Below are 118462 nucleotides of genomic sequence, written 5' to 3'. Positions count from 1 at the left end.
CCTCTTCAGAGCAGATGTTGGTGCTATGTCATCAGGAATTGACTGAGATTTCAGTTCCACACCCAGACCTGGATTCAGCTGGAGAGCTGCCCGCAGGGCCAGATCAGTTTGCCGTTCCACATGAGGATGTGAATGAGAAGTGAACCCAGCAGCAAAGGCTCCCAGCAGTGGCTCCAGTGCTGGACTGGGAACAGAATCAGGGCTTAGTTCTGCCTTTTTGATGCAAAAGTAAGACTAAAACCATAGGTCTAGATCATGCTGAAGGTCACCAATCATTTGAAATACTTGTTCAAGAGCTCAAAACCAACGAAGTTTATTGTTTCAGCCTCAAACCTGAAGAAGGATCTAGTTCAGCATCAACAGCTTGCTAAAATCATTGTTGGAACTATAGTTGTGTTAGAAAATAAAACTCGGGGGGAAGTCAAGGAAGGGAGGGAATACAGGGATCTGTGTATAAAAACAGATGATTGAACTTGGAGTACCCCCAAAAAAATAACAAAAAAAAAAAAAAAAGAAGAAGAAAAAAAGCTCAGGGTCTAGAACAACAGTTGCAGGGTGATATTGTAGATTCCAGTATGGATACCATTTATCCTGAGGAGAGCCTGCCTATGGATTTTCTGGGGAACTCAGAGCAACCTCTGGAGCCCCCTGCGGAGGTTGAAATTTCTGCATCCCAGCAAGAGGCCCAACTTCATCATCCAGAGACCGCTGAGGAGGTTGAATCTTTTCCACCCCAGGCAGAGGTCCAGGATGAAACTGCAGAGCTAACTGAAGAGGTAGAACCACCTCCACCCCAGCAGGAGCCTCCATCTCAGTCTCTAGAGCTCCCTCAGGAGCTTGAACCTTCCCTACGCCATCAAGAGTCCCCAATACATGCTCTAGGATAAACTGCCGAGTATGTACTTGAAAGTCCAGTGAGTGTTGAGGTAGCATCCCTAGGTGGCATTCAGCATCATGCTCATTCAAACGTTCCCAGTGTCACAATTCAACCTCTGGATTTGGAACTTCCCATCACTCCAGAGGCCACTAAGGAAGCTGAATTTCCTACAGCTCAGCAGGAGGCCCTGGTTCTGCCTCCTGAGCCTCCTGAGGAGACAAAATCTTCTCCAACCCAGCAGGAGACCCCAGGTCAGCCTCTAGAGCCTCTTGCGGAAGCTGAGCCTTCTCCAAGTAAACAGGGGCAAACAACTAAGCCTTCTGAGCATAACGATGAAGTTGAACCCTTTCCAGCCGAGCATGAGACACCAGCTCAGCCTGCAGAGTCGACTGGAGAAGCTGAAATTTCTCCAACTCAGGAGGAAGCCTCAGCTCCATTTGCAGCAGAGACAGAACCTTTTGTGATGGTGCAGGAGCAACAAGCTCAGCCTCCAGAACCTTCTGCAGGGGAGGTGGGACCTTCTCCAACTCAACAGGTACGGCCAGCTCAGCCTCCACAGCCTTAGGAAATGACCGTTTCACCTCCAAGTCACCATCAGGCTCAGCATTCAAACGTATCCAATATCACCATCAAACCTGCAGATGTGGAGCTTAGCATGACAGCAAGAACCCACTCCAGACGTGGGACCTTCTCCAACTCAGCACAAGCCTTCAGCTCAGCCCTCAGTGCCCCTTAGTAGTGCAGAATTGTCTACAGCCCAGCACGAGGCCCCCACGCTGCCTCCACAGCCACCTGAGGAGGATGAACCTTTGCCAGTCCAAGCTATAGAAACTCTTGCATGAAATAAACCTTCAGCACAAGAGGAGACCCCAGCTCAGACCCCAGAGCTCTCTAATGCGATTGTAGTTCCTTCCCCGGAGCATCACGTGACAACGGTTCCTCCTCTAGGGCAGGATCAAGCTCGGCCTCTGCAGCGGCCCACTGTCACCGTTAAACCTGTGAATCTTGCACTTGCCGTAACTCCAGCATTCACTAATGAGGTGGAAACTTCTCCATCCCAACAAGAAGCCGCAGCCCAGCTCACAGTGTCCCCTGAGCAGGTGAAACCTTTGTCAGTGCAGCAAGAGCTTTCAGATCAGCATCCAACCGCCTCTGAAAGTGTTGAACCTTCTCCAGTCCAGCAGGAGCCCCCAACTCAGCCTCCAGAGGCCCCTACAGATGGTGCAGCTCCACCTTCACTACCTCATGAAGTGACAGCCTCACCTCTAAGTCCAGGTGAAGCTCAACATCCGGTGTTGCCCCATATCACAGTTGAACCCTTGGATTGTCTTAACTGTAGAGCCCACCGAAGAGGTAGAACATCCTGCAGTGCAGCAGGAGGCCCCAGCTCAGTCCCTGGTTCCCCAGGGAGCCCAGATATATCTCCCGAGCCCCCTAAGGAGGTGGTACCTTCTGCCACACAACAGGAGCTTCAGGCTCAGGCATCAGAGCCCCCTACAGAGGTGGAACCATTGCCAGTCCAGCCTACCACAGAGGCTGAACATTCCACAGTCCTGCAGCAGGGTGCAGTTCCAGCAGCATCCCCCGAAGTGACACTTCCAAGTCCAGAGCAGGTTCAGCTTCCACATCCAGCCTTGACTGAGGTCACAGTTCAACCTTTGGACCTGGAAATTACGTTAACTCCGGAATCCAGTACGGAGGCTGAACCTTCTCCAACCACGCGGCAGCCCCAAGCTCAGCCTCCAGGGGAAGCTGCAGCTCAGTCTCCATCGCATCCCGAGGTGCCGGTTCCAGCACCAGATCGGGCTCATGCTGAGCCTCCAACATCACCCAGGGTCACAGCGAAGCCTTTGGACCTGGAGCCTACCATAACTCCAGAGCCTGCTATGGAGTCTGCATATTCTACAGCCCTGCCGCACTTAACGTTACTGCAGGGTCCAACGTGGAGACTGAACTTCCTCCAAGCCAGCAGGAGACCCCAGGTCAGCCTCTAGAGCCTCTTGCGGAAGCTGAGCCTTCTCCAAGTGAACAGGGGCAAACAACTAAGCCTTCTGAGCTTAGTGAGGAAGCCGAACCCTTTCCAGCCCAGCATGAGACCCCAGCTCAGCCTGCAGAGTCTATTGGAGAAGCTGAAGCTTCTCCAACTCAGGAGGAAGCCTCAGCTCCGTTTCCAGCAGAGACAGAACCTTTTGCAACGCTGCCGGAGCAACAGGCTCAGCCTCCAGAACCTTCTGCAGGGGAGGTGGAACCTTCTCCAACTCAACAGGTACGGCCAGCTCAGCCTCCACAGCCTTAGGAAATGACCGTTTCACCTCCAAGTCACCATCAGGCTCAGCATTCAAACGTATCCAATATCACCATCAAACCTGCAGATGTGGAGCTTAGCATGACAGCAAGAACCCACTCCAGACGTGGGACCTTCTCCAACTCAGCACAAGCCTTCAGCTCAGCCCTCAGTGCCCCTTAGTAGTGCAGAATTGTCTACAGCCCAGCACGAGGCCCCCACGCTGCCTCCACAGCCACCTGAGGAGGATGAACCTTTGCCAGTCCAAGCTATAGAAACTCTTGCATGAAATAAACCTTCAGCACAAGAGGAGACCCCAGCTCAGACCCCAGAGCTCTCTAATGCGATTGTAGTTCCTTCCCCGGAGCATCACGTGACAACGGTTCCTCCTCTAGGGCAGGATCAAGCTCGGCCTCTGCAGCGGCCCACTGTCACCGTTAAACCTGTGAATCTTGCACTTGCCGTAACTCCAGCATTCACTAATGAGGTGGAAACTTCTCCATCCCAACAAGAAGCCGCAGCCCAGCTCACAGTGTCCCCTGAGCAGGTGAAACCTTTGTCAGTGCAGCAAGAGCTTTCAGATCAGCATCCAACCGCCTCTGAAAGTGTTGAACCTTCTCCAGTCCAGCAGGAGCCCCCAACTCAGCCTCCAGAGGCCCCTACAGATGGTGCAGCTCCACCTTCACTACCTCATGAAGTGACAGCCTCACCTCTAAGTCCAGGTGAAGCTCAACATCCGGTGTTGCCCCATATCACAGTTGAACCCTTGGATTGTCTTAACTGTAGAGCCCACCGAAGAGGTAGAACATCCTGCAGTGCAGCAGGAGGCCCCAGCTCAGTCCCTGGTTCCCCAGGGAGCCCAGATATATCTCCCGAGCCCCCTAAGGAGGTGGTACCTTCTGCCACACAACAGGAGCTTCAGGCTCAGGCATCAGAGCCCCCTACAGAGGTGGAACCATTGCCAGTCCAGCCTACCACAGAGGCTGAACATTCCACAGTCCTGCAGCAGGGTGCAGTTCCAGCAGCATCCCCCGAAGTGACACTTCCAAGTCCAGAGCAGGTTCAGCTTCCACATCCAGCCTTGACTGAGGTCACAGTTCAACCTTTGGACCTGGAAATTACGTTAACTCCGGAATCCAGTACGGAGGCTGAACCTTCTCCAACCACGCGGCAGCCCCAAGCTCAGCCTCCAGGGGAAGCTGCAGCTCAGTCTCCATCGCATCCCGAGGTGCCGGTTCCAGCACCAGATCGGGCTCATGCTGAGCCTCCAACATCACCCAGGGTCACAGCGAAGCCTTTGGACCTGGAGCCTACCATAACTCCAGAGCCTGCTATGGAGTCTGGATATTCTACAGCCCTGCCGCACTTAACGTTACTGCAGGGTCCAACGTGGAGACTGAACTTCCTCCAAGCCAGCAGGAGACCCCAGGTCAGCCTCTAGAGCCTCTTGCGGAAGCTGAGCCTTCTCCAAGTGAACAGGGGCAAACAACTAAGCCTTCTGAGCTTAGTGAGGAAGCCGAACCCTTTCCAGCCCAGCATGAGACCCCAGCTCAGCCTGCAGAGTCTATTGGAGAAGCTGAAGCTTCTCCAACTCAGGAGGAAGCCTCAGCTCCGTTTCCAGCAGAGACAGAACCTTTTGCAACGCTGCCGGAGCAACAGGCTCAGCCTCCAGAACCTTCTGCAGGGGAGGTGGAACCTTCTCCAACTCAACAGGTACGGCCAGCTCAGCCTCCACAGCCTTAGGAAATGACCGTTTCACCTCCAAGTCACCATCAGGCTCAGCATTCAAACGTATCCAATATCACCATCAAACCTGCAGATGTGGAGCTTAGCATGACAGCAAGAACCCACTCCAGACGTGGGACCTTCTCCAACTCAGCACAAGCCTTCAGCTCAGCCCTCAGTGCCCCTTAGTAGTGCAGAATTGTCTACAGCCCAGCACGAGGCCCCCACGCTGCCTCCACAGCCACCTGAGGAGGATGAACCTTTGCCAGTCCAAGCTATAGAAACTCTTGCATGAAATAAACCTTCAGCACAAGAGGAGACCCCAGCTCAGACCCCAGAGCTCTCTAATGCGATTGTAGTTCCTTCCCCGGAGCATCACGTGACAACGGTTCCTCCTCTAGGGCAGGATCAAGCTCGGCCTCTGCAGCGGCCCACTGTCACCGTTAAACCTGTGAATCTTGCACTTGCCGTAACTCCAGCATTCACTAATGAGGTGGAAACTTCTCCATCCCAACAAGAAGCCGCAGCCCAGCTCACAGTGTCCCCTGAGCAGGTGAAACCTTTGTCAGTGCAGCAAGAGCTTTCAGATCAGCATCCAACCGCCTCTGAAAGTGTTGAACCTTCTCCAGTCCAGCAGGAGCCCCCAACTCAGCCTCCAGAGGCCCCTACAGATGGTGCAGCTCCACCTTCACTACCTCATGAAGTGACAGCCTCACCTCTAAGTCCAGGTGAAGCTCAACATCCGGTGTTGCCCCATATCACAGTTGAACCCTTGGATTGTCTTAACTGTAGAGCCCACCGAAGAGGTAGAACATCCTGCAGTGCAGCAGGAGGCCCCAGCTCAGTCCCTGGTTCCCCAGGGAGCCCAGATATATCTCCCGAGCCCCCTAAGGAGGTGGTACCTTCTGCCACACAACAGGAGCTTCAGGCTCAGGCATCAGAGCCCCCTACAGAGGTGGAACCATTGCCAGTCCAGCCTACCACAGAGGCTGAACATTCCACAGTCCTGCAGCAGGGTGCAGTTCCAGCAGCATCCCCCGAAGTGACACTTCCAAGTCCAGAGCAGGTTCAGCTTCCACATCCAGCCTTGACTGAGGTCACAGTTCAACCTTTGGACCTGGAAATTACGTTAACTCCGGAATCCAGTACGGAGGCTGAACCTTCTCCAACCACGCGGCAGCCCCAAGCTCAGCCTCCAGGGGAAGCTGCAGCTCAGTCTCCATCGCATCCCGAGGTGCCGGTTCCAGCACCAGATCGGGCTCATGCTGAGCCTCCAACATCACCCAGGGTCACAGCAAAGCCTTTGGACCTGGAGCTTACCATAACTCCAGAGCCTGCTATGGAGTCTGCATATTCTACAGCCCTGCCGCACTTAACGTTACTGCAGGGTCCAACGTGGAGACTGAACTTCCTCCAAGCCAGCAGGAGACCCCAGGTCAGCCTCTAGAGCCTCTTGCGGAAGCTGAGCCTTCTCCAAGTGAACAGGGGCAAACAACTAAGCCTTCTGAGCTTAGTGAGGAAGCCGAACCCTTTCCAGCCCAGCATGAGACCCCAGCTCAGCCTGCAGAGTCTATTGGAGAAGCTGAAGCTTCTCCAACTCAGGAGGAAGCCTCAGCTCCGTTTCCAACAGAGACAGAACCTTTTGCAACGCTGCTGGAGCAACAGGCTCAGCCTCCAGAACCTTCTGCAGGGGAGGTGGAACCTTCTCCAACTCAACAGGTACGGCCAGCTCAGCCTCCACAGCCTTAGGAAATGACCGTTTCACCTCCAAGTCACCATCAGGCTCAGCATTCAAACGTATCCAATAGCACCATCAAACCTGCAGATGTGGAGCTTAGCATGACAGCAAGAACCCACTCCAGACGTGGGACCTTCTCCAACTCAGCACAAGCCTTCAGCTCAGCCCTCAGTGCCCCTTAGTAGTGCAGAATTGTCTACAGCCCAGCACGAGGCCCCCACGCTGCCTCCACAGCCACCTGAGGAGGATGAACCTTTGCCAGTCCAAGCTATAGAAACTCTTGCATGAAATAAACCTTCAGCACAAGAGGAGACCCCCAGCTCAGACCCCAGAGCTCTCTAATGCAATTGTAGTTCCTTCCCCGGAGCATCACGTGACAACGGTTCCTCCTCTAGGGCAGGATCAAGCTCGGCCTCTGCAGCGGCCCACTGTCACCGTTAAACCTGTGAATCTTGCACTTGCCGTAACTCCAGCATTCACTAATGAGGTGGAAACTTCTCCATCCCAACAAGAAGCCGCAGCCCAGCTCACAGTGTCCCCTGAGCAGGTGAAACCTTTGTCAGTGCAGCAAGAGCTTTCAGATCAGCATCCAACCGCCTCTGAAAGTGTTGAACCTTCTCCAGTCCAGCAGGAGCCCCCAACTCAGCCTCCAGAGGCCCCTACAGATGGTGCAGCTCCACCTTCACTACCTCATGAAGTGACAGCCTCACCTCTAAGTCCAGGTGAAGCTCAACATCCGGTGTTGCCCCATATCACAGTTGAACCCTTGGATTGTCTTAACTGTAGAGCCCACCGAAGAGGTAGAACATCCTGCAGTGCAGCAGGAGGCCCCAGCTCAGTCCCTGGTTCCCCAGGGAGCCCAGATATATCTCCCAAGCCCCCTAAGGAGGTGGTACCTTCTGCCACACAACAGGAGCTTCAGGCTCAGGCATCAGAGCCCCCTACAGAGGTGGAACCATTGCCAGTCCAGCCTACCACAGAGGCTGAACATTCCACAGTCCTGCAGCAGGGTGCAGTTCCAGCAGCATCCCCCGAAGTGACACTTCCAAGTCCAGAGCAGGTTCAGCTTCCACATCCAGCCTTGACTGAGGTCACAGTTCAACCTTTGGACCTGGAAATTACGTTAACTCCGGAATCCAGTACGGAGGCTGAACCTTCTCCAACCACGCGGCAGCCCCAAGCTCAGCCTCCAGGGGAAGCTGCAGCTCAGTCTCCATCGCATCCCGAGGTGCCCGTTCCAGCACCAGATCGGGCTCATGCTGAGCCTCCAACATCACCCAGGGTCACAGCGAAGCCTTTGGACCTGGAGCTTACCATAACTCCAGAGCCTGCTATGGAGTCTGGATATTCTACAGCCCTGCCGCACTTAACGTTACTGCAGGGTCCAACGTGGAGACTGAACTTCCTCCAAGCCAGCAGGAGACCCCAGGTCAGCCTCTAGAGCCTCTTGCGGAAGCTGAGCCTTCTCCAAGTGAACAGGGGCAAACAACTAAGCCTTCTGAGCTTAGTGAGGAAGCCGAACCCTTTCCAGCCCAGCATGAGACCCCAGCTCAGCCTGCAGAGTCTATTGGAGAAGCTGAAGCTTCTCCAACTCAGGAGGAAGCCTCAGCTCCGTTTCCAGCAGAGACAGAACCTTTTGCAACGCTGCCGGAGCAACAGGCTCAGCCTCCAGAACCTTCTGCAGGGGAGGTGGAACCTTCTCCAACTCAACAGGTACGGCCAGCTCAGCCTCCACAGCCTTAGGAAATGACCGTTTCACCTCCAAGTCACCATCAGGCTCAGCATTCAAACGTATCCAATATCACCATCAAACCTGCAGATGTGGAGCTTAGCATGACAGCAAGAACCCACTCCAGACGTGGGACCTTCTCCAACTCAGCACAAGCCTTCAGCTCAGCCCTCAGTGCCCCTTAGTAGTGCAGAATTGTCTACAGCCCAGCACGAGGCCCCCACGCTGCCTCCACAGCCACCTGAGGAGGATGAACCTTTGCCAGTCCAAGCTATAGAAACTCTTGCATGAAATAAACCTTCAGCACAAGAGGAGACCCCAGCTCAGACCCCAGAGCTCTCTAATGCGATTGTAGTTCCTTCCCCGGAGCATCACGTGACAACGGTTCCTCCTCTAGGGCAGGATCAAGCTCGGCCTCTGCAGCGGCCCACTGTCACCGTTAAACCTGTGAATCTTGCACTTGCCGTAACTCCAGCATTCACTAATGAGGTGGAAACTTCTCCATCCCAACAAGAAGCCGCAGCCCAGCTCACAGTGTCCCCTGAGCAGGTGAAACCTTTGTCAGTGCAGCAAGAGCTTTCAGATCAGCATCCAACCGCCTCTGAAAGTGTTGAACCTTCTCCAGTCCAGCAGGAGCCCCCAACTCAGCCTCCAGAGGCCCCTACAGATGGTGCAGCTCCACCTTCACTACCTCATGAAGTGACAGCCTCACCTCTAAGTCCAGGTGAAGCTCAACATCCGGTGTTGCCCCATATCACAGTTGAACCCTTGGATTGTCTTAACTGTAGAGCCCACCGAAGAGGTAGAACATCCTGCAGTGCAGCAGGAGGCCCCAGCTCAGTCCCTGGTTCCCCAGGGAGCCCAGATATATCTCCCGAGCCCCCTAAGGAGGTGGTACCTTCTGCCACACAACAGGAGCTTCAGGCTCAGGCATCAGAGCCCCCTACAGAGGTGGAACCATTGCCAGTCCAGCCTACCACAGAGGCTGAACATTCCACAGTCCTGCAGCAGGGTGCAGTTCCAGCAGCATCCCCCGAAGTGACACTTCCAAGTCCAGAGCAGGTTCAGCTTCCACATCCAGCCTTGACTGAGGTCACAGTTCAACCTTTGGACCTGGAAATTACGTTAACTCCGGAATCCAGTACGGAGGCTGAACCTTCTCCAACCACGCGGCAGCCCCAAGCTCAGCCTCCAGGGGAAGCTGCAGCTCAGTCTCCATCGCATCCCGAGGTGCCGGTTCCAGCACCAGATCAGGCTCATGCTGAGCCTCCAACATCACCCAGGGTCACAGCGAAGCCTTTGGACCTGGAGCTTACCATAACTCCAGAGCCTGCTATGGAGTCTGGATATTCTACAGCCCTGCCGCACTTAACGTTACTGCAGGGTCCAACGTGGAGACTGAACTTCCTCCAAGCCAGCAGGAGACCCCAGGTCAGCCTCTAGAGCCTCTTGCGGAAGCTGAGCCTTCTCCAAGTGAACAGGGGCAAACAACTAAGCCTTCTGAGCTTAGTGAGGAAGCCGAACCCTTTCCAGCCCAGCATGAGACCCCAGCTCAGCCTGCAGAGTCTATTGGAGAAGCTGAAGCTTCTCCAACTCAGGAGGAAGCCTCAGCTCCGTTTCCAGCAGAGACAGAACCTTTTGCAACGCTGCCGGAGCAACAGGCTCAGCCTCCAGAACCTTCTGCAGGGGAGGTGGAACCTTCTCCAACTCAACAGGTACGGCCAGCTCAGCCTCCACAGCCTTAGGAAATGACCGTTTCACCTCCAAGTCACCATCAGGCTCAGCATTCAAACGTATCCAATATCACCATCAAACCTGCAGATGTGGAGCTTAGCATGACAGCAAGAACCCACTCCAGACGTGGGACCTTCTCCAACTCAGCACAAGCCTTCAGCTCAGCCCTCAGTGCCCCTTAGTAGTGCAGAATTGTCTACAGCCCAGCACGAGGCCCCCACGCTGCCTCCACAGCCACCTGAGGAGGATGAACCTTTGCCAGTCCAAGCTATAGAAACTCTTGCATGAAATAAACCTTCAGCACAAGAGGAGACCCCCAGCTCAGACCCCAGAGCTCTCTAATGCGATTGTAGTTCCTTCCCCGGAGCATCACGTGACAACGGTTCCTCCTCTAGGGCAGGATCAAGCTCGGCCTCTGCAGCGGCCCACTGTCACCGTTAAACCTGTGAATCTTGCACTTGCCGTAACTCCAGCATTCACTAATGAGGTGGAAACTTCTCCATCCCAACAAGAAGCCGCAGCCCAGCTCACAGTGTCCCCTGAGCAGGTGAAACCTTTGTCAGTGCAGCAAGAGCTTTCAGATCAGCATCCAACCGCCTCTGAAAGTGTTGAACCTTCTCCAGTCCAGCAGGAGCCCCCCAACTCAGCCTCCAGAGGCCCCTACAGATGGTGCAGCTCCACCTTCACTACCTCATGAAGTGACAGCCTCACCTCTAAGTCCAGGTGAAGCTCAACATCCGGTGTTGCCCCATATCACAGTTGAACCCTTGGATTGTCTTAACTGTAGAGCCCACCGAAGAGGTAGAACATCCTGCAGTGCAGCAGGAGGCCCCAGCTCAGTCCCTGGTTCCCCAGGGAGCCCAGATATATCTCCCGAGCCCCCTAAGGAGGTGGTACCTTCTGCCACACAACAGGAGCTTCAGGCTCAGGCATCAGAGCCCCCTACAGAGGTGGAACCATTGCCAGTCCAGCCTACCACAGAGGCTGAACATTCCACAGTCCTGCAGCAGGGTGCAGTTCCAGCAGCATCCCCCGAAGTGACACTTCCAAGTCCAGAGCAGGTTCAGCTTCCACATCCAGCCTTGACTGAGGTCACAGTTCAACCTTTGGACCTGGAAATTACGTTAACTCCGGAATCCAGTACGGAGGCTGAACCTTCTCCAACCACGCGGCAGCCCCAAGCTCAGCCTCCAGGGGAAGCTGCAGCTCAGTCTCCATCGCATCCCGAGGTGCCGGTTCCAGCACCAGATCGGGCTCATGCTGAGCCTCCAACATCACCCAGGGTCACAGCGAAGCCTTTGGACCTGGAGCTTACCATAACTCCAGAGCCTGCTATGGAGTCTGCATATTCTACAGCCCTGCCGCACTTAACGTTACTGCAGGGTCCAACGTGGAGACTGAACTTCCTCCAAGCCAGCAGGAGACCCCAGGTCAGCCTCTAGAGCCTCTTGCGGAAGCTGAGCCTTCTCCAAGTGAACAGGGGCAAACAACTAAGCCTTCTGAGCTTAGTGAGGAAGCCGAACCCTTTCCAGCCCAGCATGAGACCCCAGCTCAGCCTGCAGAGTCTATTGGAGAAGCTGAAGCTTCTCCAACTCAGGAGGAAGCCTCAGCTCCGTTTCCAACAGAGACAGAACCTTTTGCAACGCTGCTGGAGCAACAGGCTCAGCCTCCAGAACCTTCTGCAGGGGAGGTGGAACCTTCTCCAACTCAACAGGTACGGCCAGCTCAGCCTCCACAGCCTTAGGAAATGACCGTTTCACCTCCAAGTCACCATCAGGCTCAGCATTCAAACGTATCCAATAGCACCATCAAACCTGCAGATGTGGAGCTTAGCATGACAGCAAGAACCCACTCCAGACGTGGGACCTTCTCCAACTCAGCACAAGCCTTCAGCTCAGCCCTCAGTGCCCCTTAGTAGTGCAGAATTGTCTACAGCCCAGCACGAGGCCCCCACGCTGCCTCCACAGCCACCTGAGGAGGATGAACCTTTGCCAGTCCAAGCTATAGAAACTCTTGCATGAAATAAACCTTCAGCACAAGAGGAGACCCCCAGCTCAGACCCCAGAGCTCTCTAATGCGATTGTAGTTCCTTCCCCGGAGCATCACGTGACAACGGTTCCTCCTCTAGGGCAGGATCAAGCTCGGCCTCTGCAGCGGCCCACTGTCACCGTTAAACCTGTGAATCTTGCACTTGCCGTAACTCCAGCATTCACTAATGAGGTGGAAACTTCTCCATCCCAACAAGAAGCCGCAGCCCAGCTCACAGTGTCCCCTGAGCAGGTGAAACCTTTGTCAGTGCAGCAAGAGCTTTCAGATCAGCATCCAACCGCCTCTGAAAGTGTTGAACCTTCTCCAGTCCAGCAGGAGCCCCCAACTCAGCCTCCAGAGGCCCCTACAGATGGTGCAGCTCCACCTTCACTACCTCATGAAGTGACAGCCTCACCTCTAAGTCCAGGTGAAGCTCAACATCCGGTGTTGCCCCATATCACAGTTGAACCCTTGGATTGTCTTAACTGTAGAGCCCACCGAAGAGGTAGAACATCCTGCAGTGCAGCAGGAGGCCCCAGCTCAGTCCCTGGTTCCCCAGGGAGCCCAGATATATCTCCCGAGCCCCCTAAGGAGGTGGTACCTTCTGCCACACAACAGGAGCTTCAGGCTCAGGCATCAGAGCCCCCTACAGAGGTGGAACCATTGCCAGTCCAGCCTACCACAGAGGCTGAACATTCCACAGTCCTGCAGCAGGGTGCAGTTCCAGCAGCATCCCCCGAAGTGACACTTCCAAGTCCAGAGCAGGTTCAGCTTCCACATCCAGCCTTGACTGAGGTCACAGTTCAACCTTTGGACCTGGAAATTACGTTAACTCCGGAATCCAGTACGGAGGCTGAACCTTCTCCAACCACGCGGCAGCCCCAAGCTCAGCCTCCAGGGGAAGCTGCAGCTCAGTCTCCATCGCATCCCGAGGTGCCGGTTCCAGCACCAGATCGGGCTCATGCTGAGCCTCCAACATCACCCAGGGTCACAGCGAAGCCTTTGGACCTGGAGCTTACCATAACTCCAGAGCCTGCTATGGAGTCTGCATATTCTACAGCCCTGCCGCACTTAACGTTACTGCAGGGTCCAACGTGGAGACTGAACTTCCTCCAAGCCAGCAGGAGACCCCAGGTCAGCCTCTAGAGCCTCTTGCGGAAGCTGAGCCTTCTCCAAGTGAACAGGGGCAAACAACTAAGCCTTCTGAGCTTAGTGAGGAAGCCGAACCCTTTCCAGCCCAGCATGAGACCCCAGCTCAGCCTGCAGAGTCTATTGGAGAAGCTGAAGCTTCTCCAACTCAGGAGGAAGCCTCAGCTCCGTTTCCAGCAGAGACAGAACCTTTTGCAACGCTGCCGGAGCAACAGGCTCAGCCTCCAGAACCTTCTGCAGGGGAGGTGGAACCTTCTCCAACTCAACAGGTACGGCCAGCTCAGCCTCCACAGCCTTAGGAAATGACCGTTTCACCTCCAAGTCACCATCAGGCTCAGCATTCAAACGTATCCAATATCACCATCAAACCTGCAGATGTGGAGCTTAGCATGACAGCAAGAACCCACTCCAGACGTGGGACCTTCTCCAACTCAGCACAAGCCTTCAGCTCAGCCCTCAGTGCCCCTTAGTAGTGCAGAATTGTCTACAGCCCAGCACGAGGCCCCCACGCTGCCTCCACAGCCACCTGAGGAGGATGAACCTTTGCCAGTCCAAGCTATAGAAACTCTTGCATGAAATAAACCTTCAGCACAAGAGGAGACCCCAGCTCAGACCCCAGAGCTCTCTAATGCGATTGTAGTTCCTTCCCCGGAGCATCACGTGACAACGGTTCCTCCTCTAGGGCAGGATCAAGCTCGGCCTCTGCAGCGGCCCACTGTCACCGTTAAACCTGTGAATCTTGCACTTGCCGTAACTCCAGCATTCACTAATGAGGTGGAAACTTCTCCATCCCAACAAGAAGCCGCAGCCCAGCTCACAGTGTCCCCTGAGCAGGTGAAACCTTTGTCAGTGCAGCAAGAGCTTTCAGATCAGCATCCAACCGCCTCTGAAAGTGTTGAACCTTCTCCAGTCCAGCAGGAGCCCCCAACTCAGCCTCCAGAGGCCCCTACAGATGGTGCAGCTCCACCTTCACTACCTCATGAAGTGACAGCCTCACCTCTAAGTCCAGGTGAAGCTCAACATCCGGTGTTGCCCCATATCACAGTTGAACCCTTGGATTGTCTTAACTGTAGAGCCCACCGAAGAGGTAGAACATCCTGCAGTGCAGCAGGAGGCCCCAGCTCAGTCCCTGGTTCCCCAGGGAGCCCAGATATATCTCCCGAGCCCCCTAAGGAGGTGGTACCTTCTGCCACACAACAGGAGCTTCAGGCTCAGGCATCAGAGCCCCCTACAGAGGTGGAACCATTGCCAGTCCAGCCTACCACAGAGGCTGAACATTCCACAGTCCTGCAGCAGGGTGCAGTTCCAGCAGCATCCCCCGAAGTGACACTTCCAAGTCCAGAGCAGGTTCAGCTTCCACATCCAGCCTTGACTGAGGTCACAGTTCAACCTTTGGACCTGGAAATTACGTTAACTCCGGAATCCAGTACGGAGGCTGAACCTTCTCCAACCACGCGGCAGCCCCAAGCTCAGCCTCCAGGGGAAGCTGCAGCTCAGTCTCCATCGCATCCCGAGGTGCCGGTTCCAGCACCAGATCAGGCTCATGCTGAGCCTCCAACATCACCCAGGGTCACAGCGAAGCCTTTGGACCTGGAGCTTACCATAACTCCAGAGCCTGCTATGGAGTCTGGATATTCTACAGCCCTGCCGCACTTAACGTTACTGCAGGGTCCAACGTGGAGACTGAACTTCCTCCAAGCCAGCAGGAGACCCCAGGTCAGCCTCTAGAGCCTCTTGCGGAAGCTGAGCCTTCTCCAAGTGAACAGGGGCAAACAACTAAGCCTTCTGAGCTTAGTGAGGAAGCCGAACCCTTTCCAGCCCAGCATGAGACCCCAGCTCAGCCTGCAGAGTCTATTGGAGAAGCTGAAGCTTCTCCAACTCAGGAGGAAGCCTCAGCTCCGTTTCCAGCAGAGACAGAACCTTTTGCAACGCTGCCGGAGCAACAGGCTCAGCCTCCAGAACCTTCTGCAGGGGAGGTGGAACCTTCTCCAACTCAACAGGTACGGCCAGCTCAGCCTCCACAGCCTTAGGAAATGACCGTTTCACCTCCAAGTCACCATCAGGCTCAGCATTCAAACGTATCCAATATCACCATCAAACCTGCAGATGTGGAGCTTAGCATGACAGCAAGAACCCACTCCAGACGTGGGACCTTCTCCAACTCAGCACAAGCCTTCAGCTCAGCCCTCAGTGCCCCTTAGTAGTGCAGAATTGTCTACAGCCCAGCACGAGGCCCCCACGCTGCCTCCACAGCCACCTGAGGAGGATGAACCTTTGCCAGTCCAAGCTATAGAAACTCTTGCATGAAATAAACCTTCAGCACAAGAGGAGACCCCCAGCTCAGACCCCAGAGCTCTCTAATGCGATTGTAGTTCCTTCCCCGGAGCATCACGTGACAACGGTTCCTCCTCTAGGGCAGGATCAAGCTCGGCCTCTGCAGCGGCCCACTGTCACCGTTAAACCTGTGAATCTTGCACTTGCCGTAACTCCAGCATTCACTAATGAGGTGGAAACTTCTCCATCCCAACAAGAAGCCGCAGCCCAGCTCACAGTGTCCCCTGAGCAGGTGAAACCTTTGTCAGTGCAGCAAGAGCTTTCAGATCAGCATCCAACCGCCTCTGAAAGTGTTGAACCTTCTCCAGTCCAGCAGGAGCCCCCCAACTCAGCCTCCAGAGGCCCCTACAGATGGTGCAGCTCCACCTTCACTACCTCATGAAGTGACAGCCTCACCTCTAAGTCCAGGTGAAGCTCAACATCCGGTGTTGCCCCATATCACAGTTGAACCCTTGGATTGTCTTAACTGTAGAGCCCACCGAAGAGGTAGAACATCCTGCAGTGCAGCAGGAGGCCCCAGCTCAGTCCCTGGTTCCCCAGGGAGCCCAGATATATCTCCCGAGCCCCCTAAGGAGGTGGTACCTTCTGCCACACAACAGGAGCTTCAGGCTCAGGCATCAGAGCCCCCTACAGAGGTGGAACCATTGCCAGTCCAGCCTACCACAGAGGCTGAACATTCCACAGTCCTGCAGCAGGGTGCAGTTCCAGCAGCATCCCCCGAAGTGACACTTCCAAGTCCAGAGCAGGTTCAGCTTCCACATCCAGCCTTGACTGAGGTCACAGTTCAACCTTTGGACCTGGAAATTACGTTAACTCCGGAATCCAGTACGGAGGCTGAACCTTCTCCAACCACGCGGCAGCCCCAAGCTCAGCCTCCAGGGGAAGCTGCAGCTCAGTCTCCATCGCATCCCGAGGTGCCGGTTCCAGCACCAGATCGGGCTCATGCTGAGCCTCCAACATCACCCAGGGTCACAGCGAAGCCTTTGGACCTGGAGCTTACCATAACTCCAGAGCCTGCTATGGAGTCTGCATATTCTACAGCCCTGCCGCACTTAACGTTACTGCAGGGTCCAACGTGGAGACTGAACTTCCTCCAAGCCAGCAGGAGACCCCAGGTCAGCCTCTAGAGCCTCTTGCGGAAGCTGAGCCTTCTCCAAGTGAACAGGGGCAAACAACTAAGCCTTCTGAGCTTAGTGAGGAAGCCGAACCCTTTCCAGCCCAGCATGAGACCCCAGCTCAGCCTGCAGAGTCTATTGGAGAAGCTGAAGCTTCTCCAACTCAGGAGGAAGCCTCAGCTCCGTTTCCAACAGAGACAGAACCTTTTGCAACGCTGCTGGAGCAACAGGCTCAGCCTCCAGAACCTTCTGCAGGGGAGGTGGAACCTTCTCCAACTCAACAGGTACGGCCAGCTCAGCCTCCACAGCCTTAGGAAATGACCGTTTCACCTCCAAGTCACCATCAGGCTCAGCATTCAAACGTATCCAATAGCACCATCAAACCTGCAGATGTGGAGCTTAGCATGACAGCAAGAACCCACTCCAGACGTGGGACCTTCTCCAACTCAGCACAAGCCTTCAGCTCAGCCCTCAGTGCCCCTTAGTAGTGCAGAATTGTCTACAGCCCAGCACGAGGCCCCCACGCTGCCTCCACAGCCACCTGAGGAGGATGAACCTTTGCCAGTCCAAGCTATAGAAACTCTTGCATGAAATAAACCTTCAGCACAAGAGGAGACCCCCAGCTCAGACCCCAGAGCTCTCTAATGCAATTGTAGTTCCTTCCCCGGAGCATCACGTGACAACGGTTCCTCCTCTAGGGCAGGATCAAGCTCGGCCTCTGCAGCGGCCCACTGTCACCGTTAAACCTGTGAATCTTGCACTTGCCGTAACTCCAGCATTCACTAATGAGGTGGAAACTTCTCCATCCCAACAAGAAGCCGCAGCCCAGCTCACAGTGTCCCCTGAGCAGGTGAAACCTTTGTCAGTGCAGCAAGAGCTTTCAGATCAGCATCCAACCGCCTCTGAAAGTGTTGAACCTTCTCCAGTCCAGCAGGAGCCCCCAACTCAGCCTCCAGAGGCCCCTACAGATGGTGCAGCTCCACCTTCACTACCTCATGAAGTGACAGCCTCACCTCTAAGTCCAGGTGAAGCTCAACATCCGGTGTTGCCCCATATCACAGTTGAACCCTTGGATTGTCTTAACTGTAGAGCCCACCGAAGAGGTAGAACATCCTGCAGTGCAGCAGGAGGCCCCAGCTCAGTCCCTGGTTCCCCAGGGAGCCCAGATATATCTCCCGAGCCCCCTAAGGAGGTGGTACCTTCTGCCACACAACAGGAGCTTCAGGCTCAGGCATCAGAGCCCCCTACAGAGGTGGAACCATTGCCAGTCCAGCCTACCACAGAGGCTGAACATTCCACAGTCCTGCAGCAGGGTGCAGTTCCAGCAGCATCCCCCGAAGTGACACTTCCAAGTCCAGAGCAGGTTCAGCTTCCACATCCAGCCTTGACTGAGGTCACAGTTCAACCTTTGGACCTGGAAATTACGTTAACTCCGGAATCCAGTACGGAGGCTGAACCTTCTCCAACCACGCGGCAGCCCCAAGCTCAGCCTCCAGGGGAAGCTGCAGCTCAGTCTCCATCGCATCCCGAGGTGCCGGTTCCAGCACCAGATCGGGCTCATGCTGAGCCTCCAACATCACCCAGGGTCACAGCGAAGCCTTTGGACCTGGAGCTTACCATAACTCCAGAGCCTGCTATGGAGTCTGCATATTCTACAGCCCTGCCGCACTTAACGTTACTGCAGGGTCCAACGTGGAGACTGAACTTCCTCCAAGCCAGCAGGAGACCCCAGGTCAGCCTCTAGAGCCTCTTGCGGAAGCTGAGCCTTCTCCAAGTGAACAGGGGCAAACAACTAAGCCTTCTGAGCTTAGTGAGGAAGCCGAACCCTTTCCAGCCCAGCATGAGACCCCAGCTCAGCCTGCAGAGTCTATTGGAGAAGCTGAAGCTTCTCCAACTCAGGAGGAAGCCTCAGCTCCGTTTCCAGCAGAGACAGAACCTTTTGCAACGCTGCCGGAGCAACAGGCTCAGCCTCCAGAACCTTCTGCAGGGGAGGTGGAACCTTCTCCAACTCAACAGGTACGGCCAGCTCAGCCTCCACAGCCTTAGGAAATGACCGTTTCACCTCCAAGTCACCATCAGGCTCAGCATTCAAACGTATCCAATATCACCATCAAACCTGCAGATGTGGAGCTTAGCATGACAGCAAGAACCCACTCCAGACGTGGGACCTTCTCCAACTCAGCACAAGCCTTCAGCTCAGCCCTCAGTGCCCCTTAGTAGTGCAGAATTGTCTACAGCCCAGCACGAGGCCCCCACGCTGCCTCCACAGCCACCTGAGGAGGATGAACCTTTGCTAGTCCAAGCTATAGAAACTCTTGCATGAAATAAACCTTCAGCACAAGAGGAGACCCCCAGCTCAGACCCCAGAGCTCTCTAATGCGATTGTAGTTCCTTCCCCAGAGCATCACGTGACAACGGTTCCTCCTCTAGGGCAGGATCAAGCTCGGCCTCTGCAGCGGCCCACTGTCACCGTTAAACCTGTGAATCTTGCACTTGCCATAACTCCAGCATTCACTAATGAGGTGGAAACTTCTCCATCCCAACAAGAAGCCGCAGCCCAGCTCACAGTGTCCCCTGAGCAGGTGAAACCTTTGTCAGTGCAGCAAGAGCTTTCAGATCAGCATCCAACCGCCTCTGAAAGTGTTGAACCTTCTCCAGTCCAGCAGGAGCCCCCAACTCAGCCTCCAGAGGCCCCTACAGATGGTGCAGCTCCACCTTCACTACCTCATGAAGTGACAGCCTCACCTCTAAGTCCAGGTGAAGCTCAACATCCGGTGTTGCCCCATATCACAGTTGAACCCTTGGATTGTCTTAACTGTAGAGCCCACCGAAGAGGTAGAACATCCTGCAGTGCAGCAGGAGGCCCCAGCTCAGTCCCTGGTTCCCCAGGGAGCCCAGATATATCTCCCGAGCCCCCTAAGGAGGTGGTACCTTCTGCCACACAACAGGAGCTTCAGGCTCAGGCATCAGAGCCCCCTACAGAGGTGGAACCATTGCCAGTCCAGCCTACCACAGAGGCTGAACATTCCACAGTCCTGCAGCAGGGTGCAGTTCCAGCAGCATCCCCCGAAGTGACACTTCCAAGTCCAGAGCAGGTTCAGCTTCCACATCCAGCCTTGACTGAGGTCACAGTTCAACCTTTGGACCTGGAAATTACGTTAACTCCGGAATCCAGTACGGAGGCTGAACCTTCTCCAACCACGCGGCAGCCCCAAGCTCAGCCTCCAGGGGAAGCTGCAGCTCAGTCTCCATCGCATCCCGAGGTGCCGGTTCCAGCACCAGATCGGGCTCATGCTGAGCCTCCAACATCACCCAGGGTCACAGCGAAGCCTTTGGACCTGGAGCTTACCATAACTCCAGAGCCTGCTATGGAGTCTGCATATTCTACAGCCCTGCCGCACTTAACGTTACTGCAGGGTCCAACGTGGAGACTGAACTTCCTCCAAGCCAGCAGGAGACCCCAGGTCAGCCTCTAGAGCCTCTTGCGGAAGCTGAGCCTTCTCCAAGTGAACAGGGGCAAACAACTAAGCCTTCTGAGCTTAGTGAGGAAGCCGAACCCTTTCCAGCCCAGCATGAGACCCCAGCTCAGCCTGCAGAGTCTATTGGAGAAGCTGAAGCTTCTCCAACTCAGGAGGAAGCCTCAGCTCCGTTTCCAGCAGAGACAGAACCTTTTGCAACGCTGCCGGAGCAACAGGCTCAGCCTCCAGAACCTTCTGCAGGGGAGGTGGAACCTTCTCCAACTCAACAGGTACGGCCAGCTCAGCCTCCACAGCCTTAGGAAATGACCATTTCACCTCCAAGTCACCATCAGGCTCAGCATTCAAACGTATCCAATATCACCATCAAACCTGCAGATGTGGAGCTTAGCATGACAGCAAGAACCCACTCCAGACGTGGGACCTTCTCCAACTCAGCACAAGCCTTCAGCTCAGCCCTCAGTGCCCCTTAGTAGTGCAGAATTGTCTACAGCCCAGCACGAGGCCCCCACGCTGCCTCCACAGCCACCTGAGGAGGATGAACCTTTGCCAGTCCAAGCTATAGAAACTCTTGCATGAAATAAACCTTCAGCACAAGAGGAGACCCCAGCTCAGACCCCAGAGCTCTCTAATGCGATTGTAGTTCCTTCCCCGGAGCATCACGTGACAACGGTTCCTCCTCTAGGGCAGGATCAAGCTCGGCCTCTGCAGCGGCCCACTGTCACCGTTAAACCTGTGAATCTTGCACTTGCCGTAACTCCAGCATTCACTAATGAGGTGGAAACTTCTCCATCCCAACAAGAAGCCGCAGCCCAGCTCACAGTGTCCCCTGAGCAGGTGAAACCTTTGTCAGTGCAGCAAGAGCTTTCAGATCAGCATCCAACCGCCTCTGAAAGTGTTGAACCTTCTCCAGTCCAGCAGGAGCCCCCAACTCAGCCTCCAGAGGCCCCTACAGATGGTGCAGCTCCACCTTCACTACCTCATGAAGTGACAGCCTCACCTCTAAGTCCAGGTGAAGCTCAACATCCGGTGTTGCCCCATATCACAGTTGAACCCTTGGATTGTCTTAACTGTAGAGCCCACCGAAGAGGTAGAACATCCTGCAGTGCAGCAGGAGGCCCCAGCTCAGTCCCTGGTTCCCCAGGGAGCCCAGATATATCTCCCGAGCCCCCTAAGGAGGTGGTACCTTCTGCCACACAACAGGAGCTTCAGGCTCAGGCATCAGAGCCCCCTACAGAGGTGGAACCATTGCCAGTCCAGCCTACCACAGAGGCTGAACATTCCACAGTCCTGCAGCAGGGTGCAGTTCCAGCAGCATCCCCCGAAGTGACACTTCCAAGTCCAGAGCAGGTTCAGCTTCCACATCCAGCCTTGACTGAGGTCACAGTTCAACCTTTAGGCCAGGAAATTACGTTAACCCCGGAATCCAGTACGGAGGCTGAACCTTCTCCAACCACGCGGCAGCCCCAAGCTCCGCCTCCAGAGGCAGTTGTAGCTCAGTCTCCATCGCATCCCGAGGTGCCGGTTCCAGCACCAGATCAGGCTCATGCTGAGCCTCCAACATCACCCATGATCACAGTGAAACCTTTTGGCCTGGTGCCTACCATAACTCCAGAGCCTTCTATGGAGTCTGCATATTCTACAGCTCGGCCCCACTTAACTTACTGCAGGATCCAATGTGGAGACTGAACCTTTTCCAACCATGCAGCAGATCCCAACTCAACCTCCAGAGCCACCAGTTCTACCTCCATTCCAGCAGGAGGGGACAGTTCCAACTCCAAGTAAGGATCAAGGGCAGCAGCCAACATCACCCTGCATCACAGCTCATCATATGGACCCAGAGCAGACTATAGCTCTAGAACCTACTATGGAGGCTGGACATTCTACAGCCCTGCAGCCGACTCAGGTGGCACTTGCACAACCAAAGCTGACTCAAGTCACAGTTCCACCTGTGGACCTGGGAGGTACCATTTCTCAGCAACCAAGTCCATCTGAGACAGTTCTTTTTCCTTCGACTCAGGATTCAGTATCCACAGGTCTTCCTGGTATAAACTATACCCCCAAAAAGAAGAATAGAATGCCACCACAGACATGAACATGTGTGAGCTCTGTACCTGCAAAGATGAGACGCTGTCCTGTGTGGGTCTCAGCCCAAAGCAGAAGCTCCACAGAGTGCCTGAGCCACAGCCCAACACCTACAAGGGCATCTTCACCATCATGGAAAAATCCCTTTCCTCATTTGTTCTCTGCATCCTGCCTCACATGACAGCCTTTCTTCGAGTTCTTCCTGCATGAGAAAACATTCAGAAGTCTTTCTGAAACCTTGAAAATGTTACTAAAAGTTATTAAGGTATGTGGGCTGAGTGACTGGATGTAGAATGTCCTGCTTGAGCAGAGGAGGAACTAAGGGTGCTGGGCGTGGAGACCATGGGGGCATAGGGTAGCATGGAAACAGAAAATTGACCCTCTCTGGGGGTGCAGCCCCTTTCTCACTTGCACACCTCATATCAGCCTGTTTGGCCCCGGAGGATGGCTGGTTAGCCAGAGACAGGTAAGATTCCTCAGGGGAGGAACAACCTAAGAGAGGCACAGTGGCAGAGGGGCCAACAGGGGTGGGGCACAGACCCTTAATCCTTTTGAGAGAGGTCTCCTGCCCCCAGAGCTGCTTTACTCTCCATGCACATCTCAAATCCACACCCTGCTCAAATCGGACCCAGGAGTCAAACAAAGATCATTGCCCCCATTCATGTGAGGCCTTTGTTTGTTTACTTCAAAGATAACCTTGTTTGTGGGACTAAACTGGGAGTGTTAGACCCTTAGGCTATGCCAGGAACTGAATGAAAGCAACGTGGGATCAATCAGCAAGGCTCTTGATCCTAGAGGTCTTGATTCCCCTGGTCCCATCTTTCTCTTAAATCTATGTCTGTGTTTTCTTTAAGCTTGCAGCACCCGTCACTCACTCACCTCGAGAAGCCGAGCTGGTCTCCGCAAGTGACGCCCAACGTGGGGCACGAAGGGCTTGAGTGACGAAGGCTCACGAAAAGTGAAATTGATAAAAATAAAGAATTGGGAAGTGCCGTGAATCCCCAAGGGGAGAGTAAGAGGCCCCTGAAAAATCCTGCTGGTGAGTAAATCTCTTGGGTATTTTGTGTTCGGCGTAAAATATGTTAAATAAAGAAAGTTCAGAGCAATATCGACCATCTGTATGCCTGTTATGGCAGCTCCTGAGGGCACGTGAGCAAAAACAAGGGAAGGTCGATTATTAGAACTTCTGCAAATAATTGAGAAACGTTGTACGTGGTTTCCTTCTCCAGGAACACTGGATTTGTGTACTTGGCATAAGGTTGGGAGCGAACTTAAAAAACTACACTCTAAAGGGACTCCCATACCTGCTTCAATTTGGTCAACATGGTCTCTGATTAAATCAGTAGTAGAGCCTCTGCAAACTCCTGAAAGCTTAGATGATAGCTTTGATGAAGAGGCCAGTCCGTTAGAGGACCAAAGACAGGCGGTGCCAGAGGGAACTGGAAAACCAAAGGAAATGCAAATGTCCGCCCCCGTGCCCCCACCCTCCCCCCGCCCTGCTGTGGAGGGGCCCCCAGCAGAGGGTCTGAAGCTGGCCCTTAACTGCTGTCTCGAGGCATCAGGCAGGTCTGGTTTCAGGCTGGCACCAGGCCATGTCCAGACGGCCCTGCCTCTGGCTGGCTTCCCCACCCACTCCCCGCGGCCAGCCCCATGTCCCCAGCTCCTGCCCTGCTTGCCGAGACCCTGACTCCATAGCTTCTGTTTCTGGGTCCCTGTGGAGGGGTGGACCTAGAGGAGGCTGGCATTGGTGTGCAAGCAGTGGGAACATTGAACAGAGGCAGCAAGGGAAAAGAGAATGTGGGCTCTACACCAACCCAACCCAAATCTGGCTCCAGCTGTGCCACTCAATCGGTGCGCGAACAGGGCAGGGTTCCAAACCTCGCTGTGTATCTGTTTCTGCAGCTGTGAAATGCTGATGATAACTCTTACGGTGTTTTGCCATAAAGATTAGTCAGTAGGGTTGAATCCGAGTGGTGGGAATATGAATGGTGGTTGTTTTTATCTGTATACTCTCCTTTTTTTTTTTTAAAGATGTATTTCATTATTTATTTATTTATTTACGGCTGTGTTGGGTCTTTTCAAGCTCCCAGGTCTGTGGTGATTTTGCTCATTGTGATTCTGGACTGAAGCACCCACTTAGTCCTGAGAAGCCCAGAGGTAACACAGGTGAGAGAGGTGGGAAATGTAACACTGACTGTGTGTGTTTTCCTCCAAGGGTTTTTTTCCCCTTTCTGCTGCAAAAGAGACGCTCAGGGGAAGGCGAGAGTCAGGTACTGGCACCCTGGCTCCTCCTCCTCCCTTTCCATATTACTGACCTTTGGCTTGGGCAATCGAAGGCACCAAGTGAAAACACTCAAATTAGCATTGTCATGGAATCCCAGTGCTGCTGCTCCAATATGCGAATGGTCCATGAAATGCCACGTTTGAATTTACACTGATTTCCTGGTCAAGTGCAGAGTTCCGCACTGCTTCATGTGTATGCAACACAGAGTTGCAAAGAACTAAGTTTAGCACAGAATTCTTCAGAGAGCAAAAGGTGTGGGTGCTTCCTCAACCATTATTAGCTTCTTTTAAATGGTGAAGCAGAAAGAATTCGTGAACACCCACCACAGGGCTCTCCCCAGCCTCCCAGAACATTATTTTTCAAAAAGCACGTACCTCTGAAGTGAATTATCTGTGGCCAATAAGAACTTTTGAGGTATGGAAAAAGATGTTTGTGTTCAGCTGTAGTGTGAAACGTATAAAGAAAATACATTGCTGTAGCCTGATTCTATATGCAGTACTTTCTTTCCTGCCTAGTCTTCAATAAGAAATGTGGGTTTTAGACCCCTTCAGCTGAAAAATTCTGTGATTTCTCTGTGACACAAGCAAATCCTAGTGGGTATGTTCAATGGCCTGAAGAGGATTTTAGAGATTCAAGGTAAAGAGCCTCCTCTCCACCCGGCTTTGGAAAAGACTCTCTTACCTGTGTTGACTTCAAAAAAATGCACAATGTGAGAGTTTTGAGTTTAATTTGATTTGGGGCAAAATGAGGACTGGGATGCAAAAGAAGAGCCTGGAGACAGCATCCCAGATAGCTCTGAGAAACTGTTCCAGTGAGGTAGGGGGGAAGCTCAGTATATATGTGGTTTTGGTGAAAGAAAAACATGCAATCAAGCACATAGTGTTTACAGAAGTCACTGCTAGTCTTGTACCGGTTACAGCTAGTCACAAGGAGCAGTCATCACCATGAAGGATTTTAGTGTTTTTCTAGATATGAGGAGATACAAGAATTGGGCCCGTAAAGTTGGCTCCTGAAAATATCTAACTATCTAAAGAGCTGTCCTGGCCGTTTTCACAGAGCACAGAGGGCCTCATTTCAGCTCTCCACTCTGAACACCTTTCAGGGAGCTGTTGGCAGTCAGAAGCTGCAGCAGCACATGATTGAATCTTTGTAGCGATAAATGGGAAGTGCCAATGGCGAGTGCCAATTGTAGTTGACAGCTCTCTTGTGGTTCAGAAATCCGATGTCACACCGTTCACTTCAGGTTAATGAAGGTGCTGAGGGCGTGTCTGGAGCTCAGGTAAACAGTTCCCGCAGATGCCAATCTGTGGCGGCCTCCTTCTTCCCCTCATCAGCAACCAGCAGTGGCTGGTAATCCTCAATGTGAAGTATACATTTTTTTCCTGACTTTTAAGTGCTTCTCCTTCATTCACCTACACAGGTCCAGACTGATGGCTAATTATTGTATATTCTTTTCGTCACTTCATTGGTTCTAACAATACAAGTTCCATGACTTTAGAAAAGGAAAGGAATCTACAGTGTCCAAAGAGTACAGAGCACATTCACATGCTGGCTTGTCTGTGGTACATCGATATTGTACCAAGGACGTGAGCACTGAGCGAGATTAAGAGGAAACTCCAAGCCTTATCCCGATTATTTACCCCTCGGTTGAGAATATCAATGAGGTAGATGTGGCCACACTGTGAAGGCAAATTGAGCTGAGGTCCCAGAACTGCCCTAATGCTCCCCCAGTCAGCTAGCATTGGTTTCTAGAAGCTGTGTACACACAAAAGTTTACACTGTTCAGGGTGTTGTCATCACTGTTTGGTAAGTACTGGCATCCTGGCAGCTTCTCAGATTCAGAAAGGCATACACATTAAAAATGAAAATAACTCGCGTCTGGCCTCTGGGGTGATTTAAGGTGGCTGTTTTATTTGTAAGAGTTCCAAATGTTGAGATTGTCACACCTAGCAACTACTATACTTTTCTTCTCCAACTACATCTTGTTCTTCCCACCTGTATAACAAGGTATCTTCTTTTTTCTCAGAAGCATGATAATTCTCCCGTGCCCTGTAATGTTTCTTTAATACCTACACTTCTTAGGTGCCTATTATGTTCCAGGCACTATACTAAGTACTCGTGCTTATTACACAGGTAAGATAGTGTGCCTAAGGCTTTTAGCCTAGTGCTTGGTACATGGTAAGTGCTGAATACATATGACCTCACAATTCTATTTTCCCAGCAGTGTTTATTATCCCCATTTTGGGGATGAGGAAACTGAAACTCAGAGATGTTGGATAACTTGCTAGATTCACACTCTTACTAAGTGGCAGAACTACTTCTGAGCTTTGCAAGCAATTGTCTCCGCAGCTCTTCATTTCCTTGTAATAAGAGCTAAGAAATGACCATTTGGCTTTTTGTGCATTGTATCTTGAAGTTGGCTTCTAACTTGAATAGACCCTTTAGAGCAGAGAGCATTTTCCCTGTGAGACTTTAACGGCTCTGGAGCTCCTGGCCGTGTGACCTCTGGGCATCCCCAGAGTTTCTGCCACTGGCCAGTGGAGATATGACATCATTACTTCTGTTAGGTTTCTTCATAAATTTTTTATTTATGTATTTATTGGCTGTGTTGTGTCTTCGTTGCTGCGTGAGGGCTTTCTGTAGTTTTGGTGGGCAGGCGCTATTCTTTGTTGTGGTGCATGGGCTCTAGGTGCACGGGCTTCTTTAGTTGTGGGACATGGGCTTTGTAGTTCTGGCTTGCGAGCTCTAGATGCAGGCTCAGTAGCTCTCATGGACAGGCTTATTTGCTCTGCATCATGTGGGCTATTCTGGGACCAGAGATCCAACTGGTTTCCCCTGCACTGGCAGGCAGATTCTCAACCCCTGCACCACCCGTGGAGTCCCAACATCATTACTTCTGAGCACCTACCCTGTGCCCAGCCTATGCTAGGTGCTTTGCATACACTCTTTTCATTTCATCCTCAAATTGCCTTATGAGGTAAATGGTACTAAGTAAGTCTCAGAGATGTTCATTACTCAACTCACTGTACCAGACAGTGACAGCCAGAATTCAAACCCAGGTCTGCCTGATTCCACAGCTCTTGCATCTTCCACTGTTCCTCACTGCCAGGGACTCTACTTCAAGGCTATTCTCAGAATTTGGATTAAGATACAGATTCAGAATTTCAGATTCTTTTTTTTTTTTAACTTTAACATTTTACTTACCCCAGTGTACCAAAATATTATAATCTCACCGATATATAAAATTGAGATATTTCACATTCTTTGTAAATCTTCAAAATCTGATGTGTGTTTTATACTGATACCTCATCTCAATTTGGACTAGCCACATGACCCTAGTGATAAGGAAAGACACTGGCCCGCATATTTCCATTGTCTGGCACATGTGCTAGGAGACAAACACTGTGAATGACTGCCTCTCTGCAAATTCTATCATTATAGATTTGCATATACTACTACCAGAACTTATATGTTAACAAACAGTAAACAATGAAAGAACAGTCCCATGGCTGATACTAGATAAATGGCAGTGAAAATGGCTTCCATGGAGCACAACTAACAGCAAGTAGACAGTCTTCTTTCTCTTTCTAGCACAACAGTTAGTAATTGTGTGTATTTTTGTACTTGAATTGTGTATGTGCATCTGTTTCTCCTGACATTCTGTGAGGGAAGGAATTATTTCTACCTTGTTTGCCATTATACCCCTGGACCTTGGTAGAATGTGTTACACATAGTAGATCATCAAATACCTGTTAAATGAATGAATACGACCTTGCACTGATTATCAGGCTGAATCAGCTTGTCATTTCATTCTTCTATATTTTCCAGCAGTTAAGACATATTCCCCATTTTCTCTGTGAAAGCTATGAATAGCTGTTTTCTCTTCATAGTAATTTCTAATAGCTTAACTCAAGTATTAAAAATACAGAAATTCCCCACTAATCACATTTATCCTGTCTTCATCAGACTCTCCTCCAAAACACAACAGGCACAAACGAACAAGTATAAGAAAACAGCCTCTCCACCAACCTCTTAGACTGAGAGAAAAAGGAAAACACACATGCACCTAGAAGGGAAGAAGAGTGAATATTGTTTCCTGCCACACACTGAGTAGTGGCAAGGTTCTTCAGAGAGCTGAAAACTTCAGAAACTCCTTTGCAAACCATTCTAAGTTAAACAAACAACAGCAGAAATAGTGTAGTAGCCATGATAAAAGAAATCCTGAAACTGGCAAATGCCTTGAACTTTAGACAAAGTAAAGTAACATGGCGTGTAACATCATAACTAAATGTGAAACCCTAACAACAAAAACAAAACCCAAGCTCAAGACTCATTCTTTTATAATACAATGTTAATTCATATTATGAAGTCCTTTTGTTAGTCTTGAAACTAAAAATCATTTTATTTAGACTATACACTGGAAGAAGGAAAGAGCTGAGTGAGGGCAACTCTTACCTTTCTATTCTGTATAAAATGGCACTTTAATAATACTGGTATTTCCCAAATTATCTGTTTTATAATTTTAGGACCCCAAACTCAACTCCTAACCAAATGTTCCCTGTTTTGCAAACTACTGGAATATGAAGCATTTAATAATTCAAACTTTAGTCATCTATTGTGTGTAAATCAATTTTTAAAAACCCTAATCATATTTAAAATGCACTAAAGAAAATTACTTTTCCCTTTTCTTTTTAGTGCATGTTCCAAAAGTGGTGTAAATTCAGTCTCCTCACTGTGCTTTCGTTTCTTATTTTTCTTTTTATGGTCACTTTGGTAACCACTGGAGTCACTGCCTTGGAAAACAGGGTCCTGGTCCTGATCTTCCTGGTGTTTTTTCTTCTTCTTCTTCTTTTTTCTTTGGCTCTTCCTCCCAGAGGCCATTCACACTATTATTAATCTGCAGGTCTGTCTCTTCCTTCATGGTAACATCTGCGAGCTCTGTGGTACCACCTTCCACTTCCAATGGCTCTGGGTCTCTCTTCTTTTTCTTCTTCTTCTTCTTTGGAGGTTTTTCGACAGCTCCTTCAATGCCAGTTTCTGTTACTTCTTCAGAAACTGTGGAGCACTTGGTTTGTAAACTAGTGCTATTTAGTTTTCCCCGTATGCAGAATACTCCAGCAGCACCTGAGTCTAAATGGAATACTTTAAATTGTAGTTCATCACCCACACTTATCTCCAGAGTCTGCCACTGCTCGGCTGGCATCTGCTCAGGTTTAGGGATGGAGGCATTGACGCAGCCATGTACTAAACAGCCAATGTGGCTGGAAGACACTTTATTAATTGTACTCACAAGTTTTTGTCCTGGTTCAGGGCAGAAAATAACAAAATCTGCTTCAATGTTAAGATGAATGTGTCCTTGATCATCATAAATATCTCCTACTTCACCCACTACTTTGATGTTATCATAAGCAATGGGTACACCTAAAAGGCTCTCGGAATAGCGCAGGAGCTCCACATCGAGCTGTTCTAGAATACCAGTGCCTTTCCTGTTGAGGCAGCACGGCGACAGTGCGATATGTTTTCGGTGCGGCCCCACCACCAGGCAGGAGTAGTGGCTATTCACGAGCGCACAAGCGGCCCCGTAGGTAGGCAATTCTAGGCAAGGCAAGGCGCCGGCGGGTCCCACCACCGGCCCTTCTGAGGCCGCCTTCGGCCAGGGAGCTGCTGACCAGCCCGCAGCCATGCGGCTTGTTAGGTTTCCCAGAATTTCAGATTCTTTCGGCTTTTCCTCCTGAGAAAGGGTTTACATGATGCAGTTGGGCGTCCTGTATTGCAGAGCCTCTCATGGGGAGCCGTGTTCTCATGGCTCATGGACCTATGTAGATGAATAATGGAAGAGGGTTACTCCATCCCAAAATACTCTCACATATTAGAACAGGGTCTAGGTCACTCTGCTTATTTCTTTGACTACCTGCCCCCTGCCTTGGGATTCTAGCATAGATAGTTTGGAGTTGTCTTATTTTAAATTTATTTTCACTGCCTGCTTTGGACATTTTTTCAGTTAAAGCTCTTAGGATTTCTGAATGTTCAGGACAGTGATGACATGCTTCAGTCCTCAGTTCTTCTGTGTCTCCTCAGTTAATAGAAAGGAAATGTAGTCCGTCTGTCTGGAGCTGTATAGAAGAATGTGGAGAAAAAAATATAGCAGGGAAGAAGTGTTCCCTTATTTTGTGAGCTTCCTTTAATCTGTCCCATTGTTCTACAGCAAAAGGCTTATGTAGAAACGTCTGAATTGTCTTCTTCAAATAAGATATATTTTTAAGAACCATTGAGAAGAACATTTTTTAAACTTTGACTCTGAGATGGTCTTTTGAGGCTGATAAACACTGTTGCCACGTTTTACTTCTGTAAAGATAAGCTCATGAATATCAAAAAGGCAATGGACTAGGAGTCAGCATACCTGTTGTCTGTAAAATGAGGAAGTTGAACCAATATGGAAATAAGCTCTAGTGCAGTGTCCACTGTGAATCTAAAACCATCTGTGCTGTGGTTTGTGGGAAATCAGTTGCTGTAGGGTCCCCAAATTGAGCTGTTGACTCCATTCTCACTCATTCTCCCCATTGCCCAGGCACAAACTTAGTGAATAAAAGATGGCACTAAAGACAGGAGGAAATAGGATAATTTGGCCCCATAGTTTGATTTCATTAGGCATAAACACAAGGATATTACTCTGTTAGAGAAGGGCTGCTTGATTGAGAAGAAACACTGAGCTTATGGGACCAAGGCTGTGGACCTCTAAAGAAAAGTGAAGGGTTAGAGGAGTGCAATAATTTTGGATGAAGGATAACAAACTGCTATATTGTTCTGACTCATATTGCTTTATAGTCATTCTTGATGACTGGGAAAAGTGGGCAAAGGAAGATGCAGAGGCAAAGGAATTACAGAAGGCAGAACAAATGCGGAAAAAAACAAGAATGCCTGACAAATGCCACACCATGTGGTGAGCCTCAATTGCCTGATAATAAATTTTCTATTTTATTTTAATTTAATTTTTAAATTTTTATTTTTATTAAATGAGGATACATTTTAAAATTAATGATGTAACTACATTATTTTTATTGAGTAATTCAGAGTTCCAGTTCCCTAAGATTCTAAGAACTACTCCCTTGCTAAAAATAATATTCCTGGTTACATTATTAAGCTAATAATAGCTCAGTTACAGTGTGAGTTTAAGAATGTAAGTGATTTGTGTACATACAGGAACAAGAAAAAGGAATGGAAGGGGGAAGGGAATTAACATTAATGGCCACATAACATAAACTGTGCTCTCTGCCAATGAGAACTTATGCATATATAGTGCATGACAGTTTCTAAGCTGTTTTAAAATACATTAGGTCTCAGGTACCCTTTGTCTTATAAGCCAGGTGTAAATATATTTTTGTTTATTTGGTTTGTTTTAGCAATTTTATAAAAGAGTATCAGTGATGCTGTTTTATGTCCTATGTGGAGCCTGAGAGTTTCTGGTTCCATAAGCAGAAGCAGCTACCTAGCCCTCCTAATGGATGGGAGAGCTGTCCAGCTCTGAATTTATGCTTACACTGTCCAGCTCTCGACTAGCTCTGAATCTCAAGCTTTTCTATCCACAAAACACTTAGGTGCTTTCAGCTATTTTTCTATGTATTAGACTTATTGGCACTAACTTGATGACTTCCAAAATGTGCTTTCATGTCCAGATACCTTGAATACAGCTCTCTTTCAATGATCTAGAGCACATCATAAGTAATAACGCTTTGCTACTTATGTAAAGATTATATCGCTGATTTTTCAAGACAGGATTTTTTGGGGCGGCCACACTGCACAGCTTGCAGGATGTTAGTTCCCCTACCAGGGATTGAACCCGGGTCGCAGCAGTGAAAGTGCCAGGTCCTAACCATTAGACAACCAGGGAACTGCCCCAAACAACTTTTTTTTCTTACCAATTATATTACTCCCTTCTCGCCCAAAGTGGGCAGAAAAGGCATTTTTAATCTCCTTTTACAAATGAGGAAAACAAGAGCAGAGGTGTTAAGTGTTATGACCCTGGTGCCCAGATCTCCTGTCCCCAGTTTGGGGCTCTCTGCAAGCCCATGTTCCTCCTTTCTCATAACTCTTCCCTCCTTCTTTGACCCTCACCATCACCACCAAATATATTTTTAATCCTTTTGGATGAGAAGCCCAGCTACACAAAGGTACACATTACCTTCACACAGTCAGAAGCTTTGGATGGTTCCCAAATAAAGCTGGCAATATTAGAAGTGAAATGAAATGAAAGCAAAGTAGGCATCTGACAGAAGTGGCTTTTTCCCTTCTGCATTTTAGGATCTCAAGTTTTACTGCATTGATTTGTTGACCATTCCACATTGGCATAGAATCTGGAAAATCTCTTAAGTTATATCGCAAATTTTAGCAAAAAGCCCGGCTGGACATAATGTATTTTTCTATATAGAGCCTTCTGTTATGGGGGCTGGGATATACAGAAGCAGGGACTGAGCAAAGGCTTCAGTGCGTGGGTGGAAAAGGGCTTGTCATGATGAAGACCTGTTAGCAGCAGTTGTTGTCACAGTCATCTGTGAAAGCAGCAGGAACACAAGCACACAGAAGAGGAGGAGAGAGGAACCTCGCACTCCTCTGCATCTGAGGCAGGACAGGATGGGGTATGTGAACGTGGAGAGTCTTAGCAGATATGCAGAGCATCCAGCTGAGTCAGGGAATATTTGTCTTCCAGCCTTGGTTTTTCTTGAGTCCTGGGCAGTTGGCCTCTGGCAACCAGTGGAGTAATCCTAAATAAAGTTGCTATATTTCATGCTACAGAATTTTCCGAGTAGATAGCCATTTTTCCAAAAGATACTCTTTTTATCTTTTGTCATTGCCAATCATAGGCTTGAGTTTGGGTTTCCTTTTCTCCTAAGTGGCCCTCAGATGTTGGACTGATTCCTAATCTATTGGATGGGATACATGTCTGTGAACCGACAAAATGCTGTCCCATCCATCTTCAATTATCAAAACCAGTCTCTTCTTTTTTGACAGGTGAAGAAGCATCTCCAGGGAATGCAGAAGGATCGTTCATGAAGGTGTTACAAGCCCGGAAGAAGAACACCAGCACCGAGCTGACTATTGAGCCAGAGAGGGCATCCTCAGACCAAAGTGCTGTCAGCTTGTCAACCTTCATGAATGAGCAGCTGGACCCGAATGCTGAAAGTGATGTTATCAGTGCACTAAATTACATACTGCCTTATTTCTCAGAGGGAAATCTACAACATGTGGAATCAACATTATTACCAGTCGTTCAGCTTTTTTCAAATATGCAAGATGCAGATATGCTGCTGGCCGTTTGAAAAACAATATAAGGAACCCTTCCATCAACCCTATACCCAAAACTTCACCATGTAAAAATAAATTGAGGGAGCTCTGTCTTCTGGACAATTTGTTAGATGCAGAAATTCAAGAACAAATTGATGAGGTTAAAAAGAAAGAAAAAGCTGCCATGGTTATACATGCCAAACTTTTAGGTCCCAAATTTAAGTGCCAGCTCTTTCCAAAGAAATTGGAAACTGCCCAACCACAGGAAAACAGTCTAGCAATGACTGAGAGTGTAAGGAAAAGGCTGCTGAGAGTGAACAGGGTCCTCAAGGGCCCAAGGGGCATAAAGAAAAGGCATTTCAAAGCAGTGGGAGATGAGAGCATCAGGAGGAAACAGAATGCCCAGCCATTTGTGGAGAACACTGTCAAAGAAAGAAGTCTGGTGAGGCCATTGCCCAGGGAGCTGCAACAGCTTCACGTGGTGCAGAGGCCCCGGAAGTTAGTGGGAAACTCCTTCAACACAGAGCCTCCATTCATAAAGGAACAGAAGGCAGCAGTCTCTTCTTTCCTCAAACAGTACTCGAGGCCCAGGCCTTCTGGCTCCATGCCTCCAAACGCCCCATCTCAGGTTAAAAAGAAATCAAAAGACTTACCCTACACTATTGTTGTTTTAGAAGATGCAAATGCTAGAGGTAGAAATATGGAGACTTCTCAACCAACCTCACATTCTGGGAAAAAATACATCTTGCATAAAACTCGGTCTCATCTGGTCCACAGAAGACCCGAAGCCAAATTGCGTCGAAAGTTCAGAAAGAAAGTTTCACTCAATAGAATGATGCTAGTGAGGCCTCTGTTCTCTGCAGTGAGGAGCCTCATAAATTCCCCTCCAGGAGCGGCTTTTTCATCTTCAGGAGAACTGAGTTTTCCAGAACTAGTTTCTCTTTCTGACCCTTCTACAGAAAACCCTACTCCAGAAAGCAATACTGCACAAAATTTCTTTGAAGAAAGTACTCCTACAGGAAACTATTCTCCCAGGAGGAACCGGCCCTGTAGTCACTGCCCATAGGAGTGTCCCCACGGCACATTCTGCTGTTGTTGCAGACAACTTTTTCCCAACTGTTCAACACACCAGCGAAACCCAGTGGGAGGACCACAGCGTGGGCACTGAATTATCCTCTAAGCCCCCAGGCTCCACTTTCCCAGCACTCACATCCTCGGGTGATCAATTTGAAGCTCAGCTAAACCAGCAGCTTTGGTCCCTCATCCCCAACACTGACGTGAGAAGGCTCATTTCTCATGTTATCCGGACTTTGAAAATGGACTGCTTGGAGACCCACGTGCAGCTGGCCTGTGCCAAGCTCATCTCCAGAACAGGCCTCCTGATGAAGCTCCTCAGTGAGCAGCAAGAAGTAAAGGCATCGAAGGCAGAATGGGATACGGACCCGTGGAAAACCGAGAACTATATCAGTGAGAGCGTAGGAGCCCAGGGTGAACAGAAGGAGCAGGAGCCCTGTGAGGTGAGGCTGAGCCCTGAAACAAGGGAGCTGCACGTGTATTCCGTGTAGGACATGCCATTAAAGTGCCCAAGCAGGAATCCTAGGGCCTCTTAGTCTGTATGTTATCTCAGCCATGAAGCTGGCTTAGACAGTGATCTCCCCCTTGGCTCATGTAGAGAATGTGCCACTATTCCTAGGGTTGACGAAAAGAGGACAAAACACACAGATAAGTAAATTGTAGAAGAAAAGGCTAGTGAGAAGATTAATATTATTAAATTTGCCTTGTTCTTCTAGAAACTATTGACCTGAAAGGATTGGGTTTTATATTAGTAAAAGGATAGTTAGCTTTCATCCTTTCTATCTCCTTGTTTTTAAAAAATTGTTATTTATTTTTTTAGCTCACAAAGGAAGTTCCAGGATATGGCTATAACAACGGACTCATCCTGGCAATATCTGTAACTGTAGTAGTGATGATTTTGATTATGATTATCTGTCTCATTGAGGTAAGGACAGTAATTAATTCAGATTCAGAACCCACCAGCTGAACATCACAGCCACCTTTCCACCAGCTGCTAACTTGATAGTTCACTTCAGTCATAAGGACTGAGATATCTTTTGTACTATCACTGAAAAATATATTCAGGATTTGTTGTTGTTTTGTTTGTTTGTTTTTGGGGTTTTCATTTTTTGCGGGGTTGCGTCTTCATTGCAGTGTGCAGGCTTCTTGTTGCAGAGGCTTCTCTTGTTGCAGAGCATGGGCTCTAGGCATGCAGGCTCAGTAGTTGTGGTGCACATGCTTAATTGCTCTGCAGCATGTGGCATCTTCCCAGACCAGGGAACCAGGGATTGAACCTGAGTCCCCTGCATTGGCAGGGGAACTTAACCACTAGGCCACCAGGAAAGTCCCCCAGGATCTTTCAAGGACTCCACTCCCAGGAGATCTCTGTGGAATTGCATCCATGATAACAAGCCATTAGACTGTTTTAACAAGTTGAGTTGATAAGAAGGCCAGGATTGACATGATAGTAAAATTCCTTCAACTCAGAAAACTATGTTGATTTGATGTCCTCCCCAGTCACTCTCATTCTACCACTGCTTTCTTTCCTTGTTGGCTGAAGTGATGAGAGATGTATAATCTCCACCCTCAGGGAGCTATCGGTCCCCCTGGCAGGGCTGAAAGCACATGGTTAAAAGATAAAAATGTGATCTTGTCAACTGCTTACATTTACTTAGCAGCTTTCCTCTCCAGTGTGTTAGGCTTGTGTAGCTGGGTTCCATTACAACAGTGCAAGGAACATCCAGCAGCAGGCTCCCTAAAGTATGTCCTATTTATGGTAGCCTGTCCCTGGAGCCAGCCTGCTTACCTTCTGTTCACTTACATAATGGGTTATTACTTTTCCCAACAGGCACTTGCTAACCGCATCAAAAGAGTGACTTTCATCAGCTGCCAATCTTGATTCTCCCCTACCAACCCAACCTACTTTATTTGCCTTTTCTACTGTCATGGCTGCCCTCCATTCCAGCCTAAGCAGCCCCTCACTATATGCTAGTTACACCATACCCATTCCTACGTTTGTCTGTGCCTCTGCCATCGAAAATCCTTTATTTTGCTTTGCCTGCAGAATTCCTGTGAATCTCTCAAAAGCCAACTCAAGTTCGTCTTTCCTCTTAAAGCCTTCCCTGAATACTCCAGCACTCCTGACCCTAGTCCTCTGAGGTTTGTCACCACTTCTAAGGGCCATAGTGGAGCAGTCCCTTCCCCTCAGAACTCACAAAAGTGGTAAACAGGTTTTTAAAAGGTGGCTCCCCCAGAGAGAAACACCAGGGTCAGCACAGCATGGACAGAGCAGAGGTGTGTGAGGACCAATGGCTCCTGGCCTGTCTAACTTGCATAAAACCTGACATGATGTATGAACTGCTAAAGAGAATCATGTCTGTCTGTGGGAGGGCTGGTCAGCAGTGGAAGCATAGAAAAGGTGAGGAGAGCCCAACACGGGTGGTGCCCATCCTCACATTGCCCGAGAGTAGAGATGGCACCTTAGGCAGCATAAATGGAGAGTCTGGCCCAGTTGCCAGGCAGTGCCAGTTGAGGAGATGGGGGATCCAGCTACCTCAGGCCTTTCCAGTAAATGCAGGATTCAGCTGATTCCTTTCTTTGTAATCCTGTTCTTATGAAATAGCCTTCCGATTGTGTGACTGTGCTTTAGTGTGCCACAGAGACCTGTCTGTCTCTACAGAAGGTAATTCTCTGATTGTGTAGACACACATGCCCTGTCTATAGAACATGTATTTCTCATTGTCAAGTGAGAATTTGGCATTCTGATTTTTGATAAGTCCTGTGATATTGATAAGGCGAGAGTTCCACAGTAGAAAGAGATGTTTTCTCTCTTGGTGAGAAGAGTATGATTTCTGAGCCCAGGAGGCTGGGGAGTAGCATGGGGTCAGCTTGCTTGTCATTGGCCATGGCCCAGACTACCCTCTACATCTGCAGCTGGCATATGGCCTTTAGCTTTTGTAACAATTCTATAAAGTCCCCTTTTAATTGTTTCTAACTGCTATGTAGTTTAACCTTCCAATTGTTGCATTTTCTTTTGCTTTGCTTTGCTTTGCTTTGTTTCGCCTGTGGGATCTTAGTTCCCCAACTAGGGATTGATCCCGCACCATCAGCCGTTAAATGGAGGAGTCCTAACCATTATTTCCTCTCCCCACGTGTACGATAAGCTTTTTGAGCATGGGGGCCATGCAGTGTTTTTTCAATGGAAGACAATAATGATATTCAGTATAAGAGAGATGAGATGGTCTGTCAGTTCCACAGTGAGGAATAACTCAACCAGATATTTATTCGAAGTAGCATAGAGTCCAGCAACAGACCCATGTGTTCTTAAGAGTTTTGAAATGTCATGTTTGATTATTGGAATCAGTGAAAAAAAGTGAGTGAATGGTAATAGAATAGCTGCCTAACTAGTTGGGGAGGTGGGAAATAAGAGCAGATGCCCACTTCTCACCTTAAATCAACATGTTTCCATAAGTGTGAGAGAGACCACATAAATGTATTAGAAGAGGGACTTCCCCAGTGGCCCAGTGGATAAGAATCAGCCTGCCAATGCAGAGGACACGGGTTCAATCCCTGGTCCAGGAAGATTTCACATGCTGTGCGGATCAACTAAGCCTGTGAGCCACAACTACTGAGCCCTCACTCTGAAACTACTGAAGCTTGAATGCTCTATGGCCCCTGTACCACAACTACTGAGCCTGTGTGCTACAGCTACTGAAGCCCGCATGCTTAGAGCCTTTGCCCCACCACAAGAGAGGCTGTGCCCCATGGCAATGAGAAGCCTGTGCACCGCAACGAAGAGTAGCCCCCGCGCCCTGCAACTAGAGAAAGCCCACGTGCAGCAATGAAGACCCAACGCAGCAAAAAAAAAAAAAAAAAAAAAAAAAAAAAAAAAAGTATTACAAGCCAATAAAAGCAATATTTTTATAATCTTATGGTGGGAAAGAGCCTTCAGAGCCTGATGGCACGAGCAGAGGCTTTCATAGATTTGACCACCTTGTCTGTGACACCAACGTAGCACTGGTTCATGCCAAGCGTAAGATGAAGAATTTTCCACATACTGTCTGATTTAATCCCCACAATCCTGTGAGGATGGTGTTACTTTCCCTCTTTCATAGATGAAGGAGATCAATGTAAGGCCCCAGTGGCCAAATCAAAAGCAGAAGCCAGTTTCGCCTGACTGCAAAGCCTGTGCTTTCTGCTCTGCTCTTTTGTCTTGCCTCCTTAGAGACAAAAACACTGGAAGGATTTGAAACATTGAAATTCAATGAAAGCCAATATTTATTTACTCTAAAGAGATTTTGGGGGTTTTGTTTGTTTGTTTATGGGGGGATTTTTGGCCACACTGCTCAGCTTGCAGGATCTTAGTTCCCCAGCCAGGGATTGAACCCGGGCCACAGCAATGAAAGCGCAGAGTCCTAACCACTGGACCGCCAGGGAACTCCACGAGGTTCATAAATCAACAGGAAGAAGACACACAGTCCAGGGGAGTTGGGGGCAAGGGCTGTGAAGAAGAAGAGGAGGTGTGTTGAGTCTGCCACCATAGCTGCCCATCCTCTCCTCATGGCTCGTGTGGAGTGGGTTTTGTCAGCCAGGCCGGTGACACCTCATGACATAAACATAATCTCTAATATTTTCTTCAAGTACTTTTATAATTTGTGTAGCATTCATTGTATTTGATTTTTAGTGTGGTTGAGGGAGGGGATCTGACTTTCTCCCCTTACAGGAAGACCCAGTTGTTTTCAAATCTTTCACTGAATGGTTCATTCCTTCTTCCCTGGTCTAAGCCACTGTCTTTATCTGGACTCTATTCTGTTGATGCAGTTATCTTTTCCTGGACCAGTACCAATATTGTACTGCTTAACTCCAGTTGCTCTGTAACATAGTTTATAACCAGTGGGGAAAGGTCCTGCTCTTTGGTCTTCTCTCTCATACATTTCATAAGTGTGCTTGCGTATATTCTCTACCAGATGTCAGCTGACCAGGTTTTGTTTTAAAATTATCCTGGATATAAATGGATTGCATTGAATTTGTAGGTTAATTGGAGGAGAACTGACCTCTTTATAACATTCTAGGAAGATGGTGTCTCATGCCATGTATATATTTCTTCTTAATGTCCTTCAGAAAAGTTTTAAGGTTTCATCACATAGGTCTTACACATTAAAACAGAAAATTTTAATGTTTTCATCACATAGGGCTTAACATTGGTTAAGTTGCTTCCTAGGCACTTTATGCATTTTTATTCATAGAGTAAATGGGATCATTCTTCTAGTTTTTAGTTACTTATTTGTGTTATATGGGAAAGCTGTTGAGGCTTATATGTTGATCTCTTGATTTTGTATGCAGCCATCTTACTGAACTCTCATATTACTTCCCATAAAACTTCACTTGATTCTTTTGATCTTTGTAGAACCATCATTTCATGTGCAAATCTGTTTATCTTTTCCTTTCCAATACTTCAATTTTCTTCTACTACTGATTAGGGCCTCCTCCACAGTGATGAGTAAGACCAGGAATGATAGGCGTCCTACTCTTGTTCTTGACTTTAAAACAAAGCTTGCATTTTTGGTACAAACTTTTGTTTTCTTTTCCTACTTCTAAGAGTTTTCTTAGGAATTATCTGTTGAATGTTACCTAAAACAGTCCATAAGATGTATTGGCATTTGCATGCAAGACCCTGAGGAAGGCACTGTGGGAGAGTCAAGGGATTATTAAACAGGATAGAATTTCTGTGATTATAGAAGTTATGTTCTCACTAGGTCGATAGGATTTAAAATATAAAGGAGTGAATGAGGCTGTGGAAATAGTTGTAATGGACAATCATGGTGATATTTTCTTTCAACACAGATTTCTTCTCATAGAGCAGCAGCAGTGTCACAGGGAGAGGAAGACACAGGGCAATTGCCCAAGGGACAAAAAAGGTGAGTGGGGCTGAACATCCTGCCTGTCCTCCACGCTAAGCCACATGCAAAGGTCCCTGAGGCCCTGGGAGCAAGACACCGAGAACATCTGTGAGGCCAGCAAGCAGGGGATGCTTTTCAAGCTCCCAGGTCTGTGGTGATTTTGCTCATTGTGATTCTGGACTGAAGCACCCATTTAGTCCTGAGAAGCCCAGAAGTAACACAGGTGAGAGAGGTGGGAAATGTAACACTAACTGTGTGTGTTTTCCTCCAAGGGGCTTTTTTCCCTTTCTTTTGCAAAAGAGAAGCTCAAGGGAAGGTGAGAGTCAGGTAACTTTGAGGAGGGTAATGTACGGTGGCCAGAGAAAGCAGGGGGATGCAGAGTTAATATTTCCCTTTCTGTGTTCTAGGAGGGCTTTCACTGGAGAAGGCGGCCACTTTGGCTTAGAGATATGCATAGACCTCTCAACGTCACACACAAGAAAAACATGGCACAGAAGCTACACGACCAGGAGTCTTCTGATGAGGATGAGACTTTCCACAAGGATGCGGGGTAGATGAGAGGGGACAAGTTAAAAGTCTCGTCTAAAATGGGGAAATAATGAAAAGTGTAATTGTTCCTTTCGAGAGTAAAAGCCTTGGCATTATTCTTCTTATCTCAGGGAAGGCAGCAAAACCCCAGCAGAGGATGTTTAGGCTGCAAATTCGGCTCCTGGGGAGACGGGTGTGGAAAGTGAGGCAGCACACGAGACTGCGACTGTGAGCCCCGTTCTGCTTCTGAGCACCTGCACACGTTATTTTCCAGTATTGGCTTCTCAGCATCACTTGTCAAATGCCTCTTTTTCTCATTGCTTTTAAATACATTTATTTATTTATTTATTATTTATTTATTTATTGGCTTTGTTCGGTCTTCATTGCTGCACAGGGGTTTCTCTCGTAGTGAGCAGAGGCTACTCTTCATTTCAGTGCACAGGTTTCTCATTGCGGTGACTTCTCTTGTGGAGCATGTGTTCTAGGCACATGTGCTTCAGTAATTGTGGCATGTGTGCTCAGTAGTTGTGGCTCATGGGCTCTAGAGCTCAAGCTCAGTAGTTGTGGCACACGGGCTTAGTTGCTCTGCAGCATGTGGGATCTTCCTGAAATAGGGAGCGAACCGGTTGGTATTCCCTGAATTGGCAGGTGGATTCTTAACCATGACGCCACCAGGGAAGTCCTGACCTAAGCCATTTTGTGATCTACACCTGGCTGCAATGCTTGCCCTTGAAAGGTTGCAGTAATTAATGATCTTTTACAGGAAAGGTAAATGGCTCCTTATTCAAATCAGGGCAATTGACTAGAGACACCTGCACATTGGCAAAGTTCTCTATTAGCCCCTTCTGCAGAACTCCAACAATCTCCTCTAGACTTGGCATGTGAAAAGAATACTCAGTACAAGCCATCTCCTTTCTTCCTTGAGTGTGAATGAAAGAGGAGGGAAGCAGGCAGGGCAGAATCTTTCAAAGAATGACGTAGCCTTGGGGGCACGACAAAAACTGATTAGAACCAACTAGGTCCGAGATGGCGGAAGAGTCCTTCTTCTCAAACTAAAATGTTTAAATCCATAACCAATTCTAACTATGTGCTAAGGAACTAAAATGTCAATAGTTGAATATTTGTCTACCAATAACAAGGGCCTGCAAGAAAAAGCAGAGCTGACTCTCGAATGCCTCATGGTAGCCAGTACTTCCACAGGAGGAAATGTGGGCAAAGGAGGATGAATAGAAGGATGAGAGGGGCTTCCCTCCCTTGTTTCCCCAGCACAATCAGTCCCTGGGAACTGGAAAATGTATCACCCTCAAGGGGCAGAGACCATTAAATCAAATAAGAGTTTATTCTGGTGCTGTCTCTCCTGGTTCATGAAGTAGCAGTTCTTTACAACATGCTTCACCTCCTGGCCCTAGAGGCTCATCCACTTCTGGCCCCTCTCGTGCAGGCAGTGGGGTTGCCCGACTATTTGGATCACTTGGCCTCCGTCCACCGTGGGACCAAGGTCTGACTTTTCTCCCAAGTTCTCAAACTCATGCATAGGTGTGTGCCCTGTCTTGGTAGAGTGTTCTCCACTCTTTCAAGCTGCAGTAACCCATAAAAATTGAGAAAATGTATCAATGGTTACATGCACATAGGAGAGCTTCCCAAAGGATGAGATGTGAGTAACATCCATTTGCCATAAAGAATTAGGGTGCAAGCCCCGTGGGTTTACAGCAGGTTCAGATTGCTGAGGATTATTAATAATTTGGCATGATGGACATGTTCTTAATATATCTTTGGCTTGATTCCAGGTAATATCAAGCTTCATTTTTACGCCTTTGGCATTTACACGAGTTAATTGGTGGAAATATTTAGCTTCATCCAATACGGGCGCAACAAGTCTATCAGCAGCTCTGTTACCTGTTGCCAGAGTCCCAGGCAAAGTAGGATGGGCCCGAATATGGGTAATATAAAAAGGAGCATTTCTAGAATGAATAACTTGTTGATTAATAGAAACAGATCATAAAGAGGCTGTGGAATAGACTGCTTGATAGTAGCAGTTTCTATCATGTTAGTGGCTTGAACCACATAGGCAGAATCAGATAAAATATTAATTGCCTGAGCTATGTCTTGCAAAGCACAGATAACTGCATATAATTCTGCTTGCTGAGCTGAAAAGTGAGGGACAGGGATTTGTCGTGTTTAAAATCCCATATATCCCGCTCGGCCCTTACTAGAGCCATCAGTAAAAATTATAGGAGCATCTGGTATAGGATCAGATTTTGTTATTTGAGGTAGAATCCATTGAGTTCTTTTAAGAAACTGCAACATGGGATTTTTCGGATAGTGATTATCAATTTTCCCAATATGGTCAGCAAAGGCAGTTTGCTGACTTACACAATTTTGGAAACAAGCCTGAATTTCTTTAGTAGTTAAATTAATAATTATATGTGAAGGGTCAATTCCAATTAAATGCTTACTTCGAGTTCTTCCCTTCAGAACCAACTGAGTTAATAATTCTAAATAAGGTGACAAGGATTTTACCATAGTATTTGCTAAAAACAACCATTCCACAATTCCTTCATTTTGCATTAATATCCCCGTAGGTGAATGAGGAGAAGGTAATATAATTAATGGCAATGGCTGATTAACAGTTACTCTCTGTAATTGAGAAGCATGAATTTTATTTTCTACAAGTGTTAGTTCCTTTAAAGCAGCTGAGGTTAATGTTCTTGGATGATTTAATTTTGAATCCCCTTTCAACAATGCAAATAGGTTAGACAATGCATAGGTGGGGATCCCTATGCATGGACGAAGCCAATTAATATCTCCTAGGAGTTTTTGCAAATCATTAAGAGTTTGGGTTTGATCTGTCCTCTGTTCCACCTTTTGTGCTCTAATAGTCATTCTATCAACTATTGTGCCCAAATATTGATATGGGCTATGCATCTGTACTTTTTCTGGAGCTATTTTAAGTCCTGCTTTGTCAAGGCAAAGCTGCATGTTCGTGTACGCAGAAGTAAGTAAATCTTGATTAGGAGCAGCACATAAGATATCATCCATGTAATGACTAAGATAACAACTAGGAAATTCTAGTGGTACTGGTTCAAGGGCTTTGGCTGCAAAATTCTGACAAATAGCAGGGCTATTCAACATGCCTTGAGGTAACACCTTCCATTGAAACCTGTTTCTAGGTTCTTTATTATTTAATGCAGGCACAGAAAAAGCAAATGTTTCTTTATCATTGGGACATAATGGAACGGTGAAAAAGCAGTCTTTCAGATCAATAACTATTAAAGGCCAATTAGCAGGGATCATATTAGGTGATGGGAGGCCTGGTTGCAATGCCTCCATCGGTTGTATGACTGCATTGACTGCCCTGAGATCTGTTAATAAAGGCCATTTACCATTTTTTTTTCTTTATTGGAAATACTGGAGAGTTCCATGGGCTAAAAGATTCTTCAACATGTCCCTTTTCTAACTGTTCAGTCACGAATTCTGTTAGAGCTTCTAACTTTTCTATGGTTAAAGGCCACTGCTCAACCCAAACAGTGTATCAGTTTTGCAGGTGAATGGGATTCATGCTGGGGGAAGCAGTAAACTTTTATGAACAGTGGCCACTAGTGAAAAGACGGAAATCCAAGACCTTCTCTATTTACATTACCTTTCAGCTGGAATGGGAAATAGTTTCCCTTGATAATATTTACCAAGACCTAACCCTGGCTGATATCCTTGATTTACTAGCATTTCTTGACTTTGCATACTATAAGTATCTAATGTTGGAAGGTGGATTTCGGCCTTCCATTGTTGCAAGAAATTCCTTCCCCATAAATTAATCGGAAGGTCTGCTATATAGGATTGTAAGTGGGCTGGCTGCCCATCTGGGCCAATACAAGGCAATATTTTAGCACGTTGCTGCAAGCCATGAGCTCTACCTCAACCTACTACTGTAATGTCTGCGGGACAAGTAGGCCAGGGAGAAGGCCAATGATTACTGCTTATAATTGAAACATCAGCACCTGTATCTATTAATCCTCTAAAAGCTTTTCCATTTATAGTTATTGAGCACATCAGGCATGTTTCTAAAATTTTTTCAGAGAGGAAAACTCCAGCCTCTCCTGTGCTTCCAAAGCCTTTCATTCCCTTTACTTCTGTACTATTGCCAATCTTATAGTGTGGCAGAATAAGCAATTGTGCTATTCTATCACCTGGATGGGCTTTCCATGCAACTGAAGTTGATATCATCACTTCAATTTCTCCAGTATAATCATTATCAGTCACTCCAGTATGAATTCTAATTCCTTTGGATGTTAAACCAGACCTTCCCTGTATTAAGCCAATGGTTTCTTTTGGCAAAGGTCCAGTAATTCCTGTTCTGAGCAATGTTGGAATTTCTCCAGGCAGTATAATAGATTCTGCACAAGGAAGGTCTAAGACTGCGCTGCCTGCTGTGGCTGGTGATAATTCCATGGCACTGCAGAGTATTGGGCCACTTCTGCCTGTTTCTGGATTTGATAGGCTCCCTTTTGTTGTGGGGCTAGGAGCGAGCCCCGTTGGTAGTTTCCCGGCAAGGGGGTTCCACCCTTATGGAAGTTAGATTTACACTGGCTTGACCAGTGAAATCCTTTTCCACATCTTGGACAAAGTCCAGGCTGTTTTTGTCCTTTGGTTACATTATCTTGAAAATTAACAGCCCTTCTATCTGCTCCCTTTCTATGTTGTTTCTTTGTATGTCCTTGTTTACCAGAGTTAAAGCATTTCCCTGGAAATTTGTTACTTATTTTCAGTCCAGCCATAGCTTGTGCCACCATTGCTGCTTTAAAGCTCTCAGTTCCTACTCCCTGACACACTCTAATATAATCATTTCATGTTCCCTTTCCTCTCATAGGTCCAATGGCCTTCTTACAATCTGTATTTGCATTTTCAAAAGCCATTAATTGTAAAATAGTATCAGCGGCCTCAGCATTAGTGATCTGCCTTTAGATAGCCTCTTGTAATCTGGCAATAAATTCAGTATAGGGCTCTCTCGCCCCCTGCATGATCTTTTGAAAAGAGACAGGAGCTTGCCCTTCAGCTTCTATTTTCTCCCAGGCTCTTAGGCAACAACATCTCACCCATTCTATGGCCTGATCTTCCATCAGAATCTGATCTTGAACTCTGCCCCAATTCCCACTACCTATCCTTGATCCAAGGAGATCGGAATCTGCCTTGCTTGCTTCTGGTTTGCCATAGTTTCAGGATGATCACACCACCAGGTTTTGAATTGTAAAAATTCTCCTGGGGCTAACACTGCAGGAGCCAACGTTGCCCAATCAGCTGCAATCAAACGAGAGCCTTCGGCTACTCCCTGTATGATACCTATGGTGAATGGGGAATTTACTCCATAATTTTGTACTGTGTGCTTTAATTCTTTCAACAATTTGAAAGGGATTGGCTCATGTACTACTTCATAAATTCCATTGGGATTATTAGGATCCACTCCAGGTGACACCCTTTCATGAATCGTTACTGGAAATGCCATTTGCATAGCTTCCAGATCTCCCTCTTGTCTAGCCTGCAAAAGGCCCTTCTGTAAGGGTGATAAAACTGAGTATCCTTTAGACACAGGAAAGGTATGAGCTCTCCCAGGCGGCATTAAGGAGGGTGGAGGAGGGGGCAGTAGAGGAAGTTCACTGATTCAGGGGTAACCGAGAATAATAGAGTGGTGAATTAATAATCCGACATAGGTACTGAGAGTTTCGAGGAAATGGCAACATTTCAGAGTCCCTAACTGTAAGATATGTTGCCCTCCCGCCACCCTAACTGGTGCTCATTTTGCAGGTCAGCTACTCTTCTTGTCAGCGATGTGGCCAAGGGGAGGAAGAATGTCTCTCAGGCTGCAGCTTTGAGGAGGAAGTGTTCAAATTGCCAGAACTGGACTCGCACTTTTGAATTTCCCAGAATGCCAGGCCCTGTGGCTTCCTTGGGAAGCTCCACATCCTTCCCAACCCCTCCCCACACCCCTGGGCTGCCCAAATCCTGCCTCATGGTGCAGGGCTGGTGAGGGGGCTTGGGGAGATGACCCAGCAGGAGGGAATTGTTGCCTTTGCTAGAGGAAGGATGGTTTGCACCCTGGTGACTCTGGGAAAAGGGCTTCCTCTGGTCTCTCAGATTGGATCTCTGCTGGAACCTAACGAAGGTGGTGGAACTAAAGGTTTCATAAATAAAGGGTGGGACGTGAGGTGGGGGAGGGGTGCTTGTGTGTCTTGGGACTCTCATAATGCTTTGGTTTCTGCTCAGATTGCAGCGGCCATGCCCCATTGGCCTGGGTCGCTGTGCCCGGGAGCCTCCGCATAGCATGTCCCCACTGTGCTTCTGGTTCCCACAGCTTGTCTTCACGTGGCAACCATTGTGGCTTCTGTTCCAGGCAGCTCAGCCTCTGGAGTGCACCCTTGACCTTGTTCAGTGGACCCCCGACCCCCCGGGGCTGACAGAGCCTTGGTCTTCACATTCCTCACACCTCCCACCCAAATCGCCCTATGCGATTACACCCCGCACAGAGTTGGGGGGCTTTAATTACTTGTCCTCATCTTCAGAGCAGATTTTGGTGCTGCCTCATCAGGAATTGACTGAGACTTTGGTTCCACACCCAGACACGGATTCAGCTGGAGAGCTGCCCGCAGAGCCAGATCAGTTTGCTGTTCCACATCAGGATGTGAATGACAAGCTAACCCAGCAGCAAAAGCTCTCAGCAGTGGCTCCAGTGCTGGACTGGGAACAGAATCAGGGCTTGGTTCTGCCTTTTTGACACAAAAGTAAAACGAAAACCATAGGTCTAGATCATGCTGAAGGTCACCAATCATTTGAAATACTTGTTCAAGAGCTCAAAACCAACGAAGTTTATTGTTTCAGCCCCAAACCTGAAGAAGGATCTAGTTCAGCATCAACAGCTTGCTAAAGTTATTGTGGGAACTACAGGGAAGTTAGAAAATCAACCTCAGGGTCTAGAACAACAGTTGCAGGGTGATTATGTAGATTCCGGTATGGATACCATTTATCCTGAGGAGAGCCTGCCTATGGATTTTCTGGGGAACTCAGAGCAACCTCCGGAGCCCCCTGAGGAGGCTGAAATTTCTGCATCCCAGCAAGAGGCCCAACTTCATCATCCAGAGACTGCTGAGGAGGTTGAATCTTTTTCATCCCAGGCAGAGGTCCAGGATGAAACCGCAGAGCCCACTGAAAAGGTAGAACCACCTCCACTCCAGCAAGAGCCTCCATCTCAGTCTCTAGAGCTCCCTCAGGAGTTTGAATATTCCCTGCTCCATCAAGAGGCCCCAACTCAAGCTACAAGATACCCTACGGAGTATGTACCTGAAAGTCCAGTGAGTGATGAGGTAGCATCCCTAGCTGGCATTCAGCATCACGCTCATTCAAACGTTCCCAGTGTCACACTTCAACCTCTGGATTTGGAACTTCCCATCACTCCAGAGGCCACTACAGAAGCAGAGTTTCCAACAGCTCAGCAGGAGGCCCTGGTTCTGTCTCCTGAGCCTCCTGAGGAGACAGAATCTTCTCCAACACAGCAGGAGACCCCTGGTCAGCCTCTAGAGCCTCTTGTGGAAGCTGAGCCTTCTCCAAGTAAACAGGGGCAACCAACGCAGCCTTCTGAGCTTAGTGAAGAAGCTGAACCGTTTCCAGCCCAGCATGAAACCCCAGGTCAGCCACAGAGTCTATTGGAGAAGCTGAAGCTTCTCCAACTCAGGAGGAAGCCTCAGCTCCGTTTCCAGCAGACACAGAACCTTTTGCAACGCTGCCGGAGCAACAAGCTCAGCCTCCAGAACCTTCTGCAGGGGAGGTGGAACCTTCTCCAATTCAACGGGTACATCCAGCTCAGCCTCCACAGCCTTATGAAATGACCGTTTCACCTCCAAGTCACCATCAGGCTCAGCATTAAAATGTATCCAATATCACCATCAAACCTGCAGATGTGGAGCTTAGCATAACAGCAGAACCCACTCCAGAGGTGGGACCGTCTCCAACTCAGCACAAGCCTTCAGCTCAGCCTTCAGTGCCCCTTAGTAGTGCACAATTTTGTACAGCCCAGCACGAGGTCCCCACGCTGCCTCCACAGCCACCTGAGGTGGTTGAACCTTTGCAGCACAATCTATAGAAGTTTTACACACAATAAACCTTCAGTACAAAAGGAGACCCCAGCTCAGACTTCAGAGCTCTCTAATGTGATTGTAGTTCTCTCTCCAGAGCATCACGTAACAACAGTTCTTCCTCTAGGTCAGGATCAAGCTCAGCCTCTGCAGCAGCCCACTGTCACCGTTAAACCTGTGAATCTTGCACTTGCCATAACTCCAGCATTCACTAATGAGGTGGAAACTTCTCCATCCCAACAAGAAGCCGCAGCCCAGCTCACAGTGTCCCCTGAGCAGGTGAAACCTTTGTCAGTGCAGCAAGAGCTTTCAGATCAGCATCCAACCACCTCTGAATGTGTTGAACCTTCTCCAGTCCAGCAGGAGCCTCCAACTCAGCCTCCAGAGGCCCCTACAGATGGTGCGGCTCCACCTTCACTACCTAATGAAGTGACAGTCTCACTTCTAAGTCCGGGTGAAGCTCAACATCCAGTGTTGCCCAATATCACAGTTGAACCCTTGGATTGTCTTAACTGTAGAGCCCACCGAAGAGGTAGAACATCCTGCAGTGCAGCAGGAGGCCCCAGCTCAGTCCCTGGTTCCCCAGGGAGCCCAGATATATCTCCCGAGCCCCCTAAGGAGGTGGTACCTTCTGCCACACAACAGGAGCTTCAGGCTCAGGCATCAGAGCCCCCTACAGAGGTGGAACCATTGCCAGTCCAGCCTACCACAGAGGCTGAACATTCCACAGTCCTGCAGCAGAGTGCAGTTCCAGCAGCATACCCCGAAGTGACACTTCCAAGTCCAGAGCAGGTTCAGCTTCCACATCCAGCCTTGACTGAGGTCACAGTTCAACCTTTGGACCTTGCAATTATATTAACTCCGGAATCCAGTATGGAGGCTGAACCTTCTCAAATCATGCGGCAGCCCCAAGGTCATCCTGCAGAGGCAGGTGTTGCTCAGTCTCCATCGCATCCCGAGGTGCCAGTTCCAGCACCAGATCAAGCTCATGATGAGCCTTCAACATCACCCAGGGTCACAGTGAAACCTTGGACCTGGAGCTTACCATAACTCCAGAGCCTGCTATGGAGTCTGCATATTCTACAGCCCTGCCGCACTTAACATTACTTCCGGATCCTATGTGGAGACTGAACTTTCTCCAACCCAGCAGGAGACCCCAACTAAACCCCCAGTGCCACCAGTTCAACCTCCATTCCAGCAGGAGGGGACAGTTCCAACTCCAAGTAAAGATCAAGGGCAGCAGCCAACATCACCCAGCATCACTGCTCATCATATGGTCCCAGAGCAGACTACAGCTCTAGAAGCTACTACGGAGGCTAGACATTCTACAGCCCTGCAGCCGACTCAGGTGGCACTTGAACAGCCAAAGCTGACTCAAGTCACAATTCCACCTGTGGACCTGGGAGGTACCATTTCTCAGCAACCAAGTCCATCTGAGACAGTTCTTTTATTTTCAACTCAGGATTCGGTATCCACAGATCTTCCTGGTGTAAACTATACCCCAAAAAAGAAGCAACCAGAACAGAATGCCACCATGGACATCAACATGTGTGAGCTCTGTACCTGCAAAGATGAGACGCTGCCCTGTATGGGTCTCAGACCAAAGCAGAAGCTCCACAGAGTGCCTGAGCCACAGCCCAACACTTACAAGGACATCTTCACCATACTGTAAGAATCCCTTTCCTCATTTGTTCTCTGCATCTTGCCTGACATGGCAGCCTTTCTTCGAGGTCTTCTTGTGTGGGAAAACATTCAGAAGTTTTTCTGAAACCTTGAAAATGTTACTAATAGTAATTAAAGTATGTGGGCCAAGCGACTGGATGCAGAACTTCCTGCTTGAGCAGAGGAGGAACTAAGGGTGCTGGGCATGTAGGCCATGGGGGCATAGGCTAGCATGGAAACAGAAAATTGACCCTCACTGGGTCACAGCCCCCTTCTCACTTTCACACCTCATATCAGCCTGTTTGGCCACGGAGGATGGCTGGTTAGCCAGAGACGGGTAAGATTCCTCAGGGGAGGAACTACCTAAGAGAGGCACAGTGGCACAGGGGCCAACAGGGGTGGGGCACAGACCCTTAATCCTTTTGAGAGAGGGCTCCTGCCCCCAGGTCTGTGGTGATTTTGCTCATTGTGATTCTGGACTGAAGCATTCATTTAGTCCTGAGAAGCCCAGAGGTAACACAGGTGAGAGAGGTGAGAAATGTAACACTGACTGTGTGTGTTTCCCTCCAAGGGGCTTTTTTCCCTTTCTGCTGCGGAAGAGCCGCTTGGGGAAGGTGAGAGTCAGGTAACTTTGAGGAGGTTAACGTACTGTGGTCGGAGAAAGCAGGGGGATGCAGAGTTAATATTTCCCATTCTGTGTTCTAGGAGGGCTTTTTCTGGAGATGGCAGCCACTTTGGCTTAGGGATGTGTATAGACCTCTCAGCGCCACATGCAAGAAAAACATGGCACAGAAGCTACACGACCAGGAGTCTTCTGATGAGGATGGGATTTTCCACAAGGATGCGGGGTAGATGAGAGGGGACAAGTTAAAAATCTCATCTAAAGTGGGGAAGTAAGGAAAAGTGTAATTGTTTCTTTCGAGATGAAAGCCTTGGCATTATTCTTCTTATCTCGGGGAAATTAGCAAAGCCCCGGCAGAGGACGTTCAGGCTGCAGATTTGGCTGCTGTGGAGACGGGTGGGGAAAGTGAGGCAGCACACGAGACCGCGACAGTGTTAGCCCCGTTTTGCCTCTGAGCACCTGCACATTTTAGTCAATGTTCATTGAGAGCATGCTCAGAGCCCATCACTGGGCCAGGGGCGTGGGCCGCAGCGCTGAGCGAGGTGGACCTGGGTCCCGCCCTCTGGAAGGCACGCAGGTGAGTAAGGCCGCCGCTACCACGAGGGGCGAGGGCCGGAGGAGAGAGAAGGACGCCCTGGGAGTACAGCGGGGCGGGGGGTCTAACCCAGATTGGAGAAGGGCAGAGGGGGGAAGGCTCCCTGGAGGAACTGACATCCCGGGTGAGGCCTGAAGAATGCGTGGGAAAGTGAGGAGACACAGGAAAGAGTGCTCCAGACAGAAGGAGTGATGTGCATGGACTGTGAACGAAGGCCCCATACATGCAAAGAACAGGGAGAGCTTTGGGGGGAGCGAGGACGAAGGTAGGGATGTGGTGAGAGGAGGCCGGAGAGGTAAGAAGGGCTGTGGCACCCTGGCTCCTCCGGTCCCCGCCAGCCCTCCACCCCATGGCAGCTTTGCTGTGCTGCTGGGGCCGCATCTGTCCCCACATCCTCGCGAGAGGACCAGGTTGGGGATGGGACCCCCAGGATGCCTTTCAAGAAGCTCCTTGGTACCCAGGGCCTGGGGGGCCTTCAGTGGTCCGTCGGGGGTGAGGGGTGACGCCTTCTGTGGGGCTGTGCTGTCCTGGGGCCCCAGGAGGGCAGACGTCCGGTGGACGAGCGGGTGGCTGCTGCCCAGTTGGGCTTGGGTGCTGGGTTTCTGGGGAGTGGGAGTAGCTCACCAGCCCCTCCACGCTCCCCCTGCAGCCGCTCCTCCCAGCAGGGCTGGCGCAGGGCCAGGCCTGTGGCCGTCCCATGTCAGAAGCAGCATAGGGTGGGGGAGAGAGCTCAGAGCAGCCTCCACCCAGCCCCAGCCCCGCTGTGTGACTCAGGGGAGTTGCTTCACTTCTCTGAGCCTCAGCTTTCTAGTCTCTAAAATGGGCCACTGATCCCTGCATTCATGGGGCCTACCAGAGTTGTGGTGAGGGCCACATGAGGCCCTCCATGTCTGGGGAGGGACAGAGGCAGGCGGAGACATGGCCCTGGGTCAGGGAGGCATGAGAGTGAGGGCGGCACATGAGGGAGGGAGGCAGAGCCCAGAGGGCCAGGGAGGCTCCCAGAGGAGGTGGCATCTGCTGAGGGGTTGTGAAGTTCTTTTCTTTTTTTCGTTTCAAAAGAGAAAGTGCTTTTCTTCTTTACAAAGACTTTAATCAAGTCGTGTAAGAGAGAATCGAGCACAAAGTTGGGTCACCCTTCTCTAGTCTGGCCACCATCAGCACTGTTAGAGCCTCCAGACCCCACTGTGTCCTCCCACACAGGAAAACGGAGTGGCCCCAGCACAAACGGCATCACATATGTAGTGAGCTGGGGTTTAGCAAAAGAACCAGAGAAGAAAGGGGAAGGGTGGGCCTGCTTTCCTGGCTAAGGGAACCCCCGGTGGGGAGGGGGTGCAGGAGTGTGGCTCACCAGGACCATCGCGGGGCTCCGTGCAGCCAGGCTGTGGGTGCAGGGGCCAGACCTCCAAGGTCCCCTATGCAGCAAAGGCATTGGATTTTTTTTTGGCCACACCGCACTGCATTAGTTCCCTGAAGAGGGATTGAACCTGAGTCCCCTGCTGTTCCACATCAGGATGTGAATGACAAGCTAACCCAGCAGCAAAAGCTCCCAGCAGTGGCTCCAGTGCAGGACTGGCAACAGAATCAGGGCTTAGTTCTGCCTTTTTGACCCAAAAGTAAGACTAAAACCTTAGGTCTAGATCGGGCTGAAGGTCACCAATCATTTGAAATACTTGTTCAAGAGCTCAAAACCAACGAAGTTTATTGTTTCAGCCCCAAACCTGAAGAAGGATCAAGATCAGCATCAACAGCTTGCTAAAATTATTGTTGGAACTATAGTTGTGTTAGAAAATAAACCTCAGGGTCTAGAACAACAGTTGCAGGGTGATTATGTAGATTCCAGTAAGGATACCATTTATCCTGAGGAGAGCCTGCCTATGGATTTTCTGGGGAACTCAGAGCAACCTCCGGAGCCCCCTGAGGAGGTTGTAATTTCTGCATCCCAGCACGTCGCCCAACTTCATCATCCAGAGACCCCTGAGGAGGTTGAATCTTTTTCACCCCAGGCAGAGGTCCAGGATGAAACCGCAGAGCCCACTGAAGAGGTAGAACCACCTCCACTCCAGCAGGAGCCTATATCTCAGTCTCTAGAGCTCCCTCAGGAGATTAAACCTTCCCTACTCCATCAAGAGACCCCCAACTCAAGCTCCAGGATACCCTACCGAGTATGTACTTGAAAGTGAAGTGAGTGATGAGGGAGCATCCCTACCTGGCATTCAGCACCACGCTCATTCAAACTTTCCCAGTGTCACACTTCAACCTCTGGATTTGGAGCTTCCCATCACTCCAGAGGCCACTACGGAAGCTGAATTTCCTACAGCGCAGCAGGAGTCCCTGGCTCTGCCTCCTTAGCCTCCTGAGGAGACAGAATCTTCTCCAACACAGCAGGAGACCCAAGGTCAGCCTCTAGAGCCTCTTGTGGAAGCTGAGCCTTCTCCAAGTGAACAGGGGCAACCAACGCAGCCTTCTGAGCTTAGTGAGGAAGTTGAACCCTTTCCAGCCCAGCATGAGACCCCAGCTCAGCCCGCAGAGTCTATTGGAGAAGCTGAAGCTTCTCCAACTCAGGAGGAAGCCTCAGCTCCGTTTCCAGCAGAGACAGAACCTTTTGCAACGCTGCCGGAGCAACAGGCTCAGCCTCCAGAACCTTCTGCAGGGGAGGTGGAACCTTCTCCAACTCAACAGGTACGGCCAGCTCAGCCTCCACAGCCTTAGGAAATGACCGTTTCACCTCCAAGTCACCATCAGGCTCAGCATTCAAACGTATCCAATAGCACCATCAAACCTGCAGATGTGGAGCTTAGCATAACAGCAAGAACCCACTCCAGACGTGGGACCTTCTCCAACTCAGCACAAGCCTTCAGCTCAGCCCTCAGTGCCCCTTAGTAGTGCAGAATTTCCTAGAGCGCAGCACGAGGCCACCACGCTGCCTCCACAGCCACCTGAGGAGGTTGAACCTTTGCCAGCCCAATCTATAGAAGCTGTTACACCTAATAAACCTTCAGCACAGGAGGAGACCACAGCTCAGACTGCAGAGCTCTCTAATGCGATTGTAGTTCTCGCCTCAGAGCATCACATGACAAGGGTTCCTCCTCCAGGGCAGGATCAAGCTCGGCCTCTGCAGCGGCCCACTGTCGCCGTTAAACCTGTGAATCTTGCACTTGCCGTAACTCCAGCATTCACTAATGAGGTGGAAACTTCTCCATCCCAACAAGAAGCCGCAGCCCAGCTCACAGTGTCCCCTGAGCAGGTGAAACCTTTGTCAGTGCAGCAAGAGCTTTCAGATCAGCATCCAACCGCCTCTGAAAGTGTTGAACCTTCTCCAGTCCAGCAGGAGCCCCCAACTCAGCCTCCAGAGGCCCCTACAGATGGTGCAGCTCCACCTTCACTACCTCATGAAGTGACAGCCTCACCTCTAAGTCCAGGTGAAGCTCAACATCCAGTGTTGCCCAATATCACAGTTGAACCCTTGGACTGTCTTAACTGTAGAGCCCACCGAAGAGGTAGAACATCCTGCAGTGCAGCAGGAGGCCCCAGCTCAGTCCCTGGTTCCCCAGGGAGCCCAGATATATCTCCCGAGCCCCCTAAGGAGGTGGTACCTTCTGCCACACAACAGGAGCTTCAGGCTCAGGCATCAGAGCCCCCTACAGAGGTGGAACCATTGTCAGTCCAGCCTACCACAGAGGCTGAACATTCCACAGTCCTGCAGCAGAGTGCAGTTCCAGCAGCATACCCTGAAGTGACACTTCCAAGTCCAGAGCAGGTTCAGCTTCCACATCCAGCCTTGACTGAGGTCACAGTTCAACCTTTGGACCTGGAAATTACGTTAACTCCGGAATCCAGTACGGAGGCTGAACCTTCTCCAACCACGCGGCAGCCCCAAGCTCAGCCTCCAGGGGAAGCTGCAGCTCAGTCTCCATCGCATCCCGAGGTGCTTGTTCCAGCACCAGATCAGGCTCATGCTGAGCCTCCAACATCACCCAGAGTCACAGGGAAACTTTTGGACCTGGAGCTTACCATAACTCCAGAGCCTCCCATGGAGTCTGGATGTTCTACAGCCCTGCTGCAAACTCCAGTCCCACCTCCCAAACCCCCTGTGGTGACACTTGCACAGCCGACCCTGACTCACGTCACAGTTACCCCTTGGACCTGGGAGGTACCATTTCTCAGAAACCAAGTCCATCTGAGACAGTTCTTTTTCCTTTTCTCAGGATTCAGTATCCACAGGTCTTCTGGGTGTAAACTATACCCCCCAAAAGAAGCAAGCAGAACAGAATGCCACCACAAATGTCAACATATGTGAGCTCTGTACCTGCAAAGATGAGATGCTCTCCTGTGTTTGTCTCAGCCCAAAGCAGAAACTCCACAGAGTGCCTGAGCCACAGCCCAACACCTACAAGGGCATCTTCACCACCGTGTAAGAATTCCTTTCCTCATTTCTTCTCTGCATCCTGCCTGACATGGCAGCCTTTCTTCGAGGTCTTCCTGGGTCTTCTTCATCTCCCCAACCCATGTTTGCTGATGTTCCATTTCTACCTTTCGTTTGTCAGTGTTGCTTATCTTCATTCTCCTTCTTGCTATTGTTCCCTCTTCTCCAGGTTTCTACTTATCATTGCCCTTATTCTTTTGCCTTCTCCATTTTTTACTCCATTATTTAATTCCTTAACATCGACTCTTCTCCCATCTTTGCTGCATCCTCTTTACAGCAACATGTGTCTCTCCCCACCTCGTTGGTGGTAATACCACAGAGTGCTTAAGTGTGAGATTCTGGAGCCAGGCCGCCTGGATTTGAACCCAGGTCTGTCATTGTTTAGCTTTGTGACTCCATGTCCTCATCTGTGAAGTGGGGACTGTGGCAGTCATCATCTCATAGCATTGCCGTGAGATTTAGATGCGTTAATACAGGTAAAGCTCTTATATCAGTGCCTAGCATATATGTTAGTGTTAGCTATTACTATTATTGACTCTCTCAGTTATATCTCGAAGTCATATTTGTTTCCTACCTTCTATTTATAGCACCCATTTTGTGCCCACCCCAGGGCCAAGTACTGTTGGAGCCACAGAAGTCCAGCATTGTCTCCAGAACATGACAATGCCAAGTGGGAAGAAAGGGGATGTGCCTTAAAAGGGAGATTATATATAATTATTAAAAGAGATACAGATAGGTGCTCTAATTCACCAGAACCTGTAATCACTGAAGTGTGGCAGTCACAGAAATCTGCATGGATAGGCTAAAACTTTAGCTGGGACGTGAAGATTGGCTATGATTTTTTAGAGAAAACAGAGGGAGTACAGTGTAGGCAAAGGTGTGAGTGCAGGGATGATCAGGGTTTAGTAGATTCATCGGGCTATAAAGAATTGGGTGAGGCAGCAGTGGAAGATATGATTTTGAAAAACCTTGGCTCTCCGCAATGTGGGTTTGAAAGTTATGCTCTAAGATATGGGGGGCCACTGAAAGTTTTCAAGCCAGAGAGACAAATGATTAGAATGAGAGGATGATTTTAGATTCTGTATGTAGAGTGATCTAGAGGGGAAATCTTGATTCAGGGAGACCAAATAGCATGTTCTAGCAAAATCTAGGAGTAACGTGAGAAGGGGCTGAATTAGAATGGTTGAGATGGGAGTAGAAAAAAAATTCTGAGAGCACTGCAGAGGAAGAACTGACAAGATGTAGTAACTGACTAGAGTTGGAGGATTCGGTATACAGGAAAGAGGAAAATCACATGTGTTGATGGGCAGAATGATGGTGGTGTAACAGGTGGAAATACAGCAGTGGGGAAGGAGAGTCAGTATGAGGGAGAGGAGTTCAGTTTTAGGCATCTATTAGTGGTGAGCAGAAAGCACCCAGAAGGCTCTGTTTGAGTGGAAATGTCCCTTAAGCAGATGGGCAGAGAGGTATCTATTTTGACTTCTTTATGAGCCCCCTGAAGAATGTGCATATAGACTGAATAGTTTCATTGTTGCTGAGGGAAGAGGACAAAGCTAAAGGTAAAGATTCAAAGCCATCCACTGAATGAGTGGTTGAAACTGAACCTCCGACATTTTAACAGCTTCTCTTGAACATGTCTAATTCTCAGATACAGTCTCATTAAAAAAAAAAGTCACAGAAGCATATAGGATGAGATGTGAAAATTGTACCCCATCTTCCCACCACCAATAAGGTAACTCCTGTTACTATTTTGATGTGTGTCCTTCCTTCCAACCTCTTTCCTTTGTGTTTGTTCCCCTGACGAGGTGATACTTTTACTCCTTGCTCAGTGCTTTGTGCTTTTCCCTATGCAATATGTCTAAGAGATGTTTTCATATTAGTCCTTCTAAGTTCTAATTGCCCTTATCCTTCCAACACGTGGAGTGAGTTTGAGGGCACTAACCAAACCTTTGGTATTGCCTGGCGTAGGATTTCTTTATATTTATTTGCTGATATTGAGCAATGTTTGACATTCTTCTCATTGATTGGTCGGAGTCATTTTAGACACATAAGTGATTTTTGGGAAAAATAGACTTACATTCAAAGCAACTGACATTATGTGTCCAAGAAACTGGACAGAGAGGAAGTTCAGGTTCTGAGGAGAGGCCTCATTGTTTGTGCCAGTGGCCTCACATTATGTCTTTATTGATTGTGCACACTGGGCAGCTGAGAAGCTGTGGGAATGAGAAAACTGGTCTCTTCTGCACTTGAATATTCCCCACAAAGTGGCCATGATTCTTTCACTTATTGTCCTCATTCTTTTCCTGCCGACTCAAGGATGTGAACTGTGTTTCTTCACAGAAATTTCCAAGGAAACTCTATGTCTTGCATTGATGAAAATGTGTGGAAGGCATACCGTTGGACTGAGACACTGTGAGTATATTCTGTCCAGATATGAATACAAAGAGCTAACTGCATTTTGACTTCTTGGTCCAGAATTTTGAGGTCAATAGCTGTGAGAAAAGGTATTTCCCCCTCCATATCCCAAAGCAACCTACTGACTGAAATTCTGTGTTTATTTTGAAAATTAAATGTGGCAGGCCTTCTTTAAAATCAGTAAAAGCCAATTTAACGTCCTTTTCCATTATACACGTAATACATTATATTCTCAATGTGTAAAAATGAAATAACAGGTATAGTGAAAACCCTCCTTGTGCCCTCATCCCCCACCCATGCGACTTTGAGTTTAGTATATATCCTTGCAGACTCTTCCATATATTTGAGTAAATGCATATTTAAGGTAAGAACATAGGTTTGCTGTGTGATTTTATTTTTTACATAAATGATAATCTCCTGCAACTTGACTTTCACTTCATGCTATGTCTTAGGAGGGTGAGTCAAAAATTATCCATTCTCTGGTGATAGAATTTCTACAGCCAGAGTGCAGATAATTTTTGACTCACCTTGGTAGATTTCTTTCCTTCCTGGTACATAGGTGGTTACCCCATTCATTTAAACTCCTGCATAGTATACCACAGTGTGAATGTATCACAGTTTAATACTGCCCCCCTTGAAGGATGTTTAGATCATGTCCAGTTTTCATGTTACTGCATCGATGCAGTTACTGTCCTTGTACATGCATCTTTGTGAACCTGGTCAAATATTTCTGTAGAATCGTTATCTAGAACTGGGATTGTTGGTGTGAAGACTCTGTAGATATAAAATTTTCATTGCCCTCAGAAAGGCTGAGTCAGCTTAAGCGCCAGTCAACATTCTGTGATGACTTTCATTTCCCCACACCCTTTCACCACTGATAGTCTCTCTTTTTCTTTCTTTCTTTCTTTTTTTCTTGCTGATCTAATGGGTGACTAAAAGGGGTCCCATCTGAATTTGAATTTTCTGATTACTTGTGAATTTAAATATTTTATATGTTTACTGAACATTTGTATTTTATCCCTGAATTGTCTGTCCTTTGCCCTTTTTTCTGTTACTTTTCTTTTTATCTCCATTTGTAGAAAAAGTCAGTTTAGATACACAAGCGAATTTGGAAAAACACATTCAAAGTAATTTTTCATGACAGTTTGTGGTCATATCATTAGTTCAACTTGAATAGACAAGTCATACATGACTTCTGAATTAATAATAAAAGACATAACAGTCAACCTAAAAATAGGGTTTATGACAGCTCTTAAAGAGGTGCCCCCTTAGTCTGATATCTTATTGGATATTAGAGGGGAAAAACTGATACTAGCAGAAATTTATTTATTTTGCAGATTTCCTAAATACTATATGTAGTTTATATTTCCCATGATAGCATCTAAGTTGGAAATTTTATTTCCCAAACTTGTAAGAAAAATGAAAGTCATTTGGCACAAGAAATAGATAACTTAGTTTCCTCTGGGGAGTGGAGGTGGGGTGGTAGACTGAGGGACAGAGGTAAGAGAAAAAGTTTGGATCGTGTGCTATATATTTTTGGAATTTTGAGCCATGTGAATATATATTACATAATTTTTTAAAATGAAGTTAAAAATTAATTCTTTAAAAACCATGTGTTTGGGAGGTGATACACTATAACATGAGTCTGCTAAGGTGTGAAGATATCTAAATCAGTTTGAGGTTTATACCTTGTAAGCAGAGGTTCCTAACTTGAGTTCAATGATTCCCCAAGGCAAAATTTCCTAACCTTCCCTCGTGCTCACCCATGTACATCTCTCTGGTGATCTGAAGAAGCTTATGTCCTTGGGATCTTGTTTTGAAATGTATAATAAGTTCAAATATATAGAAAAACAAAGCAAACTAATTATATTGAAATAGTTTTCAGAATATTTTTAAAGTTTGTGATATACTAATAAATATGCTTCTCTTAATACATTAAATAACAGGATATGGTGGTAGGTCTTATAAATATTATAGCTCCAAGGTAGTGATGAGAATAAATGGTGTTTCGAGATATCTGTAACATATACGTGGTAGCAGATGATCTGTGATTTCCATTGGGGACCAAATTAACTATACTGCTGATCTGGTGTGGTGTGTTGCCCACATTCAAAATGGAAGGAAATGCTGATTTTAGATAGATGTTTGTGAAAATTGAGATGTAATTTTGTTTCTCATCCAAGTTCTCCCCTCTGGATTCAGTCCACTCTGTTCATAGACTTCTGCCCTAAAAGGATCATCCAAGGCGGAAATTGCATGCACACTTTTGCATGTGTTCAAGAGAGTGCAGTTTTCTAGGGACAAGAACCATTGCTTTTATGAAATTCTCAAAGGATTCTTGTCTCAGAAGATTGAGTCACAAATGTAGGGGAGAAGAAAGACATTTCTTTTCCTATACTTATCTTCATGAGTGATGTGAAGTGGATGACTTGCTTTAAATAAAAGTATCTGATAGTTAAATAAAAGTACCTGTCACTTTCTGAATTCATTCTATAGATATTTTTGGAGTATCTAGAACATGCCAGCAACTGTTTTACATGCTAGGGATACAGGCCCAAGAATAAACCAGCCCAAGTATCCCAGTTCTCAGGGGGTTTACAAATACATAAAAATAAGTATATATGTATAATAAACAGATAGATATAATTTCAAGTATTGATAAGTACTTTGGAGAGAAAGAAAGTAGGGGAAGGAGAGGAAATCAGTTCCAGAATTGCCTACTGTTTGTATTATATACATACTTAAGTCAAACAAACCAGCAGACCAACCCTGAGGCCTCTCAGTTTCCTAGAAGTTACTTAGGTGGAGAGAAGGATAACTGTCAATAATAGAGAATCAAGAGTGAATGTGAAATTCAGAAGATTGCCTTAGACCAGAACCCTGGTCAGAAGTTAAACATGGATGTTTCTTAACTGTTACTTCATGCCTGGTTTTGATATTTTCATGGTTGAGAAAGTTTTAGATCTGGCTTTAACTCTGATTCCCCATAGTTTTAAATTTTTTGCTTTAGTCATAATGAATATTTGGAGTTCTACACATCAGTGTATTTGATTTCAGTTATTCAGTTATTGTGTATTTGAAGCTCCATTTTCGGAAATTTTTTGTGACTGACTCATTCTCAGTATCAACTTTACTTCCAGGTTGAATTTGTTATTGTTATTTAAAACTGTTTTACTGTCCTGTCATGCAGACAACTTCACCGAAAGAAACCTCATTAATTGAAAATACGTGGTCTTTGTTTACTCCCTGTCCCACACGATATTCAGACTCTTAACCAGTGTGATGTGGGCCTCAGCCAGTCAGAGAGCACAGTGCCATGAAGAGCTGAGGATCAGCCCCATCTCTTCGCTGTCCTTATTGTCTCCTTGTCAGCGTTCAGTTATAATTTGCATATATGAGTTTCACTTTTCTCTTGAGTTTTTTCATATATCGTCATTTCCTGTGACCTTTGTGTGTCATTCATGGTATAGACTTACAATTTTGTTACATGACATGGGGAGGGAGAGTTTTTTCCAACTTTTGAAATTATGAAAAGGGCTAGTGTATACATCGTTGGACACATTGATTGGTTTTGTCTTTTTGGATCATTTCCATGGAGATATGAAGCCACCACTTAACAGAGGCGAGAAGACAATCCATCTTAGCACCATCTGTTGATCATCCCCCCTAACATGGATTCTGACCATCACTGCTGCTCCTTCTAACGTGGTGAATTTCAAGTGCAGGTCAAGGTCCTTGAAGCGTTGTCAGGGCTCCAAGTGTTCTTTGTGGGAATTAAAGTCTTTTGTGTTTTCGTTTTAGTGATCTTTTAAACATGTGTGTGATTGTATTCTCTATAATAGGAACCACTTTAATAACTGAGAGTTGCAGAGTTTTCAGGTAGTAATATTTTAATTCTCATAAGCTATTAGTAAAGAATTAATTTATGAGATGGAATTAAGCTATGAGATGGAATTAACATAAATATGTGAGCAAGAGACCCTGAGTGAAAACCAAAATGTTTTAAATGCAGGACTCAATGGAAATAGTTTCACAAGGCAACACAGCATGTGCTCAGATCCCCAAGCCTCCTGAAGGATGTACCACCGTTAATATTACCTGCAAGGAAGGGGATTCTTTGACATCTTACAGAGTTTCTCCTGTACTGGCTCTCTGCCAAACCGTCACTCCACCCTTGGGATACTGGTTATGTGCCTTCCTGCTCATTAGATATAAGAAACAGGTGAAAACCAGCACCCCATCCTCCCCCCAGCATGTTTCTAGTCTTTATTGTGAGAGCAGGCCTTACAGTCCTCAGGCAGACCCAGGTGTCAGGCTTGACTGTGAGTCATCCCGGAGCCCTTCATTCTGCACTCTGACAGGTCATTGGCTGGATCTCTGAGTTTTCTAATTTACTCTTTAACTGTCATTTCTGCTGCTCATATACTTAGTTTTTATGACTGCTAACACTTTTGATTCATATATTCTTGAGTTGATTCTTTTTAATGGATATACTATGTGCTTCCCTCTGTCTGAGGGTAATAATTATGCTATGCTAAGGTCCTCTTGTGCTTTGTTAACTCTGATTCATTGGCTATAAGCTCTTTTTTTTTTTAAGAACTTTTATTGAGGTATAGTTAACAGGCAATAAAAAGCATATATTTAGAGTGTACAATTTGGTATCCCAATCTCCCAATTCAGCCCCCCCAAACCCTTCCCTCTGTCCCCACTTGGTGTCCATGTGTTTGTTATCTACATCTATGTCTCTATTTCTGTCTTGCATTTCCTCTTTCACAGTTGTTAGCATTTGCCTTATGTATTTAGGTGCTCCTATATTGGGTGCATATATGTTTATAATTGTTATCTCCTCTTCTTGGATGGATCCCTTGAGCTTTATGTAATGTCCTTTCTTGTCTCTTGTAATATTTTTTATTTTAAAGTCTATTTTCTCTGATGTGACTCTTGCTACTCCAGCTTTCTTTTGATTTTCATTTGCATGGAATATCGTTTTCCATCCCCTCACTTTCTGTCTGTATGTGTCCTTAGGTCTGAAGTGGGTCTCTTGTAGACAGCATATATACGGATCTTGTTTTTGTATCCATTCAGCTAGCCTGTGTCTTTGGGTTGGTGCATTTAGTCCATTTACATTCAAGGTAATTATCGAGATGTGTGTTCTTATTACCATTTTCTTAATTGTTTTGTTTGTGTTTTTGTAGGTCCTTTTCTTCTCTTATGTTCCCCACTTACAGAAGTTCCTTTAGCATTTGTTGTAGGGCTGGTTTGGTGGTGCTGAATTCTCTTAGCTGTTGCTTGTCTGTAAAGCTTTTTATTGCTCCATCGAATCTGAATGAGATCCTTGCTGGGTAGAGTATTCTTGGTTGTAGGTTCTTCCTTTTCATCATTTGAAATATATTGTGCCACTCCCTTCTGACTTGAGGAGTTTCTGCTGAGAAATCAGCTGTTAACCTTATGGGAGTTCCCTTCTATGTTATTTGTTGTTTTTCCCTTGTTGCTTTTAATAGCATTTCTCTGTCTTTAATGTTTGTCAATTTGACTTCTATAAGTCTTGGCTTGTTTCTCCCTGGGTTTATCCGGCCTGGGACTTTCTGCACTTCCTGGACTTGGGTAGCTGTTTCCTTTCCCATGTTAGGGAAGTTTTCAACTGGAATCTCTTCCAGTATTTTCTCGGGTCCTTTCTCTCTCTCGTCTCCTTCTGGGACCCCTACAATGAGAATGTTGGTGCGTTTAACATTGTCCCAGAGGTCTCTTAGGCTGTCTTCAGCTCTTTTCATTCCTTTTTCCTTATTCTTTTCCACAACAGTGATATTCACCATTCCGTCTTCCAGGTCACTTATTTGCCCTTCTGCCTCAGTTAATCTGCTGTTGGTTCCTTCTAGTGTATTTTTCACTTCAGTTATTGTGTTGCATATATCTGTTTGTTTGTTCTTTAATTCTTCTAGGTCTTTGGAAAACTTTTCAATCTTTGCATCCAGTCTTTTTTCAAAGTCCTGAATCATCTTCACCATCATTTTTCTGAATCTTTTTCTGTAAGGGTGCCTATCTCCTCTTCATTTAGTTATTTTACTGGGTTTTCATCCTGTCCCTTCATCTGGTACAAAGTCCTCTGCTTTTTCATTTTCTCTTTCTCTGGCTGTGGTTTTCAGTTCCACAAGACAAAATACTGCTGATACTGCTTGATACTGCTGTCTGCCCTCTTGTGAAGGAAGCTATCTAGGAGGCTTGTGGGTGCTTCCTGATGGGAGGGACTGATGGTGGATAGGGCTAGGTGGGCAGAGCTCAGTAAGACTTCAATCTGATTTGGTGGGCAGAGCTCAGTAAAACTTTAATCTGCTTGTCTGCTAATGGGTGTGGCTGTGTTCACACCTTGTTGGTTGTTTGGCCTGAGGCTACTTAGCCCTGGAGCTTACAGGCTCTTTGGTAGGGCTAATGGTGGACTCTGGGAGGGTTCATGCCAATGAGCACTTCCCAGAACCCCTGCTGCCAGTGCCCCTGTCTCCTTGGTGAGCCACAGCTATCCCCCACCTCTGCAGGCAACCCTCAAACACCAGCAGGTAGGTCTGGTTCATTCTCCTCTGGGGTCACTACTTCTTCCCCCTGGGTCCTGGTGAGCACACTTTCTTGTGTGCCCTCCAAGAGTGGCATCTCTGTTTTTCCCAGTCCTGTGGAGGTGCTGCAATCAAATCCCACTGGCTTTCAAAGTCTGGATGTCTGGGGTTCCTCCTCCCATTGCTGGACTCCCATGTGGGGAAGCCTGACATGGGGTTCAGAACCCTCACTTTAGTGGGTGGACTTCTGCAGTATAACTGTCCTCCAGTTTGTGAGACACCCACCCAGCATTTATGGGATTTGATTTCAAGGCGATTGCGCCCCCTCCTACTGTCTCATTGTGGCTTTTCCTTTGTCTCTGGATGTGGGGTGTCTTTTTTGGTGAGTTCCAGTGTCTTTCTGTTGATGATTGGTCAGCATTTAGTTGTAATTCTGGTGCTCTTGCAAGAGGGAGTGGCTATAAGCTCTTATGTTTGCTTTTGTTTTCTGTGCTTGATGGAGTTGGCTTTCTCACATTGTTTGGTCATTCCTGAGTGCAGTTCATCTTTGTAGTTGAGATTCTACTGCTTTTGTTTCCCAGGTTTAGCGGAGAAGTGAAATGCGCTGCTGGGGCTTGTTACTCCCAATGGGTTCCCCTGAGAATAAGGCAGAGGTGGAAGGTGCCTTCTGGTGGCTAGTCAGGGAGTGCATACCTTTCTTTCAGGGTCCTGGGACATTGCCTCCTTCCTGACACCAATTGCGGCTACCTGGAGGAGGACACTTTTGCCGCCTGGATCAAGGAGGAAAGATGTGGGGTTGATGTGTGCTGTAGGCTGCTCCTACCACACTGTTACAATGGTTCACCCTGTAGGCAGTTCCAGGACATTTCTGGTAGGGGAGCATTTGTGGAGCTGTTCCCATGCATTGAGCTAAGGTGGTAATTTTTAAGTTATATCTTTTCTAGCATTCCTGGAGATTTTGGTGGAAGTGAATGGGTGGAGACTAGACATGTTTCAATCTGCCAAATTGAAACAGCACACCTTAGGAAATAGAATTTTATATCCCTGTTACATCCTAGAGAAACTCAGGCAAATATGTATCAGGATACAAATACAAGCATGTTCAAAGCAGTATTGTTTTTAATAACTAAAAACTAGAAAATTCTTAGTGTGCACCAAGAGTTGAATGAATAAATAAAGTGTGGTATAGTGATAGAGTTAGAAGGCATACACTTCATCAGAAACATAATGCAAACCACACAGGTAATCTTAAATTTTCTGGTAGCCACTTAAAAATAAAAGTAAAAAGAAACAGAAAAAATAAATATCTTTTACTTAACCCTTATATCCAAAATATCATTTTAATATGTAATCATTGTATACATTATTAGTAAGATATTCTACATTTTTTCAACAAAGTGTTTGCGTGTTGCAACTAAGAAGCTCACATGCCACTGCAAAAAGATCTCGCATGCCGCAATAAAGACCCAGCACAGCCTAAATAAATAAATAAATATTTTTTTTAAATGTAGAGAAAAAAATTTAGAATTAAAAAAATGTTGAGAGACTCTACATTTTTTTCCATGCTAATTCTTTGTAATTACGATTTAGTTGCAAAATTTTACCACAAATACTTGATGTGTATTTAGATTTCATAAAATTTAAAGTTGAAAAAGTAGTATCACATACACAAACTGTTGCAAACATCCTTAAACATTTTGCAGTAATTACATTGTTGGTTTTTTTAATTTAAATTTTAAAATAATTGAAATGAATTAAATTAAAAATTCAACTCTGTCACATTAGCCACTTTCACGTACCCAGAAGCCTCATATAGCTGGACATGCAACACTACATGCTACAGGCAAAAATAACATTATTTTACAAAATAATGTTGAGTGAAAGAAGCAATGTAGGAAATAATACATGTAGTAGGATTCCACTTAGATAAAGTTGAAGAAGAAGCAAGAGTAAAGTGTGTTGTTTATGGCTGATACAGAAAAGACAAAACTACACTTAAAAAGCAAGGAAATTCTTATGAAAGTCAGGATAGTGGTTCCCTCTAGAAAGTCAGAGAGGGTTGTGATTGGAAAGGTGAACACAGGAGGCTTCTGGGATGCTGGCAAGATTCTTTCTTGACATGAATGGTGTTACCTGGGGATTTGTGTTATAATTATTAACCTAAAAATTACATTATGTATCTTTTATAGACATTTTAGCTTTTGAAAACTTTTTAATGGGGGAAGAATCAGATGGCTTCCTTTGCAGCCTTGATAGAGTTCTGTATGGGACTTCCCGATAAGGTTTGGGGAAAGATGGGAGGGAAGGACAGCTCTGCAACACTGGGTTAAAACCCAGAGCTGGGTTCTAACAGGGACTTCATGACCTAGAGAGTAGGCATTAACTATATGATCTGGTGGAAGAATGGATGGGGTGGGGGGGTGTGTGTGTGTGTGTGAGAGAGAGAGATAGAGAGAGGTGGACACAAAGGAGGACGTGAAAAGAAAGGTTTAAATGAAAACAGACCAGAAATTACCATCCCTAAATTAAATAAGAAATAGGATGTTTGGGTGGCACCATTAACCAGCTTTCCTCCACATATAGGAGTTAGTCCTATGTAGTAAATAGTTGTACTTCTTTTGCATTTTGATCCAGAAATAACCTTTTCATTTTTCAGGATTCTCAGTGACAATCATTTGACTGAATTACATAAGGACTCATTTGAAGGCTTGCTATCCCTCCAGTATTTGTAAGTTAATTAATCATATTTGTTTATGCGTTCTTATCTATAAAGTGGATTATCTATAAAGTACTTAAGGGATTCAAGTTAGATAATCTCTTCAATTTTCTTCCAGCAATAAAATCCTGCAATTCTGTAAGTCTGGGTAGGACCCCAGCCCATCTCTAGCATTAAATACCTCCTATTCTTTTTCAATTTTTTAATTATGTAGACAAGATACACATTAAAAAAAACCCTTTATTTGTAGAGGAAAAGTGGTGATGATGTTTGAGCAATAATAGTCTCCCCTATGAACCTTACTGTATGTGTTCATATACTCTCTGTTTATATTTTGTGTATGACCTACAATGAAATCTGGCCCACAGTCTGTTTCTATACAGCGCATAAGTTAAAAATGGTTTTTAAAGGACTGTCAAAGAAAAAAAGAAAGAAAGAAAAAAATGCGACAGAGACTGTATGTGGCCAGCAAAATGTAAAATATTTACTATCTGGCCTAAACAGAATAGATTTGAAAAAGTTGCTTAGTAAAATGAAAGGAATTAAAATTAACCTCAGGACTTCCCTAGTGACACAATGGTTAAGAATCCACCTGCCATGCATGGGTCATGGGTTCGTTCCCTGGTCCAGGAAGATCTCACATAACATGTATCAACTCAGTCAGTTGCCACAACTACTGAGCCTGTGTGCCACAAGTACTGAAGCCTGCGTGCCTGGAGCCCGTACTCCAAAACAAGAGAAGCCACCTGAATGAGAAGCCTGCGCACCACAATGAACAGTAGCCCACGCTCGCCACAACTAGAGAAAGCCCACATGTAGCAACAAAGCCCCAGTGCAGCCAATTAAAAAAAAAAAAGTTAACCTCAAATTCTCACCTACAGGACAAGAAAATATAGAACACTGACATTAATATGAATGCCATTAACTCATAATTTTCATAATTTAATCTAAATTAAATTAATATTTCAATGTTAAATAAGCAGATGAATTATATAAACAGTATTGTCTAGAATACATTGTTACTAAAATAAACAGACTATTGTTAAGAATTGTGATGCAGGAATCATTATACCAATATTAAAAATGTTTAAGATCAGAAGGAAAGATGGCGGCAAAGTAGAGAGATGTGGAGTGCATCCCTCTCCACAGATGCATTGGGAATGCACGGAAGGACGCAGTAATTCCCACAGAGAAACAGCTGAACACCAGCAGACGGCCTCGGACACCAGAAAGGACTGCGGGGAGCCTGACATAGCCAGTAGGGAGGCATCTACGAAGGCTCAAAGAGGGTGAAGCGGCGGAGCTGTGGCAGACGGGAGGGAGTGAGAAACATACTGAGGGTCCGCAGCGCAGCTCAGCATTCCCGGACCAAGACATCGATCCGCTGCTGAACGGAGGGTCCAGGAGCGGGAGCGTGGGAACTGGAGAGCTGGTTCAGGGTGAGAAACATTGTTGCCGGTAGGGTGATGGACCGAGAGGACAGGAGGGAGGAGGTCCACGGAGAGGAGTGCCCGTCCCTGAGAGCTGCACGGCCATGATGGCGGCTGGAGGCTGCAGGCTCCCGGGGGCGGGGGAGCCGCGCGCATAGCCTCTCTCTCTTTTTCGGTGCCTCTGCAACAGGCAGTGGAGAGACGCCCGTGGGCCAACTAAGGCGCTCAGGGATAACAAGCACCCTCAGGCGCTCGGGCAGGGCTAGATTAAAACCCCTTGCAACACCAGCAGCAGGGAGGCTGCCGAGAGAAAAAAAAAAAAAAACAACAACAGCAACAACAACAAAAAAAAACCCGAGAGAGGCCCAACTCTAAGACTTTCTGTTTACGCCTGAGCCACCGGCGTCGCTCTGCATCAGGCACCTCCAAGCCCGACTGAAACAACAGTGCGCCACTGCTCACTCACTCCCAGGAGAAGGAGCCACTATTGTACCCTCTCCCTCCTCACACACCGACGCTTACAGATGAACAATAAAGGAACCTCTGCTGGTCACAGAATAATGCAAAAAAACCCAAGGCAAGGAGAAGAACACTTACAGCTGAGACGCTAAGGAAACAGAAATAGTAGTATCAATACCTATTGAACTGGTCCATTCTGGGATCAGTTCTGGAGTTTTTTGTTTTTGTTTTTTCTTTTTCTTTTTGTCTCTCTCTTTTTTAATTTTTTTCATTATTAAATACGATCTTAGCCCTAAGGGATCTACAAGTTTTATAACATAATTTTTTAATGATATTTTTTATTCTTTTTTTTTTTTTTTGCCTTTTTATATACTTCTATATCTAGCTTAGTTTTTGGTAGTACGGACAATATATCTCTCATACTTTCCTTTCATCCCTATCTCTTATACATTTCTATTCCTTTCTTGCTCTTTGCATATTTCCAACCACATTACGCTCTTCTGTTCCCCTTTCTTCCAGCCATTTTAAGTTTATTTTATCTTAACATACTTATAAGCAACACTATCGGTCTGCTCAGACTGCTTGCTCTGTTCTCCAGATGACGCACTGCCTTGGTATTTAATATTAGGTTTTTGTCTTTATCTTAGTTCTTAGTACAGTTGTCTAATTTCATTCTGAGAATCTCCATTCTCTCTGGTGGTACTCTGGCTCTTTTCTATATTTGATCCTAGCTTACAAAATCTCCCTGGATTAATGTTTGTATGTGTAAGGTGTTATTTGTTTGTTTGTTTGCTTTTGCTTTTGTCTCTGATTTGTTCTGTTTCAGTTGTCAATTTCTGTTGGATTTCTCTTTGAATATCTGATAGCACACTGGGGTTCTGTCAGGTCTTTCTAGAGCCTTATGTCCTAACGGATTCAGTAATTGTGTGTTTTATACATGTATGTGTTTCCTAGACCTAATATTCATTTAATCCAATACTTGGACATTAGTCTGAGGCTTGCACAGTCTTCTATAAACACCTCTATCGCCATGACAAACAACCCCAAAAGTTTGGACAACCATGAGGAAACAAAGAAACACCATGCAGGCAAAGGAGCAGGAAAAAACCCCACAAGACCAAATAAATGAGGAGGAAATAGGAAAAATGCCTGAAAAAGAATTCAAAGTAATGATAGTAAAAATGATACAAAATGTCAATAACAAAATAGAGAAAGTACAAGAAACAGTTCATAAGAACTCAGAAAAACAAACAGCAATGGATAACAAAATAACTGAAATTAAAAATATTCTAGATGCTATAACCAGCAGAATGACTGAGGCAGAAGAACGAATAAGTGAGTTGGAAGATAGAATGGGGGAAATAAATGCCACAGAGCAGGAAAAAGAAAAAAGAATAAAAAGATTAGAAGACAGTCTCAGAGACCTCAGGGATAACATTAAGCATACCAACATTCGAATCATAGGCATCCCAGAAGAAGAAGAAAAGAAGAAAGGGTCTGAGAAAATATTTGAAGAGGTTCTAGTGGAAAACTTCCCCAACATGGGAAAAGAAATAATTAACCAAGTCCAAGAAGCACAGAGAGTCCCATACAGAATAAACCCAAGGAGAAATACACCAAGACACATATTAATCAAACTAATGACAATTAAACACAAAGAAAAAATATTAAAAGCAGCAAGAGAAAAGCAACAAACAACATATAAGGGAAAACCCATAAGGATAACAGCTGACTTTCTACAGAAACTCTGCAGGCCAGAAGGGAATGGCAGGATATACTGAAAGTCCTGAAAGAGAGAAACCTACAGCCAAGAATACTCTACCCAGCAAGAATCTCATTCAGATTTGAGGGAGAAATCAAAAGCTTTCCAGACAAGCAAAAGTTAAGAGAATTCAGCACCACCAAACCAGCCTTACAACAAGTGCTAAAGGAACTTCTCTAAGTAGGACACACAAGAAAAGGAAAACATCTACAAATACAAACCCAAAACAATTAAGAAAATGGCAATTGGAACACACATGTCAATAATCACTTTAAATGTAAATGGATTAAATGCTCCAACCAAAAGACACAGACTGGCTGAATGGATACAAAAACAAGACCCTTCTATATGCTGCCTCCAAGAAACCCACTTCAGACCAAGGGATACATATAGACTGAAAGTAAAGGGATGGAAAAAGATATTCCATGCAAATGGAAGGCAAAAGAAAGCTGGAGTAGCAATACTCATATCAGACAAATTAGACTTGAAAGTAAAGACTATTACAAGAGACAAGGAAGGACACTACATAATGATCAAGGGATCCATTCAAGAAGAACATATCACAATGGTAAATATCTATGCCCCCAATATAGGAGCACCTCAATACATAAGGCAAATGCTAACAGCTATAAAAGGGGACATCGACAGTAACACAATTATAGTGGGAGACTTGAACACCCCACTTACATCAATGGACAGATCATCCAAACAGAAAATCAATAAAGACACAAAAGCTTTAAATGACACATTAGACCATCCTGACTTAATCGATATTTATAGGACATTCCATCCAAAAACGACAGAATACACTTTCTTCTCAAGCGCACACGGAACATTTTCCAGGATAGATCACATCTTGGGTCACAAATCAAACCTCAGCAAATTCAAGAAAATTGAAATCATATCAAGCATCTTCTCAGCCCACAACGCCATGAGACTAGATATCAATTACAGGAAAAAAACTGCAAAAAATACAAACACATGGAGGCGAAACAATTCACTCCTAAACAACCAAGGAATCACTACAGAAATCAAAGAGGAAATCAAAAAATATCTAGAAACAAATGACAACGAAAACACAGCAACCCAAAACCTATGGGACGCAGCAAAAGCAGTTCTAAGAGGGAAGTTTATAGCAATACAGTCCTACCTTAAGAAACAAGAAAATTATCCAATAAACAACCTAACCTTACACCTAAAACAACTAGAGAAAGAAGAACAAAGAAACCCCAAAGTGAGCAGAAGGAAAGAAATCATAAAGATCAGAGCAGAAATAAATGAAGAAGAAAGGAAAGAAACCATAAGAAAAATAAATAAAACTAAAAGCTGGTTCTTTGAGAAGATTAACAAAATTGATAAACCATTAGCCAGACTCATCAAGAAAAAAAGGGAGACGATGCAAATCAACAGAATTAGAAATGAAAAAGGAGAAGTCACAACGGACACCTCAGAAATACAAAACATCATGATAGACTACTACAAGCAACTGTATGCCAATCAATTGGATAACCTGGAAGAAATGGATAAATTCTTAGAAAAATACAATCTTCCAAGACTGAACCAGGAAGAAATAGAAACCATGAACAGACCAATCACAAGTACGGAAATTGAGGCAGTGATTAAAAATCTCCCAACATGCAAAAGCCCAGGACCAGATGGGTTCACGGGTGAATTCTATCAAGCATTTCAAGAAGAGCTAAAACCTATCCTTCTCAAACTCTTCCAAAATATTGCAGAAGGCAGAACACTCCCAAACTCATTCTATGAGGCTACCATCACCCTGATACCAACACCAGGCACAGATGTCACAAAAAAAGAAAACTACAGACCAATATCACTGATGAAGATAGATGCAAAAATCCTCAACAAAATACTAACTAACAGACTCCAACAGCACATTAAAAAAATCATACAGCATGATCAAGTGGGGTTTATCCCTGGGATGGAAGGATTCTTCAATATATGCAAATCAATCAACGTGATACATCATATCAACAAATTGAAGGATAAAAACCATATGATCATCTCAATAGATGCAGAAAAAGCTTTTGACAAAGTTCAACATCCATTTATGGTAAAAAGCTCTCCAGAAAATGGGCATAGAAGGAAATTACCTCAACATAATAAAAGCCATATATGAAAAACCAAAAGCCAACATTGTTCTCAATGGGGAAAAACTAGAAGAATTCCCTCTAAGAACAGGAACAAGACAAGGGTGCCCACTCTCACCACTGTTATTCAACATAGTTTTGGAAGTTTTAGCCACAGCAATCAGAGAAGAAAAAGAAATAAAAGGAATCCAAATTGGAAAAGAAGTCAAATTGTCACTCTTTGCAGATGACATGATACTATATATAGAAAACCCTAAAGACTCTACCAGAAAACTGCTAGCACTAATTGATGAGTTTAGTAAAGTAGCAGGATACAAAATTAATGCACAGAAATCTCTTGCATTCCTATACACTTACAACGGAAGAGCAGAAAGAGAAATTAAGGAAACTCTCCCATTTACCATTGCAACAAAAAGAATAAAATACCTAGGAATAAACCTGCCTAAGGAGGCAAAAGATCTGTATGCAGAAAACCTTAAGACATTGATGAAATCAATCAAAGATGACACAAACAGATGGAGGGACATACCACGTTCCTGGATTGCAAGAATCAACATCGTGAAAATGTCTGTACTACCCAAAGCAATTTACAGATTCAATGCAATCCCAATCAAATTACCAATGGCATTTTTCACAGAACTAGAGCAAGAAATCTTACGATTTGTATGGAAACGCAAAAGACCCCAAATAGCCAAAGCAATCTTGAGAAGGAAACATGGAGTTGGTGGAATCAGGCTTCCTGACGTCAAACTATACTACAAGCCCATAGTATGGTACTGGCACAAAAATAGAAAGGAAGATCAATGGAATAGAATAGAGAACTCAGAAGTAAGCCCAAACAGATATGGGCACCTTATCTTTGACAAAGGAGGCACGAATATACAATGGAAAAAAGACAGCCTCTTCAATAAGTGGTGCTAGGAACATTGGACAGCAACATGTAAAAGAAAGAAATTAGAACACTTCCTAACACCATACACAAAAATAAACTCCAAATGGATTAAAGACCTACATGTAAGGCCAGACACTATAAAACTCCTTGAGAAAACATACGCAGAACACTCTATGACATCCATGAAAGCAAGATCCTTTTGGACCCACCTCCTAGAATCATGGAAATAAAATCAAGAATAAGCAAATGGGACCTCATGAAACTTAAAAGCTTTTGCACAGTGAAGGAAACCATAAACAAAAGTAAAAGGCAACCCTCAGAATGGGAAAAAATAATTGCCTATGAAACAACGGACAAAGGATTAACCTCCAAAATATACAAGCAGCTCATGAAGCTTCATACCAAAAAAGCAAATAACCCAATCCACAAATGGGCGGAAGACCTACATAGACATTTCTCCAAAGAAGACATACAGATGGCCAACACACACATGAAAAGATGCTCAACATCACTAATCATCAGAGAAATGCTAGTCAAAGCCACAATGAGGTATCACCTCACACCAGTCAGAATGGCCATCATCACAAAATCTGGAAACAACAAATGTTGGAGAGGGTGTGGAGAAAAGGGAGCTCTCCTGCACTGTTGGTGGGAATGTAAGTTGGTCCAGCCACTATGGAATACAATTTGGAGGTTCCTTAAAAAACTACAAATAGAACTACCATATGATCCAGTAATCCCACTACTGGGCACATACCCAAAGAAAACCATAATCCCAAAAGAAACTTGTACCATCATGCTTATTGCAGCAGTATTTACAATAGCCAGGACATGGAAGCAACCTAAATGCCCATCAACAAATGAATGGATACAGAAGATGTGGCATATATATACAATGGAATATTACTCAGCTATAAAAAGGGATGAGATGGAGCTATATGTAATGAGGTGGATAGAACTACAATCTGTCATACAGAGTGAAGTAAGTCAGAAAGAGAAAGACAAATATTGTATGCTAACTCACATATACGGAATCTAAAAATGGTACTGATGAACTCAGTGACAAGAAAAGGATGCAGATACAGAGAATGGACTGGAGAACTCGAGGTATGGGAGGGGGCGGGGGGTGAAGGGGAAACTGAGACGAAGCGAGAGAGTAGCACAGACATATATATACTACCAACTGTAAAATAGTCAGTGGGAAGTTGTTGTATAACAAAGGGAGTCCAACTCGAGGATGGAAGATGCCTTAGAGGACTGGGGCGGGGAGGGTGGGGGGCACTCGAATGGGGGGGAGGCAAGGAAGGGAGGGAATATGGAGATATGTGTATAAAAACAGATGATTGAACCTGGTGTACCCCCAAAAAAAAGTAAATAAAAAAAATGTTTAAGATGTTGGTTAAGTGGTATATTTAGAAATGTTTACACTAAACAAGCATATCAGAAATGTACCTAACAAAAATCTCTCCAGCCTCTTCTTTTGTTCCTGTTTTTCTGTTTCTTCCTTTGTTTTGTTTTGGTTTTTTAGGTCGCGCTCCACAGCTTTCAGGATCTTAGTTCCCCCAAGCAGGAATTTGACCTAGGCCCCCAGAAGTTGAAGTGCTGAGTCCACTGGGCCTCCAGGGAATTCGCTCTCCAGCTTCTTTATCAAGGAAGAAATGCTTGCACAGTAGTTCTGTTTTTTTAGGGATAAGTAGATACTGCTATAAAAGCTCAGTTTTTGTCCTTTGTTCATGGCATCCAAAGCTGTGTATGTCATTAATTCTTTTCAAGCCAAGTAATGATCCTCTAGGGAAATAGATTCTTCTTGCAAATTTAAAAGGCTTAGGGAAGTGGGTATAAAGAGCCTCACATGCCACCTTTTAAAAATAGTTATTTTAATTATCAAACTTTCAAAGCCTTAAGGGGCAACCACTTTTGTTTAGATAGATTTATTTATTTATTTATTTATTTATTTATTTATTTATTTATTTACTGGCAGCATTGGGTCTTCGTTGCTGCTCTAGGGCTTTCTCTACTTGTGGTGAGTGGGGGCTTTTCATTGCAGTGGCTTCTGTTGTTGCAGAGCACTTGCTATAGGCATGTGGGCTTCAGTAGTTGTGTCCTGCAGGCTCTACAGCACATGTGCTGTAACTACTGAGCCCACATGCTGTGACTACTGAAGCCACTGCCCCTAGAGTGCAGGCTTAGTAGTTGTGTCACACAGGCTTAGTTGCTCCATGGCATGTGGGGTCTTCCCAGACCAGGGATCAAACCTGTGTGCCCTGCATTGGCAGGCAGATTCTTAAGCACTGTGCCACCCAGGATGTCCCACAATCACTTTTGTATTAGCCTCCTTCTCTGCTATCTGGGCTGCAAACCTTACAAACACAGTTTGGAGAAAAACAAGATAACTGCTCAGTGGATTAGGCCCATCATTCCTTCTACTATGAAATACTTTATAAGCTGATTATTTCATGTTAGCATGGGTATTCTCATTCTTTAAAAAACAATGAAAATCAATAAAAAAGCTTAAAAAGAATATGCTAATATGTACTATGCCTAGTGTTGTGAACACAAAGATGGGTAAGACAGGATTCCTTTTAGCAACTCATGATCCCACACGGAAAAGAAACACATAAGTTCAAACCATAATGACAAAGTGCTGTAGAGACACAGAAGGGGGAACCATGAAGTAATAAAACTGCGTTTCTTTTCAAACATTTTCCTCCTTCTGTTCCCTCCTCAGGTATTTGTTGATTTTATAAATATTTGAGTTTGCTTTATGTCCATGCATTGGCTTTAACCATGATAGACAATGTGCATGAGCAAGACCTAGTCCATACTTTCAAGGAGTTTATGCTCAGAGGAAATGGGATAAATGGGATACAAAAGGAGGTACATTTTGGAAAAGAAATGGATATGGGCAATGAGAGCTGTAAGTTGGTGTTGCGGCACAGAAGAGGGAAAAAAAGACTTCAAATTGGATAAGGGAAGATGTTACTAGCACAACACTGTTTAGATGGGAACTTGAAGGGCCGTTGGGTATCATCACACAGACATCTTGGGAAGAATAAGCTTGCAAAAGGAAGGTGGGAGAAAGGCAGAACACAGGAAGAATACTTTGAGAACCTGTAGAGTACAAGCAGGGAGAGCAGGAGATTAGAGCCAGATTTTCTAGGGCTTTGGAGGCCAAGCCGAGGCTAAGATGCCAAGCCACCATGTTACCACAGCAGTGCTCTGAAACAGTCACTTGGAGGACTTGTTAAAACACAAGCTCCACCCCCATAGTTACTGATTCAATCGGTCCAGAGTAGAGCTGAGTATTTGTGTCCTCGGTAAGTTCACAAGTGATGCTGGTATTTGAGACCCATTTCTGAAGAGTTAATGTGGTGAACACATGGAGGGTGGCTTAGAAAGGGAGAGAGTGGAGGTGGAAACAGCAGTCAGAAGACAGTTCTACCCATCCAGGTGAAATGAGAGACTAAGCTGGAATCAATGGAAGTAAGATAGCTATAGTCAAGAGTGGATAGTTTCAAATAAAAGTCAATATGATAGAAGGTATGATACTGAATTAAAGTTGCATATTGATAAGAGGAGTAACTTCCTTTCAAGTTGAATGAAAGGATATCTTTCATTTCTTCTGGTACTGAAGTGGCCTAGAAAAATAGAACTAAATGGGAAGTGTGGGAATATAAGAATATTCGCTTTACGATTAGAAATTATAATGATACTTGGAGATAAAAACTTTGAGCTCATAATCTAGACTATGATGAGACCACAAAAGGTGGAATCTAATCAATTCTTCTGCTCTCAGGAAAGATTACCTCCAAAGTCTATCTAGACCTAAACTTGCATATTTAATTTATGGAGGTCATGAGGGTGAGACTCTTAAGAGAGGTGAAGGCAGGGTTAGGGGCTCTGGAAGGTTCAAATAACATTCCTCAAGATTTGGAGTTTAGACCAGAGCTACTTATTTATTATTATCATTCTAACCTCTACTAGTGATTGCTGCTAATTAGATACCTAGTAGCTAATTGAGGCAATATTTTCCTTCTACTTTTCCTAGAGATTTATCCTGCAATAAAATACAGTATATTGAAAGAGGTACATTTGAACCGCTACCTTTTTTGCAGTTTATGTAAGTAACAAATGTAACTTCATTATATTTGGGATTTTTATACAACAAGTTTTTATAAAATTAATTTGTTACTCATTTTGAAATACGATTACAATTACTACTAAAATTATGTAGCAAATCCTTTTTGTCCCTAGCAAAGATTAGTGTGAGAAGTATTACACAGATCAGAGTGAATCGTTACAGAGCAGTGGTTCTCAAGCAGGGTGATTTTGCAGGCAGGTGACATTTGGCAATGTCTGGAGGTGGTTTTGCCTGTCAGACCTCTATATGCTGCTGCCACCTAGTGGGCAGAGGCCAGAGATGCTGCGAAACATCCAACAGTGTACAGGAAAGCCCCCCACAACAAAGAATTATCCAGCCCAAGACGTCAATAGTGCTGCTTTTCTAGAGAAATAAAGATCACATCACGCAGTATTTACTGAGCATTTACTGTTTTGTATCTAATGCACCACATATATAATCATGAAAGGATAAAGCATGATATCTTCCACAGTGAGATTTCTTTAAGTGTATGGAGGGAGTAGTGATGTTATGTTTCCTCACATAGAAATTAGAATTATTACCAGAGGATAAATGTTCTGAAAGAATGTATATTTTTCTTCTTCTGCTGCTTGTCTTTTCTTTGTAGAAATCTAGGTTGCAATTTACTCACAGAACTGAGCTTTGGAACGTTTCAGGCCTGGCATGGAATGCAGTTTTTACATAAGGTGTAAGTAAAGTAGAAGATGAATACATGTAAAAAATTCTGTGGGAGAACATGATACACTTATTGGTTAGCGGGGTGTAAGCCCAGTAGGAATTCTGGAAAGTATGCCTTCAGATCCATTTGTTTTTTTTCGAATGAGGAAACGAAGGTACAAAGAGGGCAAGAGACTTGTCTAACTCATACGTATGAAATACTCTGCTTTCCGTAGTACTGATCTTTCACACAGGCAATCAAAAGCACCAAGCGAAAACACTCAAATTAGCATTGTCACGGAATCCCAGTGCTGCTGCTCCAATATGCGAATGGTCCGTGAAATGCCACGTTTGAATTTACACTGATTTCCTGGTCAAGTGCAGAGTTCCGCACTGCTTCAAGTGTATGCAACACAGAGCTGCAAAGAACTAAGTTTAGCACAGAATTTTTCAGGGAGCAAAAGGTGTGGCTGCTTCCTCAACCATTATTAGCTTCTTTTAAATGGTGAAGCAGAAAGAATTCCTGAACACCCACCACAGGGCTCTCCCCAGCCTCCCAAAACATTATTTTTCAAAAAGCATGTACCTCTGAAGTGAATCATCTGTGGCCAATAGGAAGCTTTGAGGTATGGAATAAGTTGTTGTTTGTGTTCAGCTGTAGTGTGAAAAGTATAAAGAAAATACACTGCTGTAGCCTGATTCTATATACATTCTTTCCTGACTACTCTTCAATAAGAAATGTGGGTTTTATACCCCTCAGCTGAAAAATTCTGTGATTTCTCTGTGACACAAGCAAATCATAGTGGGTACGTTCAATGGCCAGAAGAGGTAAAGAGCCTCCTCTCCACCTGGCTTTGGAAAAGACTCTTACCTGCCTTGTGGTTCAGAAATCCACTGTCACACAGTTTATTTTAGGTTAATGGAGGTGCCGAGGGTGTCTCTGGAGCTGGAGTAACAGTTCCTGCAGATGCCAATCTGTGGCGGCCTCCTTCTTCCCCTCATTAGTTTGCTGATGCCTACCTTGGGGAGAGAGCACCCAGCGCACCAGAGAGCAGGCTCCTGAGGTCCCTCCACCAGGAGGTTTCAGTAGCGTCAGTACAATGTCTTACACTCACCGCCTTTTCTGAACATTTTATGAGACCAGGCATCTCTTATAAGAATCGGAGTTTCACTATGGTTATGTAGGCAACACAGGAAAATAAACAGTGGGAAATAAATAAGTAATTAATTAAATAAAGGCATCACAGTTGATAAAAATTAATGAATTCATTCAAAAACATTCACTAAGTGCCATGCCCACTGTGTATCAGCATTGTACTAAGTGCTGGGGATACAAAGAAGACTAGGACAGGGACTTTGTCCCCAGGAAACTGGAAGGAGGAAGATGGACATTGATGGGAAAACATATGAGAGCCATTCTAGCATGTGCGCAGCAGGGTAACAAGGCAGACAACGAAGTAGAAAATGGGTGGTGGGTTAGAAGAGATTCCTGATGGAAGAGGCACCAACGTCTTCCTTTGGAATGTCTGTGTTCATCTTAAAAGACAGAAAAAGCTAATGCAAGAATCAGAGCTATCTGGTGTTGGAAAGAAATTAATACTATACTCCTAAAACTCACTCACCGTTACTTTCAAAAGATTGTCACAATATAGTAAGTGTGTATTGGGGGTAGACCTCTTTCTTTGTTTTGGGTCAAGTCTTTCTAACAGACAAATTAATTTGCTCCAGGAAACTTTTGCCATGCTGAGATAAGAACTTTATCGCATCTCTTCCAAAGGCAAGCTGCCAAGGGAAGATGCCACCTCAAGTTGTCATTTTATTACCTATAATGACACATTACTGGGATGTTTATAAGTTGAAGCAGAGTTTTCCCCTGCTTAAATAAGTTTGGAAAAGGGCCCCAGCTGAGATGGATTTATCATGAATTGAATGAAGCTTCCACTTCAGGGCTCCTCACTTGCATAGGTCCCCTCCACTGTCCTGGGAGGGGGTCCTAGCGATTTTCATATTCATAACTTTGCATGTCTTTCTTTATTAGGTAGGATTTCCCAAAGTAGATAAGGTGTAGGCCTCATATAACCTTGATTCCTCGCCAGGTTTCTGGTGATTATAACTCAGTAGGTTTCTTGAATGAAGCCTCTATGTTATTGACAAACACCGGGGGAACTAGTTAGCAGTGCAGCAGTCCTGTTTGAATCTGAAATCTACCTCACAGATGAGCCAAGAGCTTATTAATTAATAAATTACCACTCTTTGAATGGTGGTAATAATCACATCTCTTTCAGATGAAATCTGGAATGAAATGTATTTTGGAGAACCAGCAGTGGTTGGTAATCCTAAATGTTAAGTATGCTTTCTTTTCTGAGATTAAAGTGCTTCTCCTTCATTCACCTACACAGGTCCAGACTGATGGCTTATTTTTAAACATTTTTTTAGTTACATCATTGGTTCTAACAACACAAACTCCATGAGTTTTAGAAACTGAAGGACTCTACAGTGTCTGAAGGCAATATAACTCATCCAGACAGAGTACACTCACATGCTGGATTGTCTGTGGTACATCGATATCGTACCAAGGACATGAGCACTGAGCGAGATTAAGAGGAAACTCCAAGCCTTATCCCGATTATTTACCCCTCGGTTGAGAATATCAATGAGATAGGTGTGGCCACACTGTGAAGGCAAATTGAGCTGGGGTCCCAGAGCCGCCCTAATGCTCCCCCAGTCAGCTAGCATTGGTTTCCTTTAAAAGCTGTGTGCACACAAAAGTTTACACTGTTCAGGGTGTTGTCATCACTGTTTAGTATGTACTGGCATCCTGGCAGCTTCTCAGATTCAGAAAGGCATACACATTAAAAATGAAAATAACTTGGGTCTGGCCTCTGGGGTGATTTAAGGTGGCTGTTTTATTTATAAGAGTTCCAAATGTTGAGATTGTCACACCTAGCAACTACTATACTTTTCTTCTCCCAACTACATCTTGTTCTTCCCACCTGTGTAACAAGGTATCTTCTTTTTCTCAGAAGCATGGTAATTCTCCCGTGCCCAGTAATGTTTCTTTAATACCTACACTTCTTAGGTGCCTATTATGTTCCAGGCACTATACTAAGTACTCGTGCTTATTATACAGGTAAGATAGTGTGCCTAAGGCTTTTAGCATAGTGCTTGGTATGTGGTAAGTGCTGAATACATATGACCTCACAATTCTATTTTCCCAGCAGTGCTTATTATCCCCATTTTGGGGATGAGGAAACTGAAACTCAGAGACGTTGGATAACTTGCTAGATTCACACTCTTACTAAGTGGCAGAACTACTTCTGAGCTTTGCAAGCAATTGTCTCTGCAGCTCTTCATTTCCTTGTAATAAGAGCTAAGAAATGACCACTTGGCTTTTTATGCATTGTGTCTTGAAGTTGGCTTCTAACTTGAATAGGCCCTTTAGAGCAGAGAGCTTTTTCCCTGTGAGACTTTAACGCCTCTGGAGCTCCTGGTCGTGGGACCTCTGGGCATCCCCAGAGTTTCTGCCACTGGTCAGTGGAGATATGACATCATTACTTCTGTTTAGTTTTTTCCATAAATTTATTTATTTATTAATTTACTTATGTACGTATGTATGTATGTATTTATTTATTCGCTGTGTTGTGTCTTTGTTGCTGCGCAAGGGCTTTCTCTAGTTGTAGTGGGCAGGGGCTGTTCTTTGTTGTGGTGCACGGGCTCTAGGTGCACGGGCTTCATTAGTTGTGGGACATGGGCTTAGTAGTTCTGGCTTGCGGGCTCTAGGTGCAGGCTCAGTAGTTCTCATGGACGGGCTTAGTTGCTCTGCATCATGTGGGATATTCCGGGACCAGGGATCAGACTGGTTTTCCCTGCACTGGCAGGCAGATTCTCAACACCTCCACCACCCGGGGAGTCAGAGCATCATTACTTCTGAGCACCTACTCTGTGCCCAGCCTATGCTAGGTGCTTTGCATACACTCTTTTCATTTCATCCTCAAATTGCCTTATGAGGTAAATGGTACTAAGTAAGACTCAGAGATGTTCATTGCTCAAGTCACTGTACCAGACAGTGACAGCCAGAATTCAAACCCAGGTCTGCCTGATTCCACAGCTCTTGCGTCTTCCTCTGTTCCTCACTGCCAGGGACTCTACTTCAAGGCTATTCTCAGAACTTGGCTTAAGATACAGATTCACCATTCAGACTCTTTTGGCTTTTCCTCCTGAGAAAGGGTTTACATGATGCAGTTGGAGGTCCTGTATTGCAGAGCCTCTCATGGGGAGTCGTGTTCTCATGGCTCATGGACCTATGTAGATGAATAAGGGAAGAGGGTTACTCCATCCCAAAATACTTCACACATATTGGAACAGGGTCTAGGTCACTCTGCTTATTTCTTTGACTACCTGCCCCCTGCCTTGGGATTCTAGCATAGATATTTTTGAGTTGTCTTATTTTAAATTTATTTTCACTGCCTGCTTTGGACATTTTTTCAGTTAAAGCTCTTAGGATTTCCGTACATTCAGGACAGTGATGACATGCTTCAGTCCTCAGTTCTTCTGTGTCTCCTCAGTTAATAGAAAGGAAATGTGCATCTGTCTGAACCTGTATAGAAGAATGTGGAGAAAAAAAATAGCAGGGAAGAGGTGTTCCCTTATTCTGTGAGCTTCCTTTAATCTGTTCCATTGTTCTACAGCAAAAGGCTTACGCAGAAACATCTGAATTTTCTTCTTCAAATAAGATATATTTTCAGAAACCATTTAGAACAACATTTTTTAAACTTTGACTCTGAGATGGTCTTTTGAGGCTGATAAACACTGTTGCCACGTTTTACTTCTGTAAAGATAAGCTCATGAATATCAAAAAGGCAATGGACTAGGAGTCAGCATACCTGTTGTCTGTAAAATGAGGAAGTTCAACCAAAATGGAAATAAGCTCTAGTGCAGTGTCCACTGTGAATCTAAAGCCATCTGTGCTGTGGTTTGTGGGAAATCAGTTGCTGTAGGGTCCCCAAATTGAGCTGTTGACTCCGTTCTCACTCATTCTCTCCTTTGCCCAAGCTCAACATTAGTGAATAAAAGACAGCACTAAAGACAGGAGGAAACAGGATAATTTGGCCCCATAGTTTGATTTCATTAGGGATAAACACAAGGATATTAATCTGTTAGAGAAGGGCTGCTTGGTTGAGAAGAAACACTGAGCTTATGGGACTAAGGCCACGGACCTCTAAAGAAAAGTGAAGGGTTAGAGGAGTGCAATAATTTTGGAGGAAGGATAACACACTGCTAAATTCTTTTGACTCATATTGCTTTATAGTCATTCTTGATGACTGGGAAAAGTGGGCAAAGGAAGATGCAGAGGTGAAGGAATTTACCTGCACAGGAGTGCACCGGTGATCTGGCAGGATTTAATGCCAATTTTTTTTCTCAAAGCCTCAAAGTTTGAGGAACTGTGCTTAACCAGACATGTGACACTCCCATTCTTTCTAACATTATCATACTGGCTATCAACTGAGTGTTACAAATCAAACAAGTTTAATTGTACTAAGAAAATCTAGAAGAATGGGCTACAGTAGGAAGCATAGGGGACTTCCCAAGGCAAGAACAAGCTGCATGGCTCCCAGCCTCACCACTGACTGCCTCTGACCTTGGTCACAGAGCAGTCTGAGCCTTCACTCTTGCTTTCTCCATCTGCCAACATGTTTGGCCTGCAGCCAATTGGTGTCCTGTATTTTACAAGATACTTTTTTTTTTTTAGATATAATCCACATAACATGAAATGGGACATTTTAAAGTAAATGATTCAATAGACAGATATTTCCATCACTTCCAAAAAGAGATACTACACCCATGAGCTATCACTCTCCATTTCTTCCTCCTCCCAGGCCCTGGCAACTATGAATTTGCTTTCTGTTTCTACAGATTTGCCAATCCTGTACACTTCATACTAACAAAATATGCAATATGTGGCTTTTTTGTGTATCTGGCTTCTTGACGTAACGTTATTTCCAAGGTTCATCCATGTTGTAGCATATACCAGTACTTCACTACTTTTTAAGGCTGAATAGTATTCTATTGTGTAGATATGCCACGGTTATTCTTCCATCCATCAGTTAATAGACATTTGTGTTGTTTCCACTTTTTGGCTGTTATGAATAATGCTGCTTTCAACATTCACAAGTATTTGTTTGGACATAGTTTTTAAAATCTTTCTTGGATGTATACCTAGGAGTGGAATTACTGGGTCACAGGAGAACTCTAAGTTGAACTTTCTTAAGGACCTGCCAGACTGTTTCTTGCAGTGGCTGCACTATTCCCACTAGCAATGTACGAGGTTTCCAGTTTCTCCATATACTCACCAGCATTTGTTATTGTCTGTTTGATTACAGCCATGTTAGTATTAAGTATCAATAGTATCTCACTGTGGCTTTGATTTGTATTTCCATAATGATTTAAGACATTGAGAATCTTTTCATGTGCTTATTGGGCATTTGTATATCTTCTTTGGAGCAATTTTGAAATTAGTTATCTTTTTATTGAGTTGTAAGGTTTCTTTATATTTTCTGGATGTTCTGAATACTAGACCTTTATCAGATATACGATTGGCAAATATTTTCTCCCTTTCTATGTGTTTTTTCACTTTCTTGATATTGTCCTTTGAAGCAGAAGTATTTTTAATTTTTATAAAGTCCATTTCATCTATTTTTCCTTTGGTTGTTTGTGCTTTGGTATCATATCTAAGAAACTGCTGCCTAATGCAAGGTCATAAAGATTTACTCTTGTGTTTCCTTCTAAGAGTTTTACAGCTTTAGCTCTTACATTTGGATATTTGATCGATTTGAAGTTAGTTTTCATATATGGTGTGACATGGAGGAGTCCAGCTTGCTTATTTTGTGTGTGGATGTACACTTGTCCCAGCATCATTTGAAAAGGCTGTTGTTTCCACATTGAGTTGTTTTGGCCCCCTTGTTGAAAATCAATAGACTATAAATGTGAGGGTTGACTTCTGTACTGTCAATTCTGTTCCATCGATTTACATGTCTATTCTTATGCCAGTACCACACTCTGACTGCAGTAGCTTTGAACTGAGTTTTGAAAGCAGGATGTGTGAGGCCTCCCACTTTGTTCTTTACCAACATTGTTTTGCCTATGCTGTTTCCTTGAACAACCATATGAATTTTAGAATTTGCCTGGCAATTTCTGGAAAGAAGTCAGCTGGGATTTTGATAGGAATTGCACTGAAACCATATGCCAATGGGAAGTAGTGAAATTTTAATAATATTCTCTTCCGATCCATGAACACAGCATGTCTTTACATTTATTTAGATCTTCTTCAATTCTTTCAACAGCTTTGTACTTTTCAGTGTGACTCTTGCACTTATTTGGTTAAATGTTTTCCTGAGCATTTTATTTTTTTGATGCTGTTACACATGGAATTGTTTTCTTAATTTCATTTTTGGATTCCTCATTGCTGGTGTATAAAAACACAGCTAATTTTTGCATATTGATCTTCTATCCTGCAACCTTGCTGAACTCCTTTATTAATGCTAGCAGTTATTTCCATAGATTCCCAGGAATCTGTCATGTGGTCTTCCAGCTTCCCAGCAATATGTGGGGACATTTCAAAGTCTCTGTGGACATCTCATTCCTCAGCTCTTCTTTTTAAGCATTTTGGTTAGGCTGTTTTTTGCCCCAAAGTGTCATCCATTGCCTCATGCAACTGCCATGTTAAAGTATTTACTTGAAAATGTGTTGCAAAACTGCCACCTGAGGAGAGGCTTTTCACACGAGGCAGCTCTCAGTCAGGTCACAGGCAAGGCTTTCAAGTGAGGTCTTCCAGGGAACCACCAGACATGTAAAACAATGGCAGTTCTTTGGGAATGAGGCTTTGAAGGTCCTCCCAGTCCATTCTGTCCCCTCTGGTATCAGGGATGTGGGCTATTTTTCAAGGCTACCACTGGCATGGAGAGCAAAGGTCAAGGACAAATTAAAGCAACACAGATCTCATTGTTCTTATAGAAATTCATTCATTTTCCTTGAATAAGTTGTTCCCCTTGCTGTTTGCTGCAAGCCCATTGGTTAAATTGCCCGAGTTCAGAAAAAGTTGATTCTGACCCATTTTTGCCAGTTTTCTTGCTGTTGTTGCTTTTAGGGAGGGGCGAATTTTCAGATGTCCTTACTCCATCATTTTTACTGATTTGCCTGCAACATTTAAAAAAATCTCTAAAGTCTCAGTGAGCATAGGCTAATTAAATATTTATCATGGGAGATGATTGAGGAAAAGAAAAAAAAAGAGAAAATATAATTCTCATAGAGGCTCTCCCAGATGGGCAGATGAAGTTTGAAAATGTATTTCTGTATTTATTGTGTTATATTGTATTATATTATTATCTTCCTGTTTATATTGTATATATTGTATTATATTATTATCTTCCTGTTTCTTTTGGTTCTTTTTTTTTCCCTATGTGTTTTAGAAAATCTATTCCAGCAGTATGGAATAAAAATTTGTTCCCAAAAATGAATTTGTTCATTTATTGATGGATAAACAAAATGTTATTTATTTATTCAACAAACATTTATTAAATACCTAGTAAAGAATAGGCACTATGTCAGGCACAGGGATAACAATGAAAATGAAGTGTGGTCCCTGCTCTCACGATGCTGATAATCCAGGAGACTGACAAGTAAGCAGGTGATTACATACACAGGAACAAAGGATCTGATACAAGGATACACATGGGACTACATGATGGGAGTATGGCTTTCACCATTTCCTCTTGGATTTATGTCTTCTTCTTTGGCTCCAGAATGAAGGAATTGGTCCTCTTTTTGTCTTTAACTGGGTAGTTTAAACCATGAAATTTAAAAAAATTTCTAGATATGAAAGAAAAACACCTTGAATTACAGAAGACACTAGAAATAGTATTTCTTACAGAGCAAGGGCTTCCTACCAGCACAATCACTTCTAGGATTTTTGACCTGAAAAGTTCCTTGGCATATTTGTTCTTTGCTATCCACTTTTTTCCTATTGTTTTTTTCTGTTTCTCTTCTCCACTTTATCATCTAGAGACCTGGGTAGTTCCCAAAGCAAGAATGCTTTACGGATTCTAAGGGTGATTCATAGGTAAAGACAGAAAATGATTTTTGTTTTTACCTTCAAGTTCCATACCAAAAAAAAAAAAAAAAAAAGACTGTAAACTTTCATGGAGGTAATTGAAAATGTCAATAATTTTAATTCCATCCCATTTTCCAGAATTCTCAATCGTAATCCTTTGACAACAGTTGAAGATTCTTACCTTTTTTAAATTGCCGGCATTAAAATATTTGTAAGTATTGCAGATTCATGGCTCATGAGATAATTTCTGTTCTTTTTTACTTTTGTAAAAGATTGAGTATTTTGGCTAAAAAGCCATAATTTAAATTTTAACTGGGTTATTGAAAGAAGAGTTATTGGCAAAGATAAGGATTAAGAAAGAATACAAATGGGTAAAACAGCCAGCAGAGGAAGCGAACAGTGTTGAAGAACACATATAGATATGGAACACGTAGATGCATGCAGGACTATTGTTTACCCCAGAAAGCAGAAAAAGAGTGATCAAAAGAGGTAGATGCAATTGAAAACAAAAAATTAGGATAATAAAAAAAATTGTACTTTTCAGCACCAAGGTCATTAATATGATGATGCAAACTTAGCTTTTTTCCCTAAGAGCTGTTTGGAATTACCAGCTATGGCAAATAAGAAGCCAAAATTGAAGGAATCACACGTTAAGTATCTTTTTGAGTTTAGAATTTTTGTCTTTGGGTTTATATCATTGTATGTTTGGGTTTCTCCTTCAGAGACATGGGAAGAACACACGTGTCACTTACAACAGTTGAAAGCATCCTGATGATGACCCTCGAATTGGAGAAACTGTAAGTTGATTTTCTTACATTTATTTTCACTCAATTGTTTTTATAGGCTTTTTTTCATTATTTTCTTAAGTCAGATTTCTTTACATACGAGGGTGAGTCAAAAATTCTCCGTACTCTGGCTGTAGAATTTATAGAAGTTTTAACACAACCGGAGGAGTGTGGATAAATTTTGAATGAATTTTCATTGAATGAATTTCACTGTTTCTAAATATACAGTTTGATGTGTTTTGACAAACGTATAGTTCTGTAGCCACCACCACATCTGAGATATAGAAAACTTGTGCACTCCCAAAGACCCCTCATGTCCCTTTGCAGTCAATCCAACCTCCCACTACCAGCCCCTGGCAACCACCAGTCTGATTTCTGTCCATGTAGCTTTGTCTTTTCCAGAATATCTTATTAATGAAATCATGTGGTATGTGGCCTTTTCTTTTTGGCTCCTTTCACATAGCCAGTCTCTTTGGAGAGTCAGCTGTGTTGTTGCAGCTATCAGTAGTTCATTCCTTTTTATTGCTGAGTAGTAGTCTAGTTGTGTGGATATACAGGTTGTTTCCACATTCATCATTTCATGAACATTTGAGTTTTTCTCGTTTTTTTGGCTGTTATGAACAAAGCCTCTAAAAACACTCATGTGTGTGAACATGTTTTCATTTCTTTGGTGTAAAATCCCTAAGGGTGGGTTGCTTCATCACATGCTAAGTGCATATTTAACTTCTTTAGAAACTGCTACACTGTTTTCTAAAGTGGCTGTGCCATTTTGCTTTCCCACCAGCCATCTGTGAGAGTTGCAGTTGCTCCACGTCTTCATCTGATCTTTGTATTTGTTTTTAAACAAAATTTAGCTTTTCTAGGAGGTGTGTAGTTGCATCTCATTGTGGTTTTCACTTGCTTTTCTCTAATAGCTGATGATGTTGAATGTCTATTCATGTGCAAATATCTTTTTAAATGGAGTTTCTATTCAACACCATTTTTAATTGGCTATTTATATTGTTTTAAGTATGCTTTATATGTAAAGCAATGGAAAAAGTCCTTTAAGATACATGTTTAGTAAATTTCTTCTCCCAAATTGTAACTTATCTTCATTGTATTAATGTGTCTCAGAAGACCAGAAGTTTTAAAATTTTGATGAATTCTAAGTTAGCAATTTTTCTTTTTTTTTTTTAATATTTATTTATTTATTTGGTTTTATTGGGTCTTAGTTGTGGCAGGTGGGCTCCTTAGTCACTGCTCAGGGGATCCTAGTTGTGGGTCACGGGCTTCTTAGTTGGGGCCTGTGAACTCTTAGTTGCTACATGTATGTGGGAACTAGTTCCATGATCAGGGATCAAATCCGGGCCCCCTGCATTGGGAGGTTAGAGTCTTAACCACTGCACCACCAGGGAAGTCCCTTAGCAATTTTTCTTATATGGTTTGTGCTTTTTTGTGTCTTATCTAAGAAACCTTTGTCTGAGACCCATTGTCTACTCCAGAATCACACAGATTTTCTCCTGTTTTCTTCCAGAACTTGTATAGTTACATGTAGGTCTATGATTCATTTTCAGTTAATTTTCATACATGGTGTGTGGGAAGGGTCAAATTTCATTTTCTTACATTTTAAAAAACTATGTTTGTAGGGCCCTATTGTGACAATTTATTACACAACTGACAGCACCTTAAATTGTGCCATCCCCCCTCCAATATGGCAAGCTAATAGAAACTTCCTGTTATGGCAAGACTAGTTGAGGGGATTGCATGAGATTAGTATGGGGAAAGGGCCCTGCATTTAGCAGTCTGTTCCAACCATCTTTGTCAGGTCAGCTGACAAGTGACTGTCTTCACCACACTGTCAAATCTGTTGGTCACTGCTCTAGCCTCATCTTCCTCAGCTTCCCACAGCACCTGCCACAATCTCGATCCCTCTCTTGCCAGCTCGATGCCTTCCTCTCTGGGTATTCAAAAGTATTTCCCTATATAGCTACAATACTGTTAATACACAGTAGTGAAGAAATTAAATTCCTACACAATAATATTACCTCATAAAGAGTTGCTATTCAGATTTCCCCAATTGTCTCTATTATACAATATTTATATTAACAGCTCTTTGAGGTGTAATTGACATACAATAATCTGTGTTCACACACACACACATACACACACAACATGAAGGCATCACCAAAGTCAAAATGTTCATCACCTCAAAATGTTTCTTAATATCTCTTTGGAATTCTTCTTTCCCATTGTTCCTTGTCCTTCCCAACCCCCATGCAACCATTGATCTGCTGTTTGCATTTTCTAGAATTCTATATAAATGGAATCATACAGTGTATACTCTTTCTAACTGGCTTCTAACTCAGCATGATTATTTTAAGGTTCATCCCTATTGTTCTATATGTCAATATTCATTTCTTTTTCTTGCTGAATAGTATCCCATTATATGGATATACCACAATTTATCTATTCACCATGGATGGACATTTGAGTTGTTTCAGTTTTTGTCTGTTACAGATAAAGTTGCTATGAATGTTTGCATACAAGTCTTTGTATGGATGTATACTTCCATTTCTCTTGGGTAAATACCTGCCAGTAGAATGGCTGGATCATTGGTTGGAGTATGCTTAAGTTTTTTTGTTTGTTTGTTTTGTTCTTTAATTTATTTTTTGTTTATTTTTTTGGCTGTGTTGAGTCTTCATTCCTGTGCATGGGCTTTCCCTAGTTGCGGTGAGTCAGGGTTACTCTTCTTTGCAGTGCAAGGACTTCTCAGTGCGGTGTCTTCTCTTGTTGTGCAGCCCAGGCTGTAGGTGCGTGGGCTTCAGTAGTTGTGGCATACAGGCTCAGTAGTTGTAGTGCATGAGCTTAGTTGCTCTGCGGCATGTGGGATCTTCCTGGCCTGTGTCCCCTGCATTGGCAGGTGGATTCTTAACCACTGTGGCACTGGGAAACCCTATGCTTAAGTTTTTAAAGAAACTTTTAAAGAAACCTATTTTCCACAGTGGTTTGATCATTTTACACTTCTACCAGCAGTATATGAGAGTGTATGCATTTTCTTCACATTTTGGCCAGTTCTTGCTATGCTCAGTATTTTTGATTTTAGACAGTTTAATAGGTGTGTAGTGGTATCTCACTGTCGCATCCCTGATGATTCATCATGTCAGACATTTTTTTATATGCTTATTTTCCATCTGTATATCTTTAAATCTTTTGTCTATATTTTTCTGGAGTTTTGAGGGGTCTTTACATATTCTTGAAACTAGTCCTTTATCCAGTATGTAAGTTGGTATTTTCTCCCATTCTGTGACTCATCTTTTCTTTGTCTCAGGAAAGTCTTTTGCAGGGCAGAAATTCTCTATTTTGATGATGTCTTATCCATTTTTTTCATTTATGGATTATGCGTTTGGTGTTATATCTAAGAAATCTCACCTAACTCAAAGTCATAAAAGTTTTCTCCTGTTTTCTTCTAGAAATTTTATAGTTTTAGGCTTTACATTTAGATCTTGAGTTCATTTCTGTACATGGTATGGATTGAAGTTCATTTTTTTTCCCTTGTGGCTATTCAGTTGTTCCACCATCATTTGTTGAAAAGACTGTCGTTTCTACACTTAAACGCCTTTGAACCTGAAAGTTAGTTGTCCACATTGCTCTACTTCTGATCTTTCTATTGTGTTCCTTTCATCTTTTTGTCTATCTTTACACTAATACCACAGTGTCTTCAAAGTGTAGCTTCATAAGCCTTGAAATCAGGTAGTGTTAGTACTTCAACTTTGTTCTTTTTCAAAGTTGTTTTTGTTATTCTCCATTTTATTTCCATATGAATTTTAGAATTAGCCTTTCAATTTCTGTAGAAAAGCCTACTGGAATTTTGGTCTATAAATCAATTTGGGGAGAATTGATGTCTTAACAATATTGAATCTTCAGATCCATAAATACATCATATCTTTCCATTTAATTAGGTCTTCCTTAATTGCCCCTGGCAATATTTTCTAGTTTCCAGTGTGCAAGTCTTTTACCTCTTTTGTCAGATTTATCCTAAGTATTATATATGTTTGATGCTATTATAAGTAGTATTTTAAAACTTTAATCTGATTGTTTGTTGAGACAAATTAATCTTTTTGTATGTTGATCTTGTACCCTGCAGACTTGATAAACTCATTGATTAGTTCCAGTAGCATTTTTGTAGGTTCCATCAGGTTTTCTACATAATCATGTTATCTGCAAATAAAGATAGTTTTACTTCTTCCTTTCCATTCTGAATATCTCTTTTCTTTTTGTTGCCCTGTTGCAGTGGCTAGAACCTTCAGTGCAATATCAAATCGAAGTAATGAGAGCAGTCATCCTTGCCTTTGTCCTGGTCTTGGAGAGAAAGCATTTTGTCTTTCACCATTAAATATGATGTTAGGTTTTTTGTAGAAGTCATTTATCAAGTTGAGGAAGTCTACTTCCATTCTCAGTCTACTGAGGGCTGTTTTTTTCTTTAATCAGGAATAGATGTTAGATTTTGTCATACTTTTCCTATATCTGTTGCAATGATTATGTGATTTTTCTTGTTTAGTGTATTAACTTGGGTAAATTGATTTTCAAATATTAAACCAACCTTACATTCTTAAGATAAACCCCACTTGGTCATGATATATTATCTTTGTGTATATTATTGGATTTGATATGCTAAAATTTTGTTAAGAATGTTCGCCTCTGTGTTCATGAGAGATACTGGTGTATACTTTTGTGTTCTTACAATGTCATTGTCTAATTTTGATATGGTGAAAGTTCACCTTATAAATGAGTTGGGAAGTATTCTCTTCTCTTCAACTTTCTGATAGAGTTTGTGTAGAATTGGCATTATTTTATTCCTTAAATGTCTGGTAGAATTCATCAGTTAAGCCACATGGGCTTGAAGCTTCCTTTCTCAGAAGGTTTTAAACTGCACATCCAATTTCATTAACAGTGCTGTTTAAGTCACATCTTTATTTCTGAATGAACGTTAGCAGTGCATGTCTTTCAAGGAATTTGTCCATTTCATCTTGAATTTATTGGTATAAGGAATTCTGTAATATTCTCTTATTATCCCCTTAATATCTATAGTATTTTTTTCTTTGCCATTTTACTTGTTTCTACTTTGATCTTTATTTTGTTCTTTCTTCTCTTACTCTGTAATTAATTTGCTCTCCTTTTTCTAGTTGAAGGTGGAAGGTGAGGAAGCTGAGGATGGCATTAGCAACATCCCACATGTTGACATATTATGTTTTCAGTTTCAATCACTTCAAAATAGTTTCTGATTTCCATCTTGATTTCTCCTTTGACCATAAAGTTACTTAGAAGTGTGTTGTTTAGTTTCCAAATATTTGGAGATTTCTTGGATTTGTTAATTTCTAATTTTATTCCTTTGTGCTCAGGGACATATACTGAATGACTGAAATCCTTTTTAATTCATTGAGACTTGGTGTTATAGCCAATAAATCCTGGGAATAGACAAGAATATGATTTATTTTGGTAAATGTTATGTGTTCACTTAGTAAAAAATATGTATACTGCTGATTTGGGTGGAGTGTTCTATAAATGTCAATTAGGTCAAGTGGGTTGATAGTGTTGTTCAAGTCTTCTAGTCCTTACTGATATTTTACCTACTTGTTCTATCAGTTGTTGAGAGAGGAATATTGAACTCCCTAACTATAATTGTAGATTTTTTTTGTTTCTCCTTGCCCCTCTCATTTTTCCTTCATATATTTTGAAGCTGCATTATCAGGTGGATAATTTTTTAGGTTATGTCTTCTTCATTAATTGACCTTTCTATCATCATGAAATAACACTCACTATCCTTGGTAATATTCTTTGCTTTGACATTGACTTTGTCTTAAACTTATAACCACTCCAGCTTTCTTTTGATTAGTGTTAGCATAGAATAGTTTTTTCTATCCTTTTAACCTGTTATTTTTCTATTGAAGATATATGTTTGGCTTTTGCTTTTTTATCTACTGTGACAGCTCTTCTAATTAGGGTGATTAGACCATTTACATTTAATGCAATTTTTGATATGATTACATTTAAATCTACTGTCTTGCCATTTGTTTTCTATTTGTCTCATCTATGCCTTATTCCTTTTTTCCCTTTTCTTCCTGCTTTTGGATTGAGTACATTTTATTATTTTATTTTATTTCCTTTGTTTGCTAATTGGTTATAACTCAGATTTTGTTATTTTAGTGGCTGCTTTATGGTTTATCATGTACATCTTTAACTTATCACAGTCTATCTTCAAATGATATACAGTTTCTGAGTAGTACAGGAGCCTTACAGTAGTGTACTTCCATTTCTCCCCTTCAGGACTTTGTGCTACTTTTTTCATATATTTTACTTTTACTTATGTCATAAACAGCACACTATATTATTATTTTTTGTTTAAATGATGAATTATCTTTTAAAGAGATTTAAATAATAAGAAAAAATTTATAGGGACTTCCCTAGAGATACAGTGGTTAACAATATGGCTGCCAGGGCAGGGCACACAGGTTCCATCCCTGGTCCAGGAAGATCCCACATGCCGTGGAGAAACTATGCCCATGTGCCACAACTACTGAGTCTGTGCTCTAGAGCCCATGAGCCGCAACTACTGAGGCCCATGCCCTAGAGCCTGTGCTCTGCAACAAGAGAAGGCACCACAGTGAGAAGGCCTCGCTCTGCCAACAAAGACCCAATACAGCCAAAAAATAAGTTCTCTTTAAAAAAAATGACAATGGGTTCAAGTGTCAAAAAAAAAAAAAGATAAAAGAAAAGACATATATTTACCTATGTCATTACCAATTCCAGTGTTCTTTTTTAAAAATTATTTTTATTTACTTACTTAGTTAGTTTATTTTTTATTTTTATTTGCTGCAGTGGATCTTCATTGCTGCATATGGGCTTCTCTAGTTGTGGCCAGTGGAAGATGCTCTTCATTGCAATGGGCAGGTATCTAACTGCAGTGGTTTCTCTTGTTGTGCAGCACAGGCTCTAGGTGCACAGGCTTCAGTAGTTGTGGCATGCAGGCTCATTAGTTGTGCCCTGCAGGCTCTAGAGCGCAGGCCTAGTAGTTATGGCACATGGGCTTAGTTGCTCCACAGCATGGGGCATCTTCCTGGACCATGGATCAGACTCATGTCCTCTGCATTGGCAGGTGGATTCTTAAGGACTATGCCACCAGGGAAATCCCAATGCCAGTGCTCTTATTCATTTGTGTAGATCCATATCTCAATGTTATTATTTTTCCTTCTGCTTAAAAATACTTCTTTGAGCATTTCTTAGAGTGGAAGTCTACTAGTGATTAATTCTTTCAGCTTTTGTATGTCTGAGATAGTCTTTGTTTAGCTTTTGTTTTGAAAGAGCTGGGTATAGCATTCTAGCTTGATAGAATTCAATTCATTGCTTTAAAGATGTTATTCCACTGAGTTCTCATTTACATTGTTTCCAACAAGAAGTCTGCTGTCATTGTTATCTTTGTTCCTCTGTATGTAGTGTATAGACTTTTCCTCTGTCTGCTTTTCAATTTTTTTCTTTCTTGCTGGTTTTGAGTAATTTGATTATTATTTGTACCTTGGTGTAGTTTTGTCCATGTTTCTTATGCTTAAAGTCCATTGATCTTCTTGACTTTGTGGGTTTATATGGAAAATTTTTGCCTATTATTTCTTCAAATTTTTGTAATTCTCCCCTCCTTCATGGACTCTAAGTACACATATATTAGACCACTTGAAATTGTAGCACAACTCACTGATGCTGTATTCATTTTTGTTGTTGTTTTGTTTCATTACTCTCTGTGCATCATTTTGGATACTTCCTATTGCTATGCCTTAATGTTCACTGACCCTGTCTTCTGCAGTGCCTAATCTGCCATTAACCTCATCCAGTGTCTTCTGGATTTAGACATTGTTTTTAATCTCTAGAAGCTCAATTTCGGTCTGCTTTACATCTTCCATGCCTCTTTAGTCTGGGTTTTTTAACATATGAAGTACAGTTATAATAACTTTTTTCACAGATAATAACTTTTTAAATGTTTTTTTTCTTTGAAATACAACATCTGTATAGATTCTGGGTTAGTTTTGATTGATTGCCTTTTCTCCTCAATATGGGTCATATTTTCCTGCTTCTTTGCGTGCTTGGTAATTTTTCATATGATCCCAGATATTGTGAATTTTAGTTGATTGTGTGCTATATATTTTTATATCCCTATTAAATGCTTGGCCTTTGTTTTGGGTGAAATTAAGTTATTCAAAACAATTTTATTCTTTTAGGTCTAGCTTTTAAGATTCATTGGGCAGGCCTCCAAGTAGCCTTTAGTGTAGCGCTCATTATTTGCAGCTACTTAGGCAAGTCCTTTCTGAGTATCATGAGGTTTTCCAGTCTGACTTGTAGGAACAGGTACTATTCCCAACCTGGTGTGATATCCAGTTATTCTTATTATTAATCCTTTCATGTGGTTCTTCTCCTGGCATCAAGGAATTCCTCACACGAATGCACTGACCAATACTTTGTTGAGTACTCAAGAGATCCCTCTGCCTATCTCGAGAGTTCTTTGTCTGTGCACTTCTTTTGTCTCTAGTCCTTTGCTTTGTGGACTCTAGTCACCTTTGTTTTCCCAGACTCTCAGCTCCATTTCCTCAGTCAGGGAGTCCATCAGTCTTTGCCTGGGTTTCTTTTCTCTGTACCATGACCTGGAAACTCTCCTAAAGAAGGAAGCTAGGCTGGGACTTCCCTGGTGGCACAGTGGTTAAGAATCCGCCTGCCAATGCAGGGGACACAGGTTTGAGCCCTGATCAGGGAAGATCCTACTTGCTACGGAGCAACTGAGACTGTGCTCCACAACTACTGAAGCCCGTGCACCTAGAACCCATGTTCCACAACAAGAAAAGCCACCATAATGAGAAGCCCCGCACTGCAACAATGAGTAGCCCGTCCTCACCACAACTAGAGAATAGCCCACGCAGCAACAAAGACCTAAATGCAGCCCCAAATAAAAAGTAAATAAAAATAAATAAAAGAAGTAAGCAAGGGCAGCCCTAGGGATCACTTTATTTCCCATCTCTTGGAGATCACGGAACTTTATTGCCTGAACTCCAGGTTCTTGAAAACTTGTTTCCTATATTTTGTGCCATGTTTTCACACTTTCAGGTGGGAGGATAAACTGGTGCTTGTGCTTGTTACTTCATCTTGGCCAGAAGCCAATAACATTCTTTAAATCTGTTTGGTTTTGATACAGGGTCCAATCAAAGATTTGGCATTGCAGGTCATGTCTCTGTTTCCATTAATCTAGATATTTCCCTACTATTTCTTCTTTTTGGTCTTTTATGACATTGGCATTTTTGAAGAGTCTAAGCCACTTGTCTTGTAAATTGCCCCACAGTCTGGATTTATGTTTCCTCATTAGATCCAAAGGAAACATTGTGGGAAAGAATACTACATAGGCAATGTGTCCTTCCTACTTCAACACTTCAGGTGGCCCACTGCTAAGTTTGAGCACTTGGTTCATGTGGTATCTTCCATATCTCTCCATTGTAAAGTTATTTTTCCTCTTGGTAACTGATAAATAATATGTGGGGTGATACTTTGGGATCAGTGAAGATCCTGCTTTCAAACAACTTCACCCAGCTGGGCATCAGTGATAATCCTTCTCTGAATCAATTATTACACTGGTAGTTGCAAAATGACACTTTCCTAATTCTGTCATTCCTTCTGCATTTATTAGCTGATGTCATTCTATAAAGAAGCGCTCCCCTTCTTTTCCTTTTGAGTGTCATTATGGACTCATGCTCTTCTTTAAATTAATTGCATTATACCTTATTGTAATGATAATGTTATTCTTTAAATGTTCCAGTTGTCCAGATTTGGCCAATGTGATCTCTGCTATTGTTTAACCACACAATGATTTTTTGTTCCTAGAATACTTTCTAATATATTTACTACTCACAAATAGGAATTGAGAAAGGGACTCCAGAAGGTGGGGACTCATTCAGACTCTTCTTAGAAGTCTGCCTTCTTCCTGTGTACTCTCAACCCAAAGTGAGGCTTTCAGGATGGAAGGAGATACTTCTGAATTAAACTACAGATCAATGTCACCCAATTCTAATCCCTGTTCCAATTTTTCTAGGCATACCACACCTACTGCCATCCTAATCCTTCTGTTGGGCACCTCTCTCCTCCTCTATATTTCTTTGCACTAGTCAAGAGCAGCAATTGGACAACCGGTCCCTCTCCAATTCTCCAGTCCATATGCCCCAAGAACTCCTTTTGGCACTGGTCTGTGGTGGCCTTGGCCTGCCTCTACTACCTACTCAAATAAGTGCTTTACCACGAATTTAATTATGTGTGTTTCCATGTATAGGATCTTACTCAGCCGCACGGCCTGCTGCCTCTGCCAATTTAAAAATACAATTGAAGTTGTCTGTAAGACAGTGAAGCTGCATTGCGATGGTGAATGCCTGACAAATGCCACACCTTGTGGTGAGCCTCAATTGCCTGATAATAAATTTTCTTTTTTTATATAATTTTTTAAACTTTTATCTTTAATAAATGATGCTACATTTTAAAATTAATGGTGTAATAACATTATTTTTATTCAGTAATTCAGAGTTCCATCTCCCTAAGTTTCTAAGAACTACTTTGTAGCTAAAAGTCATATTCTTGGCTACATTATTAAGCTAATAATAGCTCAGTTACAGTGTTAGTTTAAGAATGTAACTGATTTGTGTACATACAGAAACAAGAAAAAGGAATGGAAGGGGAAAGGGAATTAACATTAATCACCACATATCATAAACTGTGCTCTCTGCAAATGAGAACTCATTCATATATAGTGCATCACAGTTTGTAAACTGATTTTATATGCATTAGGTCTCGAGTAACCTTTGTTTTATAAGCCAGGTGTAAATATATTTTTGTTTATTTGGTTTGTTTTTGCAATTTCATGAAAGAGTATAAATGATGCTGTTTTATGTCCTATGTGGAGCCTGAGAGTTTCTGGTTCCATAAGCAGAAGCAGCTACCTAGCCCTCCTAATTGATGGGAGAGCTGTCCAGCTCTGAATTTATGCTTACACTGTCCAGCTCTCAACTAGCTCTGAATCTCAAGCTTTTCTATCCACAAAACACTCAGGTGCTTTCAGCTATTTTTCTATGTATCAGATTTATTGGCACTAACTTGATGACTTCCAAAATGTGCTTTCATGTCCAGATACCTTGAATACAGCTCTCTTTCAATGATCTAGAGCACATCATAAGTAATAACACTTTGCTACTTATGTAAAGATTATATCGCTGATTTTTCAAGACAGGTTTTTTTGGGGTGGCCACACTACACAGCTTGCAGGATGTTAGTTCCCCTACCAGGGATTGAACCCGGGTCGCAGCAGTGAAAGTGCCAGGTCCTAACCATTAGACAACCAGGGAACTCCCCCAAACAACTTTTTTTTCTTACCAATTATATGACTCCCTTCTCGCCCAAAGTGGGCAGAAAAGGCATTTTTAATCTCCTTTTACAGGTGAGGAACAACAAGAGCAGAGGTGTTAAGTGTTATGACCCTGGTGCCCAGATCTCCTGTCCCCAGTTTGGGGCTCTCTGCAAGCCCATGTTCCTCCTTTCTCATGACTCTTCCCTCCTTCTTTGACCCTCACCATCACCACCAAATATATTTTTAATCCTTTTGGATGAGAAGCCCAGCTACACAAAGGTACACATTACCTTCACACAGTCAGAAGCTTTGGATGGTTCCCAAGTAAAGCTGGCAAGATTAGAAGTGAAATGAAATGAAAGCAAAGTAGGCATCTGACAGAAGTTGCTTTTTCCCTTTTGCATTTTAGGATCTCAAGTTTTACTGCATCGATTTCTTGAACATTCCACATTGGCATAGAATCTGGAAAATATCTTAAGTTATATCTCAGGTCGCTGCCCAAATTTAGGACAGAGCCAGGGTGGACATAGTGTGTTTTTCTATATAGAGCCTTCTGTTATGGGGGCTGGGATATACAGAAGCAGGGACTGAGCAAAGGCTTCAGTGCGTGGGTGGAAAAGGGCTTGTCATGATGAAGACCTGTTAGCAGCAGTTGTTGTCACAGTCATCTGTGAAAGCAGCAGGAACACAAGCACACTGAAGAGGTGGCGAGAGGAACCTCGCACTCCTCTGCATCTGAGGCAGGACAGGATGGGGTATGTGAACGTGGAGAGTCACAGCAGATCTGCAGAGCATCCAGCTGAGTCAGGGAATATTTGTCTTCCAGTCTTGGTTTTTCTTGAGTCCTGGGCATTTGGCCTCCAGAACCACTGGAGTAATCTTAAATATAGTTACTATATTTCATGCCACAGAATTTTCCAGGTAGATAGCCACTCTTCAAAAGATACTTTTTTCATGTTTTGTGGTTGCCAATTATAGGCTTAAGTTTGGGTTTCCTTTTCTCCTAAGTGGCCCTCAGATGTTGACTGATTCATAATCTATTGGATGGGATACATGTCTGTGGACTGACAAAAAGCTGTCCCATCCGTCTTCAGTTATCAAAACCAGTCTCTTCTTTTTTGACAGATGAAGCAACATCTCTAGGGAATGCAGAAGGATCGTTCGTGAAGGTGTTACAAGCCCGGAAGAAGAACACCAGCACCGAGATGACTATTGAGCCAGAGAGGGCATCCTCAGACCAAAGGGCTGTCAGCTTGTCAACCTTCGTGAATGAGCAGCTGGACTCGAATGCTGAAAGTGATGTTATCGGTGCACTAAATTACATACTGCCTTATTTCTCACAGGGAAATCTACGAGATGTGAAATCAACATTATTACCATCCATTCAGCTTCTTTTTCCAAATGTACAAGATGCAGATGCGCTGCTGGGCCATTTGAAAAACAATATAAGGAACCCTTCCATCAACCCTATACCCAACAATTTACCTTATAAAAATAAATTGAGGAAACTCTATTTTCTGGAAAATTTGTTAGATGCAGAAATTCAAGAACAAATTGATGAGGTTAAAAAGAAAGAAAAAGCTGCCATGCTTATACATTCCGAACTTTTAGGTCCCAAATTTAAGCACCAAATCTTTCAAAAGAAATTGGAAACTGCCCAACCACAGGAAAACAGTCTAGCAAAGACTGAGAGTGTAGGGGAAAGGCTGCTGAGAGTGAACAGCGTCCTCAAGGGCTCAAAGGCCATAAAGAAAAGGCACTTCAAAGCAGTGGGAGATGAGAGTGTCAGGAGGAAACAGAATGCCCAGCCATTTGTGGAGAACACTGCCAGAGAAAGAAGTCTCACGAGGCCATCCCCAATAGAGCTGGAACAGCTTCACATGGTGCAGAGCCCCAGAAGTTAGTGGGAAACTCCTTCAACACAGAGCCTCCATTCATAAAGGAACAGAAGGCAGCAGTCCCTTCTTTCCTGAAACAAAACTCAAGGGGCAGGCCTTCTGGCTCCATCCCTCCAAACTCCCCATCTCAGGTTAAAAAGAAATCAAAAGACTTACCCTCCACTATTGTTGTTTTAGAAGATGCATATGCTGGAGTTATAAATCTGAAGACTTCTCAACTAATCTCACATTCCGGGAAAAAATACATCTTCCATAAAATTCGGTCTGGTCTGGTCCAGAGAAGACCCAAAGCCAAACTGCATCGAAAATTCAGAAAGAAAGTTTCTCTCAGTAGAATGATGCTTGTGAGGCGTCCTTTCTCTGCAGTGAGGAGCCTCATAAATTCCTCTCCAAGAGAGGCTTTTTCATCTTCAGGAGAACTGACTTCTCAAGAAAATCCTTTTCCAGAATTATTTTCTCTTTCAGACCCTTCTACAGAAAAGCCTACTCCAGAAAGCAATACTGCACAAAATGTCTTTGAAGAAATTACAAACTCTATTCTGCCAGGAGGAACCGGCCCTGGAATCACTGCCCATAGGAGTGTCCCCACGGCACATTCTGCTGTTGTTGCAGACAACTTTTTCCCAACTGTTCAACACACCAGCGAAACCCAGTGGGAGGACCACAGCGTGGGCACTGAATTATCCTCTAAGCCCCCAGGCTCCACTTTCCCAGCACTCGCATCCCCGGGTGATCAATTTGAAGCTCAGCTAAACCAGCAGCTATGGTCCCTCACCCCCAACAATAATGTGAGAAGGCTCATTTTTCATGTTACCCGGACTTTGAAAATGGACTGCTCGGAGACCCACGTGCAGCTGGCCTGTGCCAAGCTCATCTCCAGAGCAGGCCTCCTGATGAAGCTCCTCAGTGAGCAGCAAGAAGTAAAGGCATCAAAGGCAGAATGGGATATGGACCTGTGGAAAACCGAGAACTATATCAGTGAGAGTGCAGGAGCCCAGGGTGAACAGAAGGAGCAGGAGCCCAGTGAGGTGAGGATGAGCCCTGAAACACGGGAGCTGCACATGTACTCAGTGTAGGACGTGCCATTAAAGTGCCCAAGCAGGAATCCCAGGGCCTCCTAGTCTGTATCTTATCTCAGCCATGAACCTGGCTTAGACAGTGATCTCCCACTTGGCTCATGTAGAGAATGTGCCACTACTCCTAGGGTAGACGACAAGAGGACATAACACACAGATAAATTGTAGAAGAAAATGCTAATGAGAAGAGTAATACCATTAAATTTGGCTTGTTCTTCTAGAAGCTTCTGGCCTGAAAGGATTGAGTTTTATAGTATTTTAAGGATAGTTCACTTTCATCTTTTCTATCTCCTTGTTTTAAAAAAATGTTATTATTTTAGCTCACAAAAGAAGTCCCAGGATATGTTTATAACAACGAACTCATCCTGGCAATATCTGTAACTGGAGAAGTGATGACTTTCATTGTCATTTTCTGTCTCATTCAGGTAAGGACAATATTTAATTCAGATTCAGATTCCTGCATACCCTTGGCCCAGACTCACCAATTTTATATTTATTTATTTACTTACTTACTTATTTATTATTTATTTATTGGCTGTGTTAGGTATTCATTGCTGCACATGGGCTTTCTCTAGTTGTGGCGAGTGTGGACTGCTCTTCATTGTGGTGCACAGGCTGCTCAGTGTGATGGCTTCTCTTGTTACAGAGCACAGGCTCTCGGCACGTGGGCTTCAGTAGTTCTGGCACATGGGCTCAATACTTGTGGGGCATGGGCTTAGTTGCTCCATGGCATGTGGTATCTTCCTGGGGTAGGGATCAAACCCGTGTCTCCTGTATTGACAGGTAGATTCTTAATCATTGTGCCACCTAGGAAGTCCCCAATTTTTAATATTTTGTCCATGTTCTTTATATCCTCTCTCTTTCCCTCTATATCTCTATGTAGGTATGTAGAAGCAGTAAATAGTTTTCCTAAACCATTTCAGAAATTTACAATAAAAAAAAATTTCATATTCAGAACCCACAAACTGAAAACCAAAGCCTCCTTTCCACCTGCTTCTAACTTGATAGTTCTCTTCAGTCACTAGGATTGCTGTTTTACTTAAAAGTATATTCCCAGGGGTGGGGCATCTGCGTTGCGTCTTCATTGCGGTGTGCAGGCTTCTCATTGAGGAGGCTTCTCCTGTTGCAGAGCACAGGCTCTAGGTGCACCGGCTCATTAGTTGTGGTGCACGTGCATAGTTGCACCGCAGCATGTGGCATCTTCCTGGAGCAGGGAACAAGGGATTGAACCCGTGTCCCCTGCAGTATCAGGCGGGTTCTTCATCACTGGGCCACCAGGGAAGCTCCCCCAGGATCTTTAACGGAACTCCTCTCCCAGGAGATCTTTCTGGAATTGGATCCTAATAACAAGCCATTAGACTATTTTGACAAGTTGAGTTGATAAGAAGGCCAGGATTGACATGATAGTAAAATTCCTTCAACTCAAAAAACTGTGTTGATTTGATGTCCTCCCCAGTCACTCTCATTCTACCATTGCTTTCTTTCCTTGTTGGCTGAAGTGATGAGAGGTATATCATCTCCACCCTCAGGGAGCTGTCAGTCACCCTGGCAGGGCTGAAAGCACATGGTTAAAAGATAAAAATGTGATCTCGTCAACTCCTTACATTTACTTAGCAGCTTTCCTCTCCGGTTTGTTAGGCGCTGTGTAGCTGGGATCCATTACAACAGTGCAAGGAACATCCAGCAGCAGGCTCCCCAAAGTATGTGATATTTATAGTAGCCTGGCCCTGGAGCCAGCCTGCTTACCTTCTGTTCAGTTACATAATGGGTTATTACTTTTCCCAACAGGCACTTGCTAACCGCATCAAATGAGTGATTTTCATCAGCTGCCAATCTTGATTCTCCCCTACCAATCCAACCTACTTTATTGGCCTTTTCTACTGTCATGGCTGCCCTCCATTCCAGCCTAAGCAGCCCCTCACTATATGCTAGTTACACCATACCCGTTCCTCCGTTTGTCTGTGCCTCTGCCCATTGAAAATCCTTTATTTTGCTTTGCCTGTGGAAGTCCTACGAACCTCTCAAAAGCCAACTCAAGTTCGTCTTTCTTCGTTCAGCCTTCCCTGAATACTCGAGCCCTCCTGACCCTAGTCTTGTGAGGTTTGTCACCACTTCTTAGGGGCCATAGCAAAGCAGTCCCCTACCCTCAGAACTCACAGAGGTGGTAAACAGATTTTTAAAAGGTGGCTCCCCAAGAGAGAAACACCAGGGTCAGCACAGCATGGACAGAGCAGAGGTGTGTGAGGACCAATGGCTCCCTGGCCTGTCAGACTTGAATAAAACCTGACATGATGTATGAACTGCTAAAGAGAAATGTGTCTGTCTGCAGGAGGGTTGGTCAGCAGTGAAAGCATAGAAAAGGTGAGGCAAGCCCAACACAGGCGGTGCCCATTTCACATTGCCCGAGAGTAGAGATGGCACCTTAGGCAGCGTAACTGAAGAGTCCAGCCCAGTCGCCAGGCAGTGCCAGTTGAGGAGATGGACGGATCCAGCTACCTCAGGCCTTTCCAGTAAAGGCAGGATTCAGCTGATTCCTTTCGTTCTAATCCTGTTCTCACCAAGTAGCCTTCTGGTTGTGTGACTGTGCTTTAGTGTGCCACAGAGACCTGTCTGTCTCTACAGAAGGTAATTCTCTGATTGTGTAGACACACATGCCCTGTTTGTAGAACATGCACTTCTCATTGTCAAATGAGAATTCGGCATTCTGATTTTTGATCAGTCCTGTGATATTGATAATGGGAGACTGTGATATTGATAGGAAGAGGTGGAGTCTCTCTTGGTGAGAAGAGTATGATTCCTGAGCCCAGGAGGCTGGGGACTAGCATGGGGTCAGCTTGCTAGTCATTGGCCATTGCCCAGACTACCCTCTACATCTCCAGGTGGCATATGGACTTTTGCTTTTTTAGAGTTTGTATAAAGTCCCCTTTTTATTCCTTTTAGCTTCTGTGTAGTTTAACCTTGCATTTGTTTTGGTTTTTTTTGGCTTGTGGAATCTCAGTTCCCCAACTAAGGATTGAACCTGCACTCTCGGCAGTGAAAGCAAGGAGTCCTAACCATGATTTCCTCTCCCCACATACACAATAAACTGTTTGAGGAAGGGGCCATGCAGTGTTTTTCCTATGGAAGTTCAATGGAAGAGATTTGCGGCATTATGTCAGTTCCACAGTGAGGAACAATGAAACCAAATATTTATTTGAAGTAGCATAGAGACTCCAGCAATAGACCCATGTGTTGTGAAGACTTTTGAAATGTCATGTTTCAATATTCAAATGAGTGGAAGAAAATGAACAAATGGTAATAGAGTAGCTGCCTAACTCGTTGGGGGTTGGGGGGGGTGGGAAATAATAGCAGATCCCCATTTCTCACCTTAAATTAACATATTTCCATAAATGTGAGAGAAGACCACATAGAAGTATTAGAAGAGTGCCACAGTGTTCATGGCAGCACTATTTACAATAGCCCAGGACATGGAAGCAACATAAATGCCCTTCAACAAGATGAATGGATTAAGAAGATGTGGCACATATATACAATAGAATACTACTCATCCATAAAAAGGAATGACATTGAGTTATTTGTAGTGAGGTGGATGGACCTAGACTCTGTCATACAGAGTGAAGTAAGCCAGAAAGAGAAAAACAAATACCATATGCTAACTCATATATATGGAATCTTAAAAAATGGTACTGGTGAACCCAGTGGCAGGGCAAGAATAAAGATGCGGATGTAGGAGAAACAAAAGTATTAAAAGAGGGACTTCCCTGGTGCTGCAGTGGATAGGAATCCACCTGCCAATGCAGGGGACACGGGTTCGATCCCTGGGCCAGGAAGATTCCGCATGCCACAGAGCAAGTAACCCCGTGCGCCACAACTACTGAGCCTGCGCTCTAGAGCCTGTGAGCCACAACTACTGAGCCCACAGAATGCAACTACTGAAGCCTGAATAGTCTAAGGCTCGCATTCTGCAACTACTGAGTCCACGTGCTGCAGCTACTGAAGCCCACATGCCTAGAGCCTGTGCTCCACAAACAGAGAGAAGCCTCCACAATGAGAAGCCAGCGCAAAGTAGCGAAGAGTAGCCCCTGCTCGCTGCAACTAGAGAAAGCCCGCTCACATCAGTGAAGACCCAACGTAGCAAAAAAAAAAAAGTATTAGAAGAAAATAAACACAATATTTTTATAATATGGTGGGGAAAAGCCTTCGGAGCCTGATGGCAGGAGCAGAACCTTTGATAGATTGACCACCTCGTCTGTGACACCAACTTAGCACTGATTCATGTCAAGAGTAAGATGAAGAATTTTGCATATATTGTCTGATTTAATCCCCACAGTCCTGTGAGGATGGTGTTACTTTCCCTCTTTCATAGATGAAGGAGATCAATGTAAGGCCCCAGTGGCCAAACCAAGAGCAGAAGCCAGTTTCACCTGACTTGTACTCCCTACTCTGCCCTTTTGTCTCCTTAGAGACAAAAACACTGGAAGGATTTGAAACATTGAAATTCAATGAAAGCCAATAATTGATTTACTATAAAGAGATTTTTTGGGTTTTGTTGGTTTGTTCATGGGGGGATTTGGGGCCACACTGCACAGATTGTGGGATCTTAGTTCCCTGATCAGGGATTGAACCCGGTCCACCTCAGTGAAAGCGCTGAGTTCTAACCACTGGACCACCAGGGAGCTCCTACAAGTTTCAAAAATCAACAGGAAGAGGACACACAGTCCAGGGGAGACAGGGGCAAGGGCTGTGAAGAGAAGGAGGAAGTGTGTTGAGTCTGCCACCATAGCTGCCCGTCCTCTCCTCATGGCTCACGTGGCGCAGGTTTTGTCAGCCAGGCCGGTGACACCTCATGACATAAACATAATCTCTATTATTTTCTTCAAGAAGTTTTGTAATCTGTCTAGCATTCATTGTATTTCATTTTTAGTGTGGTTGAGGGAGGGGATCTAACTTTCTCCCCCTACAGGAAGATCCAGTTGTTTTCAAATCTTTCACTGAATGGTTCATTCCTTCTTCCTTGGTCTAAAGTACTGTCTTTATCTGGACTCTATTCTGTTGATGCAGTTATCTTTTCCTGAACCAGTACCAATATCACACTACTTAACTCCAGTTGCATTGTAACATATTTTGTATCCGGTGGGGAAAGGTCCTGCTCTTTGGTCTTCTCTCTCATCCGTATCATAACTGTGCTTACATATATTCTCTACCAAATGTCAGCCGGCCAGGTTTTGTTTTAAAATTATCTTGGATATAAATGGATTGCATTGAATTTGTAGGTTAATTGGAGAACTGACCTCTTTATAACATTCTAGGAAGATGGTGTCTCATGCCATGTATGTATTTCTTCTTAATGTCCTTCAGAAAGGTTTTAACGTTTCATCACATAGGTCTTACACATTAAAACAGAGAAGTTTTAATGTTTTCATCACATAGGGCTTAACATAGGTTAAGGTTCTTCCTAGGCACTTTATGCATTTTTATTCATAGAGTAAATAGGATCGTTCTTCTATTTTTTAGTTACTTATTTGTGTTATATGGGAAAGCTGTTGAGGCTTATATGTTGATCTCTTTTGTATGCAGCCATCTTACTGAACTCTCATATTACTTCCCATAAAACTTCACTTCATTCTTTTGGTTTTTCTAGAGCCATCATTTCATATGCAAATCTGTTTGTCTCTTCCTTTCCAATACTTCAATTTTCTTGTACTACTGATTAGGGCCTCCTCCACAGTGATGAGTAAGAGCAGGAATGATAGGCGTCCTACTCTTGTTCTTGACTTTAAAACAAAGCTTGGGTTTCTGGTACATACTTTTCTTTTCTTTTCCTACTTCTAAGAGTTTTTCTCAGGAATTATCTGTTGAAAGTTATCTAAAACAGTCCATAAAATGTACTGGCATGCAAGACCCGGAGTAAGGCACTGTGGGAGAGTCAACGGATTACTAAACAGGATAGAATTCCTGTGCTTACAGAAGTTATCATCTCACTGGGTCGATAGGACTTAAAATAAAAAGGAGTGAATGAGGCTGTGGAAATAGTGGTAATGGACAATCATGGTCATGTTTTCTTTCACAACAGATTCATGCTCACAGGGTAGCAGCAGCAGCAGCAGCACAGGGAGATGAAGAAACAGGGCAACTGCCCAAGGGCCACAAGAGGTGAGTGGGGCTGAACATCCCGCCTGTCCTCCACGCTAAGCCACATGCAAAGGTCCCCCGAGACCCTGGGGGCCAGACACCGAGAACGTCTGTGAGGCCAGCACGCAGGGGATGCTTTTCAAGCTCCCAGGTCTGTGGTGATTCTGCTCGTTGTGATTCTGGACTCAGGCGCCCATTTAGTCCTGAGAAGCCCAGAGGTAACACAGGTGAGAGAGGTGGGAAATGTAACACTGACTGTGTGTGTTTTCCTCCAAGGGGCTTTTTTCCCTTTCTGCCGCGAAAGAGAAGCTCAGGGGAAGACGAGAGTCAGGTAACTTTGAGGAGGGTCATGTACTGTGGCCGGAAAAAGCAGGGGGATGCAGAGTTAATATTTCCCTTTCTGTGTTCTAGGAGGGCTTTTCTGGAAAAGGCAGCCACTTTGACTTAGGGATTTGTATAGTCCTCTCAACGCCATACACAAGAAAAACATGGCACAGAAGCTACACGACCAGGAGTCTTCTGATGAGGATGAGATTTTCCACAAGGATGCGGGGTAGCTGATAGGGGACAAGTTAAAATTCTCATCTAAAATGGGGTAATAATGAAAAGTGTAATTGTTCCTTTTGAGAGTAAAAGCCTTGGCATTATTCTTCTTATCTCAGGGAAGGCAGCAAAACCCCAGCAGAGGATGTTTAGGCTGCAGATTCGGCTGCTGGAGAGACGGGTGAGGAAAGTGAGGCCGCACACGAGACCGCGACAATGTGAGCCCCGTCCTGCCTCAGGCCATCTGCACATTTCATTTTCCAGGATTGGCTTCTCAGCATCACTTGTCAAATGCTTCTTTTTCTCATTTTTTAAAAAATACATTTTTTTAAAATTTATTTATTGGCTGTGTTGGGTCTTCATTGCTGCACAGGGGCTTTCTCTAGTTGTATTGAGCAGGGGCTAGTCTTCATTTCAGTGCACGGGCTTCTCATTGCAGTGGCTTCTCTTGTTGTGGAGCATGGGCTCTAGGCAGGTGGGCTTCAGTAGTTGTGACACATGGGCTCAGTAGTTGTGGCTCGCAGGCTCTAGAGCTCAAGCTCAGTAATTGTAGCTTACAGGTTTAGTTGCTCCACAGCATGTGGGATCTTCATGAAGCAGGGATTGAACCCACGTCCCCTGCATTGGCAGGCAGATTCATAACCACTGGACCACCCAGGAAGTCCCTGAGTTAGGGATTCTCAACTGGGGATGTGCTCCAGCAAAGAGAGAGTAAGGAAAGCAAGAAGAGAAGGGAGCCAGGAAAAGGCCCAGCCCAGGAAGCAGGGAGGGGAAGTTCCAGGATGGCAACTGTGTATCCAGCACCCACTGGAGGACAGAGCCTGGAAGAGAGGGCGCTGCAGGAGCTGGGCACCTACTGCTAAGCCAGAGCCTGGAGGAGGACAGAGGAGGTGAGAATGGCCGATGGAACAGGGAGAGCCCAAGAGGAAATTAAGCACCTGGGGGCCACAGGAGGGGAAGCGAATGTAATCAGAGTACATTATTAAGCTCCACGGTGAATAATATTTACAGTCACAATTCGGTAAGCAGTATTTTTTCTTTTTTTGGCCATGTTGCGCAGCTTGCAGGATCTTCGTTCCCTTACCAGGGATTGAACCTGGGCTTGGCAGTAAAAGTGCCAAATCCTAACCACTGGACCACCAGGGAATTCCCTGTAAACGCTATTAATTATCTAGAAACAGTGACATAACTAAAGCTGAAGAATGGACTGGGGGCAGGGGTGTAACAGAACTACCTCCTCACTGATGTTACTAGGAATTCAATAGCCAGGGTCTAAAATGGATATATCAAGAACTAGATGTGCAAAGAGATGTGGAGAAAAGCACCAGAAGATTCAGCTACAACCTTCTCCATAGAAGTAACCAGGCCCAGTGAGCTGGCTCAGGAAGGTGGGCAAGGAAGTGGTCTGGGGCAGGGAACTGCTGTGGGTCATTGTGTTTCATCACTATTTCATTTCACTTAGTACAATCTGAACTGTAAACTATGCATATAATACAATTTTATTGTTTTTTAGTTCATTATTTTGTGATTTTTTTTGGGATCTAAGATCCTGCATGCTGCATGGTGCAGCCAAAAAGAAGAGAGAGGGAGAGGGAGAGAGAGAGAGAGAACGAGCTTCCTACTACAGAACCCAGGAGATCACTAGCTATTCCTGTGTCAAGAGAGATGGTTGCATTAATACTAGTTTCATGATTTCAATCAAATGCCAAAAAAGGATTTATCTGGAGTCCAAACAAGAAAATATTTCACTCCAGTGCTCAGAAGAGCAGTGAAAGGCAGGGACCTGACTGGATTGGAAAGGCGAGAGTTAGCCAGAACTATAATAGTAATAGCTGGCCATCTTCCAGTGCCTACTACAGACCAGAAACTGTCCTAACCATATCATCTTATTTAATCTGATGTTTTCCCCAATTTAGAGATGAGGAACTGAGGCTAAGCGAGTCTGGGGAACTTTCCTGAAGTCAAACACTCTGGAGCCCTCTGCCTGAGGCTAAGAGGCCTTAGGATGTTGTGAATTCTCTTTTCTGAACATCAATAAAGTTTAATTTAGAATTTTCTATCTTCAAGGCTGTCTCAAGGGACCAATGAAAAATAATGACACTGTGGCAGTTGTCCTCACTCCACACTTGCTGGGTTGTCCTGGACCCTGCACTGTTTTAGGGAAAGCCCAGCGAAGAGGATGGGATTCAGATCTAAGCATTCCTGGCTCCAAAGCTCACTTGCTCTGCCACTGAACTATGCTTCCTCTCCGACTAGAATGAGAAAGAGCTGGGTGAGAATCCTGCTTCTGCTGTTTATTAGTTGTGTGGCCTTGGGCCCCAAAGTCACTTAACCTCTCTTAAGCCTGTTTTCTTGTTTGTACAGTTGTTAGGGAAACCACTGACCAAAACTGCCCGCCGTGGCCAGGTCTGATAGTAACCACTTGCATGAGTTCTCTTAGGACAGGAGGTGCTGGTAAGGAACATGGAACTAACAAGCTACCACCAGCAGGAAGAATTCGGGAAAGGTCAAAAGGAGAGAGGAGTCTCCAGTCCATGTGTCCTACCAACCTCCCAGAATCCTTCTCGCTGGAATCCATCTTGGCTGGGCGATGCATGCGCCACCAGGAAGGACCCTGAGTCAGAATGATTGGCCAGAGACATTCTGGAAACCAACCCAATTACCATAAAACCTGAGACTGTGAGCCACGTGGCAGAGCAGTCCTCCTGGGTTCCCTTACCCTGCTGCTCTCCACCAGGCACCCCGTCCCACTAAAGTTTCTTGCTTTATCAGCGAGGGTATGCTTGTGGCAAGCCGGTGAGGCTCTTGCTGTGCCAGTTATGACCAGAAACATTGTCCTTTTGCCAAGGTAACTGGATTTCCCTAGAAATCTCTTACTTTCCATCTTGTTTAAATTAAGTTTAACACTAAGAGAACCCTGCCTCTATGTCCTTATTTCTAATCTTCCTGCTCAACCACTAACCCTAGGGAATGCACTCAACAGTCAGACTCAACTGGCCTAAAGCCGAAGATGGGGTGGTTCTCACTCCTGGAGAATTACACAAGGGGCAGACCACAACTCCAACAGCCACTTTTATAAGTGGAAAGAGGACTTCCCTGGTGGTGCAGTGGTTAAAAATCCACCTGCCAATGCAGGGGACACAGGTTCAAGCCCTGGGCTGGGAAGATCCCACATGCTGCAGAGCAACTAAGCCTGTGTGCCACAAATACTGAGCCTGTGCTGTAGAGCCTGCGATCCACAACTATTGAGCCCAGGTGCTGCAACTACTGAAGCCTTAGGTCTTAGCTGCAGCATGTGGGATCTTTTGTTGAGCTATGAGAACTTCTTAGTTGCGGCATGCAAACAGTTGAAAAAATGTAGACTATCTTATTAATAACGTACATATTGATTACATGTTAAAATGATAATATTTTGGATATAAGGGCTAAGTAAAAGATGGCTACCAGAAAATTTAAGATTACTTGTGTGGTTTGCATTATGTTTCTGATGAAGTGTATGACTATACCCACACTTTATTTATTCATTCAACCCTTGGTGTATATGGAGACTTTTCTAGTTTTTAGTTATTAAAAACAATACTGCTTTGAACATGCTTGTGTTTGTATCCTGATACATATTTGCCTGAGTTTCTCTAGGATGTAACAGGGACACAAAATTGTTTTCCTAAGTTACGCTACTTCAAATTGGCAGGTTGAAACATGTGAAGTCTCCACCCCTTCAACTTCCACCAAAATCCCCAAGAATGCTAGAAAAGATATAACTTAAAAATTACCACCTTAGCTCAATGTGTGGGAACAGCTCCACAAATGCTCCCCTACCAGAAACATCCTAGAGCTGCCTACAGGCTGGTCAGTTGTAACAGTGCGGTAGGAGCAGCCTACAGCACACATCAACCCCACATCTTTCCTCCTTGATCCAGGCAGCAAAGGCGTCTTCCTCCAGGTAGGAGCAATTGGTGTCAGGAAGGAGGCAAGGCCCCAGGACCCTGGAAGAAAGGTATGCACTCCCTGACTAGCCACCAGAAGGCACCTTCCACCTCTGCCTTATTCTCAGGGGAACCCATTGGGAGTAACAAGCCCCAGCAGCTCATTTCACTTCTCCCCTAAAGCTGGGAAACAAAAGCAGTAGAATCTCAACTACAAAGATGAACTGCACTCAGGAATGACCAAACAATGTGAGAAAGCCAACTCCATCAAGGACAGAAAACAAAAACAAACATGAGCTTATAGACAATGAATTACAGTTAACAAAGCACAAGAGGACCTTAGCATAGCATAATTATTATCCTCAGACAGAGGGAAGCACATAGTATATCCATTAAAAAGAATGAACTCAAGAATATATGAATCAAAAGTGTTAGCAGTCATAAAAACTCAGTATATGAGCAGCAGAAATGACAGTTAAAGAGTAAATTAGAAAACTCAGAGATCCAGCCAATGACCTGTCAGAGTGCAGAATGAAGGGCTCCGGGATGACTCACAGTCAAGCCTGACACCTGGGTCTGCCCGAGGAATGTAAGTGCTTTGCTTCTGCTGGTCTCACAATAAAGACTGGGAACATACTGCGGAGAGGAGGGGGTGCTGTTTTGCACCTGCTTCTTATACCTAATAAACAGGAAGGCACATAACCAGTATCCCAAGAGTGGAGTGAGGACATGGCAGAGAGCCAGCACAGGAGAAACTGTGTAAGATGTCAAAGAATCCCCTTCCTTGCAGGTAATATTAACAGTGGTGCATCCTTCAGGATCCTTGGGGATCTAAGCACATGCTGTGTTGCCTTGTGAAATTATTTCCATTGAGTCCTGCATTAAAATATTCTGCTTTTCACTCACTGTGTCTCTTGGTCACATATTTATATTAATTCCACCTCATAGCTTATTTCTGTCTCATAAATGAATACTTTACTCATAGCTTATGAGAATTAAAATATTACCACCAGAAAACTCTGCAACTCTCAGTTGTTAAGGTCATTCCTATTATAGAGAATACATTCACACACAGTTTTAAAAGATCACTAAAACAGGGCTTCCTAGGTGGCGCAGTGGTTAAGAATCCGCCTGACAATGCAGAGGTCACGGGTTCGATCCCAGCTCCAGGAAGATCCCACATGCCACCGAGCAACTAAGCCCGTGTGCCAAAAAAAAAAAAAAAAGATCACTAAAACAAAAACACAAAAGACTTTAATTCCCACAAAGAACACTTGGAGCTCTGACAACGCTTCAAGGACCCTGACCTGCATTTGAAATTCATGTTAAAAGGAACAGCAGTGATGGTCAGAATCCATGTTAGGGGGGATGGTTAACAGGTGGTGCTAAGATGGATTGTTTTCTCTCCTCTGTTAAGTGGTGGCTTCACATTTCCATGGAAATGCTCTGAAAAGAAAAAACCAAATCACTGTGTCCAACGACGTGTATACTAACCATTTTCATAACTTCAAAAGTTGGAAAAAATTCTCCCTCCCCCATATCACGTACAAAATTGTATGTGTATATCATGAATGATACACAAAGGTCACAGGAAATGATGATATATGAAAAAACTCAAGAGAAAAGTGAAACTCATACAGGCTAATTATAACTCTGAACGCTGACAGGAGTCAATAAGGACAGCGAAGAGATTGGGCTGAGCCTCAGCTCTTCATGTCACTGTGCTCTCTGACTGGCTGAGGCCCACATCACACTGGTTAGAGTCTGAATATCATGGTGGGACAGGGAATAACCAAAGACTATATATTTTTAATTAACTGGGTTTTGTTGTGTGAAGTTGTTTGGATGACAGGACAGTAAAACATTTTTAAATAACAATAATGAATTCAACCTAGAAGTAAAGTTTAGACTGAGAATGAGTCGGTCACCAAAAAAACTACCAAAAAAGGAGCTTCAAATATGCAATAACTGAATAACTGAAATCAAATACATTGATCTGTAGAACTCCAAATATTCATTCTGACTGAAGCAAAACTTTTAAAACTATGGGGAATCAGAGTTAAAGGCAGATCTAAAACTTTCTCGGGCTTCCCTGGTGGCACAGTGGTTAAGAACCTGCCTGCTAGTGCAGGGGACAAGGGTCGAGCCCTGGTCCGGGAAGATCCCACATGCCTCAGAGCAACTAAGCCCAAAAGCCACAACTACTGAGCCTGTGCTCTAGAGTCCATGAGCCACAACTGTTGAGCCTGCGTGCTGCAACTACTGAGGCCCATGTGCCTAGAGCCCGTGCTCTGCAAGAAGAGAAGCCACTACAATGAGAAGCCTGCACACCACAATGAAGAGTATCCCCTGCTCGCCGCAACTAGAGAAAGCCCACTCGCACACAGCAATGAAGACCCAACACAGCCAAAAAATAAATAAATTTTAAAAAATAAATAAAACTTTCTGACACCATGAAAATATCAAAACCAGGCATGAAGTAACATTTAAGAAACATCCACTAGGTGTTTTATAGTGTCTGGCCTTACATTTAGGTCTTTAATCCATTTTGAGTTTATTTCTGCATATGGTGTTAGGAAGTGTTCTAATTTCATTCTTTTACATGTAGCTGTCCAATTTTCCCAGCACCACTTATTGAAGAGGCTGTCTTTTTTCAATTGTATATTCTTGCCTCCTTTGTCAAAGATAAGGCGCCCATATGTGCTTGGGTTTACCTCTGGGTTCTCTAGTCTGTTCCATTGATCTTCCTTTCTATTTTTGTGCCAGTACCATACTGTCTTGATCACTGTGGCCTTGCAGTATAGTCAGGAAGTCTAATTCCACCAACTCCATTTTTCCTTCTCAAGATTGCTTTGGCTATTCGGGGTCTTTTGTGTTTCCACACAAATCGTAAGATTTCTTGTTCTAGTTTTGTGAAAAATGCCGTTGGTGATTTCATAGGGATTGCATTGAATCTGTAAATTGCTTTGGGTAGTATAGTCATTTTCACAATAATGATTCTTCCAATCCAAGAACATGGTATGTCCCTCCATCTGTTTGTGTCGTCTTTGATTTTCTTCAATGTCTTAAAGTTTTCTGCATACAGGTCTTTTGTCTCCTTAGGCAGGTTTATTCCTAGGTATTTTATTCTTTTTGTTGCAAAAGAAAACAGTTTGGAGGTTCCTTAAAAAACTAAAAATAGAACTACCATATGATCCTGTAATCCCACTACTGGGCATATACCCAGAGAAAACCATAATCGAAAAAGAAACATATACCATAATGTTCACTGCGGCACTGTTTACAATAGCCAGGACATGGAAGCAACCTAAATGCCCATCAACAGATGAATGCATAAAGAACATGTGGCACATATATAGAATGGACTATTACTCAGCCATAAAAAGGAATGAAATGGAGGTATATGTAATGAGGTGGATAGACCTAGAGTCTGTCATACAGAGTAAAGTAAGCCAGAAAGAGAAAAACAAATATTGTATGCTAATTGATATATACGGAATCAAAAAAAAAAAAAAAAAAACGGTACTGATGAACCCAGTGATAGGGCAAGAATAAGGATGCAGATGCAGAGCATGGACTGGAGGACACAGGGTTTGGGGGGCAAAGGGGAAGCTGGGACGAAGTGAGAGATTACCATAGATATATTTACACTACCAACTGTAAAACATCTAGCTAGTGGGAAGCTGCTGTGTAACAAAGAGAGATCAACTCGGTGATGGGTGATGCCTTAGAGAGC

At 44.6% G+C, this 118462-nt stretch overlaps 1 protein-coding gene, 1 non-coding gene and 2 pseudogenes across 2 annotated transcripts in view; 1 reads left to right on the top strand and 3 right to left on the bottom strand.

Annotated features, from left to right (window-relative positions):
- Positions 1-29181: 29181 nt before the first annotated feature.
- LOC130840448 (DNA-directed RNA polymerase I subunit RPA43-like) lies at positions 29182-30241 on the bottom strand (annotated as a pseudogene).
- A 3361-nt stretch (positions 30242-33602) lies between these two features.
- LOC130839622 (leucine-rich repeat-containing protein 37B-like) lies at positions 33603-110814 on the top strand (annotated as a pseudogene).
- A 1061-nt stretch (positions 110815-111875) lies between these two features.
- Positions 111876-111946, bottom strand: TRNAK-UUU (transfer RNA lysine (anticodon UUU)). Its single transcript has one exon. It is a non-coding gene; the product is annotated as a tRNA-Lys (tRNA).
- Positions 111947-117200: 5254 nt separating this feature from the next.
- The window catches only part of LOC130840449 (RAD52 motif-containing protein 1-like), a 15771-nt gene continuing 14509 nt past the window's right edge, over positions 117201-118462 (bottom strand). Inside the window, exon 6 of the mRNA XM_057715975.1 lies at positions 117201-117854. Within this exon, the coding sequence (XP_057571958.1) occupies positions 117825-117854 (30 nt within the window). The 3' untranslated portion in view covers positions 117201-117824. The remainder of the gene's footprint in view (positions 117855-118462) is intronic.

This window comes from Hippopotamus amphibius, chromosome 17, assembly GCF_030028045.1.
Source record: "Hippopotamus amphibius kiboko isolate mHipAmp2 chromosome 17, mHipAmp2.hap2, whole genome shotgun sequence".
Classification (NCBI taxonomy): domain Eukaryota; kingdom Metazoa; phylum Chordata; class Mammalia; order Artiodactyla; family Hippopotamidae; genus Hippopotamus; species Hippopotamus amphibius.
Note: the sequence above shows the minus strand (reverse complement) of the source record. Positions and strands in the feature narration are given on the sequence as shown.